The sequence below is a fragment of the Rhinoraja longicauda genome, chromosome 10 (assembly GCF_053455715.1).
Source record: "Rhinoraja longicauda isolate Sanriku21f chromosome 10, sRhiLon1.1, whole genome shotgun sequence".
NCBI classification, from domain to species: Eukaryota; Metazoa; Chordata; class Chondrichthyes; order Rajiformes; family Arhynchobatidae; genus Rhinoraja; species Rhinoraja longicauda.
The window spans coordinates 6,251,737-6,395,915 of NC_135962.1; the positions used below are offsets into that span (position 1 = coordinate 6,251,737).

At 47.6% G+C, this 144,179-nt stretch overlaps 2 protein-coding genes across 3 annotated transcripts; both read right to left on the minus strand.

Moving 5' to 3' along the window:
- Window positions 1–942: 942 nt before the first annotated feature.
- On the minus strand, window positions 943–58,643 carry plekhd1 (pleckstrin homology domain containing, family D (with coiled-coil domains) member 1). Of its 2 annotated transcripts, none has more exons than XM_078407066.1 (13): window positions 58,337–58,544; window positions 53,501–53,594; window positions 38,818–38,907; window positions 34,571–34,647; window positions 32,975–33,066; window positions 31,703–31,755; window positions 31,107–31,201; window positions 28,224–28,317; window positions 24,279–24,460; window positions 23,383–23,515; window positions 19,052–19,196; window positions 17,239–17,391; window positions 943–1,702 (listed from the first exon to the last, which is right to left on the minus strand). In XM_078407066.1, exons 1-13 carry the CDS (start codon window positions 58,483–58,485, stop codon window positions 1,584–1,586), a joined length of 1,476 nt encoding a protein of 491 aa, XP_078263192.1. In that variant the 5' UTR covers window positions 58,486–58,544; the 3' UTR covers window positions 943–1,583. The 2 variants fall into 2 exon arrangements, with proteins under 2 accessions (XP_078263192.1, XP_078263193.1); XM_078407067.1 differs by having other exon boundaries at window positions 944–1,735; window positions 58,337–58,643.
- A 23,354-nt stretch (window positions 58,644–81,997) lies between these two features.
- On the minus strand, window positions 81,998–127,032 carry slc39a9 (solute carrier family 39 member 9). The gene is made up of 7 exons (XM_078406147.1): window positions 126,559–127,032; window positions 110,822–110,930; window positions 106,768–106,956; window positions 94,532–94,600; window positions 92,302–92,387; window positions 86,792–86,926; window positions 81,998–82,838 (listed from the first exon to the last, which is right to left on the minus strand). Exons 1-7 carry the CDS (start codon window positions 126,652–126,654, stop codon window positions 82,611–82,613), a joined length of 912 nt encoding a protein of 303 aa, XP_078262273.1. The 5' UTR covers window positions 126,655–127,032; the 3' UTR covers window positions 81,998–82,610.
- Window positions 127,033–144,179: the final 17,147 nt, after the last annotated feature.

A 144,179-nucleotide genomic window follows, 5' to 3' on the forward strand; every position in this document is an offset into this window, starting at 1 on the left:
CTGGTTGTTCCAAATTTAAGTGCATTCGTCAACTCTACTCGGATGCTTGGAGATCAGTGCTTTCCCAAGAGAACAGTGGAAGTCTGGAGCTGCTGTGGGCTTGTGTAGTGGAAGCTGACTGCACTGTGTTCAGGCAAGAGGTGGACCTGGCTAGGTCAGACAGTGGGTCCCTGGTGACATTGATCAGGGCCACAATAGGCTCCTAGACTTCCTTCAACCTGAATGGATCAGAGCCAACTCTTCCTGAGTTTTGCTTCCCCAAAGTGGTCTGGTTTTCACCTCCGCAAGAAATCTCTGGGGTTGGATTATGTTGTGCTGTTCGTGGATTGAAGAGAATTTATTTCTCTGTTCAGTCTGATCCCATCAGGCACCACAGAGAGAGGTCTTCATCCCATAGGCAGGGGGTTTTCTGTTGTTGCCTCCTCAGAAAAAACACGCCTCACACGCACCTCCCCAATAGATGCAGAAACCCCATTGCAGATGTCTGCTATTTGCTGAGTTAGCCAATTCCTTTTCCTCTGCACTGTGCTGCTGCAGAGGTTTTAGTGCATGGAACTGTGCCAACGGGGAATGCATTCCCTGTCGCTGACAAGCTTTCAGATGTCCCAAACAAGACCCTGTCACTGTAGCTGGACGGCAATGAAATTGATTCTCCGCTGCCCTCAAGCTCACCGTCCACCCAGTACCATACAAATTCCAGCTGGAATTTGCAAAGGTTCAGTCAATGACCCTGACACATCAATTGGGGTCATGGTAGGATTGTGCAGTGATCCAGAGGGATCAGGGAACTGCAAGGAAGATTGTGAATGCAAAATGGGTGCCATGGTTATTGTCCAATTTTTGTGATTTCCTGTGCCCTTCCAACACCAACAGCACAGCAAATAACCGCCCCAGAAACCTTTCCAATTGTGCCACATGAACGTTTTAATTAGATGTGTGACAAAACCATGGCTGGTGACGCTTCTGAGAATGTACTAGCAAATGCACGAGACACATCTCCGGAGATCCCTTCAACGGTTTTAATTATAATACCACAGTGGGCTTTTATTAAGATTTGCTCCTTCACGAGCAGTTTGCTCCTTTTCATTGATCACATTCATTGTTGCACTTATTAAACTGAGGGATGTTAGTGTTTGCAAATGAAGCAGGTTCTGAGTTTTGGCTGCTGGGTTGATGGAACACAAGGTAAAAGTGCAGAGTTAAATACTGTCCCTCGCATCCACCTAACTGGCCAGCCGTTGGCACTGCTATTTCAAGAGCTGTTCCTCCTTGAACCGTAATGCCACGCTTGGCATCCTGTGAGTTCTGATCATGCTGGCTAAACAAAGGAGCAGCTTACAACGTGTGAAGAAATGGGTCAAGGTCCCAAAACTCCATTGGAACCCAGTTCACTAATAGACAGCAGAGATTTTGATTGAAGTAGCCTGCTGCTGGCTGGGATCGTGGGATCGTAGAGGTGGAACTAAAAGTCTACTACATTAATCTACTCTTGCCCACCCAACTGTACATAGGTTGGACATTGAGAACGGCTCCTAAAATATAAGCATCACATTACAGCAAAGCAGAGCGTCCTCTCGTGAGCATCAGGACTTTGAGGAATCTTTGAAGGTCATGTACTTGTAGACGGTCTCGCGGAAACGACGGTCTCTGCTCAGTTTCCTGGCCGTCTCCTTCAACTCCTCCATTTCCTCTTCACCTTCACCTTGGGGGACAGCCAGAGAGTGAGAATTGTTCGCTGAAACAAAGCGGAAGGGTAATGGACATCGCTGACAAATGATGCCCCAGCTTTTATACTCAATACCTTTCCCAATGAAGGCAAGTGGTGGCAAATGCCCTTTCCCCCATAATGTCTGAAAGTCTCCCGATCTCTCGTATCCTGTAGGAGGAGTAGACCGCTGCCATCCTGACAGCACTTAGACCAAAGAAGAAAGTTACAAAAGAAAAAGGCGTCACCTCATCCTGCTGTTGCACTCTGCTCAGCATCCTCGCCGAAGCCTCAACATTTACACTCAAAACACAGCCTCTCACAAGAGGGTTTCTCCCAACATACCTCTCCACTGTGCCTCACAATGCCCCAATCAAACGACCAGAAACGTCACCTATTCCTTTTCTCCAGAGGTGCTGTCTGACCTGCTGAGTTACTCCAGCTTCTTGGGTCTATCTTCGGTTGAAACCAACATCTGCACTTCCTTCCTACACTACTCAGCAGTACATCCCTGTTTTTATATTCTAGTCCTTTCGAAATGAATGCTAACATTTCATTTGCCTTTCTTACCACCAATTCAACTTTCAAATGAACCTTTTGGGAATCCTGCACCAGCACTTCCAAGTCCCCCTTTGCACCTCCAATTTCTGAATCCTATCCCCATTTAGAAAATACTCTACGCCTTTATTCCTACCAAAGTGCATGACTGCCCACTTTGCTACGCTGCATTCTATTTGCCACTTCTCTGCCCACACTCCCGAACTGTCCAAGTCCTTCTGCAGAGTCTTTGCTGCTACACTACCTGACCTTCCACCTATCTTCCTATCATCCTCAAATTTGGCCACAAAGCCTTCAGTTCCTTCACCCAAATCATTGATGGACATCGTGATGAGTTGCAGCCCCAACACCGACCCCTGCAGAGCACAATTAGTCACTGGCAGCCAACCATTGCCACTGCCAGTCTAGTCAAGCTTCTATCCATCCAGTACAAGGGTCCCCAACTTGGGGTAAATTTACCCCCAGGGGGTAAATGTCGCCAACCATTATTGTTATTTGAACTTAAAATAATAATGTTATAAACAGTATTTTAAAATTTCCCCTTTGTCGGTTGCTTTGTTATGGCAGAAGGGTAAACTCAAATTACTGAACAAAACAGGGTGGTGGTAAATTTACTTTCAAAAAGTTGCCTGGGGTAAACGGGACGAAGCATCTTCAATAAAACTTGTATTTCATTTGCCATGCATCAACAGGGCGGCACGGTGGCGCAGCGGTAGAGTTGTTGCCTTACAGCGAATGCAGCGCCGGAGACTCAGGTTCGATCCTGACTATAGGCGCCGTCTGTACGGAGTTTGTACGTTCTCCCCGTGACCTGCGTGGGTTTTCTCCGAGATCTTCGGTTTCCTCCCACACTCCAAAGACGTACAGGTATGTAGGTTAATTGACTGGGTAATATGTTTTTTTAAAATTGTCCCTAGTGGGTGTAGGATAGTGTTAATGTGCGGGGATCGCTGGGCGGCGCGGACTCGGTGGGCCGAAAGGCCTGTTTCCGTGCTGTATCTCTAAATCTAAAATCAGCTGTTCTCTGAGCTTCCTCCTGCTATGTTGTGAGTTTTCTCAACTTGCTCAATCTCATAGAAAGCGCCTTACAAAACTAACCTTTCACACCTTTCGCCAACTGTATTTAGCATTTAGATATCTTTCATTCTTATATTTTCTCCTCCAGTGAAACGGATGTATGTTGCCTGTACAGGTGTGCAATGGAGAGCATACTAACTGGTTACATCATGGCCTGGTTCAGTAACTCGAACGCTCAGCAACGAAGGGGGCTGGGGAACGTAGTGAACTTGCCTGGTTCATCGCGGGTATTGACCTCCCCACCATCAAAGGAAGCATTACTTCAAGAAGGTATCTAATATTATCAAAGACCCTGGCAACACTCTCCCTTCACTGTTACCATCGGGAAGAAAATACAGGAGCTTGAAAACCATTACCTCTGTTGGAATAGCTTCTTCCCATCAACCACACAGAACAATCCTAACCACAACCGGACCGTCAGCAACGATCTACTGCAGTCCTTTGCATTACTGAAGTTGCACTAAACACGTTGCCTTACTCTATTATGGTCTGGTTTACCACGTATAACTGATTATTGATTGTATATTTATTTGTTGTGTTGTAGCATTTATTGTGTCCTTAAAACTGCAGCAAGTAAGAATTTTATTGTTTCATTTGGCGTGTATGTGACAATTAAACACTCTTGACTCGTGTCAGTTTCAAAAACTACACTTTGAATTCTTACACCCTTGCTATTTCTGGAAAACTGCATGAACCATACCTCGTATCCTGACACTAACCTGCTGCATTCTCACCTGTCTAATCCACAGGGTGGCGCAGCGGTAGAGTTGCTGCCTTACAGCGCCAGAGACCTGGGTTCGATCCTGACCACGGGTGCTGTCTGTACAGAGTTTGTACGTTCTCCCCGTGACCTGTGTGGGTTTTCTCCGGGATCTCCGGTTTCCTCCCACACTCCAAATACGTGGTTTGTAGGATAATTGGCTTCTGTAAATTGTCCCTAGTGTGTGTAGAATAGTGATAGTGTGTGGAGTTCGCTGCTCGGCACGGACTTGGTGGGACGAAGGGCCTCCTTCCACGCTCTGCCACTGTATCACTATAACTAAACTCTACTCAAGACCCCAACCCATGACAAAAAGGGGGTCTCTCTCTCTCTCTCTCTCTCACACACACACACATCCCCGCAAGTGCTCCACATCATGCTGCCCAACAACCTTTCACCTCCTTGCTAATCAATTATCTGTCCATTTTTGTTGAAATAATCAACAAAACTTTGCGTAAGTTCTAAAGACTAATAACCCTCAAAGTGAAAACAAATCGCCCTATTATTTTCTTGAACAGGTGACCCTTCATTTTTTTATACAATGACCCCGACTTCCAGATTCTTTTACCAGGGGAAACAACCCCTCCAACATCCACTCTGTTAAAACTCCTCGGAACCAATCAAGTCATCTCTGACATGTTTAATTGCCTTGCCTGTTCCTCCCCTCTTCTCATAATCTGTTCAGCTATTCCAGTTGAGTAAAATTTCTCCAAGCTGTTTCCAAGGCATTATCCTTACGTGAAAAACGAGTAGTAAATAACAATGTTTCTTCGTCTTTCCTAATTACTCTCTGCACCTGTGCACCAGCCTTTGGTGAATCATGTACTCAGACACCAGATTCACGTGTGTCTCAGAGTTCTGGAACCTGAACACACGGTGAGGAGAAAGTTAGCACCACTGGCTACTCTCACCCACTGCTTCACATCCCTAGTTTCAGGTAAACCCCAGGGTTACATAGCACAGTACAGGAAAAGGTCCTTCGGCCCACGATGTCCATACCAAGCCTGATGCCGAGTTAACTGGTCTCTGCCTGCATGTGATCCATATCCCCCAATTCCCTGCATATCTATGTGCCGATCTAGATACCTTTTAAACGGCGGCACGGTGGCGCAGCGGTAGAGTTGCTGCCTTACAGCGAATGTAGCGCCAGAGACTCAGGTTCGATCCTGACTACGGGCGCCGTCTGTACGGAGTTTGTACGTTCTCCCGGTGACCTGCGTGGGTTTTCTCCGAGATCTTCGGTTTCCTCCCACACTCCAAAGACGTACAGGTATGTAGGTTAATTGGCTGGGCAATTGTCCCTAGTGGGTGTAGGATAGTGTTAATGTGCGGGGATCGCTGGGCGGCACGGACCCGGTGGGCCGAAGGGCCTGTTTCTGCGCTGTATCTCTAAATCTAAATCTAAAATCTAAACGCCCTATTGTATCTACCTCCACCATCACCTCTTCCAGTCCTTTGAGGCTTACCCCATTCATGTCCTTCAAACTTTGCCTCTTTCATCTGAAAGCTTTACTTCTAGTCTTTGACATTTCCACCCTGTGAAAAAGATTACGATCGTCCACCGTGGGGTTATCGACTGAAGGTCAATTCCAGAGGATTCAGCATAAAGTCTCAGCTGAAACACCCGGACACTACTTAGGAAGTCGCACACGGGGACTCTTAAGGATAACGGAGTCAGGGGGTATGGGGAGAATGCAGGAACGGGGTACTGATTGAGAATGATCAGCCATGATCACGTTGAATGGCGGTGCTGGCTCGAAGGGCCGAATGGCCTCCTCCTGCACCTATTGTCTATTGTCTATTTAGCACAGAGGGAATTTGATACACTCATGTTTTCGATAAAGAAGTCATGCTCCCCAACCTGCTGTTCCTGGACTTGGGCTGGGAGGTGGAGAGTAAAACTGCCTCTGCCCACAAAACCTGGTGAGCCTTTGAACAGCACATGCATTAGTCAGGTCAGGAGAGCTGTCGGCAAGAAAGCATTTTCACTTGGGAGTTAGTGGGGGGATGGGGATGGTGGCAGATTAAATATGAAGGCGGCAAGTGAAATTGCCATCCTTTGTCTTGTAGTGACTGGTTGAGACGCACATCTCAGGAGGATAGTGGGCAGGCTCCATATCTGCCACAATGATGGATACATAGCTCCAGGTGGGAGCCGGATTGTACAGTCCAGAGGGGTGCTGGGAAAGAGGAAAATGGCAAACTGAAATTAAAACACTCCCATTTTATACCTCTGTGGATATAAAGGAGGTTTCTATTGAACAGTCTTGCTCCACTCAATGAATGAAATCATTAAAAAAAATTAAACACAATTAAAAAAATTAATATTATTGGTTTTCTACTATTGTTTGACAACTTAAATAATTGACAATTTTTAGATGTTTCATAAACCCTAATACCAATGTACTTTTAGCATGGATGCTTTTAGCATCAGATGCATTCACTGCATGGGAGACCTATCAACCATTACATGGTTGAAAGGCCTCCCATGCAGTGAATGCATCTGATTCCAAGCTTGAGGCATTTGCTGGATACCCATTGCCGTGAGACAGGGATGTCAAGTGACAGATTGCAAGGCAACACTGCCATCTGCTGGCGCAAGGCTGGAATACAGAGAGATTGAAAAATGTCCTCTGTACACAAGGCAGAAGGAGCAGCAGGAAGAAAAGCCAGTGGAAATCCATTGCTGTTAAATTAAAATAAAGCCTCTCAGGTTGCAGGGACCACGAGGCCACAATGACATGCTCTCCATTAGACAATAGACAATAGGTGCAGGAGTAGGCCCTTTGGCCCTTCGAGCCAGCACCACCATTCAATGAGTCTGTCTCTCTAAATGTTTCTTGGCTAACACATCCCTAACTAGGTCTGGGATGTTTCCAATCCCTTCTCGCCATGTGTAACCTCTAATTTCCTGGGCGCAAGGCTTGACCCTCCGTCTCTCATTGGGATGGCCTGTGGATCCTTCCGTGGGCGCAGCAGCCGATCCCATTTTGACCCCCCCCCCCCCTTGTCATGAAACGACTTCATTCGTTGTCATGAAACGACTTCGTTGTCATGAAACGACTTCATTGTCATTTCTAACCTCTTTTACTTCCTCAAAATGGATGTTGGTGTGGGAACCTTCCTGGGCCGCATGGAGCTGCCACTTTGTGGGGCATACATTACTCTCCACTCAAGTCTACATCTCACTGTGTAAAAAAACATCTCCTTTAAACTTTGCCTCTCTCACCCAAAAACCATGCCCTCCAGTCATTGATCGTTTCCACCCAGGGGAAAGGATCACGATTGTCTCTCGTATCTATGCCTCTCATATATACTTCTGTCAGGTCTGCCCTCAACCAAAATTTAAATTCGTAGACAACAACTTCTCCTGGACCACCCATACTGAAACAACGACCAAGAGGGCACACCGACACCTCCCACACCAATGTTCAACATGTCCCCACCCAACAACTCTCACTGACTTCTGCAGATGCACCATTGAAAGCATTTTATCAGGATGCATCACAGCCTGGTTTGGGAACAGCTCCATCCCAGACCGCGAGAAACTGTAGCGAATTGTGGACGCAGCCCAGACCATCACACAAACCGACCTCCCTTCCATTGACTCCATTTATACCTCACGCTGCCTCGGCAAGGCCAGCAGCACAATCAAGGACGAGTCACACCCTGGCCACTCCCTCTTCTCCCCTCGGGGCAAAAGGTACAGAAGTGTGAAAACACACACCTCCAAGTTCAGGGACAGTTCCATCCCAGCTGTTATCAGGCAACTGAATCGTCCTACCACAACCAGAGAGAGTGCTGAACTACTATCTGCCTTTTTGGTGACCCTCGGACTATCTTTGATCGGACTTTGCTGGCTTCTCCCTGCACGAAACATTATTCCCTTATCATGTATCTACACATTGTGAATGGCTCGATTGTAACCATGTATTGTCTTTCCGCAGACTGGTTAGCACGCAACAAAAGCTTCTCACTGTAAATCGGTACACGTGACAATAAACTAAACTGAAACTGAATTGACGCTTCAGATAAAACAATCCCCGTTTGTCCAACTTCCCTCATGCCTAATACAGGCAGCATTCTGGTAAAGCTCCTGCACCCTCTCCAAAGCCTCCACATCTATCCTGGAGTGGAGTGACCGGAACTGCACGCAATGTCCAAATGCAGCCAAACCAAAGTCCGATAAAGCTGCAGCTTGACTTCCTGACTCTTATACTTAATGCCCTGCCCGATGTAGGCAAGCATACCAGTACACCTTCTTTATCACTACATCTATTGTGTTGGCACCTCCAGGGAGCTTTGGATCTCTCACCTTTGGTGCCCTGACCTCTATCTTACCAGCTGCTAGCTCTTAGACACCTCCTCGTGCCTTCCCTTCGATCATATCATGACCCCACCATCGAATAGCTGTCCTTCACCTCCATCCTGGCCATCTCTGATGGTCATGTTCATGTGACTGGAGCAGAATTAGGCCATTCAGCCCATCGAGTCTACTCCGCCATTCAATCATGGCTGATCTATCTCTCCCTCCTAACCCCATTCTCTTGCCTTCTCCCCACAACTCCTGACACCCGTACAAATCACGAATCTATCATTCTCTGCCTTAAAAACCATCTATTGGCCTCAACAGCCTTCTGTGGCAATGAATTCCACCACCCTCTGACTAAAGAAATTCCTCCTGATCTCCTTCCCAAAGGCTTTAATTCTGAGGCTGTGCCCTCTAGTCCTAGACCCTCCCACTAATGGAAACATCCTCTCCACATCTATCCAAGCCTTTCACTATTCAGTACGTTATGACCCTCCCTTGACTGGTATACCTGCAATCTCAGGTTGGATCAGATGTTCACCACAAGCCCACAAGCCCCTGCAACCACCTGGACAATGCTTTCTCTCGCCTTGATAAGGACCTCATTCCTTTCTTCCAATTTCTCGGTCTCCACCACATCCTTTCCGATGATGGTCATGTCCCCAACACTGGCTGCAATATGTCATCCATTTTCATCCTCATATGTAGTGCTCCACTGGCTCTTGTCATTTCTTTCTTTCTAACCTCCGATGGGAGCCTTCCTGGTCATTGCTTTCCAGCCACCCATCTCCACTCTCCTTGGCACATCTGCCACAATGTCACCACCAGACAACGCAAGCATTCCAGGGGCTCCATTCCTTCTGCAACAACCCATCCTCACCACATTCCATTCCCCACCTCGCGAACCACAGTTGACGCAAAGTCTTGGCTTTCTCTCCGTCCATTACGCCATCCAGGATGCCAAGAGGTAATTATGAGCGAGAGTGCAGCAAATTTACTTTAACACTGTACCTCCCTCCTCTGTATCCATGCTGTAATCTCGTATACACTGTTTTCACGGTACAATCTTTCCTGCACTGTGTTCAGGGTGTGAAACATCCTACACAACATACATGGCATGGTCCTACCCTGAATTAATGGTGTCCTCTCCTTTCTAGTGATCAATGATGTGATTTCACCTGCACTGTTTTCATGATGGGACTCATCTACACTGTATATCTGGAGTGATCTCTTCTACATTGTATTCATCAACGAAACACCAAGGAAGGAGGGTGCCCACCTGATGACCCCAATTAAGTCTTTACCCCTACCCCCACTCAAGAGATTAAGAAGGTGCCGATTACAGTAGGGATTGTTATACCAAGTCCAATAAGCACAACTGATATTATTTTTCATATTTATTTTTCATATTTCAGATACAGCGCGGAAACAGGCCTTTTCGGCCCACCAAGTCCACGCCGCCCAGCGATCCCCACACATTAACACTATCCTACACACACTAGGGACAATTTTTTAAAATTACATTTACCCAGTCAATTAACCTACAAACCTGCACGTCTTTGGAGTGTGGGAGGAAACTGAAGATCTCGGAGAAAACCCACGCAGGTCACGGGGAGAACGTACAAACTCCTTACAGTACAGCACCCGTAGTCAGGATCGAACCCGAGTCTCCGGCGCTGCATTCGCTGTAAAGCAGCAACTCTACCGTTGCGCCACCGTGCCGGACACTTCTGATCTCCTTAAAATGTATTGATGGCGTGGTCACTCTACAATGTATTCATGGTAGTCACAATGTGATCTCCCTGGCTTAGGAAGTTCGGCATGTCCCCAACAACCCTCACCAACCTCTACAGGTGCACCGCAGAAAGCATTTTATCAGGATGCATCACAGCTTGGTTTGGGAACAGCTCCACCCAAGACCACAAGGAATTCGCAGAGAGTTGTGGACGCAGTCCAGACCATCACACAAACCAACCTCCCTTCCATTGACTCCATTTACACCTCACGCTGCCTCAGCAAGGCCAGCAGCACATTCAAAGACGAGTCGCACCCTGGCCACTCCCTCTTCTCCCCTCTCCCATCAGGCAAGAGATACAGGAGTGTGAAAACACACACCTCGTTGTGCCCTTCCTCCACAGCCTATTGCCTTTCATCCTCATCCCACTTTATGTCCTGAATCCCACACTTTCATGCACTGCCCACTTTTGCTCCCCCCTTCTCCACCTCCTGACTTACTCTTGCTTCTCTCCGACCTGCAATCAGATCCGATACGAGATTGAACCATTAACCCTGCATCTCTCTCCCCAGATGCTGCTTGACCTGCTGAGTGTTCCCAGCAGCTTCTATTTCTATTTCAGATTTCCAGCATCTGCCTGCAGATTTTCAGCATTTTCGGTTCGACTGGATGCACCCGAAGATCTTTCTTTACAATTTGTCGACCCAATCAACCATGAAGTCCCTCCGGGGATGTTTGCTAATTGAAAGCAACCACATGTGCCTCTTAATATACAAGCTTACATAGATTGTTTACTGTCACATGCCCAGTGCAAACAATATGTATTTATATAGTGTTATTAATACTGCGCGACCTCTCAATGCACTCCTTTGAGGGTTATTAAACGCATAGACACAGAAGCACCAGTAACTATGAACCCGATTGAAGAAAGAGGCCTTGTAGCACAGACTCAGGGCAGTAGAGGGAGCCAAGTCTTGGGCATTGGTTAAAAATCCAGCAACATTATGTGGACAATACTGGAGGATTGGAGAGACACGGAGATGTCAGAGAGTTACTGGGGGAAGAGGGGGGAAGTGGAGCCATCACTTGAACTGAAGGAGGCTGAAAGGGTTAAGGATCAGGAGAGAGGGGAAACCGACATCAAGACAGACTTGGGGATGAATCAGGGTGATCCAAAACACATGACGAACAGAACAATGGAACCAATGCAGCGACGGAGGGGATGAGAGATCAAGGAGGAGCTGATGGAACAGGAGATGGGGTGCCTTGCAAGCAAGCACCTGACTGCAGGGTGCGGCGTGTGGAACGTGTAGTTCAGAGACAGGCCACTCCATGGGCCCCGTGCAATCATCAGATGGATTGTCCACTCCTTTTTCCCCTCAAGGACGAACGTAACTTCCCCTTCAACGCCTCAACCTCCCCACACACCACACTCTGCCCGCATCCCGGGAAGCAGAAGTTTGTCCTGAATTCCCTGCCAGGTTTAGGGTTAGGACCAACCAAGCAGAACTGATGACATCCACATCAGGTCATGGAGAAAACCACCAGGTGCATTAAACCTTCAATGGAAAGAGGTGTTGGGGTGGAAGCCTGGACTGTTTGTGCCTGGGTTACAGTTCCTGGGAATTAGATATTCACTGCAAACCAAGGTGTGGGACTTAGAGTCATGTTGAAAATGTTGTGCAAAGTTTTTATTCCTTAACTGTTTCTACAATGCATCTACAGATCCCACATCGATCGACATTAACAGCGCCCATTCCTCTCCTTACAAACAGGCCAAGCCTGCTTTCTCTAATCAATGATATAGGGCAAAGACTACAAAGTGCTGGAATAACTTCTTCAAAATGAGAGTCAGGGGAGAGGGAAACGGGAGATACAGACGATGATGTAGAGAGACATAGAACAAGTGAATGAAAGATATGCAAAAATGTAACGATGATAAAGGAAACAGGCCTCGCTCGACCCGAAACATCACCCATTCCTTCTCTCCAGAGATGCTGCCCGACCCGCTGAGTTGCTCCAGCTTTTTGTGTCTATCTTCGGTTTAAACCAGCATCTGCAGTTCCTTCCTACTCATTTCACCAGGATGTTTCTTGGCCTAGTGGGCTCGAGTTATAGGTTGGATAGGCTGGGAATATTTTCTTTAAAGCAAAGGAGGCTGGGTGACTTTATTGAGGTGAACAAGTTCACGAGGGCCATGGATAAAGTGAACGCTCACTGTCTTTTTCCCAAAGGTAGAGGATTCTAAAACTAGAGGGTGTAGCCTTCAGGAAAGAAGGGATCTCGGGTGATGTTTCCACAAAGAGGGTAGACTGTATCTGGAATGAGCTACAGAGGAAGCCACAGAAGGGGGTACAATTACAACTATTAAAATACATTTGGACAGGTTTAGGGATAGGAAGGGTTTAGCAGACCAAATGCAGGCAAATAGGTCCAGCCCAGTATACAAGATGGGCCGAAGGGCCTGTTTCCGTGCTGTAAAACTCTGACTCTATGGCTCAGACTGATGCCTGTGTGTGGGGGCAGGGGCAGTTGATCAGGTCAGAGAGAAGCTGCCTTCACTTCAGTCTCGACCTTGTGGAGGTGGGTTTGCTAGCTTTGTGGTGATGGTTGGGATGCACTAAAGCCCCCAGGAGAGTCAGCAGACAGTGGCTTTGACCGCGGGTCCGGTCCCACCACGGTCACTGTCCCCGGGGTGAGGCGGCAGAGGGCGGGAGAGGGTGAGGAGTGGTAGATGTGAGCAAGCCCTAGACTGCCCCCGTCCCCACCCGGCCCCGCGGCCCCCCCGGCCCGCACCCCGCCAGGCCAGGCTTCAGCAGCTTCACTCCCGCCGCGTGAGGCGTGTCCGTCTTCCGCTGCCGTCTCCTGACCCCCGTCTCAGGTCTCGGCCGGCTCTCCCTGTGAACGATGCCCGGCACCGGCTGCAGGAGAGAAACAGGGCGGCTGGCAGTGACCCCTCCGGCAGCCCCCTTGGACCAGGAGGTAGGTGCGGGGGGGGGGGGGGGGGGGGGGAGGGGTGAGGGGGTGCCGGAGGGATTGGGAAGGGTAGGAGAGGGGGGTGAGGAGGGTTGGTTGTGGAGGGGGGGGGATGGGTTAAGGGGGAGATGGGATACCTGTATTTCGCACTGAGGTTTGGGGGATCATTGCTGCGGACTGTGTGTGACCCGCTGCAGTCCCCCACGGTCAGTGGCCACATCCCGGGTGCTCCCCATCTGCCCGCACCCGTCCCACCTCTCCCGCCAGCACAGCCCCAGCCTGATGCCCAGTGGGCTGAGGGCAGTGATCACCAGGGTGGTGAGCGAGAGCAGGCCTACCCGACGTCCCACCGCTGGGGGTCGCGGCCTCGAGGCTGGGTCGGAGCCTCGAACAGAGTCGGGCCAAGGACAGAGCCTCAGGGTCGAGGATGGGGTCAGGCTGAGGTGGACGGGCCGCCTCGCCGAGAACAAGGGAGGCCCGGAATGGGGGGGTCCTCGTCGAGAACAAGGGGGGACCTGGTGTTGGGGGATGAGAACGAGGGGGGAACTGGTGTTGGGGGACAAGAACAAGGGGGGAACCTGATGTTGGGGGATGAGAAGAAGGGGGGACCTGGTGTTGGGGGATGAGAACAAGGGGGGACCTGGTGTTGGGGGACAAGAACAAGGGGGGACATGATGTTGGGGGACGAGAACAAGGGGGGAACTGGTGTTGGGGGATGTGGACAAGGGGGGACCTGGTGTTGGGGGATGAGGACAAGGGGGGACCTGGTGTTGGGGGACGAGGACAAAGGGGGACCTGGTGTTGGGGGACGAGAACAAGGGGGGACCTGGTGTTGGGGGACGAGAACAAGGGGGGACCTGGTGTTGGGGGACGAGGACAAAGGGGGAACTTGTGTTGGGGGACGAGAACAAGGGGGGACCTGGTGTTGGGGGACGAGGACAAAGGGGGACCTGGTGTTGGGGGACGAGGACAAAGGGGGACCTGGTGTTGGGGGACGAGGACAAAGGGGGACCTGGTGTTGGGGGACGAGGACAAAGGGGGACCTGGTGTTGGGGGACGAGGACAAAGGGGGACCTGGTGTTGGGGGACCGCTGAGAACAAAGAGGAGAACCGATGGGGGGAACGAAGCAGGGATGAGTACTTTTGGTAACTTTGTCGGGGCGTCTTTGCGCCGACTCTTTTGCGAGCTTACAAAAACAAATAATTTCACTGCACCTCGCTAGGTACAAGTGACAATGACGTCTCGTCATCATGGAGGACCTGCTCACCAGCTCCAGCTCCAGAGGTTCAGAGCAGGGATCTTAAAATAGCAGAGCTACAGGAAAAAGGAACCAGCACCAGGAGCTTGACAGCAATCAGAACACACAGCGGACACAAGCTTCACACCGACAGACAACACAAGGAGTGAGCAGATGGAGGAGAGGGCAGAGAGGATCAAGCCTGGGCTTCAGTAGTACAGTGGCCAGCAGGCCTCCGGGGCTGGAGGAGCTGAGGGGAGGGGGTTGCAGACGAGAGCCCTGGAGGGGTGAGGACAGTGAGATTCAAAGCGTCTGTGTGACGCTTACAATGGAGGAGTGGAAATAAGCAGAGAGATGTTGGAGCATCAATGTAATGGAAAACATTGGACAGAAGAAGACAGTCCCGAGGAGAGAGACACACAGGATTAGAACAACTCCTCTGGTTCTGCTCTGGGACATCCACAACCCATTGCCCAGGCCCAGTGGATGATGGAGTGGAGGGAGGTGGGTGTCAGAGGGCAGTAGATGGGTGAAGACTCGGCCCTGGTGAGGGTCGGATCAGTGGTGATTGCAAGTGGAACATGCTCCCTGGATAAACTCAGTCACAGGGGCAGGGCTGGGCGGGAAGTGGGGCAAACTGAACCTTTCCCCATTGTGCCCAACCCAGGCGACTATTCTGTGTGCTGGCCACAGAAGCAGATCTACAAACACATATTATAATCGCTCCACACTCTGAAATCTCTACTTTGACAGCAACACTTCCTACTTTAACAATGATCTGTACGCTGTAAATGGCTCGATTGTAATCATGTATTATCTTTCCGCTGATGGGATAGCACGCAACAAAAGCTTTTCACTGTACACGTGACAATAAACTAAAGTGACACTGTGCCGTGATGGCCTCAGCGATTAAACCAGCTCTTGATGTTTCTGGGGCAGCTCGTCTCTCTGCAGCCTGACCCAGGGGGGAGCAAGGCCACAGCTACAGGACCAGCAGGTGGCCACATGCTGCCGGGGAAAGCAAGCGTATAATTGAGGAGCACAGGGATCTAGTATCACAAATTCACAAACCTCTAACGCGACCAATAAAGCATGCAAGCAAAGGACTGCAGTTGGCTTCTGCAATAGACACAAAATGCTGGAGTAAATGCTGGAGTTAGTACGTTCTGGAGTTAGTATGTTCTCCCCGTGACCCGTGTAGGTTTTCTCCGAGATTTCCCCGCACTCCAGACGTACAGGTTTGCAGGTTAATTGGCTTGGTGTAAATGTAAACTTGTCACTAGTGTAGGATAGGATAGTGTTAAAGTGCGGGGATCACTGGTCGGCGCAGACTCGGTGGGCCGAAGGGCCTGTTTCCGCGCTGTATCTCCGAACTAAACTGAACTAAACTCAGCGGGACAGGCATCATCTCTGTCGAGAAGGAATGGGTAATATTTCTGCCCAAAACGTCACCCATTCCTTCTCTCCCAGAGATGCTGCCTGTCCCGCTGAGTTGCTCCAGCATTTTGTGTCTGTCTCCCATGTAAACCAGCATCCGCAGATCCTTCCTGCACCCGAGGCCGACTTCCAGACGGTCGGTCAGAAAGAAAAACTTACGTTAAACTTATGCTGAACCTTGATTAGCTGGTGTTTGGAGAGCCGGTACGGTCACAGCTCTGCTCTGCCTTGCTCTGCTCTGCACAACATGCAAAGGATGACAGCAGAGCTGAGGGGCGGAATCGCCAGCAGCTGAACAGATGGGCTCTCCTTTCTCAAGGAGAAAGGCTGAGGAGGTGGGGCATCAATCGAGGTTTACACGGTCATGAATCAGTCAGATGTTAATCAGCTCCTCCACTGATCCACACTCGTTTCCCAGGGGGGAAAAGCATGGGAACAAAAAGAATGGTCACCCCAGCGGGTGAAGTGAGTAGTCGGCCTGCGGGCGCCTCCACTGTTCTAGCGGAGATGCACAAACAGCCAGCGGGGTACCTGCAACTGAGGTGAACAGCCAGCTCGCTGATGGGGACCAGCAGCCAAAGGGGGCAGTGCGTGTGTAAGTGGAGAGGGGCTGCTGAGCGTCCCCTCAGCAACACCGTCCTCCCCTTCATCCAGGTGGACCACAGGAAGACCAGGGACTCAGCACCTGGCCTCCCTCCCTCTCTTCCTCACAAACACAACTGTGCACCTGGATAAAGACCCCCCCCCCCACCCAATCGCCCTCCCGGCACTCACCCCACCCAGTCCCTGCACAGGGCTGGTGGGCACTTACCCCTCCCACTCCCCCCACGGTGCGGTGGGCACTCACCCGGTCCCCCACGGTAAAGTGGGCACTCACCCCTCCCACGGAGCAAGGGGCACTCACCCCTCCCACGGAGCAAGGGGCACTCACCCCTCCCGGTCCCTCACAGTGCGGTGGGCACCCACCCCTCCCGGTCCCTCACAGTGCGGTGGGCACCCACCCCTCCCGGTCCCTCACAGTGCGGTGGGCACCCACCCCTCCCGGTCCCTCACAGTGCGGTGGGCACCCACCCCTCCCACGGAGCAAGGGGCACTCACCCCTCCCGGTCCCTCATGGTGCTGGGGGGCACTCACCCCTCCCGGACCCCCACGGTCGAGGGGCACTCACCCCTCCCGGACCCCCACGGTCGAGGGGCACTCACCCCTCCCGGTCCCTCATGGTGCTGGGGGGCACTCACCCCTCCCGGACCCCCACGGTCGAGGGGCACTAACCCCTCCCGGTCCCTCACGGTGCTGGGGGGCACTCACCCCTCCCGGACCCCCACGGTGAGGTGGGCACCCACCCCTCCCCCCACGGTGCGGTGGGCACTCACCCCTACCGGACCCCCACGGTGAGGTGGGCACCCACCCCTCCCAGACCCCCACGGTGCGAGGGGCACTCACCGAAAGAGTTCCAGACAGCGGTGGATTTCCTGCGGCGGAAGCGGCAGCTCTTGATCCGGCGAGCAGCGGCCCGCTGCACGTAGACAGAGTTCTTCATGATGATCGGCAGATTGGCCTCGATCTCAGCCTTCCGGATGCACTCCTCAAAGAACTCTATGGAGGACAAGCACTGAGTAACACAATGGGCAGCACATTGGGGCAAGGACTAGCTCCAGAGGTGACTTCACCAGAAGGTCCCATGGTACTGGGGCATCATGTAAAACATGGGCCGCACAATGGGGCAAGGTCTAGCTCCAGAGTTGACTCCACCAGAACATCCCACGTTATCGCAGCTACTGACAGTTGGCACCCTTAGTGAATGAAGATCGCGCAGTCATTCATTTAGTTTAGAGATACAGCGCGGAAATAAGCCCTTCGGCCCACCGGGGCAAAGAGCCTGTGTCCGCGCTGAATCTTTAAACTAAACTAACACCATCCTACACCCACTAGGGACAATTTTTACATTTACCAAGCCAATTAACCTACAAACCTGTATGTCTTAGGAGTATGGGAGGAAACCGAAGATGTCGGAGAAAACCCATGCAGGTCACGGGGAGAACGTACAAACTCCGTACAGACAGCGCCCTTAATCTGTAAGGGAGCAACTCTCCTGCTGTGCCACCGTGACCGCCACAATTTGTTGTGGTCGTGCCAGTCCCTCTCTTCCCACCCCCCAACCCCTATCCTCATACATTTCTCCCACCATCTTGGTCACCTTGTTCCTTTCCCCTCCCCCTCATCTCCCCCCCCCCCCCCCCCCTTCCACCCATATCCCTCATTCTGGCCTCACTCAAACAAATTGGGTTGACAATCAAAGGGGTTGAACCGGTCAGGGACAACGACACTCTGAGAGAACACAATGGTTCCAAGGAGAATCTCAGTGGAGATTGAGGCTCTATAAGGAGCTGGTCAGGCCGCATTTGGAATATTGTGAGCAGTTTTGGGCACCATATCTGTGGAGGGATGTGCTGGCTCTGGAGAGGGTCCAGAGGAGGTTTACAAGAATGATCCCAGGAATGAGTGGGTTAGCCTATGACGAGCGTTTGTCGGCACTGGGCCTGTACTCGCTGGAGTTTAGAAGAATGAGGGAGGACATCATTGAACCTACAGAATAGTGAAAGGCTTGGATAGAGTGGATGTGGAGAGGATGTTTCCACTAGTGGGAGAGTCTAGGACCAGAGGCCATAGCCTCAGAATTAAAGGACGTTCCTTTAGGAAGAAGATGAGGAGGAATTTCTCCTCAATGCCTCCTGACCCAGTGCCCCCTGACCCAGTGCCCCCTGGCCCAGTGCCCCCTGACCCAGTGCCCCCTGACCCAGTGCCCCCTGGCCCAGTGCCCCCTGACCCAGTGCCCCCTGACCCAGCGCCCCCTGACTCAGCCTGGCTAGCAGAATTGCCTCTATTTTAATTCTCTCCGTGACCTCCCCCTTCAGTCTGAAGAAGGGTCTCGACCCAGAAACGTCACCCACCCCCTCTCTCCAGAGATGCTGCCTGTCCCGCTGAGTTACCCCAGCATTTTGTGAAGCATCTCCCCCTTCGGTACTTGTGCAAACCCATCCATCACACGTCCCTCAAGGAACTCTGCACCCCTGGAGCCAAACCCAAACCCAAACTCTCTCCTCCACCAGCTCCTCACTCACTTCCTGAACCTCTCCCCTTTGAAGAAGGGCCATCGGTTTGGCTGGGAGGGAGTGGGGGGACGGGCGGAGCGGGGGGGGCACAGAGCACGTCATGAACCATCTGCGGCCCCACGGCCAACTTCCTCCTCACTTACTCCTCAGCTCGCCCACGTCCCCCTTCATCAGCTCGGTCGTCTCGACGGTGCGCTCGTTGGAGGCCAGGCCCTGCTCCAGCCGCTTCAATGCCTCCTCCGCCTCCTTCAGCCGGCGCTCCAGCTGCACGCGAGACTTCATCTCCTCCTGGCCCAAGAAACAAGGCCCCATTTTGAGTTAGAGGGAGACGTCCCCTCTGGCCTCCAGCCCCTGTGCCACTGGATTAGTCTCCAGTGCCAGGCAGTTGCGGGTTTCACACGGTCAGGGGGTTAGAGGACAGACACAAAATGCTGGAGCAACTCAGCGGGACAAGCAGCAGCTGTGGCGAGAAGGAATGGGTGACGTTTGGGGTTGGGACCCTCCTTTAGACTGAGAGTCAGGGGGGAGGTATGGAGGGTACAAAGAAATGTACCGCGTAAAAAGGACAGGGCAAGGTGTGAAAACGACAGATCAAAGCGGACGATGCTCACGGAAATGTTAAATGGTTCATTGTTAGCTATGGGGAAGGTGACAATGGGGCATACAAACAGCAAGATTAATCAGGAGGACAGTGAAGCTCGTCGGAGAACCAGGGTGGGGGAAGGACAGAGAGGGAGGGAAAGCAAAGGCTACTTGAAGTTAGAGAAATCAATATTCATACCGCTGGGTTGTAAGCTGCCCAAGCAAAATACCAGGTGCCGACAGAGGTTATGGGTCAAACGCAGGCAAAGGGAAAGGCTTAGAGGGGCACTTGGAAAGAATGAAGAGAAGATTTACTAAGATGTTGCCAGGAATTGAGGGCTTGAGCTATCGCGAGAGGTTAGGACTTTGTTCCTAACAGCCCACCAGCCTTAGCCTGAGTCATAGTCATTGAGTGATACAGCATGGAAACAGGCCCTTCAGCACAACTTGCACACACACCAGCCAACATGTCCCATCTACACTAGTCCCACCTGCCTGCATTTGGCATATATCCCTCAAAACCTGTCCTATAAACCTGTCCTATCCATGCATCTGTCTAACTGTTTCATAAATGTTGCAATAGTCCCTGCCTAGACTACCTCCTCCAGCAGCTCGTTCCATACACCTACCGCCCTTTGCGTGAATAAGTTACCCCTCGGGTTTCTATTAAATCTTTCCCCAACCACCTTAAAAACGTCTGCCTTACTTTTCTATTGAATGTTATTTAGTTTAGTTTAGTTTAGAGATACAACGGGGAAACAGGCCCTTCGGCCCACAGAATCCGTGCCGACCAGCGATCCCTGCACACTAACACTATCCTACACACACAAGGGACAATTTACAATTGTACTAAGCTGATTAACCTAGAGACCTGTACGTCTTTGGAGTGTGGGAGGAAACTGGAGATCCTGGAGAAAACCCACGCGGTCACGGGGAGAAGGTACAAATTGTGCACAGACAGGCACCCGTAGTCAGGATGGAACCCGGGTCTCTGGTGCTGTAAGGCAGCAACTCTACAGCTGTGCCACCGTGCCACCCTTAATATTCTTGACCTCCTTTGTTCACCACAGACTGTGCTTCTTTCTCCTCTTTCAGACAGAAAGCAAAGATTGGGGATAAATGGGTCCCTTTCAGAATGGCAGGCAGTAATTAGTGGGGTACCACAAGGCTCGGTGCTGGGACCGCAGCTATTTACAATATACATTAACTTGGATGAAGGGATTAAAAGTACCATTAGCAAATTTGCAGATGATACAAAGCTGGGTGGTAGTGTGAACTGTGAGGAAGATGCTATGAGGTTGCAGGGTGACTTGGACAGGTTGTGTGAGTGGGCGGATGCATGGCAGATGCAGTTTAATGTGGATAAGTGTGAGGTTATCCACTTTGGTGGTAAGAATAGGAAGGCAGAGTATTATCTGAATGGTATCAAGTTAGGAAAAGGGGACGTACAATGAGATCTGGGTGTCCTAGTGCATCAGTCACTGAAAGGAAGCATGCAGGTACAGCAGGCAGTGAAGAAAGAAAATGGAATGTTGACCTTCATAACAAGAGGAGTTGAGTATAGGAGCAAAGAGGTCCTTCTGCAGTTGTACAGGGCCCTAGTGAGACCGCACCTGGAGTACTGTGTGCAGTTTTGGTCTCCAAATTTGAGGAAGGATATTCTTGCTATTGAAGGCATGCAGCGTAGGTTTACTAGGTTAATTCCCGGAACGGTGGGACTGTCATATGTTGAAAGACTGGAGCGACTAGGCTTGTATACACTGGAATTTAGAAGGATGAGAGGAGATCTTATCGAAATGTATAAGATTATTAAGGGGTTGGACATGTTGGAGGCAGGAAACATGTTCCCAATGTTGGGGGAGTCCAGAACCAGGGGCCATAGTTTAAGAATAAGGGGTAGGCCATTTAGAACTGAGATGAGGAAAAACTTTTTCAGTCAGAGAGTTGTGAATCTGTGGAATTCTCTGCCTCAGAAGGCAGTGGAGGCCAATTCTCTGAATGCATTCAAGAGAGAGCTAGATAGGTCTCTTAAAGATAACAGAGTCAGGGGGTATGGGGAGAAGGCAGGAACGGGGTACTAATTGAGAATGATCAGCCATGATCACATTGAATGGCGGTGCTGGCTCGAATGTCTATTGTCTCGAATACCTTCCACCCTTCATCTGTTGACCTATGCCTGTTTATCTAGACCTCTCCAGGTAACCGGGGAAGGTGAAACACACCCTAAACCAAGGACACCAAGCATCAAAGTAAATCAATGCACTAATTGATTTGATCACATCCATAAACACCTCGTCGTCGAGCACTCAACATTTCAAGGTAACAATGCGAAGTCAACACGTTGTTGAGAAAGGAATCTGCCTCTGAGCTATCCCACGGCTTTTATCCCCAGTCCACTCCACACCACACCTCCTTCCCACGGTAGGGGCATCAAAAAAAAGACGTCTACGACAAGAAAATAGACACACAATGCTGGAGTAACAGCGGGACAGGCAGCATCTCTGGAGAGAAGGAATGGGCGATGTCACGCGTCGAGACCATTTCTTCAGAAGAAGAACAAGAAGAAGGTTTCTCAAGAAGCTTTTGTGTGCACGCAGACAGTGGTTGATGTCAGGAAGGCTCTATCAGAAGAGATGGTTGGGTCAGGTAGTCACTACATTTAGACATGTAGACTTCAATGGGCAAGACACAGAGGGATATGGTCCTAATGCAAGCAAATGAAATGATATTATTTGGGCGGGGAGGATGGCGGGGCCTGTTTCCATGTCGTATGACTCTGTGACTCGACAAATGCCCCGATTAAGCAGAGGTCACTGGTTTTGGATCTGAGGCAACTGTATCTGGGTGACCAGAACCAGGGAATAAATACAGGTTTTAAAATACCCAACCAAAGCACAGGCAGGTCCAGAGGTTGGGGTGAATAAACCCTCCTGCGATTTACCCGAAGAGTCAATTACCCCCGTGATCTCAACGCTCCACGTAGATTTTGCTCCACATTAAGGACTTCAGCAGGGACGTGGTCAGAACCAGGCCACACCCTACACCCTGTCCCCTCACCTCACACACACCACTCACCCCTCAATCCTCACCCCTGACCCCTCACCTCACACACACCACTCACCCCTCAATCCTCACCCCTCACTCCCACCCCTGAACCCTCACCTCCGTCACTCATCCATCACACAACACTAACCTCTCACCCCCACCTCACCCCTCACCCCCACCTCACCCCTCACCCCCATACACCTGAGACTCCATCCTCTGACTCTCACGCCCTATTTACGAGGATGTTGCCAGGACTAGAGGGTGTGAGCTACAGGGAGAGGTTGAGTAGGCTGGGACTCGATTCCATGGAGCGCAGGAGGAAGACGGGAGATCTTAGGGAGGTGTACAAAATCATGAAGGAATAGATCGGGTGGATGCACAGAGTCTTTTACCCAGAGTAGGGGAATCAAGGACTAGGGGACATGGGTTCAAGGCGAAGGGGAAAAGATTTAATAAGAATCCGAGGGGTAACTTTTTCACACAGAGGGTGGTGGGTGTATGGAACAAGCTGCCAGAGGAGGTAGTTGAGGCTGGGACTATCCCAACGTTTAAGAAGCAGTTGGACAGGTACATGGATAGGACAGGTTTGGAGGGATAAGGACCAAGTGCAGGCAGGTGGGACTAGTGTAGCTGGGACATGTGGGCAGTGTGGGCAAGTTGGGGCCAAAGGGCCCGTTTCCACACTGTATCACTCTATGACTCTCACACCCTACCCCTCAATCTCACACTCGACAACCACTCACCTCCCCCCCACTCCCCCAGAGGGCGTGTGTTGGTCGGGGTGACCCCCCCCCCCCCCCCCACGTGTGTGTGTGTGTGTGTGTTGCTGGGTGCCCCCCGGCCTCACCCTCAGCTCGCTCTCGGTCTGCTGTTTCTCGGCGGAGAGCTCGGACAGTGACAGCTGCAGATCCCGGGACTGGCCGGAATAGAACTCCCGCTCCTCCTGCAGCTCCACCGCTCGCTGCTCCCTCTCCCGCAACCTGCGGACAACGCAGAGGGGGAGGGGTGGGTCAGTGCCCCGTCACTCCCCACGACCCGTCCCCACAGACCACCCACCCACCCGCCCATCACCCACTCACCCCATCCCCCCACTCACCCCTCCCCCACACACCCCTCTCCCCCACTAACCCCCCTCCCCCCACTCCTTCCACTAACCCCCTCCCCCTCACACCCCTCTCCCCACTAACCCCTCCCCCCACTCACCCCATCCCCCACAAGCCCCTCCCCCCCACTGAACCCTCCCCCACTCACCCCTTCCCCCCACTAACCCCCCACCCCCGTCACCCCTCTCCCCCCACTAAACCCCCTCCCCCACTCACCCCTCCCCCACTCACCCCTCCCCCACTCACCCCTCCCCACTCCCCTCACTGACCCCTCCCCCCACTAACCCCTCCCCCCACTAACCCCTCTCCCCCCACTCACCCCTCTCCCCCCACTAACCCCTCCCCTACTGACCTCCCCCCCACTCACCCCTCTCCCCATCACCCCTCCCCCCCACTCACCCCTCCCACCACTGACCCCTCCCCCACTGACCCCTCCCCCTACTAAACCCTCCCCCCACTAACCCCTCTCCCCCCACTCACCCCTCTCCCCCCACTCACCCCTCCCCCCACTAACCCCTCTCCCCCCACTAACCCTTCCACCCACTAACCTCTCCCCCCACTCACCCCTCCCCCCACTCACCTCTCCCCCCACTAAACTCTCCCCCCGCTCCCTCCCTCCCTCCCTCCCTCCCTCCCTCACCTTTCTTCCGCCAGCACTTTCTCCCCCTGCAGCTTCTTCATATCATCCTCGATGCGCTGCAGGATGTTGCGGAAGGAGCCGCTGGACTCGGACAGCTGCACGTTCTTGCTGGTCAGCTGCTGGGTCTGCTGCTCGCTGTCCTGCAGCTTCTCCAGGGTCCTCCTCTTCTCCTGTGATAGGGTCTGCAGCAGCGGAGAGAAAGGCAGGTCAGTGCAGGCCGGGCTGGGCCAGCTCCAGCTCCTGGCCACCCAGTGCCAGTGAGCAGTGGTACAAACCCTTCCCGAAGAAGGATCCCAATCCAAAACATCACCCATCCATTCTCTCCACGGATGCTGTCTGTCCCGCTGAGCGACTCCAGCACGTTGTGTATGTCTTTGGTATCAACCAGCATCTGCAGTCCCTTCCTACACAAACTCCACTTAATGTCCACTCTAAAGAGGTTCACTTCTCTTGGCAAAGTGCCGGACATACACAGTGAATGGCTCAGGGGTGCCTCGTAGAACAGACTATCCTAGGGGCGCAGGTACATAGTTCCCCAAAGGCGGCCAAACGGGTAACAGAGTGGCGAAGAAGGTGTTTGGAACATTTGCCTTCATCAGTCAGTCAAGTCAAGTCAAGTCAATTTTATTTGTATGGCACATTTAAAAACAACCCACGTTGACCAAAGTGCTGTACATCAGTTCAGGTACTAAGAACAAACATACAATGGCACACAAACATAACAGCACATACATAAACAGTTCACAGCGCCCCCTCAGAGGGCCTCAAATGCTCGGGAGTAGAAATAGTCAGGGCATTGAATATAAGGGTCAGGACACTGTACTAGATGTTGGTGAAACCGCGCTTAGAGTATTGTATGCAGTCCTGGTCACCAAGCTGTATGATGAGGCATAGATAGCTAGAGTTTATTTCCCATGGGAAGTGTATTGTATGGGGCCGCATGTTTAAGATGAAATGGAGAAGGTTCAAGGGGGATCTCAGGGGTAGAGTTTTTCACGTAAAGTGTAGCTGGTATCTGGATTGGGCTGCCAGAGGAGGTAGTGGTGGCGACACTGATAATGACATTGAAGAGGCATCTGAGAGGTGCTTGAATGATTTTTTTAGATTTAGATTTAGAGATACAGCACGGAAACAGGCCCTTCGGCCCACCGAGTCCAGTCCACGCCGCCGAGCGATCCCCGCACATTAACACTATCCTACACACACTAGGGACAATTTTTACATTTTACCCAGTCAATTAACCTACAAACCTGTACGTCTTTGGAGTGTGGGAGGAAACCGAAGATCTCGGAGAAAACCCACGCAGGTCACGGGGAGAACGTACAAACTCCGTACAGACAGCGCCCGTAGTCGGGATGGAACCTGAGTCTCAGGCACTGCATTCACTGTAAGGCAGCAACTCTACCGCTGTGGCACAGAGGAATATGGAATTGTTGCAGGCAACTGGGATTAGTTTAAATAGACATCGTGGTCGTGCATAGACACAGTGAGCGGAAGGGCCTGGATCCATGGTGTGGAGCTCATCGCCTCCACACACGGAGATGTTGGCACCGATCAGTGCTGGTCAAAGCACAGGTCTGAAGGGACCAAAAAGAGTTGGGCTGGGCTCCCAGCAGCAAAACATGGAGTTGTGTATCCTTGAATTTGGGAGCACAAAGGGCAAGAGTGACTGGAGTTTTTAAATCGATAATTGATTTGGTGTTCACTAGATACTATAGAAACATAGAAACATAGAAACTAGGTGCAGGAGTAGGCCATTCGGCCCTTCGAGCCTGCACCGCCATTCAATATGATCATGGCTGATCATCCAGCTCAGTAGCCTGTACCTGCCTTCTCTCCATACCCCCTGATCCCTTTAGCAATTAGGGCCACATCTAACTCCCTCTTAAATATAGCCAATGAACTGGCCTCAACTACCTTCTGTGGCAGAGAATTCCACAGACTCACCACTCTCTGTGTGAAGAAATGTTTTCTCATCTCGGTCCTAAAAGACTTCCCCCTTATCCTTAAGCTGTGACCCCTGGTTCTGGACTCCCCCAATATCGGGAACAATCTTCCTGCATCTAGCCTCTCCAACCCCTTAAGAATTTTATATGTTTCTATAAGATCCCCCCTCAGTCTTCTAAATTCCAGCGAGTACAAGCCCAGTCTATCCAGTCTTTCCTCATATGAAAGTCCCGCCATCCCAGGGATCAATCTGGTGAACCTTCTCTGTACTCCCTCTAAGGCAAGAACGTCTTTCCTCAGGTTAGGAGACCAAAACTGCACACAATACTCCAGGTGCGGTCTCACCAAGGCCCTGTACAACTGCAGCAGAACCTCCCTGCTCCTAAACTCAAATCCTCTTGCATGAATGCCAACATACCATTCGCTTTCTTCACTGCCTGCTGCACCTGCATGCTTGCTTTCAATGACTGGTGCACCATGACACCCAGGTCACGTTGCATCTCCCCTTCTCCCAATCGGTCACCATTCAGGTAATACTCTGCTTTCCTGTTCTTGCCGCCAAAGTGGATCACCTATCTCCTCAAGTGCTGTTGGGGAACTCTGCAATTGGGGATATAAGCTTGACATAGGCGGTATCACAGACTGTGAAGATGGCTGTCACAAATTAATGAATTAGTGTGAACTTCATCAATGGGGCAATTCGGCTGAGGAATGGCAAATGGAGTTTAATTCAGTATAATGCGAGCTGCTGCACTTTGGGAAGTCAAACCAGGCAGGCCCTTCACAGTGAGCGGAAGGCCTCTGGGGAGTGTAGTAGAGCAAAGATATCTAGGAACCCAAGTAGTGTAAGACAATAACTGCAGATGCTGGTACAAATCGAAGGTATTTATTTCACAAAATGCTGGAGTAACTCAGCAGGTCAGGCAGCATCTCAGGAGAGAAGGAATGGGTGACGTTTCGGGTCGAGTCCCTTCTCCAGACTGAACCCAAGTACATTGTTCCCTGAAAGTGGCAGACAGGGTGCACAGGGTGGTGAAGAAGGCTGGCCTTCATCAGTCAGGGAATTGAGCATCGAGGTTGGGACTTTATGTTACGGTTGTACAAGACATTGGTGAGGCTGCACTTAAGAGTATTGTGTTCAGTTTTGGTCACCCTGCCACAGGAAAGATGCTATTAAGCTGGAAGGGGTGCAGATAAGGTTTACGAGGCTGTTGCCAGGACTTGAGGGCCTGAGGTATGGAGAGACATTGAGCAGACTAGGACTTTATTCTTTGGAGCGTAGGAGTGATATTATGGAGGTGTATAAAATGATGAGGGGACTAGATAGGGTGAATGCACTGTCCTTTTCCCAACTTAGGAGGAAGTTCCAAGGACCTTCAGAAGGACCTTTTGAGTTTGTTGACAATGAAGGGGGGGCCTCATTGAAACGAACCGAATAGTGAAAGGCTTGGATAGAGTGGATGTGGAGAGGATGTTTCCACTAGTGGGAGAGTTGAGGACTAGAGGTCATCGCCTCAGAATTAATGGACGTTCTTTTAGGAAGGAGATGAGGAGGAATTTCTTTAGTCAGAAGGTGGTGAATCTGTGATATTCTTTGCCACAGAAGGCTGTCAGTGGATATATTTAAGGCAGAGATAGATTCTTGATCAGTAGGGGTGTCAGGGGCTATGAGGAGAGGGCAGGAGAATGGGGTTAGGAGGGATGGATAGATCAGCCGTGCTTGAATGGCGGAGTAGACTTGATGGGCCGAATGGCCTAATTCTGCTCCTATCACATGATGATCTTATGGCCTCTGATGCTGAATTACTCAAGCATCAAGCTGGGCACTGTGCTCAGTCCTTCAATGTAGGGCTTGACTGAGCGGAGAAGCGCTGAGCAGTAGGCGACACAGCACAGACAAGTAGCCAAGAGTCAGCACTCCTGATGTGGTCAACATCAGTTTGGAGCCCGCTCTCGACCATCACTCGTCCTTCATCCATGCCTCTTTCAAACACTCACCTCTAAATTGTTTTGCAGGGATTCCGATAATTGGTGCAACTGTTTCTTTTCTTCCTCAATTGCCGTTAATGAGTTCACCGTCACCTCCAGCTCACTGCAAACAACAACACCCGACTCATTACCACTTCTGCATGACCGCCAACCTTAGAATATTGCAGTAGGGTTGCCAACTGTCCCGTATTAGCCGGGACATCCCGTATTTTGGGCTAAATTGGTTTGTCCCGTACGGGACCGCCCTTGTCCCGTATTAGGCCCGGGGGGGGGGGGGGCGCTGGAGGCCCGGACACTGTAGGCCCGGACACTGTAGGCCCGGACGATGTAGGCCCGGACGCTGTAGGCCCGGACGCTGTAGGCCCGGACGCTGTAGGCCCGGACGCTGTAGGCCCGGACGCTGTAGGCCCGGACGCTGTAGGCCCGGACACTGTAGGCCCAGTAAGTCCCGACACTGTAGGTCCGGACAGTTTAGGTCCCGACACTCTAGGTTTCCGACATTTTAGCTCCGGACAGTCTAGGTCCGGAGGCCCGGGCGCCGCCCAACGGAGGTTGCATAGCAACCCGCCTCCCGGCCTGGGCGGCCGCCATTGGTGGAGCGGGAGCACGTGGCCGCTGGCTGGGTGAGGTCACGTGGGGCGGCGGCGGTGACGTCACCTTGTCCCGTATTTTGGAGTGAGATAGTTGGCACCCCTAGTTTGCAGTGATAACAGCAATGGCAACTCTGAAAGATATTAATGGACGTACCAGATGTATTTGATTAGACACTATAATGTGTGGAGTGTAGATGTTGTACATTGCAACTTTTGGGGGTGAGTTACCACAGAGGTATGTTTTCAATGGAGGCTTCAAGAAGCCATTCAGTCAATTTAGTTTCAGTTTCAGTTTAGTTTATTGTCACATGCTCTCTGGTTGTGGTAGGATGGATGATTCAGTTGCCTGATAACAGCCGGGAAGACACTGTCCCTGAATCTGGAGGTGTGCGTTTTCACACTTCTATACCTTTTGCCCGATGGGAGAGGGGAGAAGAGGGAGTGGCCAGGGTGCGACTCATCCTTGATTGTGCTGCTGACCTTGCCGAGGCAGCGTGAGGTGTAAATGGAGTCGGTGGAAGGGAGGTTGGGTTTGTGTGATGGTCTGGGCTGCGTCCACAATTCTCTGCAATTTCCTGTGGACCTGGATGGAGCTGTTCCCAAACCAAGCTGTGATGCATCCTGATAAAATGTCAAGACCCTCATCAGCTGAAATCAAAGCTCTTGGCATTAGGGGCAAATTCTTGTTCTCTTTAGATTGTTACACAGTGAAAGGAGCAACTACCTATGCACTGAGATTGGAAAGGTGTTCCACTCAAAACTGTTCCGTGGCCTGATCTGTTCACAATGTTCTTGATTCAAACAGCACAACTGATTAATATATGGAACATAGTACACTGAAGAGCAGCACAAAGGAATAGGCCATTTGCCTCATGATCTATACTTCCATTACATTGGTCAGTGTCAACTAGGCAGCCAACCCCACCATACTCTGCACTCTTTTTCAGCTTTCTCCCCACTTACCCAAGATTCCAGCACCCTGTGTCTTCAGATGGGATTAATGTCAGATTAGTGTAAACTAGATGGGCGTGGACCCATCGGGTCCAAACCTCTCCTGTGGGCACCCCCAGTGTCCGTGGGCGGGCGAGGGGGGGAAGAGGAAAGGGGAGAGGGAGCCACTCATCCCGGCCCTGGGCGGCCATCACAGCGTCCAGGGTGACCCTGTCGACCCGTTGCGTGCAAACCTCTCCTGCAGCGGCAGCTCGACGGCCACGGCCATTGCTTTGAGCGGGAAGAAGCCCCGGTAGACAACCAGCGAGCTTTGAGTGTACGCGTAGGTCCGGCGGCCATCTTACGTAAGTATTAGATCAACGGGCCCCAACTGCGCAGGCTCGGACCCATTGGATTCCCATTGTGACGTCGAACACGGAGGTATTAATGCGCAGGCGCGGCTGACGGGCAGGGCAAGTGGAGAAGGGATTTATTAAAGTCTAAAAAGTGATTTTTAAAGTTTTAAAGAGAATAACTTTTAAAATATAACAACCATTTGAACCGCAGGCCAATGGTGAGTAAGGTAGGCCTAAAATTGTTGCCCTATCGTGTACCGTTTTGGCTGTATATCGGGAACAAATATATCCACAAACCCACAAATATAAGATTATTAAGGGGTTGGACACGTTAGAGGCAGGAAACATGTTCCCAATGTTGGGGGAGTCCAGAACAAGGGGCCACAGTTTAAGAATAAGGGGTAGACCATTTAGAACAGTGATGAGGAAAAGCTTTTTCAGTCAGAGAGTTGTGAATCTGTGGAATTCTCTGCCTCAGAAGGCAGTGGAGGCCAATTCTCTGAATGCATTCAAGGGAGAGCTAGATAGAGCTCTTAAGGATAGCGGAGTCAGGGGGTATGGGGAGAAGGCAGGAACGGGGCACTGATTGAGAATGATCAGCCATGATCACATTGAATGGCTCGATGGGCCGAATGGCCTCCTCCTGCACCTATTGTCTATACAAGATGATAGTTTTAGATAGTCACGGAGCCGAGATCCATCTCACACATAAACAGGCCCTTTGGCCCTGCCCGCCCATACTGACCAAGTGCATATCTGAACTATTTCCATTTGCCTGTGGCATCATAAAACTTCAGCCACTGATGTCTCGTCTAGGGTTAGTCTAGTCTATGTCTAGCCTACAGACAGTGGTGTGGGGTGGTGGGCACAGACTCTTTTGCTTAGCTGGGTGTGGAAGTACCTGTCCCTGACCTAGTGAGTAGTTCTGTGATGTGAAGGTTGAGTATCAGTATCACAATTAGGTGGGCGTGAGACACGCCCAGACCCAAACAACCGGCCCGGCGCAGTTTTACCTCTTTATCTGCTCTTGCTCCAACCGCAAATCTTGCACCATTTCCTCGATCTTGTTTTTCTCCGCCTCAAGAACATGGTTTAGTCGCTGTAGCTCCTGCAATTGAATCAGCATCCATGTAATCGTGTTCGGCCACAATGGAGATGCCCTTCAAAGCAACCTCCTCTCACATTCACAGGCACTTCTGAACTCACTGGGGACCGTCACAAACCGGCCGATCAAAGTGCTCAGCGCTAAAATCTTAAATCTTCAAGACATTGAGGCAATAGAGAATGCTTGTGTCCAACACCGAAACTGGTGATTAGAGGGAAAGACAGAGAGGGAAGGAGGGAGAGAGAGGACAGAATGAGGGAGAGGGAAGAGGGAGAGAGGGAAAGCAGCAAGAGGAAGGAAGGGAGGGAAGGAGGGGGGATGGAAAGAGGGAGTGGGGGAGAAGGGAAGAATGGGGAGAGCGGAGAGGAAGGAGGGAGAGATGAGAGGGGGAGAGTGAGGCAGACAGAAGGAGGGAAGAAGAGAAAGAGGGGAGAAGGGGAAAGAGAGGCAGGGAATAAAAATGAGGGGATTGATTTTGTGATTCTTTGTTCTCGGTGCACTGACCTCTTTCTGCTCTCGTTGCAGACACAGTTCCTCGGTCTCCTCCATCAGCTTGTCTGTAAAGCACATCCACACAGCAGCTGTGAGTTAAATGCTGCCAGTAAGCAGTCCCAGCAATGCCCAGAGTAGGTATCAGTGGGGAACAAGACTACAGAGTGGCGAGTATTAACGTTGGACTGTGTGACCTGTGTTGCATTACTGCAGTTACTGTAATGGATAGGACAGGTTTGGAGGGACATGGACCAAGCGAAGGCATGTGGGACTAGTGTAGCTGGGACATGTTGGCCGGTGTGGGCAAGTTGGGCAGAAGGGCCTGTTTCCACACTGTATATCACTCTATGACTGACCAGGGCATTTTGAACTTTTCAATTTAGTTCAGAAAAATTTGTCAATGGAATATTGGGTGCGGCTGTGGTGTTGTGACGTTGTTGGATTGTCACTAAATGCCCAGTTCAGTTCAGTTTTGTTTATTACAGTCACGTGCACCGAGGTACAGTGAAAAGCTTTTGTTGCGTGCTATCCAGAAAGACAATGCATGATTACAATCGAGCAATTTGCAGTGTATCGATCGGTACATGATCTCGACCCGAAACGTCACCCATTCCTTCTCTCCTGAGATGCTGCCTGACCTGCTGAGTTACTCCAGCATTTTGTGAAATAAAGTCCTTTATCCATAATGGGAATGTCTAGAACTAGAGGCACGGTGGCGCAGCGGTAGAGTTGCTGCCTTACAACGTTTGCAGCGCCGGAGAACCGGGTTCCATCCCGACTACGGGCGCTGTCTGTACGGAGTTTGTACGTTCTCCCCGTGACCGCGTGGGTTTTCTCTGAGATCATCGGTTTCCTCCCACACTCCAAAGACGTGCAGGTATGTAGGTTAATTGGCTGGTGTATGTGTAAATTGTCCCCAGTGTGTGTGTGTGTAGGACAGTGTTAATGTGCGGGGATCGCTGGTCGGTGCGGACTCGTTGGGCCGAAGGGCCTGTTTCGGTGCTGTTTCTCTGAACTATACTAAGCTAAACTAAACTAGAGGGTATAGGTGCAAGGTGAGAGATCGGTTTAGAGGGGATGTGTGGAGAAATTCAGTCACGCAGAGGGTGGTTGGAATCTGGAAAGAAGCGACCGAGAGGATGGTGGAGCGATATTTAAGGGTCTAAACGAACACGCAAAGACCAAGGGCTAAATGTTGGTAAACATGATCAGTGTAGATAAGTATGGTGGTCGGCATGGTCACGATGGGCTGAAGGGCCTGTTTCTGTGCTGAATGACTCTGACCCAAGTACTCTTGCTTCTCCTTGGCCAGCTGCAAGCCCTGGGCTTCCAGGCTTCCGATCATCGCTTCCCCGAGCTGTGCATTCTGCCATGTTCTGTGGAGAGAAGGCGGAGTCGGAGTCAGTGTGAACCTTCTGCCCACTCATTCTATCCCACATCTGGCCTGCTCACCGTCACACACTGCACTGGCCCGCCTGGCACCCATGGCCGACTCAACCATAAATCTATTAAATAATATAATTCGCCAAAGATGACATGATCCCCTTTACAGACTGAGACAGGAGGATGTGTAGCAAGGACGTGCAGGTGCTGGTTTAAATCGAAGCAAGACACAAAATGCTGGAGTAACTCAGCGGGACAGGCAGCATCTCCGGAGAGACGGAATGGGTGACGTTTCGGGCCTGAAGAAGGGCCTCGACCCGAAACATCACCCATTCCTTCGCTCCAGAGATGCTGCCTGTCCCGCTGAGTTGCTCCAGCATTTTGTGTCGATCTGAGACAGGAGAAATTATTAAAGGGATTTAATTGCTTGGAGGAGAAATTAAATGAATACTTTGTGTTTCAGACACAAAAAACCTCTTGGACAACAGACGCAATGAAAGGCTCAGATGATTCAGCAACATTAAAATATTAGCACTGGAGAAATTAGTTGGGTGGAGAGCAATAAAATTCCCTGGGCCAGATGACCTGCACCCTGGGGAACAGACGGAAATGTCTACGGAGATACTGGATACAGTTGTAGCATCCAAACTTCCATGGATGCCAGAATGGCTCCCATGGCAAATGTAACTCTACTGTTTTAGTCTTTCCAAGCTTTTCCACTTGTCACTTTAATTTCACGTTTCATGTATTTTGTGTTTTTAAGACTGTTGGCAGATCAATTTCCCTCCTGGGATAAATAAAGTTATATCGTATCGTATTGTATCGTGTCGTATCGTATTGAGGGAGGAGGGAAGAGGAGAAAAATAGGGAACGAGAAATCATTAGTAGTAACTAGACCAAGTGGACCCGTTGGGCCCAAACCTCTCCTGCATTGGTGCAGCACCCTCTCCTCCCCCCCTCCCCTCCCATCCCCCCGTACCCCCCTCACTCCCCCTCCCTCCCTTCCCCCCCACTCCATCCCCCTCAACCCCCCTTATCCTCCCCAGGGGATAGATTTAAACTTTAAAATGTGAATAACTTAAAAAATATACACCGATTTCAATGAAACTTCTTCCATTAGCACCAAAGGGACGACGGTGAGTAAGGTGGGCCTAAAATTGTCGCGCTATCGTGAACCGTTTTGGCTGTAGTTCAGGAACAAACAAACAAACAAACAAACAAACGAGAGTTTTAGTGTATAAGATGAACAAGCTGGAATCAAATAATAATGGATCGGGCAGAATTGGCTTCTGTAAAATTGCCTCTAATGTGTAATGAATGGATTCGAAAGTTCAATGGTCGGTGTGGACTTGGTGGGCTGAAGGGCCTGTTTCCATGCTGTATCTCCAAACTAAACTAAACTAAACCCGGCTGCAAAGTGTCACTTGTTTAAATATATTTAGCTGGCCCATTTCACCAGCCTGTCCAATACATCATCAGATCTTTCTGTGTACTTACACCTTCCCGGATTCCTGCAGCATTTGCAGCCAGTGCTGCTGATCGAATTCAGTCTCCGCTGCGAGTAAAATGTTCCCCTGAGAAGGAAGGACAGAGTTTGCATTAATAATACACTCTTATTACCAGGTCATGCTGAAAACAACAAGCTCAGCTCCACGTCTGAGAATCAGAGAGCTGGTGAAATGGATAAATTGGACAGAGAAGTAGTTTGATTCATTCAAATAAAGAGGTTAGGAAGGACCAGGGTGACAAATGTAGGCCGTCTGAGGCGAGAGATAGTTCTCCAAAGAACAGGCCACTTGCCCACGAGAGGGAACCTGTCTTGCAGGTGCAAGGACCACCTCAGCAAATAAGACCACCTACTACTGTTGTCAGGGCATGGCACCATTTACTGCACTAGATACGAGTTAATGCAAGGAGATGACAAAACAGTCCCCAGATTTTCTTCCATCCTGGCCTAGGTATCTCTGCAACATCTCATTGAAACTTACTGAATAGTGAAAGGCCTGTATAGAGTGGGCGTGCTGAGGATGTTTCCACTAGTGGGAGAGTCCAGGACCAGAGGTTGCAGCCTCAGAATTAAGGGATGTTCCTTTAGGATGGAGATGAGGAGGAATTTGTTTAGCACAGGGTGATGAATCTGTGGAATTCTTTGCCACAGGAGGCTGTGGAGGCCAAGTCAATGGATATCTTTAAGGCAGAGATAGATTTTTGATTAGTACGAGTGTCAGGGGTTATGGGGAGAAGGCAGGAGAATGGGGTTAAGAGGGAAAGGTAAATCAGCCATGATTGAGTGGTGGAGTAGACTTGATGGGCCGAATGACCTAATTCTGCTCCTAATCACTTATAAACTTATGAACATGAACCTTATTCCTGCACTAGGCCTGAGGGGCTGTTGTTTTATATGAACATTTGTTTCCCTCCACACTGGTCGCCCCAACACCTTTGTGCGCTCGGACATCCATTAATCAGCTTCAATCCCATCTTTATGTTCTCGCCAGTGTCCGGATTAAACTGAAGGAGCAGGATTGCTGGGGACCTGAACTGGGGTTAGGAGGGAGAGATAGATCAGCCATGATTGAATGGCGGAATAGACCCGATGGGCCGAATGGCCCAATTCTGCTCCTATTCCTTATGACCCTATAACTTCACTTCCCTGTGAACAAAAGAGGACTTAGGTTTCAGGTGAAGGGGAAAAGATTTAATAGGAATCCGAGTATAACATTTTCACACAAAGGGTGGTGGGTGTATGGAACGAGCTGCCAGAGGATGTAGTTGAGGCTAGGACTATCCCAACATTTAAGAAACCGTTAGACGGGTACATGGATAGGACAGGTTTGGAGGGATATGGACCAAACGCAGGCAGGTGGGACTAGTGTAGCTGGGACATGTTGGGCGGTGTGGGCAAGCTGGGCCGAAGGGCTCTGTTTCCACACTGTATCACTCTATGAGTTGCAATATTTCCTCAACACTAACAACTAATCTCAGTTAAATACATTTTCAGATTTCCAACATCTGCAGTTTGATTTTTGATTTTTACCAACATTGATAATTGGTGTGCAGCATCCACAGGTTTGTGGGATAGAGTTCCCCTCTCTCTCTCTCTCTGAATGAGGGAGCATCTCCTGACATCAGCCCTGTGTGGCAAGACTGGAACATTAAAGTCCTACTCCCCCATTGCAGAAAACAGCTCCTCTGTTCAGTTTAGTTTATTGTCACGTGTACCGAGGTACAGTGAGAAGATTTTGTTGCCTGCTATCCAGTCAGCGGAAAGACAATACATGGTTATAATCGAGCCATTTACAGTGTACAGATAAGGGAATAACGTTTAGTGCAATGCAAAGCCGGCAAAGTCCGATCAAAGATAGTCCGAGGGTCACCAATGAGGTAGATAGTAGTTCAGCACTGCTCTCTGGTTGTGGTAGGATGATTCAGTTGCCTGATAACAGCTGGGAAGAAACCGTCCCTGAATCTGGAGGTGTGCGTTTTCACACTTCTGTACCTTTTGCCTGATGGGAGAGGGGAGAAGAGGGAGTGGCCAGGGTGCGACTTGTCCTTGATTATGCTGCTGGCAGCGTGAGGTATAAATGGAGTCGATGGAAGGGAGGTTGGTTTGTGTGATGGTCCGGGCTGCATTAACCATGAAGATCAACCTCATCAAAACTGTTCTTTACAAACGGATCACTCATAATCATTAAGGGAACCCAAGCAACCTGCCCACGTCAATGAATCCCCTTTAACTCCAACTAGACCAAGTGGATCCGTTGGGCCCAAACCTCTCCTGCATTGGTGCAGCACCCTCCCCCCTCTCCCCGTCCTCTCTTAAGCTCTTAAGGATAGCGGAGTGAGGGGGTATGGGGAGAAAGCAGGAACGGGGTACTGATTGATAGTGATCAGCCATGATCGCATTGAATGGCGGTGCTGGCTCGAAGGGCTGAATGGCCTACTCCTGCACCTATTGTCTATTGTCTATTGTCTCTCCGCCCTCCCTCCCTCCTCCCTTCCCCCTCCCCCCAACCCCCCAACTCCCTTCCCCCCAACCCCCCTTCCTCTCCCCTCCCCCTCCCCTCCCTCCCTCCTCCCCTCCCCCCAACCCCCTCCCCCCCCCTCTCTCCTTCCCTCCCGAGGAGATAGATTTTAACTTTAAAATGTGAATAACTTTTAAAATATAACACCGATTTCAATGAAACTACTTGCATTATCACTAAAGTGACAATGGTGAGTAAGGTGGGCCTAAAATTGTCGTGCTATCGTGTACCGTTTTGGCTGAAGTTCAGTCACAAACAAACAAACAAACAAACATAGATGTCATTCTGGAGAATTTCCGTTCACATCTTCCAAGAAAAAGAATTCTTCCCTGAGGTGTGCTGGGATTCTGTTTGGGAACGCGGTGTTGCTGGCTGGCAAGGGGTGCACAATTATGGGGTGAGAGGGTGTGACAGGCAGCAGAGAGTGGAGCATTCAAAACCCCCAGCCAGGTGGACAATGCCAAGAGACTATTGAAAGAATTCACTCAAGTTAATTAATTGGCTGGTATCCATTTATTGATTGCTGGTGCAATTAAATTAATATTTAGCCCAAGTTAATTTGCTCAGTGTTTCTGCCCATGCTAGAACTGACTTCCCACGCAGTACAATTTAATGATTGGATTGCCTTCACCGCATTGCCTGTGCTGGGGTGCATTAAACTGGGCAGTCACATTCTGAAGAAGGGTCTCAACCTGAAACGTCACCCATTCCCTCTCTCCAGAGATGCGGCCTGGCCCGCTGAGTTACTCCAGCATTTTGTATCTCTCTTCAATCAGTGGAAGTGGACCTCGTTCTAACAGTCTTGTTTAAACTGCGATGGTGCAGGGATTGTGGACACTGCAGTATCGGCCTCAGTCAGGGGCTGGGTCCAACAGCGCTCTGATCCAACATCTCCAACGCCCGTCACCCACTCCCAGAGTCTCCAACAGCCACCCACTCCCAGGGTCTCTGATACCCCTCCTTCGCTCCCTGGTCTCTCGGATTCCCCTCCCTCCCGCCCGCTCCAGAGCTCTGGGCCACCTCCCTCAATACCTGGCGTCACTGAACTCTCTCCCTCCCACTCCCAGTGTCTCTGACCACTCCCAGCCATTACTGGGGGCTCCCATACCCTTCCTCCACCCCCCCCCCCCTGTCCCACCCTGGGATCTCTCAGTGCCCTTCCTGACCATTCCTAGGATCGTCTCCTCCTTGTCCCACTGAGTTACTCCAGCTTTTTGTGCCTATCGTCATGGTAGAAGGAGAAGGCACCAGGTAAAAGTAGACTTCCATACCTGCCCTTGCTTGCCCGTTTCAACTTTAAAACCACTGTCCCCTAAATTTAGATTTAGATTTAGAGATACAGCGCAGAAACAGGCCCTTCGGCCCACTGGGTCCGCGCCGCCCAGCGATCTCCGCACCCACTAGGGACAATCTATCCTACACCCACTACAGACAATTTTTTACATTTGCCCAGCCAATTAACCTACAAACCTGTACGTCTTTGGAGTGTGGGAGGAAACCGAAGATCTCGGAGAAAACCCACGCAGGTCACGGGGAGAACGTACAAACTCCGTACAGACGGCGCCCGTAGTCAGGATCGAACCTGAGTCTCCGGCGCTGCATTCGCTGTAAGGCAGCAACTCTACCGCTGCGCCACCGTGCCTCAGAGCCTCAGTGAGACTCTTCCGCACCCCAGTGCAGACCCAAGCACCATTTCCCCAACCACAGCCCTGGGCTTACGTGGAAATCATCGTGCGAAATCTTCATCACAAAGGGCATGTTGGGCTCCTCCTTGGCCTCCACGATGCATCCGCCCAGCGGAATCACCCCCTGCAAAACAACGGCGCAGAATGAGCCTGGAGAAGGGTCTCCAACCGAAAACATCACCTGTTCCTTCTCCCCAGAGATGCCGCCCAGCATTTTGCGTCACAGAACGAGCCCTTGGGTCACGTATCACGGACACGGGCCAACCGCGGCAGATTCACGGGATGTCCAAGTTCAACGTTAGTCACACGCTGGGCCAAGACCACCAGCTGGCCTGGGGTCTGTGTAAATCAGAGGCCGTTGGCTCAATTCCCTGCACCGCCTGTGTGTGGCTTCAAATTTGCACTGACCTACAGTGTGCAGAAGCAAAGTTACAAGCAGGGACTCAGCAAAAGACTAACAAGCTCGTAATAATGGAGAAGATGAGAAGGATGAGAGGAGATCTTATCGAAACGTATAAGATTATTAAGGGGTTGGACACGTTAGAGGCAGGAAACATGTTCCCAATGTTGGGGGAGTCCAGAACAAGGGGCCACAGTTTAAGAATAAGGGGTAGGCCATTTAGAACGGAGATGAGGAAAAACTTTTTCAGTCAGAGAGTTGTGAATCTGTGGAATTCTCTGCCTCAGAAGGCAATGGAGGCCAATTCTCTGAATGCATTCAAGAGAGAGCTAGATAGAGCTCTTAAGGATAGCGGAGTCAGGGGGTATGGGGAGAAGGCAGGAACGGGGTACTGATTGAGAATGATCAGCCATGATCACATTGAATGGCGGTGCTGGCTCGAAGGGCCGAATGGCCTCCTCCTGCACCTATTGTTTATTGTCTAAGATTCATTTTGAGAGAAGACGTGCGCGATATCAAAAGAAATAGTAAAAGCTTCCACAGATATATAAATAAGTCAGCTAAAAAAAGTGCGTGACCTCCAGAAAACGAGGCTGGGAAATTAATCGAAAAATGACAGATAGGTTAAATCATTTTTATTGCATCAGCCGCTGCGCTGAATCACTAAAACTAAAAACTCACACCATAACCAAAAGTGAAACTAAAACTACTTATCCATCAGGGAAATGATGGGCTACCTTCAAATAATAGGCGGGAACTTAAAAATATTCCAATCACAAGGAGGAAGGTATTGGGGAAACACGATAAGGGTAAGGGTGGACAAAATCACCCAGATAGACAATAGACAATAGGTGCAGGAGTGGGCCATTCGGCCCGTCGAGCCAGCACCGCCATTCAATGTGATCATGGCTGATCATTCTCAATCATTACCCCGTTCCTGCTTTCTCCCCATACCCCCTGACTCTGCTATCCTTAAGAGCTCTATCAAGCTCTCTCTTGAATGTATTCAGAGAATTGGCCTCCACTGCCCTCTGAGGCAGATCTGATAACTTGCACCCCGTGGGTTCAAAGGAAGTGGTTACACTGAGAGCAGGCCCGTGGGGTGGAATAGAAACATAGAAAATAGGTGCAGGAGTAGGCCATTCGGCCCTTCGAGCCAGCACCGCCGTTCATTGTGATCGTCCACAATCAATAACCCGTGCCTGCCTTCTCCCCATATCCCTTGATTCCACTAGCCCCCAGAGCTCTATCTAACTCTCTCTTAAATCCATCCAGTGATTTGGCCTCCACTGCCCTCTGTGGCAGAGAATTCCACAAATTCACAACTCTCTGGGTGAAAAAGTTCCTTCTCACCTCAGTTTTAAATGGCCTCCCCTTTATTCTAAGACTGTGGCCCCTGGTTCTGGACTCGCCCAACACTGGGAACATTTTTCCTGCATCTAGCTTGTCCAGTCCTTTTATAATTTTATATCTTTCTATAAGATCCCCTCTCATCCTCCGGAATGTTTCAGAACTCACTAAATTCCAGGAGGGTACAAGACCGTCGGAAAACAGTCACTGAGACTTCCTTGCTTAATGAATGAGGAAGACCGGGAACTGTCAGCTGGTTAGTTTACATCTTTTTTTGGAAAGATGCAAGAGTACCTCTAGGTATTCCCTCATCAAAACATCCTGCCAAATTGGTTAAAAAGGTTTTTGCAGCAAAATAGGCCCTTCGGCCCGACTCATCTATGCCAACACACTTATCAAACTGAGCTAGTCCCACTCACCTGCACCTAGCCCAGACCCCTACAAACGTGCAGCGTAGGTTTACTAGGTTAATTCCCGGAATGGCGGGACTATCATATGTTGAAAGACTGGAGCGACTAGGCTTGTATACACTGGAATTTAGAAGGATGAGAGGAGATCTTATCGAAATGTATAAGATTATTAAGGAGTTGGACACGTTAGAGGCAGGAAACATGTTCCCAATGTTGGGGGAGTCCAGAACAAGGGGCCACAGTTTAAGAATAAGGGGTAGGCCATTTAGAACTGAGATGAGGAAAAACCTTTTCAGTCAGAGAGTTGTGAATCTGTGGAATTCTCTGCCTCAGAAGGCGGTGGAGGCCAATTCTCTGAATGCATTCAAGAGATAGCTAGATAGAGCTCTTAAGGATAGCGGAGTCAGGGGGTATGGGGAGAGGGCAGGAATGGGGTACTGATTGAGAATGATCAGCCATGATCACATTGAATGGCGGTGCTGGCTCGAAGGGCCGAATGGCCTCCTCCTGCACCTATTATCTATTGTCTATAAACCTTCCTTGCCTATCGATGTACCTGTCCATGTGTCTTTAAAATGTTGTAATCATGCACAGCTCTGCCACCACCTCCAGCAGCTCGTTCTGTGTATACACCACCCTCTGTGTGAAAAAGCCACCCTTTGTGTCCATCTTCACTCTTTCCTTTCTGTCCCTTTAAATCTAAGCCTTCTATTGCTGCCCGTGACAAATTCCCACTGATTTGGCTCAATGAATCAGTCTTCCTCCAGCTGATGATGAATCCTGTCCCGGATCAATGTTTCGGAAAGCTTTCCCAACATGGAGTTGCGGAATTATCCTTGCTCCCTTTTTTAAACAAGGGAGTGACATTTGTCACTCTGCAGTCCTCCCACATCACCGCCCGATCAACAGGGCAGTGAAAGATTATCATCAGTCCCCAATGACCTCCTCCTTCTCTCTAATACCATCATACCATCAATTTTTGATGTGTCGGATCTCACCAATCCCCTCCTTGAGTGGTCCTTGTAGCACCCTCTTCCCTGGTGAAGATATGTCATAAAGTCATAAGTGATAGGAGCAGAATTAGGCCATTCAGCCCATCAAGTCTACTCCGCCATTCAATCATGGCTGATCTATCTCTCCCTCCTAACCCCATTCTCCTGCCTTCTCCCCATAACCCCTGACACCCGTACTAGTCAAGAATCTATCTGCCTTAAAAATATCCATTGACTTGGCCTCCACAGCCTTCTGCAGAATTCCACAGATTCGCCACCCTTTGACGAAAGAATCTCCTTCCTAAAGGAACATCCTTAAATTCTGAGGCTATGACCTCCTGTTCTAGGCTCTCCCACTAGTGGAAACATCCTCTGCACATCCACTCTATCCAAGCCTTTCACTATTCGGTAGGTTTCAATGAGATCCCTCCTCGCCCTTCTAAACTCCAGCGAGTACAGGTCCAGTGCCGTCAAACGCTCATCATATGTTGACCCACTCATTCCCAGGATCATTCTTGTAAACCTCCTCTGGACCCTCTCCAGGGCCAGCACATCCTTCCACAGATATGGTGCCCAAAATTGCTGACTGTACTCCAAACGCAAGCTACTCAGCAGTGCTTAGCAGTGTGCTGAACACTCTGGTGTAAGTTCTCATTGTGACCTTAATGGACCTCACTCCTCCTTTTCCACCAGTGAGTCATCAGCAAACCAGGTAGTCCACACACCTGCAAGCAGCAAGACCCGGACACCACTTAGATGTGGGGTAATGTGTCGCGCCCTGGCCCCTCCCTCTTCTCCCCTCTCCCATCAGGCAAAAGGTACAGAAGTGTGAAAACGCACACCTCCAGATTCAGGGACAGTTTCTTCCCAGCTGTGATCAGGCAACTGAATCATCCCACCACAACCAGAGAGCAGTGCTGAACTACTATCTACCTCATTGGTGACCCTCGGACTATCTTTGATCGAACTCTGCTGGCTTTACCTTGTACTAAACGTTATTCCCTTCATCACGTGTACAAAATCATGAGAGGAATAGATCGGGTAGATGCACAGAGTCTCTTGCCCAGAGCAGGGGAATCGAGGACCAGAAGACACAGGTTTAAGGTGAAGGGGAAAAGATTTAATAAGAATCTGAGAGGTAACTTTTTCACACAGAGGGTTGTGGGTGTATGGAACAAGCTGCCAGAGGAGGTAGTTGAGGCTGGGACTATCCCAACGTTTAAGAAACAGTTAGACAGGTACATGGATAGGACAGGTTTGGAGGGAGATGGACCAAACCCGGGCAGGTGGGACTAGTGTAGCTGGGACATGTTGGTCGGTGTGGGAAAGTTGGGCCCAAGGGCCTGTTTCCACACTGTATCACTCCATGACTCTATGACTCTATGTATCTGTACACCGTGAATGGCTTGATTGTAATCATGTATTGTCTTTCCACTGACTGGTCAGCACGCAACAAAAGCTTTTCACTGTACCTCGGTACACGTGACTATAAACTAAACTGATGACGGTTCAAACTGATGATGGTACATCAGTGACTGACCATGACCACCTCCGATACGAGTGCAATCACCCACCCTTATCATTCAAGGGCATTTGTCAAATACCCTACTATCAACATCCTGATGATCACCATTGACCAGAAACCTAACTGGACCATCTAGAGAATCGGTCTGAGGAAGGGTCTCGACCCGAAACGTCACCCATTCCTTCACTCTGGAGATGCTGCCTGTCCCGCTGAGTTACTCCAGCATTTTGTGTCTATCTTCGGTGTAAACCATCACCTGCAGTTCCTTCCCCCACATCTCCAGAAGCATCTTGGCTACAAGCGCAGGAGTGTGATAGAACTGCCTCCACTTGCCTCCACCTGCATGATGTTGCACAGTATGCAGGACAAAGCAACTGCTCAGTTGGCTGCCCATCCTCTCCCCCTCCCCCCCACCCCCCCGAAACATTTACACCCTCCAGCAATGGTACACAAAGGCTGCCTGCATGTGGACATTTTAGTTTAGTTTAGTTTAGAGATAATAGCGTGGAAACGGGCCCTCTGACCCACTGAGTCCGTGCCGACCAGCGATCCCTGCACATTATCACTATCCTACACACTCCAGGGATCATTTATAACTTTACCAAGCCAATCAGGCTACAAAGCTCTGTCCCTCCCGTCCCCTCCTCCTTCCCAGTTCTCCCTCTATCTTCCTGTCTCCACCTATATCGGGTCTCGACCCGAAACGTCACCCATTCCTTCTCTCCCAGAGATGCTGCCTGACCTGCTGAGTTACTCCAGCATTTTGTGAATAAATCCACCTATATCCTTCCTTTGTCCCGCCCCCCCCTGACATCAGTCTGAAGAAGGGTCTCGACCCGAAACGTCACCCATTCCTTCTCTCCCAGAGATGCTGCCTGACCTGCTGAGTTACTCCAGCATTTTGTGAATAAATACCTTCGATTTGTACCAGCATCTGCAGTTATCTTCTTATACTACAAAGCTGTACATCTTTGCAGTGCGGGAGGAAACCTTGAGCACCCGGGAAAAACTCACACAGTCACGGGGAGAACGTACAAACTCCGTACAGACAGCCATCGTGGTCAGGATTGAACCTGGGTCTCTGGCGCTGTAAGGCAGCAACTCTCCCACTCCACCGCCCAGTTTACAAAATGCACGGCGGTTGCTCACCCAGGCCATGCTGACAGTGCCTCCTAAACCCTTCACCTCCACCAGAGAGGAAGGCAAGGGCAATAGACAATAGACAATAGGTGCAGGAGGAGGCCATTCGGCCTTCTCCCCATACCCCCTGACTCCGCTATCCTTAAGAGCTCTATCTAGCTCTCCCTTGAATGCATTCAGAGAATTGGCAGAGAATTCCGCAGATTCACAACTCTCTGACTGAAAAAGTTTTTCCTCATCTCCGTTCTAAATGGCCTACCCCTTATTCTTAAACTGTGGCCCCTTGTTCTGGACTCCCCCAACATTGGGAACATGTTTCCTGCCTCTAACGTGTCCAACCCTTAATAATCTTATACGTTTCGTTAAGATCCCCTCTCATCCTTCTAAATTCCAGTGTATACAAGCCTAGTCGCTCCAGTCTTTCAAAATATGACAGCCCCGCCATTCCGGGAATTAACCTAGTGAACCGACGCTGCACGCCCTCAATAGCAAGAATATCCCTCCTCAAATTTGGAGACCAAAACTGCACACAGTACTCCAGGTGCAGTCTCACTAGGGCCCTGTACAACTGCAGAAGGACCTCTTTGCTCCTATACTCAACTCCTCTTGTTATGAAGGCCAACATTCCATTGGCTTTCTTCACTGCCTGCTGTACCTGCATGCTTCCTTTCAGTGACTGATGCACTAGGACACCCAGATCTCCTTGTACGTCCCCTGTTCCTAACTTGACACCATTCAGATAATACTCTGCCTTCCTATTCTTACCACCAAAGTGGATAACCTCACACTTATCCACATTAAACTGCATCTGCCATGCATCCGCCCACTCACACAACCTGTCCAAGTCACCCTGCAACCTCATAGCATCTTCCTCACAGTTCACACTGCCACCCAGCTTTGTATCAACTGCAAATTTGCTAATGGGCAGCAGATACAGGGCGACACCACCATTTACAGATTCCCCTACCAAGTCAGACCCCAGCCCAAGTAGGAGATATGATGCCGCCCATTCCTTCTCTCCAGAGAGGCTGCCTGTCCCGCCGAGTTCCTCCAGCTTTTTGTGTCTATCTGCACAATGTAGTTCTCAGCATTGTAATGCATCAGTCCCATAGAAAGCATACTGTTGGGCTTGGTTTGGGAACATCTCTGCCCAAGACCACAAGAAATTGCAGACTAGTAGTAGATGTAGCCCAGTCCACCACACAGACCATACTTCTCATCATTGAGTCCATCTACACTACACTCTCCCTCGAAAAAGCAGCCGACATAATCAAGGGCTATTCCTATCACCCACAACCCTGCCCCGGCACCAGAGGTGGGGCAAGCAGGCTCTGCAGATGGAACAGACCATTCAGGTCATAAGGTCATAAGTGATAGAAGCAGGTCTATTCCGCCGTTCAGTCATGGCTGATCGATCGCTCCCTCCTAACCCCATTCTCCTGCCTGCTCCCCATAACCCCTGACACCCATACGAGTCAAGAATCTATCTAGCTCTAAGACAGACACAAAATACTGGAGCAACTCAGCAGGATAGGCAGCATCTCTGGAGAGAAGGGGTGGGTGACATTTCGGGTCGAGGTCCTTCTTTGAGCTCTGCCTTAAAACGTCCATTGACTTGGCCTTGACAGCCTGCTGTGGCAAAGAATTCTGCAGATTCAGCAGCCTCCGATGAATGAAATTCCTCCTCATCTCCTTCCTAAAGGAACATCGTTTAATTCTGAGGCTGTGCCTTCTGGTTCTAGACTCTCCCACCAGTGGAAACATCCTCTCCACATCCACTCTATCCAGGCCTTTCACTATTCGGTAGGTCCCCCTTCATCCTTCTAAACCAATGAGTACAGGCCCACCATAAGTTAACCCACTCGTTCCTGGGATCATTCTTGTAAACCTGATCCATTGCATAGACCCTCTAAAGAGCCAGCATATCCTTCCTCAGATATGGGCCTCAAAATTGCTCACAATACTCCAAATGCGGCCTGACCAGTGCCTCTTAAAACCTGAGCATTACATCCATGTTTTTGTATTCTAGTCCTCTTAAAGTAAATGCACGCGTTGCATTAGCCTTCCTTATTACCGATTCGACTCGCAAATTAACTTTTTGGGAATCTTGCACCAGCACTCCCAAGTCCCTTTGCACCTCCAATTTCTGGATTCTCTCCCCTTTTAGAAAATAGACTACGCCTATATTCCTACCACCAAAATGCATGACTCCACACTTTGCCACACTATATTCCATCTGCCACTTCTCTGCCCACTCTCCCAACATGTCCAGCAATGGCTCCCTTCAGTGCCCTTTCTCACCTTATCCAAATTCTTCTGATACCTGTGGCATCCCTCACACCACTCACTCGACTATTCTTCACGGCAGCGTTCAACTCTGCCCCACTCCGATCCAGCCCCCAGTTCCACATTAAGGTGGACCAGGACAGACCAGCCATGCCAAGGTAGAAACATAGAAACATAGAAAATAGGTGCAGGAGTAGGCCATTCGGCTCTTCGAGCCTGCACCGCCATTCAATATGATCATGGCTGATCATCCAACTCAGTATCCCGTACCTGCCTTCTCTCCATACCCCCTGATCCCTTTAGCCACAAGGGCCACATCTAACTCCCTCTTAAATATAGCCAATGAACTGGCCTCAACTACCTTCTGTGGCAGAGAATTCCACAGATTCACCACTCTCTGTGTGAAAAAAAGCTTTCTCATCTCAGTCCTAAAAGACTTCCCCCTTATCCTTAAACTGTGACCCCTTGTTCTGGACTTCCCCAACATCGGGAACAATCTTCCTGCATCTAGCCTGTCCAACCCCTTAAGAATTTTGTAAGTTTCTATAAGATCCCCCCTCAATCTTCTAAAGGTGGTGCCAGCCAGAGCTGGTGGCTAGGACGTGTGGTCTACAGTTGGGTGTAGACTTTCCAGGCCTTAGCAATCGCGTGTCCCCATGTACCAAGTACACATCGAACCCTGCCCTGCAGGTGATCACTGGGTCCTCATTGGTGACCCTCGGACTATCCTTGATCAGACTTTGCCGGCTTTACCTTGCACTAAACGTTATTCCCTTATGATGTATCTGTACACTGTAAATGGATCGATTGTAATCATGTGTTGTCTTTCAGCTGACTGGGTAGTAAGCAACAAAAGCTTTCCACTGTACCTCGGTGCATGCTGCAATAAACTAAGCTAAACAAACAGGGAGAGGCCATCACAGAGACAATTCTTGCCCAGAGTAGGTGAATCGAGAACCAGAGGACATAGGTTTAAGGTGAGGGGGAAAAGACTTTAGAGGAATCTGAGGGGTAACGTTTTCACACATAGGGTGGTGGGTGTATGGAACAAGCTGCCAGAGATCTTCGGTTTCCTCCCACACTCCAAAGATGTACAGGTTTGTAGGATAATTGGCTTGGTAAATGTGAAAATTATCCCTCATGGGTGTAGGATAGTGTTAATGTGCGGGGATCGCTGGTCGGCGCCGACCCGGTGGGCCGAAAGGGCCTGTTTCCGTGCTGTATCTCTGAACTAAACTAAACTAAAAGGAGGTAGTTGAGGCAGGGACTATCCCAACGTTTAAGAAACAATTAGACAGGTACATGGATAGGACGGGTTTGGAGGGATATGGGCCAAAAGCAGGCAGATGGGACTAATGCAGCTGGGACATGTTGGCCAGTGTGGGCAAGATGGGCCGAAGGGCCTGTTTCCTGGCTGATTGATTCCTGGGATGGCAGGGCTTTCATATGAAGAAAGACTGGATAGACTCGGCTTGTACTCGCTGGAATTTAGAAGATTGAGGGGGGATCTTATAGAAACTTACAAAATTATTAAGGGGTTGGACAGGCTAAGTGCAGGAAGATTGTTCCCAATGTTGGGGAAGTCCAGAACAAGGGGTCACAGTTTAAGGATAAGGGGGAAGTCTTTTAGGACCGAGATGAGAAAGTTTTTTTTCACACAGAGAGTGGTGAATCAGTGGAATTCTCTGCCACAGAAGGTAGTTGAGGCCGGTTCATTGGCTATATTTAAGAGGGTGTTAGATGTGGCCCTTGTGGCTAAAGGGATCAGGGGGTATGGGGAGAAGGCAGGTACGGGATACTAAGTTGGACGATCAGCCATGATCATATTGAATGGCGGTGCAGGCTCGAAGGGCCGAATGGCCTACTCCTGCACCTATTTTCTATGTTTCTATGTTTCCACACTGTATCACTCAATGACTCTACGACAAGGTCAAAGGGAGAATCGCTGAACCACATTTACAGCGGGGGTCTATTTATAGAAAATCAGATCAAACAGAAAAATAATTAAGAAGCTTTTTATCTTTGCTGAATCAAGCAGGCGAATGTTGGCTGATCATCAGTCTGCACTGCGGGGATAGTGCACTGTGCTGTGGGTGAGGCTACCCACTGATTAATGCCATGACTTACTCATCTCACAGCAGGGCCCGCAGTGGGCCAGGCCGCGGACAGAGATAGATGATTCTGTTTGTTTGAAGAGCTGATGCCTTTTTTTTTTTCTTCGCCAGTGACGTTTGTTCAAAAGATTGAACAGCTCAAACCTCACTGAGCAGAGATAGTCTGTGCATCATCAATGGATGGATGCCCTGCAGGCAAAATCAAAAACTCAGAACACTGCATGAAATCACCTCAAACCATTCCTGGGAACACTCAGCAGGTCAGGCAGCATCTGCAGAAAGTGCCGGAGTAACTCAGCAGGTCAGGCAGCATCTGCAGAGGGGGCAGCAGAGCCCATGTGAAACACAAAGTGCCAGAATAGCTCAGTGGGTCAGGACCCTCCTTCGATCCAAAACATCTTTGTTCTCCACAGATGATGTCTGACTTACTGAGTCACTCCAGCACTTTGTGTTTTGCTCAAGATTCCAGCATCTGCAGTTCCTCTCGTCTCCAGAGCGAATATCTCAGGACAGCCCTGCAGGGAGGGGTGGACATGAGGGGCCGAATGGTCTAGCCCGCTTCTGTTTCGTACACCAGTTGCCTTTCATTAGCAAGGTCATTGACCTGAACCACAAACTCTGCTCCTAAACACATCCTCCAGGACTCAGTACTGCCCCCAGCTGGCCAGGGAGGTTCAGCATGGATGGAAAGCTGGTCATATCAGATGAAAAATAGCAATCTGTTTTTGTTCAGTTTGAAAGGTCTAAAAAACGTGAAACGTTCACTCTGTTTCTCTCCCCACGGACACTGCCTGACCTGCTGAGTATTTACAGCATTTTCTGCTTTTACTTGAGACGACCAGCACTTGCGGTTCTCTGATTTTCAGTCTGATTTTGTATCCCCATCACGTATTGTGCTTGAATAATGTCATTGGCATATGCTCACTATACTGGGCAGGTGCCGTGAGCTGCAGTAGTGGAGGGTGGAAATCACCCACAAGGAGTGGCTGACAATTTCAGCCAGAACCCAACATCGCTACCACCCATCTCCAACAAAAGCTCGCAACAAAAGCTTTTCACTGTACCTCGGCACACGTGACAATAAACTAAGCCAAACAAAACATGCTGGCGAACGGGAGCCAGCTCCGCACTCTTTGCCCAGGGCTGACTCACCCCTGAGAAGATAGACACAAAATGCTGGAGTAACTCAGTGGGACAGGCAACATCTCTGGAGAGAAGGAATGGGCGACGTTTTAGAAGCACGAGAGGGGATCTTATCAAAACGTACAAGATTATTAAGGGGTTGGACACGTTGGAGGCAGGAAACATGTTCCCAATGTTGGGGGAGTCCAGAACAAGGGGCCACAGTTTAAGAAATAAGCGGTAGTCCATTTAGAACGGAGATGAGGAAAAACTTTGTCAGTCAGAGAGTTGTGAATCTGTGGAATTCTCTGCCTCAGAAGGCAGTGGAGGCCAATTCTCTGAATGCATTCAAGAGAGAGCTAGATAGAGCTCTTAATGATAGCGGAATCAGGGGGTATGGGGAGAAGGCAGGAACGGGGTACTGATTGAGAATGATCAGCCATGATCACATTGAATGGCGGTGCTGGTCGAAGGGCTTTAGCTACAAGGTTGGAGAAACTTGCGTTGATTACATCTGCAACGTCACAAGCTGAGGGAGTGGTGATAGAAGTATATAATATGATGACAGGCAGAAGATAGGGTAGACAGTCAACATTTTTTTCTCCAGGGTGAAAATGTCAAATCTTAGAGTGGCAGGCTCCTGTGACACGTTGCCATGGGTGATGGTGGAAGCAGAAATCAGAGCAACATTTAAGAGACATTTAGACAGACACAAAATCTAAACTCAAGTGAACTAAATTAAACTAAATTAAACTAAACCAAAGTAAACTAGGCAGGGAATGGAGGGGTACTGATCTAATACAGGCAGATGGGATGAGTTAGATCGGAAACATGGTCGACACAGATATTGTACTGTACTGTTTCTATTCACAAAATGCTGGAGTAACTCAGCAGGTCAGGCAGCATCTCGGGAGAGAAGGAATGGGTGACGTTTCGGGTCGAGACCCTTCTTCAGACTGATCCAGTCTGAAGAAAGGTCTCGACCCGAAACGTCACCCATTCCTTCTCTCCCGAGATGCTGCCTGACCTGCCGAGTTACTCCAGCATTTTGTGAATAAATACCTTCGATTTGTACCAGCATCTGCAGTTATTTTCTTATTGTACTGTACTGTTCCATGTTCTGTCCACCTATGAGTTAAAATCCCCATGTGCCCTGGCCACCCTGCCTTAGAAATGCCGTTCAAAGCTTGTCCGGGAGCCACAGACTCTCAAGATCAGCAGGCAGCTTGCGCAGTGCTCAATGCTACACTTTTTGCCGGGGGAAAGATTTTGGGTCAGTGCAGTATTTTTAGTCACAGCTAATAACAGAAGAAATGGTACATTTTGTAGGGCACGTCACAGGAGGCCGGCTGGCAGATATTCCAAGGTTGTTCAAATGAACAGCTTCCCACCCTCGACGGTGGGAGGACTGAGGGCTAGAATGTGATGCGGACTGTGCAAGAAGACTGATCTCTTCTCTACTCGGGAAACCTTGTACCTTTGGTTGACCAATGCTGAAGGATCAGTCCCATCGCAAACAGAATTCCAGCGGCAAACACAAGAGCCCACAACACTTGCTGAGAAACCCAATGACAATCACAACCACAGAGCAAGTCGGGAGACCATTTAGGGACATCCTTGCAATCCACACCGAGTGAATACACCATCTTACTTACTGGGATATTTATTCACAAAATGCTGGAGTAACTCAGCAGGTCAGGCAGCATCTCAGGAGAGAAGGAATGGGTGACGTTTCGGGTCGAGACCCTTCTTCAGACTGATGTCAGGGGGGCGGGACAAAGGAAGGATATAGGTGGAGACAGGAAGATAGAGGGAGATCTGGGAAGGGGAGGGGGAAGAGAGGGACAGCGGAACTATCTAAAGTTGGAGAAGTCAATGTTCATACCGCTGGGCTGCAAGCTGCCCAGGCGAAATATGAGGTGTTGTTCCTCCAATTTGCGCTGGGCCTCACTCTGACAGTGGAGGAGGCCCAGGACAGTGTGGGAATGGGAGGGGGAGTTAAAGTGTTTAGCAACCGGGAGATCAGGTAGGTTTAGGCGGACTGATTGCAGGTGTTCAGCAAAACCTTTAACTACTTTTAACTAGATCCCCAATTTTTAATTTTTTTTTGCCCAGAATAGAGCATCTTTATCTAACAGGGACGGGTGACGCTTCAGGTCAAGACCCTTCTACTACCGGAAACATCACCAATTCCTTCTCTCCCGAGATGCTGCCTGTCCTGCTGAGTTACTCTAGCATTTAGTGTCTACTTTCGATTTAAACCAGCATCTGCAGTTCTTTCCTGCACCTTTATTTAACAAGTACATAACCAATAAATCATTCAGCATTACATACAAGGGTTTGCACTTGGTTCCAATATCAACTGGGATGAAATGCAGACAGCCCTATTAAATGTCCTTCTCAGAGATGAGGAAAATCGTTTTCACCCAGAGAGTTGTGAATCTGTGGAATTCTCTGCCACAGAAGGCAGTGGAGGTCAATTCACTGGATGAGAGAGTTAGACAGCTTTTAAGGCTAAGGAAATCAAGTGATATGGAGAAAAAGACAGAACGGGTACTGACTTTGGATGATCAGCCACGATCATATTGAATGGCAGTGCTGGCTCGAAGGGCCGAATGGCCTACTCTTGCACCCATTTTCTATGTTTCTATGTTTCATCCTGGCCTGGCAGATTGGAGGGGCTGAGATCCAACAAGCATTTGCGGTAATTCCATGCGATCAGACTCTGTTTTAAGAGGCAGATGCATCACTCGATTTTGGAGGGGTAATATGTGGGAGCCCAGATGGACTGAGGAACCACCATTGGTCATAAGTCATAAGTGATAGGAGCAGAATGAGGCCATTCGGCCCATCAAGCCTGCTCCACCATTCAATCATGGCTGATCTATCTCTCCCTCCTAACCCCATTCTCCTGCCTTCTCCCCCTAACCCCTGACACCCGTACTAATCAAGAATCTATCCGATTCATAATGTCAGTATGATTGTGGTGTTAACTGTGTTCTCACTGACAGTCGGAGCTGGTGGCTTCAGGTCCAAAGTGCACAGACATGGGTACACAATCCTAAAGAAAAAGATACAAAGAGCTGGGGTAACTCAGGTCAGGCATAATCCCTGGGGAACATGGATAAGTGGCATCTCGGGTCAGGACCCTGGCTGACAATGGACTGCAGCGCTGTGGCAGTGTTGCATTTTATGCAGGAAACATTAAACTCTCCCAGAGATCAGAATAGAGTAGATAAGCCTGGAGGAGTCCAGGTAAAAGTTCACCCCTCAGCACCATTTGACCCCGAGTCAAAACTACACCCACTGAGCTCTGTTTGGAGCATAAACCTTTGATATTTTCCATTACCCAGCGGATAAATGAGAATTATGACTGACCTTGGGGTGAATGTTGAAGTATTTGTTACTCTCAAAGCTTTTCCTTTCGCTCTCAGCATAATAAAGCAAGAAGCTGTCCTTGATGAGGAAGAACCTGGAGAAGAGGAAGAGGTGGAGAATCAGACAAGGCTGGGGCAACACCACATCGTGCCAGGTTTAATGAAGCTGGTTCCTGCTGGGACGAAGAACAGTGCCCAGTGTGCTCAATTAGATGACATCTCGTGATGCCGGATATACACCCCATCACATATAATGTGTACAGTTAAACCTTCCCCACCAATGGAATATCGTTAACATAATTGCCATCCAGGAGCACTTCACAAAGGCTAATGTACTTGGAGGCTTTGTTGGACAACAGCAAGGCTCAAACAGTTAAATTACGAGGGCATGTTACAGAGGCTGCCTTTGTATTCCCTTGAATATAGAGGATTAAGGGCTGAACTGACTTAAGTTGAATGCACGGAGTCTTTTACCCAGAGTGTAGGGAAATCAAAAACTAGGAAGACATCGGTTTAAGGTGAGAGGGGTAAAATTTAATACAACCTCGAGGAACATCTTGTTCACTGAGGGGGGTAGGGGGTACATGGAACAAGCTGCCAGAGTGGGTAGGTGAGGCAGGTACTATAATAGCCGGGCGGCAGGGTGGCGCAGCGGTAGAGTTGCTGCCTTACGGTGCCAGAGACCCGGGTTCGATCCTAACTACGGGTGCTGTCTGTACGGAGTTTGTACGTTCTCCCCGTGATCTGCGAGGGTTTTCTCCTTCGGTTTCCTCCCACACTCCAAAGATGTACACGTTTGCAAGTTAATTGGCTTGGTATAAAAGGTAAAATTGTCCCTAGTGTGTGTGTGTAGGATAATGTTAACGTGCGGGGGTGGCTGGTCGATGCGGACTCGAAGGGCCTGTATCTCAAAACTAAACCAAAACTAAATTGGATTTAAAAGATACTTGGACAGGTACACAGATAGGAAAGGTTTGGATGGATATGGGTCAAAGACAGCAGTAGCTAATATAGGGCATCTTGATTGGACCAGTTGGACCAAAGGGCCCTCTTCGATGCTGTATAACTCTTCGACTTTAAATGATCCACAGAGTGAAACCATTTCCTCTTAAACAGGGAGTGGTTGATATCTGGGACATGCTGCCAGGTGCAGAAAAATAGACGCATCCCATTCCCATCAATCCCCCCATCCCCCCACCCCTCCACCTCCTCCAAACAGCTTTTGGATTGGGATTGATAGATTCCTGTTCAGCAAGGGCATTAAAAGTTACAGACCAAGCCTTGTTGTTGTGAAATAGTAGAACGGATTCAATGGGATGAACACCCTGCTCCTGTTCCCACTAAACTGCACCAAATACCATTTTGTTACGTATTTAAGAGTCAGTGAAACCAGCAGCCATGCCCACTCCAGTTGACAAAACATAAACGGTTCCTGTAATAAAATGTTGGCTACTTCAGTTATCTAATACTGTGTACGCTAGCATTGAACAGTGTTGCTAAGTGCTCCCTAGCATTTTAACCAGCTGATCGCCTGGGCCCTGAGCCCCACCTCCTGCTACCTTGCCCTCTGTTGTATTTGTTCAGAAACTAGTCCACGTGCTGGTGAGTGTTGTGCCCGACAGTGTGGCATCACGGTTGCTCATTTGCCCCACAGAAACCTGCATTGACGTAGCGCCGGGAATGTGGTAAAAGCCCACGGCGGTATCTTTAGACAGAATGTGGCTCGAGCTGCAGGAGGGGAGACCAGACCAGACCAGGGGAAGGAAGCAAAGCAATTGTTCAACAGCAAACAATCTGCTGGAGGAACTCAGCAGGATGAGCAGCATCTGCTGGGGGAAGGAACTGTCGACATTTCGGGTCAAGACACTGGATCGTGACAGGGGGGGAGACACAAAATGCTGGGGTAACTCAGCGGGTCAGACAGCATCCCTGGAGAAAAGGAATAGGTGACGTTTTGGGTCGAGACCAATAGACAATAGACAATAGGTGCAGGAGGAGGCCATTCGGCCCTTCAAGCCAGCACCGCCATTCAATTAGATCATGGCTGATCATTCTCAATCAGTACCCCGTTCCTGCCTTCTCCCCATACCCCCTGACTCCGCTGTCCTTAAGAGCTCTATCTAGCTCCCTCTTGAATGCATTCAGAGAATTGGCCTCCACTGCCTTCTGAGGCAGAGAATTCCACAGATGCACAACTCTCTGACTGAAAAAGGTCTTCCTCATCTCAGTTCTAAACCATTCTTCAGACTGAGAGTCAGGGGAAAGGGAAATGAGAGATATAGACAGCGATGTAGAGAGAGATACTGTAGAACAAATGAATGAAAGATGCAAAAAAGTAACGATGATAAAGGAAACAGGCCATTGTTCGTTGTGGGCTAGGTGAAAACGCGTTACAGACAATGGGACTGTCTGTAGCTGTAGACTGTCTGCGGGCTTAACACTAGAGCTAACGAGTCTTTTCCCCTCACAGATGCTGCTCGACCCACAGAGTTCCCCAGCATTTTGTTGGTTGCTCCAGATTCCGGCACCTGTCGTCTTTCTTGTGCCTCCAAAGTAAATGTTAAAAGGTGCTTCTTACAGGAAGAAGAGACAGGTGGCAGGTTCAGCATCTGGCACGAGAGGGTTGGGGGATGGAGGGGGGGACGGGGGGGGAGATAAGAGATGCCAGTGACAGAGCGGGTAAAATCATGGGTGATCAAGATACAGACGGTGGCTCCGTGAGAGCCATAAGCCGGGGAGACAGCGGTGGGCAAAGATGGAGGGCAGTGGAGGGGATGTAATTAACAGCAGTGAAGGGAGAAGCCACCATGGCAAACGCCTCTCATCAAACTGGTCAGCGGAGGACATGGGGAGATCACTGTGTCAGCCCACGGAGAGGTGGGCAAGAGCTGGGAGGGGAGGATCATTTGTTAGGAGAAAGAGATAGATCAGCCATGATTGAACGGCGGAGTAGACTTGATGGGCCGAATGGCCTAATTCGACTCCTATCCGTTATCACCTTACTTGTCCAGTGACAGGAGGCACAACTGGAACTCCGATGGAACTTTGGTTCTGCCAACACCTGCTGGAGGGATCATGGCCGGTAGCTCTGGGAAAGAGGGGCTTCGATATGAGAGGACGTTGTCCGGAAGATGGCAGGTGGGCTAATAAATAGGGCGACAAGATCCAGAGTTTGTTTGGCCAGAGATGGAAAGTGCCAGTGGCAGTGGGGGTGGAGAATGACTAGGGGGACCAGGAAGAGAAGTCAGCAGCTAAGTGCCCAGGGATAAGTCAAAGCTCGGCGTTAAGGCCCCAGGTCACGATGATCGCTACAAACATCCACCGCTGAATCCCCAAAATAACCTGCAAAATACACGGCATCAAGTCCCCAGGGCTGGTTCCACCTCCAACAGGACAGCAGGTGCAACGAACATCGCCACCTGCAAATCTGACTGGGGAATAGATCAACTGTCCTTCATAGCCACTGGCTCTGAACTGGAGCGCCCTCCACCGCACAACTGGGAAGGTCCAAGGGCCCATCTCACCACCACCTTCTCCAGGGACAACTAATACACCCGGACGGAACTGCAGATGCTGGTTTACACCCAAGATAGGTACAAAATGCTGGAGTAACTCAGCGGGTGCTGCTAGTGACACGCAGATCGCCCCAGGGAGAGTTGAACCAAGTCTAAACTTTGGCCATCTCTAACATCTTTGGCATCTAGGTCCTGCCATAAGGCCACTGGTGCCAAACGCCCCAAACTCGCTCCCCCTCCTCAACGCCTCCCCCTCTGTCAGCTGGGGTCACGGTGTGCCAGCGAGGACGCTGCCGGCGCTATCTCAAGGCAGGTTTGCAACTGGGCGGTCTAACCGGCTAATCTGCAGAACGACAGACACAAAAAGCTGGTGAAACTCGCCGGGACAGGCAGCTTCTCTGGAGAGAAGGAAAGGGGAACGTTTCAGGCTTCTGCAGACTGGAGAGAGAGAGGAGCCAGGGAGAGATTGAGGTGGGGGAGACCACGCAGGTGGGCAAGGAGCGGTACCTTGGAGACTGCCCTCCACAGCCCTGCCTGGCATCAGCCGGGGTAGATGCCCTGCCCAGAGCCCCCCCCCCCCCCCCCCCCCCGGCTACCCACCCTGGCCCTCCAGAACTAGATACAAGGGGCCGGGTCTCTGACCATCGCCCTCCAGACTTGAGAGGATGTAACTGAGGGAGAGGAGGGGGTAGAGGAGAGGGGGGAGAGGAGAGGGGGAGAGGGAGGGGGAGGGGAGGAGAGGGGAGGAGAGGGAGAGGAGAGGGAGAGGAGAGGGGAGGGGAGGAGAGGGGAGGAGGGGAGAGGAGGGGAGAGGAGGGGAGAGGAGGAGAGGGGGGGAGAGGAGAGGGAGAGGGAGGAGAGGGGGGGGAGAGGAGAGGGAGAGGGAGGAGAGGGGGGGGGAGGAGAGGGGGGGAGAGGAGGGGAGAGGAGGAGAGGGGGGGAGAGGAGAGGGGGGGAGAGGAGAGGGGGGGGAGAGGAGAGGGGGGGGAGAGGAGAGGGGGGGGAGAGGAGAGGGAGAGGGAGGAGAGGGGGGGGAGAGGAGAGGGAGAGGGAGGAGAGGGGGGGGAGAGGAGAGGGAGAGGGGGGGAGAGGAGGGGAGAGGAGAGGAGAGGGGGGGGAGAGGAGAGGGAGAGGGAGGAGAGGGGGGGGAGAGGAGAGGGAGAGGGGGGAGAGGAGGGGAGAGGAGAGGAGAGGGGGGGGAGAGGAGAGGGAGAGGGAGGAGAGGGGGGGGAGAGGAGAGGGAGAGGGAGGAGAGGGGGGGGAGAGGAGAGGGAGAGGGGGGAGAGGAGGGGAGAGGAGAGGAGAGGGGTAAGCCCAGTTACCTCTTGGACCATTTGGCCGACTGCCTGCCGAACGGGCGCTTCCACAGGACGCCGTGCAGTTGAACCTTGGTGCTGATATCCAGCTTGTCCGCCTCAAAGCCCTCGCTGGGGTAGGACGGCAGTGTGGGAGCCGACCTGGAGCTGAACATCGCCCGGCGATGCTGGTGAGGGACTGGCAGACACGGGGTGGGTGGGTGGGGCGGGGAGAGGGCAGGACCATGAGAGGGAGGGAGGGAGAGGGAGAGAGGATGAGAGGGAGAGAGAGAGGAGGAGAGAGAAAGGGAGGGGGAGAGAGGGAGGAGGGAGAGAGTGAAGGGGAGAGAAGGGAAGAGAGGAAGGGAGGGAGGGAAGGGGAGAGAGATAGAGAGAGAGGGAGAGAGAGGGGGAGAGAGAGAGGGAGGGAGATAGAGGGAGGGAAGGAGATAGAGGGAAAGAGGGAGGGAGGGGGAAAGAGGGAGGGAGGGGGAATGAGGGAGAGAGATAGAGAGAGGAAGGGAGGGAGAGGGAGGAGGAGAGTGAAAGGGGAGGAAGAGATGGAGGGAGGGAGATAGAGGAAGAGGGGAGGAGGGAGAAAGGGAGGGGGAGAGAGAAAGGAGGGAGAGAGAGAAAGGAGGGAGAGAGAGGGAGAGGGATAGAGAGAGGAAGGGAGGGGAGAGACAGAGAGGGGGAGGGAGGAGAGAGGGAAGGGTAAGAAGGGAGGGAGAGGGAGAAGGTGAGAGAAGGGAGATGGAGGAAGGAAGGGGGAGGGAGAGAGAGAAGGGGAGGGAGGGACAGAGAGGGGGAGACAGAGAATGGAGATGGAGGGAATGGGGATGGACAGGAGGGGAGGGGAGGACAGAGGGGAGGGAGGGTTCTGGAAATGTGGGTTGCAGAAGGTTGCAGTGCTGGTCGACCCAATCTACATGTTATGGAGGACCAGGCTTGGCAGGCAAGAGTCAGTTTCAGTTTAGTTTCGTTTATTATCACGTGTACGGAGTTTGTACGTTCTCCCCGTGACCGCATGGGTTTAGAAACATAGAAACATAGAAAATAGGTGCAGGAGTAGGCCATTCGGCCCTTCGAGCCTGTACGCACCGCCATTCAATATGATCATGGCTGATCATCCAACTCAGTATCCCGTACCTGCCTTCTCTCCATACCCCCTGATCCCTTTAGCCACAAGGGCCACATCTAACTCCCTCTTAAATATAGCCAATGAACTGGCCTCAACTACCTTCTGTGGCAGGGAATTCCACAGATTCACCACTCTCTGTGTGAAAAAAAACGTTCTCATCTCGGTCCTAGGGCGGCACGGTAGCGCAGCGGTAGAGTTGCTGCTTTACAGCGAATGCAGCGCCGGAGACTCAGGTTCGATCCTGACTACGGGCGCTGTCTGTACGGAGTTTGTACATTCTCCCCGTGACCTGCGTGGGTTTTCTCCGAGATCTTCGGTTTCCTCCCACACTCCAAAGACGTACAGGTTTGTAGGTTAATTGGCTGAGTAAATGTAAAAATTGTCCCTAGTGGGTGTAGGATAGTGTTAATGTGCGGGGATCGCTGGGCGGCACGGACTTGGAGGGCCGAAAAGGCCTGTTTCCGGCTGTATATATATGATATGATATGATAAAAGACTTCCCCCTTATCCTTAAACTGTGACCCCTTGTTCTGGACTTCCCCAACATCGGGAACAATCTTCCTGCATCTAGCCTGTCCAACCCCTTAAGAATTTTGTAAGTTTCTATAAGATCCCACCTCAATCTTCTAAATTCCAGCGAGTCTATCCAGTCTTTCTTCATATGAAAGCCCTGCCATCCCAGGGATCAATCTGGTGAACCTTCTCTGTACTCCCTCTATGGCAAGAATATCTTTCCTCAGATTAGGAGACCAAAACTGTACACAATACTCCAGGTGCGGTCTCACCAATGCCCTGTACAACTGCAGCAGAACCTCCCTGCTCCTATACTCAAATCCCCTCGCTATGAATGCCAACATACCATTCGCTTTCTTCACTGCCTGCTGCACCTGCATGCCTACTTTCAATGACTGGTGTACCACGACACCCAGGTCTCGTTGCATCTCCCCTTCTCCTAATCGGCCACCATTCAGGTAATAGTCTGCTTTCCTGTTCTTGCCACCAAAGTGGATAACCTCACATTTATCCACATTATACTGCATCTGCCATGCATTTGCCCACTCACCTAACCTATCCAAGTCACGTTGCAGCCTCCTAGCATCCTCCTCACAGCTAACACTGCCCCCCAGCTTCGTGTCATCCGCAAACTTGGAGATGTTTGCTCCCACACTCCAAAGACAAGAAGGTTGTAGGTTAATTTGCCTCTGTAAATTGTCCCTGGTGTGTAGGATGCGAAACTGGGATGACAGAACTTCTGTGCAGTTGATTGTTGATCGCCAGAGAGCCTGTTTGCATGCTGCGCCTCTAACGTTAACTAAGTTGGGACATTCTATACAATTACTGATGTACAGTGAAAAGTTTTTGTTGTGTGCTAACTAGTCAGCAGAAAGACACACTGACAAAGGGCTGGAGTCACTTACTGACCAGGGTTGTACCTGTGGGCTGCAAGCACATCAGTTAAACCAAACTAATCACCTCTGCCTACACACAATCAATATTCCTCCATTCCCTGCATATTCGTGTCCCTAAGTTTAGTTTAATTTAGAGACACAGCGTGGAAACAGGCCCTTCGGCCCACTGAGCCTGCATCAACCAGCGATCCCCGCGCATTAATACTATCCTACACTTACAAGGGACAATTTACATTTACAGTGCCCTCCATAATGTTTGGGGCAAAGAACCATCATTTATTTATTTGCCTCTGCACTCCACAATTTGAGAAAGGAAGCATGCAGGTACAGCAGGCAGTGAAGAAAGCCAATGGAATGTAGGCCTTCATAACAAGAGGAGTTGAGTATAGGAGAAAAGAGGTCCTTCTGCAGTTGTACAGGGCCCTAGTGAGACCGCACCTGGAGTACTGTGTGCAGTTTTGGTCTCCAAATTTGAGGAAGGATATTCTTGCTATTGAGGGCGTGCAGCGTAGGTTTACTAGGTTAATTCCCGGAATGGCGGGACTGTCATATGTTGAAAGACTGGAGCGACTAGGCTTGTATACACTGGAATTTAGAAGGATGAGAGGAGATCTTATCGAAACGTATAAGATTATTAAGGGGTTGGACACGTTAGAGGCAGGAAACATGTTCCCAATGTTGGGGGAGTCCAGAACAAGGGGCCACAGTTTAAGAATAAGGGGTAGGCCATTTAGAACTGAGATGAGGAAAAACTTTTTCAGTCAGAGAGTTGTGAATCTGTGGAATTCTCTGCCTCAGAAGGCAGTGGAGGCCAATTCTCTGAATGCATTCAAAAGAGAGCTGGATAGAGCTCTTAAGGATAGCGGAGTCAGGGGGTATGGGGAGAAGGCAGGAACGGGGTACTGATTGAGAATGATCAGCCATGATCACATTGAATGGCAGTGCTGGCTCGAAGGGTCGAATGGCCTCCTCCTGCACCTATTGTCTATTGTCTATTTGTAATAGAAAAAAAATCACATGTGGTTAAAGTGCTCATTGTCAGATTTTATTAAAGAGTATTTTTATACATTTTGGTTTCACCATGTAGAAATTACAGCTGTGTTTATACATAGTCCCCCCATTTCAGGTTACAGATGTAGAGACAGAGCCGGCAGCCCAAATTAACCATGATGGATGACCCTGTTGACAAACCAATCCAGTCGTGTTTACCTGCTTTCCAAAACTGCCTTAATATCTGCAGATATCATCAAGAATCAAGAGTGTTTACTTATCAGTAAACACAGGATAGGAATTGGAACAGGGAAACTTGCTCCAACTTTTCAGCCACATTAGATGGAACGGTAACAATAAATATACAATACATTCGGTTATTCTAAACTAGACCACGAAAGTGCAAGAACCAAAATACATGGAGCAGCATAGTAGTTCAACGTAGTTTTGCTGTGGAGGTGGGGTGTGGTTAGGGTTGTGTAGTGTGATTCAAGTGCCTGATGGTTGAGGGGATGAAGCTGTTCTTCAACCCGGTTCTCACGTTCTCACGCTGCTGCACCATCTTTAAGGTGGCGCAGCGGTAGAGTTGCTGCCTTACAGCGTTTACAGAGCCAGAGATCTGGGTTCGATCCTGACTACGGGTGCTGTCAGTACTGAGTTTGTACGTTCTCCCCGTGACCTGCGTGTGTTTTCTCCGAGATCTTCGGTTTCCTCCCACACTCCAAAGACGTACAGGTTTGTAGGTTAATTGGCTTGGTGTAAATGTAAATATTGTCCCTAGTGGGTGTGGGATAGTGTTAATGTGCGGGGATGGCTGGTCGGTGCGGACTCGGTGGGCCGAATGGCCTGTTTCCACGCTGTATCTCTAAACTAAACGGTCGGTAGCAGTGAGAAGAGTGCACGGCCAGTCACCAACCTGAGACATAACAGTGCCCGAAACGCCCGGTTGACACCCTGCCCTTGAGTAGCATTGTGCACTTGCTCAGTGTTGGGCTGCAGGTCTCCATCAATCACTGTGCCACCGCCCGGCCTTGTGTTTATACCTAACTTGGTACAGGAGGAGCTTGGTGGTGATGCCAGCTCGCTACAGCCTGTTTGCAGACAGTGCCAGGGGCGAGGGTGAGGAGCTCAGTTGCATTTTCACCACAGACGCCGTTTCAATAGACAATAGGTGCAGGAGGAGGCCATTCGGCCCTTCGAGCCAGCACCGCCATTCAATGTGATCATGGCTGATCATTCTCAATCAGTACCCCGTTCCTGCCTTCTCCCCATACCCCCTGACTCCGCTATCCTTAAGAGCTCTATCTTGAACGCATTCAGAGAATTGGCCTCCACTGCCCTCTGAGGCAGAGAATTCCACAGTTTCATCCTGCTCCCAGTTCAAGTTGCACCACTGAAGACAGACACAAACCGCCGGTGTAACTCAGCGGGACAGGCTGCATCTTTGGGTAGAAGGAATGGGTGACGTTTCAGGCCCTGACCCTTCTTCCGAAATGTCACCCATTCCTTTTGTCCGGAGATGCTGCCTGTCCCACCGAGTTACTCCGGCACTTTGTGTCTGTCTTCGGTTTAAACCAGCATCTGCAGTTCCTTCCTCCACATCGAGTTGCATCACGGTCCACTCTGTTACTCTGTGGCAGCCCCTCATTTTAAAATAGCTCCCTGGCGCTGGGGTGACAGAAAGAGAAAAGGAGGCATGCGTAACTGTATCCCTCTGCCTTGTTTCACTGCAAACCTGATGAGCATGGCTAGAGAGAAACCAGGGCAAAGCACGATTGGCAGAGCAAACACTTTCAGCACTGATTATTTTCACTGTGTTCTTATGCAAGGCATGTGCGTATCTTGACCTTACTGCACCATGAAATATGTAACACATGCAAGTCTACATATTGTTATGGCTGCTTAGTTCTATAACAGACAGACCACGTTCTCTCATCCCCCCTCACCTAATGAAGGTATCACAAAGTGCTGGAGTAACTCAGCGGGTCAGGCAGCATCTCAGGAGAGAAGGAATGGGTGACGTTTCGGGTCGAGACCCTTCTTCAGACTGAAACGGAGTCTGAAGAAGGGCCTCGACCCGAAAGGTCACCCATTCCTTCTCTCCTGAGATGCTGCCTGACCCGCTGAGTTACTCCAGCTTTTTGTGAATAAATACCTTCGATTTGTACCAGCATCTGCAGTTATTTCCCTACACCCCCCCCCACCTAATGATCTGCACTCTATTTAAATGGGAGCGTGTGGTGAAACAGCCTGAGTGGGTGAGACAGTGGTTAAGATCTCTCCTCATCCTTACACCCCGCACACGACAGGCAGTCCCCAGGGTTCTGTTCCTGAGTACAGTCCGTAATCCACCTCTCGATAAAGTTAGAGATGAACAAGATTAGAGTGGGAGAGTGAGCAGGCGTGGGACGAGCGGCCGCCAGCAGGCCTCACTGCATTACCTCAGGTACTTACCCCAGCAACCACAGGAGATGTAACACCCATCCCTTCACCTCCATCCAGGTGAGACAGAGGTTCGCAAGCACCACCCCTAACCTCATCTACTGCATTCAGTGCTGCCGATGTGCCCTCCTTTACATTAGCGAAGCAAAGCGTAGACTAGGGGACAGTTTTGTCAAACACTTGCACTTAGTCCGTCAAGGGCTAATCGGTCTCCTGGATGCTACCCATTTTAACCCCTCTGCCCATTCCCATAATGACGGTCTTGGATCTCATCCATTGCCAGAGTGTGGCCACATGCAAACTGGTGGAACAGCACCTCATATTCCACTTGGGTAGCTTGCAACCCAACAGATTAGAATCCCCTTCACCTGCATCCACCTTGCAACCCAACAGTATGAACATTGAATTCTCCAATTTTAGGTTACACTCTCACTCTGATGCACACCCATACTTAACTGGATATTCCCACTATCTCGCTCCCCTTCACGCGTGAAATTGCAGCAAATTGTGGACGCAGCCCAGACCATCACACAAACCAACCTCCCTTCCATTGAGTCCATTTATACCTCACGCTGCCTCGGCAAGGCCAGCAGCACAATCAAGGATGAGTCGCACCCTGGCCACTCCCTCTTCTCCCCTCTCCCATCGGGCAAAAGGTACAGAAGTGTGAAAACGCACACCTCCAGATTCAGGGACAGTTTCTTCCCAGCTGTTATCAGACAACTGAATCACAACCAGAGAGCAGTGCTGAACTACTCTACTATCTACCCCTTTGGTGACCTTTGGACTATCCTTGATCGGACTTTACTGCCTTTACCTTGCACTAAACGTTATTCCCTTATCATGGATCAACACACTGTAAATGGTCCAGTTGTAATCATGTATTGTCTTTCCACTGGCTGGTTATCACACACCAAAAGCTTTTCACTGTACCTCAGTACACATGACAGTAATAGACTAAACTAAATTAAACTCCTCCCCACCCCTTTCGGCCTACATCCCTCCCTCTGGCTTTACATTTTAATCTTCTTTCGCTCTTTTCTCACCAAACTTTCTTTTGCCTCCTTGTCTTCTTTTCATCTCTAGCCTGTTTTATAAGGAATAGTAGAATTAGGCCATTCGGCCCATCGAGTCTACTCCGCCATTCAATCATGGCTGATCTATCTCTCCCTCCTAACCCCATTCTCCTGGGTGTGTCTACCCACCTGCCGATTAGAATCCCCTTCACCTACATCCACCTTTCATGTCTTGAGCTTTATCCCTCCCCATCCCCGTTTCCAGCTTACTGCAATCAGTCTGAAGAAGGGCCCAAGCTGAAATGTCACCTATCCATGTCCGCCAGAGATGCTGCCTGACCCACTGAGTTACACCAGCACGACGTGTCCATAAACTAGGTCTTTATAACCCAGGAAGGAACTGTAACTTGGCTCTGGGCTTCAATGCCTCCACTCAGACTGGGCAGGACATATTGAGTTTATGCAATCAATAAGCTCTCACATTTACAATGAGGTATGGTGAAAGACACAGTACCGTTCACAAGTTCAGAGTGCCCTTAGACATTGCACTGCCAGTAAAGTGTTTTTGAGCAGTAACAGGGGTGATGGAGCAGGTACAGGGATGGTTGTTGTTCATTTGCCTTATGGAATCCAGAGTGCGCAAGTAACTCGATAATGTTGTTTCCCTTCGAATGCACTGTGGCGTCCTGCTAGATCCCATCAGTCACATCTCCCCACTCTTTTCCCTCTCCCCTGCAACTCCCTCCCCAGTGCCTTTACAATTTTGTCTAAATCCTGGGGTTAATCCAGCTTCCACCACTCCTGTGGTCAGTGAGTTCCACATCATAACGAAACCCTGCCTGACTTGGTTTCCTCAGGCATTCCCCTTGAGCCTTTAAAACAGGCTCTCCTGCTCTTCGAAGAGGGAGTCCTTCAGTTCAGCTACCACATGTAATCGAGTCATCATCTTTTGTCCATTAATCAAAATCTTCATTCACCCTCCCAACTTTCACTGGTCCAAGCGGAATGACTCCCACTTCAACAAACGAGCTTTACTGCTGAGATGGTTCTTCCCTGGAACCATTTGAATAAATAGTTTCTATTTTATATCATACTAGATTTTTTTTTAGATTTAGAGATACAGCGCGGAAACAGGCCCTTCGGCCCACCGAGTCCGCGCCGCCCAGCGATCCCCGCACACTAACACTATCCTACACACACTAGGGACAATTTTTTAAAAACATTTACCTAGTCAATTAACCTACATACCTGTACGTCTTTGGAGTGTGGGAGGAAACCGAAGATCTCGGAGAAAACCAACGCAGGTCACGGGGAGAACGTACAAACTCCGTACAGACGGCGCCCGTAGTCAGGATAACCTGAGTCTCCGGCGCTGCATTCGCTGTAAGGCAGCAACTCTACCGCTGCGCCACCGTGCCGGCGTTTATATTGTACAATATGAAATATTATAAAATAATTAAAAATATAACATTCCAGTCAATGCCTCCCGTGGCCCTTTACCTTCCTAAACATTCGCTGTGGTAATGATTGAGGAACTAATTCTCTGAATCCTGCTTTGGCACTGCTGCATAATTCTCTTTGTCCATCATGGCACAGCGGGGAAGGTCAAAATACAAACGTAAAACTACAGGTGTTGGAAATCTGAAATGAAAGCAGAAGATATGGGAAATACTCATTAGGCCAGGCAGCATCTGTGGAGAGAGAAACATAGTCAACGTTTGAGATCCGAGACCCTTTATTAGAACATCCCTAGCTCCAATGAAAGGTCTTTGGCTGGAAACATTGCGTCTGCTTCTCTCTCCACAGATATAGTATATTCTGCTATTATTTCCATGGAGAATATCAATTTTCCTGCTTTATAAGTGCTAATCCAGGCTTAGGTAGGATTTCACGTCTCCATTTATACCTCTTCAAAGATCGCGAGGGCGTATGGAACCAATGTGTGCCTCTCTGGTCTCCCGTCCATTACTTTCTGTAAACTTCTGATCCCAATCTGCATGACCCACACCTCCCCCTCATTGTGCTGACCGGTCATCGATGGTGATTCACGTTGAATGTTACAACTAGTGCTATCCTGGTTAAATTCCCTTTTTGTTCCGCAATATCCTTTCACTGTCATCTCTGGGCCTACATCCCACCTGCCGTTACATGACTTCACCATTCATTGCACCATTGACAGCAGGCAAACAGCAAGATTGGCACGGTGGCGCAGTGGTAGAGCTGCCGCCTTACAGCGCTTGCAGCGCCAGGGACCCGGGTTCGATCCTGACCGCAGATGCTGTCTGTACGGATGTTGTATGTTCTATCCGTGACCGCGTGGGTTTTCTCCGACATCTTCGGTTTCCACACTCCCAGATGTAAAAGTTTGTAGGTTAATTGGCTTGGAAAAATTGCAAATTGTCCCCAGTGTGTGTAGGACAGTGTTAGTTGCAGGGACTGCTGGTCAGTGCGGGCTCAGTAAACTAAAATGTTTAATTTCCCTTCCACCAGAGGTCAGTAGAGAGCAGCCAGAAACTCAGCCCCAGCAAATTTTACTACAGTAGTGTAGCTCCAAATTACTTTGCCAAATCGGGTTATTATCAGATTAACTGTCATTAATACAAATAAGCATTGGAAATATCCAGCAGGATGTGGGCAAGGAAGGAGTGGAGGTCATAGAGTGATACAGTGTGCAAACAGGCCGCTCGGCTCAACATTGCCCACACTGGCCAACATGTCCCAGCTACACTAGTCACATCTGCCTGCGTTTAGTCCATGTCCCTCCAAACCTGTCCTATCCACGTACCTGTCTGTTTCTTAAACGTTGGGATAGTCCCAGCCTCAACTACCTCCTCTGGCAGCTTGTTCCATACACCCACCACCCAACGTCTTATACAACTGCAACATGACCTCCCAACTTCTCTACTCAATACTCTGACTGATGAAAGCCAATGTGCCAAAAGCCTTTTTGACCACCTTATCTACACTACTCAGCCTTCAAGGAACCATGTACCTGCACTCCAAGATCCCTCTGCTCGACAACACTCCCCAGAGCCCTACCATTCGCTGTGTAGGTCCTGCCCTTGTTAGTTGTCCCAAAATGCAACACCTCACAGTTCTCTGTATTAAATTCCATCAACCATTCCTCAGCCCACCTGGCCAATCGATGAAGATCCTGCTGCAATCTTTCACAACCACCTTCACTGTCTGCAAAACCACCCGCGTTTGTATCATCAGCAGACTTGCTAATCTTGCCCTGTATGTTCTCATTCAAATCATTGATGTCGATGAGAAACAGTAATGGGCCCAGCTCCGAACCCTGTGGCACACCACTAGACACAGGCCTCCAGTCCGAGAAGCAACCTTCCACCATCACCCTCTGCTTCCTTCCATAAAGCCAATTTGCTATCCATTCAGCCTTCTCTCCTTGGATCCAAATAGTGCCAACGTTTGACCGACGAGAGATCTTCCACCTGAAAGATATCTCTCCATGGATGCTGCTTCCCAACCGAGTATTGCCTGCAGTTTCTCCATTTCAGATTTACAGCATCTGCTTGTATTGTGCTTTTAAACATGACAATCTCTAAAGAAGGAGTTTTAGAACTGGCTCGTTTACTACGAAGATGCAAGAGCAGGGAACGAGAGAAGAAGTGCAAATGTCACCACGACAACAGCCAACACGAGGCTGGCCAGCACGTCCATGCCTTCCCAAAGACAGAAGCACAGGTAAATAAGGTGAAGATTTGGAGACGCTTGTCTTGATTAGTTGGAGCATAAAATGGAAGGAAAGGAGGTTATGGTATACCTTTATAAAATATTGGCTGGCCACGATAGGAAGTCTGGTTGCCACACTTTCACAGCAGCTGGTGCCTGAAACGTGGTGGTACAGGCATCTATGACAGGGGGCATTTAAGGAGATTTTAGATAGGCCCGTGGATATGCAGAGAATGGATCATGTGAAGGCAGAGGTGATTAGTTTAACTTGGTATCAGTTTAGTTTATTGCCACGTGTACCGAGGTACAGTGAAAAACCTTTTGTTGCATGCTACCCAGTCAGCAGAAAGACGATACATGATTACAATCGATCCATTTACAGTGTACAGATACATCATAAGGGAATAACGTTTAGTGCAAGGTAATGCCAGTGAAGACCGATCAAGGATAGTCCGAGGGTCCAGCATTTACTCCAGCATTTTGTGAATAAATACCTTCGATTTGTACCAGCATCTGCAGTTATTTTCTTTCAAGGATAGTCCGAGGGTCACCAAAGAGGTAGATAGTAGTTCAGCACTGCTCTATGGTTGTGGTGGGATGGTTCAGTTGCCTGATAACAGCTGGGAAGAAACTGTCCCTGAATCTGGAGGTGTGAGTTTTCACACTTCTGTACCTTTTGCCTGATGGGAGAGGGGAGAAGAGGGAGTGGCCAGGATGCGACTCGACCTTGGTTATGCTGCTGGCCTTGCCGAGGCAGCGTGAGGTGTAAATGGAATAAACGGAAGGGAGTTGGTTTGTGTGATGGTCTGGGCTGCGTCCATAATTCATTGCAATTTCTTGCGGTCTTGGACGGAGCTGTTCCCAAACCAAGCTGTGATGCATCCTGATAAAATGCTTTCCATGGTGCACCTGTAGAAGTTGGTGAGAGTTGGGGCACATGCCAAACTTTCTAAGCCTTCTAAGGAAGTAGAGGCCTTGGTGTGCTTTCTTGGTCGTTGCTTCAATATGGGTGGTCCAGTAGAAGTTGTTGGTGATATTGACTCCTAAGAATTTGAAGTTTTCGCCCATCTCTACTTCGGCACTGCCAATGCAAACTGGGATCAGGTTCCGCACAGACATAGGATCCTGTGGTGTCCTGTTCTAAGTTCTAAAAGGACGATTGAATTGGAGAGGGTGCAAAGATAATTCACCAGGATTTCACGTAGATGGCAGTATTTCTGTTAGGAAGAGACTGGATTTGCTGCATTTGTTTTCATTGGAGCAGATGTGTTGGTGGTGCAAACCACAGGGTGTTGCATGTGTCTCGTGCCCTGGTATAAATCCAGATGCCGCTGGCTATCAATTTTTGCGATAAAGGGAGCCGAGTGCGTGAGCCTCCCCCTGCCAGTACACAACCTCTGCATCATCAAGACTCTCACAGTGCTTCCTCGTGGCAACACATGGTAACTGCGGCCACCTGCAGTCCCAGGCTAAACTGCTCGGAGATCTGGGGGGAAACACTGGCCCCCCGAGATGGGACGTGCAGGCCCCACCGGCGTGTGGACACGTCCTGACGTCCATCAACCAGGTCCCAGCTATGGGTTAAATAGCACCCCACTACCTTGTGGGTAAAGCTCAGGAGAGCCAAAGGCACTGGAGCTGGAGTCCCTAGAGACAGCCGGCTGTTCCCTCGTGCGTCCGCCTCACGGCAACTCCTGCAACCGAGTAGGCCCCAGACGTAGCAGCCACGCCGTTCCTCTGGAATCAGCCTGTCAGGTCGAAAGGGGAATGCAGATGCTGGGCAGGTTTGTATTCCCATTTACCTGCCCAGGCTCAGCGGCCAAATCAAATGGAGAGGAGACTTCATCCTTGCTGGGCACAGCGAGGGAAAAAATCACGGGTGAAATCCCCCTCTCCAAGCAGGACAACGCCAAGCCGCACCACCAACTCCCACAGATGCCAGAGCTTCATTGGAGCAGAAGAGGCTAAGGTGTTCAAAATTCCAAAGGAGTAACTTGTGAGAATCTCCAAACCTAAAACCCACTTCATTGTGCTCCTTGAAATTTTTTTGTCTGCACTTTCCATGTTGCCTTAGCATTATTCACTGTTTCCTTTCACCTTTTACACAAAAGACATTCTTGCCATAGAGGGAGTACAGAGAAGGTTCACCAGATTGATTCCTGGGATGGCAGGACTTTCATATGAAGAAAGACTGGATAGACTCGGCCTGTACTCGCTGGAATTTAGAAGATTGAGGGGGGATCTTATAGAAACTTACAAAATTCTTAAGGGGTTGGACAGGCTAGATGTAGGAAGATTGTTCCCGATGTTGGGGAAGTCCAGAACAAGGGGTCACAGTTTAAGGATAAGGGGGAAGTCTTTTAGGACCGAGATGAGAAAGGTTTTTTTCACACAGAGAGTGGTGAATCTGTGGAATTCTCTGCCACAGAAGGTAGTTGAGGCCAGTTCATTGGCTATATTTAAGAGGGAGTTAGATGTGGCCCTTGTGGCTAAAGGGATCAGGGGGTATGGAGAGAAGGCAGGTACGGGATACTGAGTTGGATGATCAGCCATGATCATATTGAATGGCGGTGCAGGCTCAAAGGGCCGAATGGCCTACTCCTGCACCTATTTTCTATGTTTCTATAACCCATTGCACTCGTGTATGTTATGGGTAACGATTTGCCCAGATAGACCACAAAACAAAGCTTTCCACTGTATCTCCATACACATGACAATAAACCACTACCTCTCCCCGACGAAGTGTCTATATCCAGGGTCAGTCTGTTTTGAGGGGATCTGCTCACCCCAAGGGTGATTAAAACCGGAATGCACAGAGGGAATGGAGGAGGCAGAGACACTGACAACATTTACAAACTGTTTCCATGCACATCTGAAACACCATGACATTAAAAGCAATAGGACAAGGGTTAGAACATCGGGTCTGTATGGATAGGTACCTGATGGCCACGATAGAAATGATACCTGAAGGGCATATAGCACTATTTCACAGTTTAAGAATAAGGGGTAGGCCATTTAGAACGGAGATGAGGAAAAACTTTTTCAGTCAGAGAGCTGTGAATCTGTGGAATTCACTGCCTCAGAAGGCAGTGGAGGCCAAGTCTCTGAATGCATTCATGAGAGAGCTAGATAGAGCTCTAAAGGATAGCGGAGTCAGGGGGGATGGGGGGAAGGCAGGAACGGGGTACTGATTGAGAATGATCAGCCATGATCACATTGAATGGTGGTGCTGGCTCGAAGGGCTGAATGGCCTACTCCTGCACCTATTGTCTATTGTCTATTTCAAACCACGTAAACTGCAGTTTTGAGCGGGGTGGAATGATGTTAAAACAATGCCACATCCCTCTCGACTTGTGCGTTTAGCTGGAAATACGTTAAACAAGGTGTAAAGCTAGGGGGCGCCAGGTAAGATACGCTAGACCTCCGGACCCAGCGAGACAGAGCATCCATACAGAACAATATCGTTTGTGTGGTTCGTGTGCCGGGCTGTGTTGTCTTGCGATGGATGCTGTAGATGCAGTTTGTTGAATTTTGTGGCAGAGCGATAGAGTTGCTGCCTTACACCAGCCAGAGACCCGGGTTCCATCCCAATTACGGGTGCTGTCTGTACGGAGTTTGTATGTTCTCCCTGTAACCAAGTGGGTTTCTCCAGGTGCTGCGGTTTTCTCCCACATTCCAAAGACATGCGGGTTTGCAGATTAATTGGCTTCTGTAAATTCCCCCGAGTGTGTAGTATGTGAAACTGGGATTACATAGGACTAGTGTACAGTGCTTGTAGCTGCTCAGTGCAGACTCAGTGGGCTGAAGGGCCTGTTTCCACACTGTATCTCTAAACTAAACTAAGATGCACATTTCAAAGTTTTACTTCTATACAGGTTCAGTATCCTATCTCTGATCATTAATCTTACCTCTGGTTCAAGGGCTTTAACCTGCCATGGCCACAGGTGCTACATCTCATTTCTTGGCAATTAGCAGTAACCGCATTTACAGGTAACAAGATCCTCCCATGGTTAAGCAGCTCAGGGCAAAAACAACACAGATGTGCAGTTAGAGACCAAAGTGCAAAGACTGGAAGCACCTTTGAAAGAACCTTGTGCATTTATTGCGCTGGTCAGGCCACATTTGCAATATTGTGAGCAATTTTGGGCACCATATCTGAGGTAGGACGTGCTGGCTCTGGAGTGGGTCCAGAGGAGGTTTACAAGAATGATCCCAGGAATGAGTTGATTAACATATGGTGAGCGTCTGACAGCACTGGGCGTATATCCGCTGGAGTTTAGAAGAATGAGGGGGGAACCTCATTGAAACGTACAGAATAGTGAAAGGCTTGGATAGAGTGGATGGGGAGAGGATGTTTCCACTAGTGGGAGAGTCTAAGACAAGAGTTCATAGCCTCAGAATTAAAGGACGTTAGTTTTGGAAGCAGATGAGGAGGAATTTCTTTAGTCAGAGGGTGGCGAATCTGTGGAATTCTTTGCCACATACGGCTGTGGAGGCAAAGTCAGTGGATATTTTTAAGGCAGCGATAGTTGTAGTAGATTCTTGATTAATACGGATGTCAGAGGTTGTGGGGAGAAGGCAGGAGAATGGGGTTAGGAGGGAGAGATAGATCAGACATGATTGAATGGCGGAGTAGACTTAATCAGGCTGAATGGCCTAATTCTACTCCTATCAAGTCAAGTCAAGTCAAGTTTATTTGTCACTACACGATGTGCAGTGAAATGAAAGTGGCAATGCCTGCGGATTGTGCAAAAAAAAAATTACAATTACAGTTCATATTCAATGTACCACCAACTGTTGCAGATTCAATAGATTATGGATCATTCAGAAGCAAGGTAATTTTGGTTTAACGCCCCAACTGCTTGCACTTGCGGTAATAATTATTGATCGTGCTTGCTTTGGAATTAGCCTGATCCATTAATTCCCCACTATGGGCCAATGTACTAAAGACCATTAACAACAATTTCATTTTATTAATCAACAGAAATTTGTATTTTGTACATCCGCATTCAACAATGAAATGCTTGTAGCAGTCACAGTGGCAATGTAGGAAACAGTTATTTAATCAGTGACTATTTCTGCAAGCATTAAAGGGAAGTAATGGGAAGTAAAGGGAAGTAATACCTCCTGCTTTGTCCAACGAAAACATTTCATCACATTACCTCCTCAGAACCAGGTGCAAAATGTAGCTAAGAACACTCAAATCACACCCATTTTCATGCAAGTCACATCAAGACTGTGAATACCTAAAAAGCAGGACCTCCAGGGTAGTTATCTCTGGATTGCTTTAATGCTCATGTGCTCGTGAGGGGAGGAACATAAAGATAGTGGGGGGATGTAGGTGTGGCTGAGGAGTTGGTGCAGGGGGCAGGGGTTCAGATTTCTGGACTATTGGGATCTCTTCTGGGGCAGAGGTGACCTGTACAAGAGGGATGTGTGGCACCTTAACTGGAGGGGAACCAATATCCCTGGCAGGCAGGTTTGCTAGTGCTACATGGGTGGGTTTAAACTAGATTGGCAAGGGGGGGGTCCAGGACTGAGGCAGGCAAGAAACTGAATGTTAGCATGGAGGAATAGAATGGACAGGAGTAAAGCAGGGAGTGAGGAAGGACGAGGATGTTACCAGGACTTGAGGGTCTGAGATAAAGGGAGAGGTTGAGTAGCCTGGGACTTTAAACCCTGGAGTGCAGGAGGATGAGTGGTGATCTTATAGAGGTGTACAAAATTATGAGAGGAATAGATCGGGTGGATGCACAGAGTCTCTAGCCCAGAGTAGGTGAATTGAGGACCAGAGGACAAAGGTTTAAGGTGATGGGGAAAAGATTTCATAGGAATCTGAGGGGTAACTTTTTCACACAGAGGGTGGTGGGTGTATGGGACAAGCTGCCAGAGGAGGTAGTTGAGGCAGGGAATATCCCAACGTTTAAGAAATAGTTAGGCAGGTACATGGATAGGACAGGTTTGGAGGGATATGGACCAAACACGAGCAGGTGGGACTAGTGTAGCTGGAACATGTTGGCTGGTGTGGGCAAGTTAGGCCGAGGGGCCTGTTTCCACACTGCATCACTCTGTGACTGCGGGTTTAAATTGCAATTATTTAAAATCAACGTGCAAGGCAAATAAACTTAGGGCATGGATCGAGCATGCGACTGGGACATTGTAGCCACGACAGAATCCTTGCCAAGAGAGGGGCAGGACTGGCAGCTCAACGTTCCAGGAAACAGATGCTTCAGGAGAGACAGGTGGGAATAAAGAGGAGGGGGTGTTGTGTTATGAATGAAGGAGGATGTCACGGCAGTGGTCCGAGCTGACATTACGGACGGTTCATCTAGTGAGACTATATGGGTAGAGCTGAGGAACAAGAAAGGGATTTATTTCACAAAATGCTGGAGTAACTCAGCAGGTCAGGCAGCACCTCAGGAGAGAAGGAATGGGTGACGTTTCGGGTCGACCCCCTTTTTCAGACCGATGTCAGGGGGGGGGCGGGACAAAGGAAGGATATAGGTGGAGGCAGGAAGATAGAGGGAGAACTGGGAAGGGGGAGGGGAAGAGAGGGACGGAGGAACTATCTAAAGTTGGAGAAGTCAATGTTCATACCGCTGGGCTGCAAGCTGCCCAAGCGAAATATGAGGTGCTGTTCCGCCAATCTCCGGTGGGCCTCACTATGGCACTGGAGGAGGCCCATGACAGAAAGGGATGATCACCTTGTTGGGAGTGTGCTACAGGCCCTCAAATAGTCAATGGAAATTCGAAGATCAAATATGCCAGGAGATTGCAGGCAGCTGCATGTCTAATAGGTTGTGGTAGTAGAGGATATTAACTCTCCCAATATTGACTGGAATGTCATAGTGTAAAAGGTATAGACTGGATGGAATTTATCAAATGTGACCAGGAAGGTTCCCTCCAAGAATATGTAGAGGGTTCCACATGGGAGACGGGCGGCAACGTTTGATCTTGTCTTGGAACATTGGGAGGGGCAAGTGGATGAAATGTTCGTGGATGAGCGTTTTGGGACCAGCGACCAATGTTTTGTTAAGTTTAAGATAGTTTTGGATAGAGACAGGGCAGGCCCATGAGTTCAAGTTTTAAAATTGGGGTAAAGCCAACTTTGAGGGTATTAGATAGGAACTCGCTAATTGGAGCAGTTTGTTTGCAAGAAAAGCAACGTCAGGAAAGTGGGATGTTTTTAATAGTGTACTGACAAGAGTCCATGACATGTATGTTTGTGCTAAACATATAAGATTATTAAGGGGTTGGACACGTTAGAGGCAGGAAACATGTTCCCAATGTTGGGGGAGTCCAGAACCAGAGGCCACAGTTTAAGAATAAGGGGTAGGCCATTTAGAACGGAGATGAAGAAAAACTTTTTCACTCAAGAGAGTTGTAAATCTGTGGAATTCTCTGCCTCAGAGGGCAGTGGGAGCCAATTCTCAGAATGCATTCAAGAGAGAGCTAGATATAGCTCTTAATGATAGCGGAGTCAGGGGGTATGGGGAGAGGGCAGGAACGGGGTACTGATTGAGAATGATCAGCCATGATCACATTGAATGGTGGTGCTGGCACAAAGGGCCGAATGGCCTCCTCCTGCACCTATTGTCTATTGTCTAAAAATGATGGGCATGGCAGGTGAGCTTAAGGAAGCTTGGATGGTGAGATAATTTGGGCTCTGGTCAAGAGTAAGTAGGGGGGCATGGGACAGGGAAAGGCAGCTGGCATCAAGTGTATCCCTGGAGGAGTTTCACGAATTGAGGAGCAAGCAAAAAAAGGATATCTGAAGAGCAAAAAGGGGACGGGAGATGGCTCTGGCAGATAACATTAAGGATGATCCCAAGAGAATACATAAGCACATTAAAGGGAACCAGAGAAAGAATGGGACCCCTCAGGAATCAAAGCGTGACCCACAAGAGATTGGTAAAGTCCTCAATTAGAATTTCTCCTCTGTTTTTACCGTGGAGAGAGACATGAGGACCAGGGAAGATGGGGCGGTCAATGGAAGTGTCTTGAGAGCAGCCAGTGTTAGTCGAGGAGGTTCTGAAGGCCCTGACGCATATGAAGGTAGACGCATCTCCCGGGCCTGATCAGATATATCCATGGACACAGTAGGAAGCTAGAGAAGAAATTGCAGGTGCCCTGGATGCGATTTACAAGTCGCCATTAAATATGGGCGAGTGGCCAGAAGACTGGAGGGTGGCAAATGTTGTGCCTCCATTCAAAAAGGGCAACAGGGAAAGTGCTGGGAACTATAGGCCAGTGAGCTTAACATCTGTAGTCAGAAAATGACTGGAGAGTATTGTGAGCGATAAGATATACATGCATTTAGATGTTCAAGGCTGTTTAGAGATAGTCAGCATGGTTTTGTACGAGAGATCGTGTCTCATGAATCTGATTGAGTTTTTTGAAGGTGTGACCAAAGAGTTTGATAAGGGCAGATGTATATACAGGTTTCAACAAGGCATTTGACAAGGTTCCGCATGGTAGACTGCTCTGGAAGGTTAGATCGCAAGTGATCCAAGAAGAGGTGGCTGAATGGATAGAACATTGGCTTCATGGAAGGAAGCCGAGGGTGATGGTGGATGGTTGCTTTTCGGACTGCAGACCTGTGACTAGTGGTGCCTCAGGGTATGGTGCTGGGGCCTTTGCTGTTTGTCCTCTATATCAATGATTTGGACGAGAACGTAATGGCACGATTAGCAAGTTTGCAGATGACACTAAAGTGGGTGGTAGCAAAGGTAGTTGTCAAAATTGCAGCAGGATCTTGATCGGTTGGGCAGGTGGGCCGACAAATGGTTGATGGAATTTCATACAGAGAAATGAAGTGTTGCATTTTGGGAAGTCTAACATGAGCAGGACCTACGCAGTGAATGGCAGGAGTCTGGGGAGTGTTGTAGAGCAGAGGGATCGAGGAGAGCAGGTACATAGTTCCTTGAAAGTGTCGCCACATGTAGATACGGTGATCAAAAAGGCTTTGGGCACATTGGCCTTCATCAGAGTATTGGGTATAAAAGTTTGGAGGTCACATTATATCTACACAAGACATTGGTGAGGCCACATTTAGAGTATTGTGTTCAGTTTTGGTCACCATGTCATAGGAAAGATGTCAAGCTGAAAAGCGTGTAGAGATTTATGATAATTTAGCCAGGACAAGAGGGTCTAAGCTACAGGGTGAGCTTGAACGGGCTAGGGTTTATTCCATGGAGTGCAGGAGAATGAGGGGTGACCTTATAGAGGTACAAAATCATGAGGGGACTGGATCAGGTAAATAGTCTTTTGCCCAGAGTAGGGGAATGCATTACCCACCTGGTGCCCAGGTTCAGGACATCTCATCTAACCTGCAGTGGAACTTGGAGTGGGAGGGGAAAGATCCAGCCGTCGTGGTCCATGTGGGTACTAATAGTCAACAGACAATAGGTACAGGAGAAGGCCATTCGGCATTCAATGTGATCATGGCTGATCATTCTCAATCAGTACCCCGTTCCTGCCTTCTCCCCATACCCCCTGACTCCGCTATCCTTAAGAGCTCTATCTAGCTCTCTTGAATGCATTCAGAGAATTGGTCTCCATTGCCTTCTGAGGCAGAGAATTCCGCAGATTCACAACTCTCTGAATGAAAAAGTTTTTCCTCATCTCAGTTCTAAATGGCCTACCCCTTATTCTTAAACTGTGGCCCCTTGTTCTGGACTCCCCCAACATTGGGAACATGTTTCCTGCCTCTAACCTGTCCAACCCCTTAATAATCTTATACGTTTCGATAAGATCCCCTCTCATCCTTCTAAATTCCAGTGTATACAAGCCTAGTCGCTCCAGTCTTTCAACATACGACAGTCCCGCCATTCCGGGAATTAACCTAGTAAACCTACGCTGCACGCCCTCAATAGCAAGAATATCCTTCCTCAAATTTGGAGGAATGACGCAGGTGGAACAAGGAAAGCGGTTCTGCTAAGAGAATTTGAGCAGCTGTGCACTAAATTGAAAAGCAGAACCAAAACGGTAATAATCTCTGGATTGCTACCTGAGCTACGTGCAAATTGGCATGAGGTTGAGAAGATCAGACAGTTGAACGTGTGGCTCCAAGACTGGTGTGGAAGAAGGGGGTTTGAATTTGTGGGACATTGGCACCAGCATTGGGGAAGGAGGGAGCTGTTCTGACGGGACACTCAACTTGAACTCGGCTGGGACCAGGGCCCTGACAAACCGCATAACCAGGGCCGTGGAGAGCTTTAAACTAAATATTGGGTGGGGTGAACACATTGGAAATGTATGGAGGAAGTTAAAGGGAAGGAGAGTGCAGGAGAGGTTATGACAGAAAGCAGAAGTAATAGGACAGAAAGTTTAAGGAGGGATAAGAGAGGAAGGTCAGGTAAAATCAGGACCAGTGTAAGAGGGGCAGTGAATACCGAACTAAAGGTGTTATATTTGAATGCACGTAGCAGTTAGAAATTTGTAGGTGGGATCCCAAGGTGGTAGAAGTGATGAAGGATGATCTGCTGGATGTGGAAGCTACTGGGGTGAGAGGCGTGGAGCAAGGGATGCTTATCTCTGCATGGTTTGGGAAGGAGAGAGGAAATGTGGGAAATGGAGGAATTACAAGAGAGGGCTCCATCAGCTACAACAGGAGTGAAGCTATGTTTCCTAAAGGAGGACATTTCAGAAGTCCTAGAGCAGAAAGACTCATCCTGAGATCAAATGCTGCAGAGACAGAGAAACCGAGAGAAGGGAATGGTGCCCTTTCAAGAGACAAGGGTGGGAGGTGTTTTTGTTCAGGTAGTCGTGGGTGTCTGTGGGTTTATAGTAAATATTGGTGGCTAGTTGATGGCTACTGGCCATTGTCGAGTTCCACTTGCTCATTTACTACAACTTTATTTTCTGTATATTGTATATTGTACTGTACATTCAAGAAACTAGCATGGTTTCCCAATCCCATTAATCAGCCTGGAGATACTGCCACACTCCCTCTGTTGCAAGTTGGGTGGGAAATCTATACTCAATCAATATTCCATACGTGGTCTCATAAGGCCCCCACATAAATGCAGGAAGATATCTTTACTCTTGTACTCAAACTCTCTTGCAATAAAGGCCAAAGTACAATTTGTGTTCCTGATTGCTTGCTGGATCTCCACGTTAAAATTTTAGGGATTTGTATACAAGGGTACCAGATGTTTCTGAACACAAACACCAGTCCATCTTCCACCATTTAAAAAAAATCTTGCTTTTTATCTTAAAGTGGATGATCATGTATTTTTCCACATTACATTCTGTTCTCTGTATTTGTAAGTAAATCCCTCACTGCTCTCATTTTTTTTCAACAATTTAATTTACGGCAAGTTATCGAAAGCTTCCCAAATGTACTCCATTCCCTGCAAAAAAACAAGCTGGCGGGAAGAACTCTGAGTCAAGCAGCACCTGAGGAGGTATCCTGAAATGCTGATTGTCTTTTGCCTGTCCAAAGTTGCTCAACCCGCTGAGTTCCTGTCCAAATTTGGTCCATAGTCCAGCATCTGCAGCCTCAACTCTCCACAATGCAGCCACTTGGTCTCCACTGCACCCTGTCCAGTGCAAGCATATCCTTCCCATAGAGTGGTGACCAGAACTGCACAAGGCCTTCAATGTTTTATAAAAGTGTACCATTACTTCCATGCACATATACCTTCTTCAATTTATTGTCCCCACCTTCTGGGATCCTTGAGCTTGTAGTGGGCTCTGATGAAGCCAGCTGAAACATGCTTCCAAAGAGACATGCGTAGAGATAGGTTGTGGGACAATGAACAAAACAAAGACCTATCAACTAAGCATACTCAAAAGCACAAGCTAGTGATGTCCCACTATATAAAAAAACATTTGTAGGGGCATTGTTCCTGAAACTCTCCATTAATAACTCAGTTAGACAGGCCAATACGAGAGCTTTATTGAGATGGAACTAGATAATGGTAAACATTTAATTAAACTAGAAAGTGTCAGAAGAATAACAAAGGAAATAATATTTTTACAGGAAGGGTCGTTAATCAGAACAGAGACACTTAAGGTGTTTGATTATGAGTGCAAATTATAGAGGTTTTTTTAATGCACCAAATGCCGTAATCTGGAACGTTCATTCAAAAAGGGACAGTGAAGCAAATTGTATTACAGTATTTAAAAGGGAACTGGACAAATATTTTGGGGAAGACTTTTGCAGAGCTAGAGGGTAACAGAGATTAGGACTGAATTCAGAACAAAGCACATAGATAAGCACTTACATGGGCAAGGCTATGGACCAAATCCGGGTAAACTCGACTACTATAAAGTCGGCATGGACATGGTGGGCCAAAAGTCTTGATTCTGCACTTTACGATTCTATGATTTATAACTGAATAGCTGTTCGAACGAGCTGGAACACGAATAGACTCTTTTTCTGCGAAGCAAGATACCAACAGTGATGATTGTTGAAGACATCTTTCCATTTTTATCTGAAGAGATCAGTTTAGAATGTTTTTCAGTGTAAAGAGAGGACTACATAATAGACGGGGTAAAAGTTGTACAAAACAAAGTGTGGGCACATTAAAAAAACACTTATAAATTTATCTTAAAAACAAACAAAAAAATCTGCAAGATCTGTTAATGTGTACAAAGAGTTGGAAAAATAAGGCCATTGTCCATGGAATGATTTTAGCTTACTGAATAATGAATATTCAGACACAAAATGCTGGAGTAACTCAGCAGGTCAGGCAGCATCTCAGGAGAGAAGGAATGGGTGACGTTTCGGGTCGTGACGACCCGAAACGTCACCCATTCCTTCTCTCCTGAGTTGCTGCCTGACCTGCTGAGTTACGCCAGCATTTTGTGAATAAATACCTTCGATTTGTACCTGCATCTGCAGTTATTTTCTTATATTATAATGAATATTCAGAAGTCAGCAGTCATAACAATGGCATTTCGTTCCTCATACTCCATGAATATAGGAAACCCTTTGTTATCCTACACCCATACCTATCTACTGACTAAACTATAGGTTTGACCATTAAAATTAAAGATTCAGACGGTTTTTTTATTTCCTTACCCCATACACATTAACAAAGCACTTTGAACAAAAATTTCTTCCAAGATACATTAGCCTGTCAAAATCCTATCATTTAAACACTACAGACATTGAACTAGCAGACACCAAGCACACAGGCTAACAAGACTGTACATTTATGAATAAAATTCAGTAAAAATTATATTTCACATATTCATGAACCTGGTGTTAATTCCTGCGGTTTTGATTAGTGCCCTGGATTATCTCTAATGCAGCCCAAGTTCTATGTTAATTCAGTAAATGTCTGTGCATCGCCCTTTACAAATAGACACTTTGATTAATTTTCATTCTCTCATTTAAATGAAACAAGTTCAGAGATTTCAGTGAGTCTGTTGATAATTGAACAAGACTAACTTTTCAAAGTGGCCACATTTCCAGAATTACTTCCAACTTATTTACAACACAGCTAAATTTCACTTCAGTTTTATTTCCAAACCGCTTCACTTGGATTATCATGGGAAAAATGAAGGGACCATCTCCCAGCGCGAATAATGATGCTGCCAACCATTATGGGCGTGCTGGCAGACCCTTATTATCTGGCTTGCTGCTGGACTGCAGCCGGTTAATGCTGGTGACCCACTGACAATATCAATGGGATCAAGCACCCCAGGATAAGGGTGCAAACCTCCAGTCGACTGAGTCCCTTCCCTCCTGATTCAGTCTTGTGACTGTGGCCGGTGCCACCCACCTCCGGAAGAACGTGCACGGTGGCTACGTAGAGGAAAGTTCCTGCTGAAAACAGCATGGCGATTCCAGTGGCATTCACTTGTGAAAGAGCTTCTTTACTGCTCTGCAAGAACAAACATGGCAAAGGAAACAAGCATTAGTGTTATTTTGTTGGGACCGCAGCAAACAGTGCTGTTTAATTCTCAAAAGGACAACAAAAAAGTCCAGCAGTTTTAAAATTAGTTTGTTAGTTTGAGACATCGCAGTACAATAAAATGGCAGATTGCCATTCACATGAGAACCATCAGGTTTTGAACCAAATGCTGCATCAAACTGCATTTCAAATTAATCAGCAAGTGAACTTGGAAGTGGGAAAGAAGCATAGCCCTGGTAACATTGGCTTGACTGGCTTTATCTTGCACTAAACGTTATTCCCTTATCATGTATCTGTACACTGTGAATGGCTCGATTGTAACCATGTATTGTGTTTCCACTGACTGGTTGGTACGCAATAATAGTTTTTCACTGTACCTCAGTACATGTGACAATAAATTAAAATGAACAGCGGGGAGACATCCCAAGGCATGTTTTAAACATTGTTAATATCATGATGTAGGAAAATGGATTTGCCATTCTGCACATGAAACTGATCGCTAATTAAAATGCTTAAATGTTTAATTGTATTCTATAACATTAGCATTCTCTATCAAATGGTGTAAATCCAAGATACCAACAATGTTCAGGATTATTCAAATATGATTTGGAAATTTTTTATGTTGAAATTGCTCCAGAGGTTATTATAAATGAAAGTAATTTCTTCCTAAAATAAACACAAAATGCTGGAGTAACTCAGCAGGACAGGCAGCATGTCCATCCGGAGAGAAGGAATGAGTTATCAAAGAGGTAGAGAGTAGTTCAGCACTGCTCTCTGGTTGTGGGGGAATCATCCTACCATGACCAGAGAGTGCTGAACTACTATCTACCTCTTTGGTGACCCTCAGACTATCTGTGATCAGACTTTACTGGCTTTACCTTGCACTAAACGTTATTCCTTTAACATGTATCTATACGCTGTAAATGGTTCGATTGTAATCATGTATTGTCTTTCTGCTGACTGGATAGCACGCTGCAAAAAGCTTTTCACTGTACCTCAGTACACATGAGAATAAACTAAACTGAACGGGTGAGGTTCGGGTCGAGACCCTTCTTCAGACTCCAAACGCTTTAATCTAGGCATTTTAAAAAGGAGAATTTTCCAAAGTTTTGAGTGTTTTCACCCTATTTCAAAATATCAAATGTACGAAAACAAGATGGAGACATGGCCTTTTAACTTTGCATTGATAACCTGCCTGAAAGCCTTGAGAATTGTCAACCTCAGCATGTTTATTTCACAAAATGCTGGAGTAACTCAGCAAGTCAGGCAGCATCTGAGGAGAGAAGGAATGGGTGACGTTTCGGGTCGAGACCCTTCTTCAGACTATGCCAACCTCAGCGTGTTTGCATTTTGTTAAGCCTCAATTCACAGTACGATTGAGAAGGGCTTTTTGAATGCTTACCTTTATTTAAAGCCTCAAGAATCAAAGGATCTCAAATTTATATGTGTGAAATACCAGCAGCCTCCCAGGCCACTCAGAGTATGAAATGTTTCCCAGCAAGAGTCGTGGGGCAGAATCAGATTAAAGATATTGTCAAGCTTCATGTTACTTGAAGGATGAGAGGAGATCTTATCGAAACGTATAAGATTATTAAGGGGTTGGACACGTGAGAGGCAGGAAACATGTTCCCTATGTTGGGGGAGTCCAGAACAAGGGGCCAGTTTAAGAATAAGGGGTAGGCCATTTAGAACTGAGATGAGGAAAAACTTTTTCAGTCAGAGAGTTGTGAATCTGTGGAATTCTCTGCCTCAGAAGGCAGTGGAGGCCAATTCTCTGAATGCATTCAAGAGAGAGCTGGATAGAGCTCTTAAGGATAGCGGAGTCAGGGGGTATGGGGAGAAGGCAGGAACGGGGTACTGATTGAGAATGATCAGCCATGATCACATTGAATGGCGGTGCTGGCTCGAAGGGCCTCCTTCTGCACCTATTGTCTATTGTCTATACTTGGCGACTACACTGACAGAGGCAAAAGCTCCCAGTGCTAATGAAAATATTAAATTGCATTCAATTCAGCTTTCCTTACACCACTGTGGGTGCAACTGGTAGAGCTGATGCCTCACAGCGTCAAAGACCCCAGTAGATCCTGAGCTCGGGTGCTGTCCGTGCAGAGTTTGCAGTTCTTCCTGTGGCTGCATGACTTTCCTTTGGGTGCTCCGGCTTCCTCCCACATCCCAAAGGCTTGGGGGTTTATCGGTCAATGTCCCTTTGTGAAGTGCTTCTGGTGTGTAGGGAGTGGGATAGCAAACAACTAGTGTCAATAGGGTGATCGATGGTCGGCACGGACCCGGGCTCGGCCGAAGTGCTTGTTACTATGCCGTACCTCTAAACCAAATTACATCAGTAAACCCTTGGATTCACTGCACTCCAGTCAATCTGAGAGGTCTCATTATTTCACAATGTGAAATCCATTAAACCTCTTTTTTTTGCAATGATCTGTTGTGTGAATCCTGAGAGGTTTAATGAGGAAAACCCTTCCATGAATCATATCCTGCTCTGTAATTGCTTAATAGATGGTGCACCAGTAATAGTTTTGATTAAAACACAAGCCAAGTGTCTGCTTGGGTGGCTCGTTCGGCATCATTTCCACCTCTCAGTCAGAAACTATGTGTTTGTGTCGTTCAGCATTACTGCTGGACTTCGGTACAGCAGGCACTGAAGAAAGCTAATGTTGGCCTTCATGACAAGAGGAGTTGAGTACAGGAGCAAAGAGGTCCTTCTGCAGTTGTACAGGGTCCTAGTGAGACCGCACCTGGAGTACTGTGTAGAGTTTTGGTCTCCAAATTTGAGGAAGGACATTCTTGCTATTGAGGGCGTGCAGCGTAGGTTTACTAGGTTAATTCCCGGAATGGCGGGACTGTCGTATGTTGAAAGACTGGAGCGACTGGGCTTGTATATACTGGAATTTAGAAGGATGAGGGGGGATCTTATCGAAACATATAAGATTATTAAGGGATTGCACATGCTAGAGGCAGGAAACATGTTCCCAATGTTGGGGGAGTCCAGAACCAGGGGCCACAGTTTAAGAATAAGGGGTAGGCCATTTAGAACTGAGATGAGGAAAAACTTTTTCGCTCAGAGAGTTGTAAATCTGTGGAAATTTCTGCCTCAGATGGCAGTGGAGGCCAATCCTCTGGATACTTTCAAGAGAGAGCTGGATAGAGTTCTTAAGGATAGCGGAGTCAGGGGGTATGGGGAGACGGCAGGAAAAGGGTACTGATTGTGGATGATCGGCCATGATCACATTGAATGGCGTTGCTGGCTCGAAGGGCCGACTCCTGCACCTATTGTCTATTGTCTAGATCGACAACTCTGTGGAGAACAGGTCACAGATATGACCCATCCTCGGGTGGACTTTCAGACCAAGGGTCTCTATTTCTTCAAGCTGATCGTATAAAAGAAGCAAGATGTGTTCCTTGTGCTTTGACCAATAACTTCACAAACATATGTAAAGACAAATTCCACACGGGATAGATCATTCAGCTATTGATTGTGATTTTTTTAGATTTTCTTTTAGATTTAGAGACACAGCGCGGAAACAGGCCCTTCGGCCCACCGAGTCCGCGCCGCCCAGCGATCCCCGCACATTAACACTATCCTACACACACTAGGGACAATTTTTACATTTACCCAGTCAATTAACCTACATACCTGTACGTCTTTAGAGCGTGGGAGGAAACCGAAGATCTCGGAGAAAACCCACGCAGGTCACGGGGAGAACGTACAAACTCCGTACAGACGGCGCCCGTAGTCAGGATCGAACCTGAGTCTCCGGCGCTGCATTCGCTGTAAAGCAGCAACTCTACCGCTGCGCCACCGGGCCGCCCTGTGTGTGCAGCATTTTGCTTACCTAAGTCACACCAGTGAGATTTCTTGGTGCCATGCTTATTGATACAGAGTGCAGTGTGAAACACATTGTACCTACCTTACTCAGGCCCAGGTAGGTGACCATGGAGAGCACCGGCGCTGCCAAAGCAAATACCAGTAGGTGTTTCCTGATTCGATTCCTTTCGAGTCCCGCATGCATAAGGAAAGAAACCAGACCAAAAGCAGCAGGAGCCTAAAAGAGAGGGGAAGAACACAATGATTGTAGCCTACCATTAAACAGTCCGTACATGCTGCTTGCGATTGCATGAGATTTCCTCTGTCCAGTCCTATCTCCTCAACACCTTCTAAAGTGTTGCACTGTTAATGCAGGACACTGAGATGGTAAGACAAACTATGCATGTAACCTGAATGTAACATTCACTGAGACACAGGGCCTTTGGAAAAATTGAGCAATTTATAATATTCCTGAATCCAAGGCTTGGAAATTTTAAGAATGTGGTTCCAATTCAGGTACTTATTCAAAAATAAAGCTGCTGCTGCCAAGAGAGAATGTCTTGAGAGCACCACCACACAGTATTGCACTAATAAACTACCTTGGACAGTTTCCTGCTCGAGCATGGAAACAGGCCCTTCGGACCACCGAGTCCACGCCAACCTTCTATCAACCATTCACAGTAGGTCCACTCCTTACACACTACGGGAAATTTACAGAGACCAATTAACTTACAAATATACAGAGACCAATTAACCTACATCTTTCGGATGTGGGAGGAAGCCGAAGTACCCGGAGGAAACCCACGCGGTCACTGGGGGAACGCACAAACTCCGCACAGACAGCAGCGAGGTCAGGATTGAACCAGTCTCAGGCACAATGATTTTTTTTTTAGATTTAGAGATACTGCGCGGAAACAGGCCCTTCGGCCCACCGGGTCCGCGCCGCCCAGCGATCCCCGCACATTAACACTATCCTACACACACTAGGGACAATTGGATTTTTAAAAAACATTTAATTAACCCAGCCAATTAACCTACATACCTGTACGTCTTTGGAGTGTGGGAGGAAACCGAAGATTTCGGAGAAAACCCACGCAGGTCACGGGGAGAACGTACAAACTCCGTACAGACGGCGCCCGTAGTCAGGATCGAACCTGGGTCCGGCGCTGCATTCGCTGTAAGGCAGCAACTCTACTGCTGCGCCATCGTGCAGGTCTGTCAGCTACGCCACTGTGCTGACCCCTTCTCTTTCAAAAATCTAGGACTTCAAGAAACTATGGCTCTGTGACTAAGAGAGCAGACATATCCTCCCCCCCCCTCTCATAAAGTGTATCTCAGAACCCATTCATAGAACAGTAAAGATTCTGTACTCAAATCTCTGAAGTGAGCATTGGGCCCAAAACGCCAACTGAGACGTGATAGTGGTATTAGATTAAAATAAGAGTTTTGTCAAAATGCACATATGAATGTGGTCTCAACATCACTGTAGAAAGGCTGCTACAACTTACCTTCAGCAACATAATCTAATTGTTTTAAACAAACTGAAAGATAGGTGGTAATAATTATGTTTACTGATTCCATCTCTCTCACCTTTATGGATTAAAAAAAAAAGAGACCCAAATTTCATTTCACAAATGTAGTGATTTGAACCCTTGTGCTTTGATCAAGTTTTCATACATGACCCACCAAGACCAAATGTACCATTTACCCTGGAATGTCGTTGATTTTTAGGCTGATGCAGATTCCAGGATTTTGGAACCAGCGATGGTGAAGAACTTCCAGATCAGGATGCATGAAGTGGAACTTGTTTCCACACACCCGTGTCTCTGGCCTTCAATAGGTGAATGGTAGGGATTGTGAAGCATTGGAATAATGCCAAACGAGTCTCAGGAAAGTGTAAACTCTCAGAGGGGATGAGCGTTTGAAGTGTTAGCTGGGCTGTTGATGCTGCTGCTTCATTTTGGATGGCATCGAGGTCCTTCATGTATGATTAGTGGAATATTCCATCACATCCTTAACTCAAGCCCAAGTTTCTGGGCAATGGCGACCTCTCAAACATTCATGGTTTGGAAGTCAATGGATAGTAAATGGCATGATTGGACACTCTCGTCAAGGGCCAGATAGTGTCTTGTTAGGGCCTGCACACCAACAAGTGCTGTCTTAAGATGAAGGGCATTCCCTGTACAGAAACGAGGAACTGCAGATGGTGGTTAGCGTACAAAAGGACACAAAGTGCTGCAGTAAATGGGGGCATCTCTGGAGAACATAGATAGGTGATGTTTTGAATTGAGACCCTTTATAAAGACTGATAGTGAGGGGGGGGGAGAAGAAAGCTAGAAAAGGGGAAAAACAGGACAAAGCGGGGCAAGTAATAAGCGGGCATAAGGGTAATAAGGGGGGCTTCATCCTCCTCTGATATGACCCTCCAACATGTCTGTCACCTCCAATGTGATCCCACCAACAGTCACAGCACCACCCCTTTCCATCTTCTGCAGAGACCGCTGTCACCACAACTCCTTGGTTCACTCATCCCTTCCTATCCACCCCCTCCCCAGGTGTTTCCACCACAACTGCAGGAGATGTAACGCCTGTACCTATACCTCTTCCCTCACCTCTATCCAGGGACCCCAGCAGTCCGTCCAGGTGAGACATAGGCTCTTGTGCAACTCCCCTAACCTCATCCATTGCAACCAGTGTTCCCGATGTGGCCTCTTGTACATCGGCGAGACCAAGCGTAGGCTCGGCGACTGTTTCGCCGAACACTTGTGCTCAGTCGGCTAAGGCTAACTGGATCTCCCGGTTGCTAACCATTTTAACTCCCTTCCCGTTCTGACCTCTCTGTCCTGGACATCCTCTATTGCCAGAGTAAGGCCGAACACAAAATGGAAGAACAGCACCTCATATTCCGTTTAGCCTTTGTTACAACCAAAGAAAAAACCCTCGCCTGGGTCCTATTACCAGCCACGCTTTGTTCTGCCTCTCCCCTTTTCCAGTTTTCTTCTCCCCACCTACAATCAGTCTGAAGAAGGGTCTCGACCAGAAACGTCATCTATCCACGTTCTCCAGAGATGCTGCCTGACCTGCTATATTACTCCAGCACTTTATGTCCTTAATGGAAATCACTGTCATTAGGTCAGAGCCATCCAGCACGAAAACAGATCCTTCGGCCCAACTTGCCCGAGCTGATCAAGATGCCCATTTATACTAGTCCCACCTGCCTGCTTTTGGCTTATGTCCTTCTAAACCTTTCCTATCCATGTACCTGTCCAAATATCTTTCCAATGTTCTTATAGTACTTGTCTCAAATACCTCCTCTGGCAGCTCATTTCATATATCCACCACCCTTGAAAAAGTTGCCTCTAGGGTTCCTATTAAATCTTTCCTTCTCACTTGAAACGCATATCCTCTGGTTCTTGATTCCCCTGCTCTGCACTCCAAGCAATAAAGTCTTAGCCTGCCCAATCTCCTCCTATAGCTCAGGCCCTCAAGTCCTGGTAACATCTTTGTAGATTTTCTCAGCACTCTTTCCTGCTTAATAACATCTTTCTGAAAGCAAGGTGACCAAAACCGAACACAACACTCCAAATGCGGCCTCATCAACATCTTGCACAACTGTAACATAACATCCTAACCTCTATACCTAATACCCTGACTGAAGACCACCAATGCACCTTCTTGACCACATTATTTACCTGCGACGCCACTTTCATCCTGTGCTCTACAGCACTCCGCAGCGCATCGCAGTTCGTTGTGAAGGTCCTGCTCTGTTTGATTCCCAAACTACAACATCTCGCACTTGGAGCTTTCTCTTTCAGCTATTGACTTATTGGTCCATTATTCACAACTGTTTGTGGCAGGATGGATGAGTTTCAGTCTAATTCACTGGTTGTGAAATTTGTTTTACCTGTGGAAACGTTGCTAAACATGCATGGTGATTTTATGTTTGTTAAGTAAATGGCACCTCATTTTTTAGATTTGCCTGTTCTACTTCCAACAATCTTCTACATCTTAACTGAACCAGGCTTCCAGCTGAATCACAACAGCAGAACAAGAACGTCAGGCTGAGGATAGATTAACAATTGCTCATCTGTTAGTTTGCCACAATGCATCACGGATGTCAGGTCTCTACTCCAATATTTACTTCCATTCTTTCACATTTTGCAACACAACCTATCTTAAAAACGTGATTTCATCTCTGCAAGGACTTTCACCAAATTTCATCTGTGGGAAGTGGACCAATTAGAATCAAGTCAAACAGGTTTATGTGCTGTTATCTCAAACCATCCCAAATGTAATAAGGTAGGCAAGTCTTTCAGAATCCAGTCACCCTCTTCAGGGGGGGGGTCTTAGAAGGTACCTAAAATTGGAGAATTCAATGTTCATACAGATAATACCAAACTCTACCCTGGCCCTATCTAGAGTACATTCTGTACCCTTGATACTATCAGTGTCTCCTCCATGATGCTTATTGTAGAATAACACTCTTAACTGATGTTGGCAATCAGGAGAAATTATTTGCTGCCTATGCTTAACCTAAAGACCAGATTTCCTGAGATCCAGAGTATCCCCTTCCCTACGATGCCATCTTCTCAAGAGGGCAATTGAGTCAGCCACATTGCAGTGGATTTGGAGTTGTACAAGTGCCAAAACAAGAAACAGTGATAAGTCTCCTTCATTAAAAGGACATGATAGAATCATTCTGGTTTTCACAAAATAAGAAGGTTGCAATTCTCGTAAAATAACCGCATCAATTCCACTTTCTTGTTCTATCCTCTCAACCTTTCACTCTTTCCTTTTGCAGGAATTAACTGTATGAATATGCGTTCCACGCACTACCTCTTCCACACAACAAGCCGCTTTGCTCCTTTAGAAAGGAGACCAAAATGGCGACTGTTTTTCAGATATGGTGCCATTGCAACAGGAATTCCTTACTGATATAATTTGCATTAAAGATTGCATATCATTTACCTTCGTATATCTGCCTCCTAATTTGTGACGTGTAAAAGGACACCTAACATTAACTGTTTCACCTTTCAAGAAAATATTCCGCTTTTCAATTCTACCAAAGTAGACACCCCTCAAACTGCACTCTGTGACAATCCAAGTACCCGTCACTTAATTAGTTCGTATCGCTCTGCTTGCTCCTTTCAGTTTAGTTCACTGGTGGAATTCTTACTACCATCTCCGGATTCATAGTCCAGGGCATGGGCAAGTGCAGTAACACTGTCATTCCATCCTCATCTAAACCAAGCCACTGAGATCCCAGCCCACTGTAGTCAAGCATCCATACCCTACAAGGGAAAATGAATTCCGATCACTGAACATTTCTCAAACCTTAGGTATTTATTCACAAAATGCTGGAGTAACTCAGCAGGTCAGGCAGCATCTCAGGAGAGAAGGAATGGGTGACGTTTCGGGTCGAGACCCTTCTTCAGACCGAAACGTCGCCCATTCCTTCTCTCCTGAGATGCTGCCTGACCTGCTGAGTTACTCCAGCATTTTGTGAATAAATACCTTCGATTTGTACCAGCATCTGCAGTTATTTTCTTACATTTCTCAAACCTTGACATGTGGAAGGCAGTAGTAAAGGAAATCCAAGTTTTAGATACTTACTTTATGCAACATGATAGCTACAAATACAATTATCTGTACACTTGTCTGTGATGTGGAAGCTGCTGCACCCAATGCAACGCCATCCGCTGTAAGGGAAAGGAATAGATAAGGCCAAATAGTAACGGGAAATGTAGGCAGTACAGCTACTTCATGCCGAATTACTCCCTGCAATGGGCTCAACAGCCAAGTTAAAAGTGACCATTGTTAGTTACAACTCAAAGAAAATAAATCAACATTTTTTCCTTTACAGATCACATCACTGGGTGGTCAACTGGATTACTGTACAAAACCATTCATAGAATATTTTGAATATCATAATCATAATAATCATACTTCATTAGCCAAGTATGTTTTGCAACACACGAGAAAACTGTTAACAGGCAAAAAGAGAATGTGTTAAAATAGCATCACAACACAAATAATCTTGCATTATACAAAACTAAAATAAATATCCTAAATTGTATTCATTGTCCTTTTCATGATACCAATTTGCATTCTAAGACCAAAAGGTACTGAAGTGCTGCAGCATGGATATCTTTTAGAGCGTGCAATAAGAAACTGCAGTTGCTGGTTTAAACCGGAGATAGATACAAAAAGCTGGAGTAACTCTGCGGGTCAGATGGCATCTCTGGAAAAAAGGAATAGGTGACGTTTTGGGCCAAGACCCTTCTTCAGAGATGCTGTCTGACCCGCTGAGTTACTCCAGCATTTTGGGTCTAATCTTTTAAAACTCTGTAAGGTATCTGAAAAAGTCTCAGTTGGCAAGGTTTGATCGATAGGGACTGAATCTGCAAATGCACGCTTCACTGCTCCCACTTAGGAAACCAATTGAAAAGAAACTGACCGTTCAGGAACAGAGCAGACAGGATGGCTTCTAAAGACATGACCTTTCAGGAAGTACAGTACAAACATATAAAAGTGACAGTTTTTAAGTTATTTAGGAATTATTCTGAAATCTTGTCGATGGTGCTTAATTTCAATTAATCCAAGGCACAACCTTAATCTAAATTTGTTTGCTTTTGACTAGCTTAAACTAAAACTAAATTTGTTTGGTTTTGATTTAGAACCTTGCAAAAATCCAACTGATTTGCAGAGAAGGCACAAAAAGGTGAGCAATAATGCTAATTTGCACCTAACTGACACAGAGACAATTGCCCCAGTTTAGACTCTGCACTACATCCAGTGAAGTAATCTCGGCCGTGAACTCCACAACCTGGACTGGTGGCAACATTAGAACCTAAGAAATAGAAACCAATGCTTAGCTTTCCCTTTCCACTTTCTCTAACCTCCACATCATTAGTTTCTTCCAGATACAAAGTCCATTCACAAAATGCTGGAGTAACTCTGCAGGTCAGGCAGCATCTCGGGAGAGAAGGAATGGGCGATGTTTTGGGTCGAGACCCTTCTTCAGACTGATTTCCTACACACTACTCCATAACCCATAATTGACAAGCATCCTCGCACTCACTAAGGATAGTTACCACCCTGATAACATTTTCCACTTCCTCTTAACAGAGTGCTGACGATTCAATTTCTCTATTTACTCTGGACTGATCGAATGAAAGATGCGGCGTAGAAACAGGCCCTTTGACCAAGCTGACTACCAATCTCCTGTGCACACTGGTTTTATGTTACCTCACTTTCACATCCACTCCCCAAACACAAGGGGCAATTTACACAGATCCATTAACATATAAACCCACATGTCTTTGGGATATGGGAGGAAACCAGAGCACCCGGAGGAAACCCATGCAGTCACAGGGAGAATGTGCAAACTCCAGAGACAACTTGAGATGAGGATCTAACTCAGGTTTCTTGTGCTGAAGCAGCAGCATGATAATGCCACCTAGAATGGTTTGGATACGGATACAAGGGGGCAGCACAGTGGCGCAGCAATGGAGTTGCTGCCTTACAGCGCTGGAGACCCGGCTTCAATCTATGGGTGTCTATGGGTGCTGGCTGTACGGAGTTTATACGTTCCCCTTGTAACCGCCTGGGTTTGCTCCCAGAGCTCAACTTTCAGTCCACATTCCAACGACATTATCTCCTGTAAATTATCCCTAGTGTGTCGGGTAATACAAATGTATGGGTGATGATTCGTCTGTGTGGAGTCGGTGAGCCGAAGGGCCTGTTTCCACGCCGTATCTCCAAACTAAAACTAAACTAAAATAGAGGCAGCATTGAAGTGGTAACTTTTAAGCCGTTATGACGCGTGATGAATTAACATTACCTGCTGCATGAACCACCAGGCCAAGTGTAGTGGTAATCTTGGTATTTGCTGTTCTTCCTGCTTCAGGATCTTAAAGGAAAACAAAAACAAAGAATCAACCACACAGAAATCTCTGGGAAATTTAAACATGCCAGTTAAATAATTCTACGTTCATTTTTAGTTAAATAACTTTACATGCAAGTGCACACATGGTGGTCCCTAATACCACCATGGACAGAGCCTCCATCAGCCTTTAGAACATACAACGCAGGAACAGGCCCTTCAGCCCACGATGTCTTTGCAAAACCTGATGCCAAATTAAACAAATTCCTTCTACCACATAATGCCAATCCCCCCCATTCCATGCATATCCATGTGCCCATTTAAAAGCCTCAAACATAACTGTCAATCATATCTGCTTCCAATGCATTCTAGCACCTACCACTCTCCATAAAACTTTAGACTTTGACTTTCCACCCTGGGAATAAGATTCTGACTGTCTACCCTATCCATATCTCTCATAATTTTATATCCTTCTACGAGGTCTCACCTCGGCCTCGACAGTCCAGAGCAAACCAATCCAAGTATGTCAGACCATATCTGCAACTTCACTTACCAACCCATCTACACTTTTGTTCAAAATATTGATATACAAACAATTTGCTCCCATATCCGCCCACTCGCTGGCAGCCAAAACCTGAGCCCTTCTTGCAATTGTCCAGCAAAACGTATCCCTCCTCAACATATGCTGCAACCCTGTTGAACCACATAAGGGAAACTGATTACTAACTCCCAAAGTCACTGCAAACTTTGAATAACCCTTGAACACTTGGGCAAGTCTCAACAAATTTTAACATTGTCTCATCCCAGATTCATCTGGAATTTTTTTTTAAACGACAAAAATCCAATATCTTGGGTGAAAAAAAAGCCAATTCAGGCAGCATCATGGTAAACCTATTCCGTACCTTCTTCAAAGCTTCCTTTAATGGGGCGATCAGAACTATTCACAATATTCCAAATAAGGCCTAACCAAAGTTTTATAAAGCTACAATATAAATTCCTGACTTTGCATGATCGATCACCTTCTTTACCTTTGTTGTAACTTTCAAGTAGCGATAGACTTGGACCCCAAGATTCATCTGCATATATATGGTGTTCAGGGCCCTGCCATTAACTGTATACATCGCCTTACGTTCAATCTCTCAAAGTGCAACACGTCACACACACGCGGATTAAACTACATCTGCCATTTCTACGTCTATATTATGTAACTGTGATCAAAGGGTTAAAGCAGCTTAAATGGAGTTGTCTGCTCCTCAAGCTAGCAGGCTTGCTTAGAAATACAATTAAGTGTTTCCGAAAATATTTGGGCTCATTTGGAAGAACTAACAAATCATAGATCTCAGTCGTCAGCCTCAAGGACATTTTACAGTCAGCAAGACAAACTTTACTTCACCGAGACACCCGAGATTGCTTCTAGTTCCTGATATAATAGCCCTGTTCCCACTACCAAGGACAATACCTAGTTTTAACAACAAGACTCGTTGCTACCAACCACTGCTTGTATCAGTGAAGACACAATGAATAGAAGGGTGTGTGACTTGATTTATTCAATCGTTTACTATTCATTTTACTGTATTTCACTATACTTTAACAAACTTTAATTTCTTTGTAACCTTGACGTGCTCTTTTTCCATCACTGAAATGAATCCTCGAAACCTGCTTGCATCATTGCAGTTACATCATTGCAGTTACTTGCTATATCCTTTGACAGCCTTCTTCACAGTCCATCAGTTTTTGTGTTATCTGCAACCTCACTAACCAACCGTTCCACATTTTCGTTCAATTCATTTATATACATCACAAAATTTATACAACTATTTGCTTCCGCATTCCATCACTCATTGGCAACTCAGAAACCTGGAGTTTCTAGTAATTGTCCAGCAAAACGTCTCCCATCTCAACTCACGCTGCAACCCTACTGAACTACAGGTAGAAGGCTGATTTTCCGGCATTCTCGGTTCTAGAGCCGTTCTGGATTATCCGGTTTTCTGGGCCAACAGAGGTCACGTGATAATGAAACAATGCGCCCCTGGCTCGATAATGACACCCCTCCTGTGTCTCTAAAGCACCATGGAGTGCCTGAAACTATGATAAAACAAATATAAAATATAAACAATGTGAATGGAATGGCCTGCCGACCCATCCCCATCTCACACCGTCTCCCCAGCCATTTAGACCCCCGGCTTCCGACCCCACTCCTGACTCACAAGGTGGGCCAGAGAAGCCTTCCTCTCCCACTAAGAGAACTGGAGTAATTGAGTGGGTCAGGATCTCTGGAGAACACGGATCGGTGACATCAGGAACCTTCCTCGGACTGATTCAGTCGAACGAGTTACTCCAGCACTTTGTGTCGTTTCGCTTTAAGACTAGGTGCCGGTGCCGCTAGTCTGCACCAGCGAGGCCTTCTTCACCAGTTCACACGGCTGTTGTTGCGGCTCACATTGTAGCCCATTGGAAAACTGCTTCCTTTGGGTCGCCCCCACCCTTCTCCCCCCAGAGTCGCCAACATACTCCACCTTGGAAGCGGCAGCAGGTGAGAGGAGAGGGAGCCCGAGTGTGTTCTATCGGTGGGGCACACTGAAGAAAGCACTGTCACCGGGGGCCCACAAGCCGCACCACAGGTTACATGTGTTTCCACAACACGAATTGGATATAATGCGATCAATGAATTCGGGAACACTAAATACATTATGCAGCCTAATTGGTTGTAATAAAATTTCCGATGGGATACGAGAGAACCACTTAAAAGTTACTTTGGAATTTGGAGAGCAGAAAAAAGCTGTCTTGGAAAGAGGTTTCCATACAACCTCCCCACAATAATCAGACACCATCGTTTCTTGAGAACTTAGCTGCTACTTGAAACACGTGTCGCCAATGGAACCAGCAAACAATCACTTCCATTGACACTTGCTCAATGATACTCTATAAAACATACAGCCCTCTGTATTTTTAGATTGCTGTAATAAAAATAAACATACTTTTTTTGAAAATCCTCTAGGGAAAAATAGCTTTGCTATTGCCAGTCTGAATCTCTCCAGTTCTTAACTCTCTTTCCTAATTGTTTTACATTGCGATTTTCTAGCACACGAGGTTTTGTAGGAACACAACTATTTCAATGTTCCTAAGAAAACATGTTATAATGGAACTACCTGTACTGTATTGTGCCAAATCATGTGAACACCAAGTGCATTTTGATACCTTTGTTTTTCAAACAAGTATTCTTTGTTATTTTTACGCCATCCATGATAAAGCTATTACCACCTTCTTCAACAGTCTGTCTTCTACCACTAAAACTCAGATCTTCTATATATATATATATATATATATATATGAATATATATATATATATATATATATATATCTGTATGTATCAAAATGTATTTCTGTGATTTTGCCAAATCGGTAAACTAGAGCATCATAATTTTTGCGCCACCTTAATCACCACTCTTGCGGCGACTGTTTCCAACAGGTTTTATTTAAATTGGTCGTATATTTTTTAAGTTAGAGACATTTTAAAGTTTAAAACTTTCATTTCTAAACACATTTTCCAAAGTGCTGTGCATATGACGTCACCATAGGGCACGCACGGCCTCTCTCCTCACTCGCACAAACAAGATGGACGCCGTTAGCGGAGCCGTCCGCCCGCAATCAGGGGCTCCCCTCACTTCCCTCCTCTCTCCCCTCGCTTCTCTCTCCCCTCTCCCCCACAAACGCCGTGAGTGATCCCAGCTCGGCTAGGCCACAGCCGCGCTGCTCGTCTCCAGTAGTCCGGTGCTCCCTCCTCCTCCCTGCACGCTCGGTAAGTGGCTTTCGCCGCCAACGGCTCCAAGCAGGGGAGTGGGCGTGGGGGGCGAGTGGGTGGAGGGGAGGATGGGTGGATGGGTGTAGGAGGGGGGGGTGAGGGTGGGGGAGGAGTGGGGGAGGCGGGGGGTGGGGGAGGAGAAAGGGGGGCTGCTGGGGAAAGGGGGTTTGGGAGAGTAAGAGTGGGGGGGGAGGGGGAGGGTGGGAGGAGGAGAGAGTGGGGGGGGGGGAGGGAGAGTGGCATCCTCAGTCACACCCTCTCCCCTTCCCTGTCCCCCTTCTATGAGGAATGGACCTATACTTTGTCTAGTATATTACGAAAACTCAGACCCTGTATTTATTTATTTATTTATCTATTTATTTACATATTTATCTATCTATTTATTTATCCATTTATTTATTTATTTATTGTTTTTTGTGTGTGTATATATATCTCACTGAAATTTTGAAATTTGATTGTGGACATGTGGACCTACAGCCAAAACAGTAAACCATAGCGCCACAATTTTAGCGCCACCTTAAACACCACTATCCTGGCGACTGTTTATAACAAGTTTTATTTACATTGGTGTTATATTTTTTAAGTTACAGAGATTTTAAAGTTTAAAAATTTCATTTCTAAACAAAATGTTGAAATTTGGTTGTGCACATGTGGACCTACAGCCAAAACGGTAAACCATAGCGCCACAATTACAGCACCACCTTATTTACCACTGTCCTGGTGACTGTCAATAACAAGTTTTATTTAAATTGGGCTTATATTTTTTAAGCTAGAGAGATTTTAAAGTTTCAAAATTTCATTTCTAAACAAATTTTTCAAAGTGCTCTGCCTTTGACGTCACGATGGGGCACGCACGGCCTCTCTCCTCACTCGCCCAATCAAGATGGACGCCGTTAGCGGGCCATCCGCCCGGAATCAGAGGCTCCCTCTCCTCTCTCCCCCCCCACCGGCCTCGAGTAGTCCCAGCTCCCGCCGGGCCGCCACCGCCGGCCTCGAGTAGTCCCAGCTCGGCCAGGCCACAGCCGCCCGCCTCGAGTAGTTCCAGTTCACGCCAGCCCAGCCGCCGCCGCCAGCCTCGAGTAGTTTCAGCTCCCGCCCGGCCTAGCTGCCGCCACCCACCTCGCGTAGTCCCAGCTCGGCCAGGCCGTTGACGTGCTGCCCGCCTCAAGTAGTCCGGCGCTCCCTCCTCCTCCCTGCCCGCTCGGTAAATGGCTTTCACCGCCAAAGGGTCCAAGGAGGAGAGTGGGCGTGGGGGCCGAGTGGGTGGAGGGGAGGGTGGGGGTATGAAGGGGGTGAGGGTGGGGGGAGGAGAGAGTGTGGGGAGGGTGTGGGGGAGGAGGGGGAGGGTGGGAGGAGGAGAGAGTGGGGGTGGGAGGGAGAGTGGGACGGGGAGGAGGGCAGGGTGGGGAGGAGGGAAGAGTGGGGATGTGGAGGAGGAGGGGTGGAGGGAGGGGGGACAGTGGTGGTGGGGAAGAGGGAGGAGAGGGTGGGGAGGAGGGGAGGGTGGGGGGAGGAAAGAGGGGGTGTTGGGGGAAGGGGGTGGTGGTGGGTGAAGAGAGAGTGGGGGTGGGGGGAAAGGGGGCAGTGGGGGTCAGGGGACAGTGGGGGTCAGGGGAGAGTGGGGGTGGTGGGGAAGAGGGGAGAGTGGGGGAGGAGAGGGAGGAGAGAGTGGGGTTGGGGAGAGAGTAGGGTTGGGGAGGAGGGCAGGGTGGGGAGGAGGGAATAGTGGGGGTGGGGGAGAGTGAGGGTGGGGGCAGGGGAGGGGCACGTGGGGGTGCATAGGGGGGATGGAGTGGGTCAGTGGGGGGGGGATAAGGGGGATTGAGGGTGCTACACCAATACAGGAGAAGCTTTGGGTCCAGGGCTAACTCAGTCACACCCTCTCCCCTTCCCTGTCCCCGTCTAGGAGGAATGGGCCCGAGAGCGAGCGAGAGAGAGAGAGCGAGAGCGAGAGAGAGATATATATATAATCCATATGTATCTATGTATCCGTATGTATCTATTTATTTCTGTGGTTTTGTCAAAACGGAGAGTGGGCTCCTCAGTCACACCCTCTCCCCTTCCCTGCTCCTCCCTCTACGAGGAATCGGCCCACTTTGTCTAGTGTATATTAGTAAACCTCAGCTCTTGTATGTGTGTATATGTATGTATGTATATATATATATATATGTGTATGTGTATATGTGCATATATATATTTGTATATATTTGTATGTATATATCTCTCTGAAATTTTGAAATTTGGTTGTGGACATGTGAACCTACAGCCAAAACGGTAAACCATAGCGCCACAATTTTAGCGCCACCTTAATCACCACTGTCCTGGCCACTGTTTATAACAAGTTTTATTTAAATTGGTCTTATATTTTTTAAGTTAGAGAGATTTTAAAGTTTAAACATTTCATTTCCAAACAAATTTTTGAAATTTGGTTGTGGACATGTGGACCTACAGCCAAAACGGTAAACCATAGCGCCACAATTTTAGCACCACGGTCCTGGCGACTGTTTATAACAAATTTTATTTAAATTGGTCTTATATTTTTTAGATTGGAGAGATTTTAAAGTTTCAAAATTTCATTTCTAACCAAATTTTTCAAAGTGCTCTGCGTATGACGTCACAGTGGGGCTCGCACGTCCTCTCTCCTCACTCGCCCAAACAAGGTGCACGCCGTTAACGGGCCGTCCGCCCGGAATCAGAGGCTCCCATCTCCACTCTCCCACACCCGGTGGACACTCCGAGCAGGAGGGAGATGGTCGCATTGATGGTCCAATGATCCTTTCCTTCCATCCCTTCAACCCACGGCGTCCTCGAGTCCCTGCTCCTGCCCTGGCCCAGCGCCCCGCCCATTACCACAACACAAGCACCAGTGAGCAGCATCTTCTCCTCCTCCTTCAGCGGCCGTTCCCACCGACGGCCCCGTCGCGAGTCCAGAAAAATGGTGGCCGCTCTCCTCCTTCTCACGCTCCGCCATCTTGTGCGCGCCTCCCGCCGCCGCACCACCGGCCACGAGGAGTCCCAGGTCGGCCGGGCCACAGCCGCCGCGCCGTCCGCCTCGAGTAGTCCCAGCTCTGCGTGGTCACAGCCGCGGCGCTGCCGACCTCGAGTAGTCCCAGTTTCCGCCGGGCCAGCCGCCGCCGCCCGCCTCGAATATTCCCAGCTCAGCCAGGCCGCCGACACGCTGCCCGCCTGGATTAGTCCCAGCTCCCTCCTCCTCCCTGCACGCACGGCCAGTGGTAAGTGGCTTTCGCCGCCAATGGGTCCACGGAGGGGTGGGGGGGAGAGTGGGGGTGGGGGGGAGGGGAGAGCATTGGGAGGAGGAGGGGTGGGGGAAAGTGGGGGTGGGGGGCAGGGGAGTGGGGGGAAGAGAGAGTGGGGATGAGGGGGAAGGTGGAGAGTGGATGGCAGGGGAGAGTGGGGGTGGGGAAGAGGGGTGAGTGGGTGGAGGGGGTGGGGGAGGAGAGAGTGGGGGTGGTGGGGAAAGGGGGAGTTGTGGGGAAAGGTGGGGGTGGGTGAGAGTGAGAGAGGAGAGAGTGCGGGAGAGGGGGTGGGGAGGAGAGAGTGGGGGTGGGGGGAGAGTGGGGATGGGGAGGAGGGCAGGGTGGGTTGGGGAGGAGGGAAGGGTGGGGGGAGTGGGGGTGGGGGAGGAGGAGGGGTGGGGGGAAGGGGACAGTGGGGGTGGGGGGAAGAGAGTGGGGGTGGGGGGGAAGGGGGACAGTGGGGGGCAGGGGAGAGTGGGAGTGGGTAAGAGGGGAGAGTGAGGGGAGGGGGTAGGGGATGAGAGAGGGGGGGAAGGGGGTGTGGGGGGGAGTGAGAGTGGGGGAGGAGAGAGTGGGGGGAGGGGGTGGGGGAGAAGGGGGAGGGTGGGGGGGGAGAGAGTGGGGGTGGGGGTGGTTTGGAGAGTGGGGCTGGGGAGGAGGGCAGGGTGGGGTGGACAGGAAGAGTGGGGGTGGGGAGGAGGGAAGATTGGGGTGGGGGAGTGTGGGGTGCGGGCAGGGAGAGTGGGGGTGGCGGGAGGGGAGGGAGGTGGGGGCGAGTGGGGTTGGGGGAATGGGGGTGGAGGCAGGGATGGAGGGAGTGGGCAAGTAGGGGTGGGGGCAGGGTCGGGGGGATGTAGTGGGCCAGTGGGGGGAGGGGGAGGATAAGGGGGATTGAGTGGGGGGGGGGGGTTGAGGGTGCTACACCAATACAGGACAGGCTTTGGGTCCAGGGCTCAATCAGTGACACCCTCTCCTCTTCTCTGTTCCCCCTCCTCGAGGAATGGGCCCAACGGGTCCACTTGGTCTAGTCTCTCTTAAAAGTATCCCGAAGCTCGTAGATCCTGATTTTGTAATGATTAAATATCACTAAATAATATCAGTGTTTAAAGTGTTAAGCATCAGACATAATGTGTTTTCTTATATATATTCTGAAACACATGGATTCTAACTACAATCACATCTTAGGGATGGATGGCTGTCATGCCAATCCTGTTTATTAATAAGTAATCAATTTTGTTACTAAGGCTTCCATTTTTGTTTCTATTGCCCCGTCCAATACCACCATAGGCTAATACTCTTTGTTTTGTTCAAGGCTCCTTCTCACCAACTACTTTTTAAAAATCCACGCTACTGGCTTCCTGTTACATTTTAATATACTCTTTTTATCAGTGCTGTCTCTACAGAGTTTTTATGTTCTCCCTGTAACCGCTGGGGTTTCTCAGGGCGCTCCAGTTTCCTCTCAAAGTGTACGGCGGCATGTAGATCAGCCACAGAAAAGAGCAGAGGAATGGCACATGAAGTTTAATCCAAGCAAGTGTGAGGTTGCACTTTGGGAGGTCAAATGAAAGGGGAAATATACAGTTAATGGCAAGACCCTTGACTGCATGGATGTTTAGAGAGATCCTGGGGTAAACGTCCATTAATCCATGAAAGGTGGAGATGTATGTGGAGAGAGAATGGTAAAGAAAGCATTTGGCAGCTTGGCTTCATCGGCCAGTGGTGAAAGTATAAGAGTCACGTTGCAACTGATTAGGCCGCTTTTGGAGTACCGCATGGAGCTCTGGTCACCCCATTACACAAAGGATGTGGAAGCTTTGAAGAGAGTGCAGAAGAGATTAAATGCTGCCTGGATTAGAGGGTATTATCTATAAGGAGAGGTTGAACAAACTTGGATTGTTTTCTCTGGAGCATTGGACCTGATAGAAGTATATAAAATTGTAAGAGGTAGAGACAAGGTAGAGTCAGGATAGAAATGTCAACGACTAGAATGCATTGCTTTGAGGCGAATGGGACAAGTTTTTCTAAACAGAATGGTGGGTCTTGTAAAGAGCTGCCAGGAGTAGTAGTGGAGGCAGATACGATAGTGCCATTTAACAGACGTTTTGATATCATATCATATCATATCATATATCTACAGCCGGAAACAGGCCTTTTCGGCCCTCCAAGTCCGTGCCGCCCAGTGATCCCCGTACATTAACACTATCCTACACCCACTAGGGACAATTTTTACATTTACCCAGCCAATTAACCCACATACCTGTACGTCTTTGGAGTGTGGGAGGAAACCGAAGATCTCGGAGAAAACCCACGCAGGTCACGGGGAGAACGTACAAACTCCTTACAGTGCAGCACCCGTAGTCAGGATCGAACCTGTGTCTCCGGCGCTGCATTCGCTGTAAAGCAGCAACTCTACCGCTGCGCTACCGTGCCGCCCTATGCATGTGGATGTGCAAAGAATGGAGAGATTTGGTCCGTGTGCAAAGGTTAGTTAGTTTAACTCGGCATCATGGTAGGCTGTTCCTGTACTGTATTCCTGTGCTGTGACCATGGGCAAGTGGAAGAGAACAAGTTGCAGGGCAACAGGGAAACAAGAGGAATGGTTCAGCTCTGCTGGAAGCCAGCATGGGCTTGATGGGCCAAACTGCCTCATTCTATGCCATACATAGATCTTGGATCATTGGATCGTTTTCCTAGCACTCTTGAGGAGATGCATTCAAAATAGGAACTCTAATTGTGACTTCAAGGTGTACCTATCCTCAATCGCATCGCTTATCACTCTCTCTATTTGATGTCCTCTTGTTCCACAATACTTAGTTGACTCAAGAAAACCACGTTCTCAATAACCGGGATGGAAATGTCAAGGACTCGAGGCCGTAGTTTTATGGTGGGAGCGGCAAAGCTTATAGATGTACAGGGCAAGTTTTTGTTTACGCACACACAGAATGGTGGGTGGCTGGAATACGCTGCCGGGACGATAGTGGAGGCAGATATGATAGTGGCATTTAAGAGGCTTTTAAACAGTCGCATGGATAAGCAAGGAATGGAATAATATGGCTCACGTGCAGGCAGAGGATATTAGTTTAACATGGCATCATGTTCAACACAGACATTGCGAGGAAGGGCCTGCTCCCGTTCTATACTTTTCTATATTTTATGTTAACCAAGGTAGCAGTGTCCATGACCAAAATACAAGGTCTCCCCCTCTCTCGACCCCAGATTCCATTACCTGCATAACTAGCCACCAGCAATGTCTGAACCCCAACCAAGCCCAAGGATTATGATTGCTTCCTGGATCAAAATGCCCCTGCCTGATACCCAACAATAATTGCACTTCAGACTCAACTGAAGAAATGAAATCAAACTCTTTAAGTTGCCAACACTTACAGTAAATATGGGGTAATGCTCTCCACAATCTTCCAAATGCTAAAGTTTCAACACACCTTCAAAACACTGCTCTCTCCATCCAATTTAGTTTATTTAAATCTTTTGTACTTGATGCATTTGGTTGATGACAATATTTAGCTGTATAATTAATTTAATTTACATTGTTGCAGATAGATTGCATTAAATTCTGTATGTTACTTATCCAATTTCCTCTAAGTCTCAGCGATGTTTCTCCTGTGCTGCTCTTGACTATTCAGACTCTCTGGTCTCATGTCTCATGTCTCATCCCCAAGCTCTGGATTCCCAGTCTATTCAATGGGGGGGGGGGGGGGCAACTTGCCAAGTTTATAGACAATAGACAATAGGTGCAGGAGTAGGCCATTAGACCCTTCGAGCCAGCCATTCAATGTGATCATGGCTGATCATTCTCAATCAGTACCCCGTTCCTGCCTTCTCCCCATACCCCCTGACTCCACTATCCTTAAGAGCTCTATCTAGCTCACTCTTGAATGCATTCAGAGAACTGGCCTCTACTGCCTTCTGAGGCAGAGAATTCCACAGATTTACAACTCTCTGACTGAAAAAGTTTTTCCTCATCTCCATTCTAAATGGCCTACCCCTTATTCTTAAACTGTGGCCCCTGGTTCTGGACTCCCCCAACATTGGGAACATGTTTCCTGCCTCTAACGTGTCCAACCCCTTAATAATCTTATATGTTTCGATAAGATCTCCTCTCATCCTTCTAAATTCCAGTGTATACAAGCCTAACCGCTCCAGTCTTTCAACATATGATAGTCCCGCCATTCCGGGAATTAACCTAGTAAACCGACGCTGCACGCCCTCAATAGCAAGAATATCCTTCCTCAAATTTGGAGACCAAAACTGCACACAGTAGTCCAGGTGCGGTCTCACTAGGGCCCTGTCCAACTGCAGAAGGACCTCTTTACTCCTATACTCAACTCCTCTTGTTATGAAGGCCAACATTCCATTGGCTTCCTTCACTGCCTGCTGTACCTACATGCTTCCTTTCAGTGACTGATGCACTAGGACACCCAGATCTCGTTGTACATCCCCTTTTCCTAACTTGACACCATACAGATAATAATCTGCCTTCCTATTCTTACCACCAAAGTGGATAACTTCACACTTATCCACATTAAACTGCATCTGCCATGCATCCGCCCACTCACACAACCTGTCCAAGTCACCCTGCAACCTCATAGAATCTTCCTCACAGTTCACACTGCCACCCAACTTTGTATCATCTGCAAATTTGCTAATGGTACTTTTAATCCCGTCATCCAAGTAATTTGTTTACATATTTCAGTTTGTAGGTGACATGAAACTCAAATGCAGTTAAAAGGTCAAGATGACAAACCAGTAAAATGGGAAGATTAATGAGATGAGATGCCTTCCACACATTCCAAAACTTCTCATTCTCAACCTTTAGCTGTCGGTGAACATGGACCATAACAAAACTTTAAATGTCACCACTGGACCAGCTAAGATTTAAAGCCTTAGCCCAGTGCTTCTTTTTCAAGACAACATTTTCTTTACACTTTTGGGTGATCTCACCAGTCTAAACCCAAAGCTTTGAACCCTCAAGGAGCAACTCAGAGGGAGAAACGCTACTTGATGACAAGTCAGTTAAGATGAAGATATCATACATAAGCAAATCACATTAACACTTTACACCTTCGTTTGCCGCACACAAACGTTCAAAGCAGACAAAGATTTTAAGTACTTCTTACCATCACTGGAGTGCATATGAGAACTCCCTATCTGATCCACAATGAGCATAAACACAAATCCAAGGACCAGCGAAATACCAATGTATGCGTGCAGCGCAATGTGCTCGTGATCATGCTTAGCCTCCTCCAACTGTCCCGTCTTTAAAGCATCGTCCACTTTCCCCACTTCATCTACCTGGAGGTGTTTATCTAGAGAGTAAAGTAAATAGATTAAATTAGCTTCACCTCCCAAGGTGGAGTCGGCAAAGTTTGATAGTCCCCTCTCTTCTGCTTAAAGCCGAATATTAAAATCTTCCAAGAAGGTGAGGATCTCAAGAGTCATTTCGTAAATCAAAATGTTTTACATATTTTCATAATTTTCCAAGAATCACTCAGCACAGCAAATTTACTGAACCACACCAATCATTCTGGTAGTTTGCTATACACAATAATCTAATGCAGCACAGGTAACAGCAATCAAAAAGATCCTTCTGTTGTCTTCTATTGGAGACAAACAAAGCATGGCACAATGTATAAAATCATGAGAGGAATAGATCGGGTAGATGCACAGAATCTCTTGCCCAGAGAAGGTGAATCAAGGACAAGGGGACATAAGTTTAAGGTGAATGGGAAAAGGTTTAATAAGAATCTGAGGGGTAACTTTTTCACACAAAGGGTGGTGGGTGTACGGAACAAGCCGCCAGAGGAGGTAGTTGAGGCTGGGACTATCCCAACATTTAAGAAACAGACAGGAACATGGATAGGACAGGTTTGGAGGGATATGGACCAAACATGGGCAGGTGGGACTAGTGTAGCTGGGACATGTTGGCCGGTGTGGGCAAGTTGGGCCGAAGGGCCTGTTTCCACACTGTATCACTCCATGACTCTATTAGTTCAGTTATTCGATCAGATCCCAAGGCAGCCCCTCCCTCCAATAGAGGGAGATACAAAGAACTGTTGATGCTGGAATCTAGAGCAGGGCGGAAGGTTAGAGTCTGAAGAAGAGTTTCAACTCGAAATGTTGCCTATCCATGGGTGGCCGAGCAGTAGAGTTGCTGTATTACCGTGCCAGAGACCCGGGTTTGATCCTGATTACAGGTGCTGTCTGTATGGAATTTGCATGTCCTCCCCATCTCAAAGATCTTCGGCTTCCACCCACACTCCGAAAATGTACAGGTTTGTAGGTTAATTGGCTTGATATAAAATCTAAATTGTCCCTAGTGTGTGTAGGAGTGTTAGTGTGCGGGGATCGCTGGTCGGTGCGGACTCGGTGTGCTGAAGGGCCTGTTTTCGTGCTGTATTTCTAAACTAAACTGAAAACACTCCCTCCACAGCAGAAAGATCAGGAGAATGAGACAAAGGACATAAATGAAGTGTGGGTTAGGGGGGAGTGGGAAGGAGGTGTAGTTGAGATAGATATAGAAATTAATTGCAATGGTTATTGTTTGGCCTCTGATCCATAGCCCATGACTGAAAAATCAAGATGAAGGGATATGGATGTACCAGGTGAATATGGAACAGAATATAAATTGGCAGTAAAGGTAATGGAATTTTTGATTACATCAAAGTTCAGGAACTAGCACCATGTAAATTGTCAAAATGTAAAGTGTTAACAGAATTATGTTTGTGCCCTGGCCAAATTACCCTCTCACTCAATCAATCTACTTCATCTGTACTTGCAAAGATGAGTAGTACAGCCAATACAAAAATAAAACGTCACCCATTCCTTCTCTCCAGAGATGCTGCCTGTCCCGCAGAGTTACTCCAGCATTTTGTGTCTACCTTCGAATAGAAGGTAATTGATGTTCTTGACTCTTATACTCATTCCCATCTGATGAAGGCAGGTATACCACTCAATCTACTTGCAGCATACTCTGGACGTACCACACATCCCCCTGTACATTGAGGATCCTGCCATTAACTGCACTGTTTCCCTTTACATTCGACCTCCCAAAGTGCAACATCTCACACTTGTTGCATGGAATTCCATCTCACATTTCCCCCACCCATATCTGTAAGTGATCCATATTCCACTGTATCCTTCGACAGCCTTCCACACAGTCCACAAGGCCACTAATTTGTGTGGCGTCTGCACACTTACTAACTAACCCATCAGCATTTATGTCCAAATCATTTGTATTTATCACAAACAGTGGCCCCAACACAGATCCACTAGTCCTAGACCTCCAGCCAGAATAGCACCATTCCACCACTACCGTCTATATTCTATGGGTAAGCCAGTTTTAAATCCAAACTACCAAGTCACTATGGGTCCCATGCATTTTTATTCTTCAGGGCAAGCCCACCACGAGGGAGTTTATCAAAAGCCTTACTAAAATTCATGCAGACAACATCCACTGCCTTATCACCTTCATAAGTGTGAGGTTATCCACTTTGGTGGTAAGAATAGGAAGGCAGAGTATTATCTGAATGGTGCCAAGTTAGGAAAAGGGGACGTACAACGAGATCTGGGTGTCCTAGTGCATCAGTCACTGAAAGGAAACATGCAGGTACAGCAGGCAGTGAAGAAAGCCAATGGAATGTTGGCCTTCATAACAAGAGGAGTTGAGTATAGGAGCAAAGAGGTCCTTCTGCAGTTGTACAGGGCCCTAGTGAGACTGCACCTGGAGTACTGTGTGCAGTTTTGGTCTCCAAATTTGAGGAAGGATATTCTTGCTATTGAGGGCGTGCAGCGTAGGTTTACTAGGTCAATTCCCGGAATGGCGGGACTGTCATATGTTGAAAGACTGGAGCGACTAGGCTTGTATACACTGGAATTTAGAAGGATGAGAGGGGATCTTATCGAAACGTATGATTATTAAGGGGTTGGACAGATTAGAGGCAGGAAACATGTTCCCAATGTTGGGGGAGTCCAGAACAAGGGGCCACAGTTTAAGAATAAGGGGTAGGCCATTTAGAACGAAGATGAGGAAAAACCTTTTCAGTCAGAGAGTTGTGAATCTGTGGAATTCTCTGCCTCAGAAGGCAGTGGTGGGCAATTCTCTGAATGCATTCAAGAGAGAGCTAGATAGAGCTCTTAAAGGTAGCGGAGTCAGGGGGCATGGGGAGAAGGCAGGAACGGGGTACTGAGAATGATCAGCCATGATCACATTGAATGGCGGTGCTGGCTCGAAGGGTCGAATGGCCAACTCCTGCACCTATTTTCTATGTTTCTATCATCTCCTCAAACAAAATTCAATTGTTTGAAAGACATGACCTACCTGAGACAGAGTCATGCTTGACTGTCCCCAATTACCCCATTCTCCTCTAAATGCAAGTTAATCCTATCCATATTTACCTCTGTCTGATTTTCCGCAGACAACATTTGGGGATAATTGCCTAATGGGCTGGCTTATTTGTCTTTTGCGAGTACATATTGAAACTTAGAAGTAAAGGATGAGCCGACATTTGTTCTGCATTAACCCTCGACTCGCCGCATACTTCAGCAGAGCACTAGAGCCAGGGACCAGAACAACGTTGCATGAAGGCCCCTAGCTTTACATTGGCCTGGGATGGTTTACATAGCACAAACCTATTCACTGAAGAGAGTTGGTGGACTCGAGTAAAAAGTGCTGGAAAGTGGGTGCTTTGATTTTTTGATTACGTTCCAATATTTATGTGTTTTTAAGTAGACCTATTATTCTTTCCTCTATTCTTTTTACTTATGTCAAACTATAAAAGTCAGAGACATTTAAAAATCAGTTGAAAGACTTTTGGCAACAAGAACACAGAAACAAAAAAAAAGGCAAATGTGTTCGGGAATGACGGCTGAAGTCGAGTTGCCTCGTGACCCACACCACTTCACAGGAGGAGCGTTGGACAAGGAGGGAACAACTTGGTTAACCCTACATCCACAAGAGATTAAAGCAAGCAGGGTGCAGCCTCGATCTAGTGCAATCCTGACCAATACCCATGACCGTTTAACCTAAACCTTTAACTATATTCTGGATTTTAATGGATCATATCACAAATACATTTAATAATCTTTAGTAAGCTTCATAGGCCATCCAATTATCTTCATCCTGAGCCATTCCATACTTTCAAAGTAACATTGGGTTCAAAATCTAAAACTTACCATGCAGAGCTTCTTCATAGAGGGCATGAACCCCCTCTGGAATGATGACTGCTAAGGCAGTGCCACATAGAAGCCCAGCACCAAGAACTGTCACCACCTTCAACCTTTCCTGGAGAAACACAAGCGAAACATTTCACTTTTTTGGGCCTTTGAAAACCACAAGGATGGAATTTCTGAAAAAGAGCTAGCAGCAAATGGAATTATTTCCTTACATCATTTCAACACATAATCAATGCTCTATTAAATGTTACTCTCAGCTTTCAAGATGTCATGTTAAGCATTTTATATTTTTATAACGTTGTGGAATAGAAATCTTCCAAACTCTCTTTTGCAGCAACCATGAGCTTTCAGCTCCTGTCATTCACCGAGATCATTGCTGATCCAACTCCATACAGTGCCCTCCATAACGTTTGGGACAAAGACCCATAATTTATTTATTTGCGTCTGTACTCCACAATTTGAGATTTGTAATAGAAAAAAAATCACATGTGGTTAAAGTGCACATTGTCAGCTTTTAATAAAGGCCATTTTTATACATTTTGGTTTCACCCTGTAGAAAATACAGCTGTGTTTATACATAGTCCCCCCATTTCAGGGCACCATAATGTTTGGGACACAGCAATGTCATGTAAATGAAAGTAGTCATGTTTAGTCATTTGTTGTATATCCTTTGCATGCAATGACTGCTTGAAGTCTGCGATTCATGGACATCACCAGTTGCTGGGTGTCTTCCCTGGTGATGTTCTGCCAGGCCTGTATTGCAGCCATCTTTAGCTGATGCTTGTTTTGGCGGCTAGTCTCCTTCAGTTTTCTCTTCAGCATTTAAAATGCATGCTCAATTGGGTTCAGATCGGGTGATTGACTGGGCCATTCAAGATTTGACCATTTTTTAGCTTTGAAAAACTCCTTTGTTGCTTTAGCAGTATGTTTGGGATCATTGTCTTGCTGTAGAATGAGTTTTGAGGCATTTGTTTGAACTTGAGCAGATAGGATGTGTCTATACACTTCAGAGTTCATTATGCTACTACCATCAGCAGTTGTATCTTCAATGAAGTGAGCCAGTACCTTCAGCAGCCATACATGCCCAGGCCATAACACTCCCACCACCATGTTTCACAGATGAGGTGGTATGCTTTGGATCTTGGGCAGTTCCTTCTCTCCCCAATACTTTGCTCTTGCCATCACTCTGATATAAGTTAATCTTCGTCTCATCTATCCACAAGACCTTTTCCCAGAACTGTGGTTGCTCTTTTAAGTATTTCTTGACAAACTGTAACCCGGCCATCCTATTTCTGCAGCTAATCAGTGGTTTGGATCTTGCAGTGTAACCTCTGTATTTCTGTTCATGAAGTCTTCTGCGGACAGTGGTCATTAACAAATCCACACCTGACTCCTGAAGAATGTTTCTGATCTGTCGGACAGGTGTTTGGGGATTTTTCTTTATTATAGAGAGAATTCTTCTGCCATCAGCTGTGGAGGTCTTCCTTGGCCTGCTAGTCCCTTTGCGATTAGTAAGCTCACCAGTGCTCTCTTTTTTCTTAATGATGTTCCAAACAGTTGATATTGGTTAGCCTAAGGTTTGGCTGATATCTGGCTTATTTGACTTTCATTGGCACAACTTTGGTCCTCATGTTGATAAACAGCAATAAAAGTTTCCAAAGGTGATGGAAAGGCTGGAGGAAAGACGAGGTGCTGAGAGCTCTCTTATACCTGCATTAAGGAGGCAATTAAAAATGCCTGTGAAGCCATGTGTCCCAAACATTATGGAGCCCTGAAATGGGGGGACTATGCAAAAACACAGCTGTAATTTCTACATGGCGAAACCAAAATGTATAAATATACCCTTTAATAAAATCTGACAATGTGCACTTTAACCACATGTGATTTATTTAATTGCAAATCTCAAATTGTGGAGTACAGAGTAAAAAAAAAAAATTATGGGTCTTTGTCCCAACCATTATGGAGGACACTGTATACCGGACTTTTGCCGGATATTGCTTAAATTATTGGCTTAATAAAAATGGATTTTAAGTTAATAAATAACTTAGCTGTTTGAGTAGGTCATTGTAAACTTCAATCCTGAAGGACTATCAATATATTTCAGCTCCAACTTGTAAGTTTTCCAAACTACTGATCATCTTTCTTTTCCAAACTATTGAGCTCTTTATATAGCCTCTAAATTTCTTCAATAGAGTCACAGCTTGTATGGCCTCACCTTTAATCTCAAGATCGAAGTCCACGTATTATGCTGTAAAAGCCTGTTGGACTCCTTCCCAAGGCACTATGCCCAGAGCTACTCTCAACCCTGAAGGTTTGTCTAATCAATGATTTGTTTTCCCTTAACTCCATGTCAGCATTCCACTAATTTATGATCGTTATCTGTACCTGCCCATGACATTTCAATCAAAAAGCAAAACCAAACTTGTAAATGCTGAAAATCTGAAGTAAAAACATGAAATGCTGAAAATACTCAGCCAGCCATGTAACCTCTGTGGAGAACAAAACAGGGTTCACGCTACAGGTTGACAATAGACAATAGACAATAGGTGCAGGAGGAGGCCATTCGGCCCTTCGAGCCAGCACCGCCATTCAATGTGATCATGGCTGATCATTCTCAATCAGTACCCCGTTCCTGCCTTCTCCCCATACCCCCTGACTCCTCTATCCTTAAGAGCTCTATCCAGCTCTGTCTTGAATGCATTCAGAGAATTGGCCTCCACTGCCTTCTGAGGCAGAGAATTCCACAGATTCACAACTCTCTGACTGAAAAAGTTTTTCCTCATCTCCGTTCTAAATGGCCTACCCCTTATTCTTAAACTGTGGCCCCTTGTTCTGGACTCCCCCAACATTGGGAACATGTTTCCTGCCTCTAACGTCTCCAACCCCTTAATAATCTTATGCGTTTCGATAAGATCTCCTCTCATCCTTCTAAATTCCAGTATATACAAGCCTAGTCGCTCCAGTCTTTCAACATATGATAGTCCCGCCATTCCGGGAATTAACCTAGTAAACCTACGCTGCACGCCCTCAATAGCAAGAATATCCTTCCTCAAATTTGGAGACCAAAACTGCACACAGTACTCTAGGTGCGGTCTCACTAGGGCCCTGTACAACTGCAGAAGGACCTCTTTGCTCCTATACTCAACTCCTCTTGTTATGAAGGCCAACATTCCATTGTCTTTCTTCACTGCCTGCTGTACCTGCATGGTTCCTTTCAGTGACTGATGCACTAGGACACTCAGATCTCGTTGTACGTCCCCTGAAGGCTTTTCATCTGTTCTGAGTCCTCAGCTCTTAGAATAACCTTATTTCTATTGCCCGTGGAAGTGCATCAACCGACATGCCGCCATCTGAAGGTCCAGGCGAAGATGGTCCAGATGATGGTACGAGGAATGTGTCTGAGAGTTGATGTTTGGCCTCTGCGGGACAGAGGGCAGTTCACCTGATGACAACAGTACCCCCACCAACTCTGCCTGCAGCTTTGATAATAAAACTGAATTGGTTTCCAATCAGTGTTCTGCACATTCAAAAGAGGGCAGATCAATGGGCGTGACCGGAGTAGAAAACGCAAGGCGGTCACTGTCACAGACTGATCAGTCAGAAGAAGGGTCTCGACCTGAAACGTCACCGATTCCTTCTCTCCTGAGATGCTGCCTGACCCGCTGAGTTAATCCAGCATTTTGTGTCTACCTTCAATTTGAACCAGCATCTGCAGTTATTTTCCTATGGATTTAGTTTAGCTTAGTTTAGTTTAGAGATACAGCGCGGAAACAGGCCCCTCAGCCTACCGAGTCTGTGCTGACCAGCGATCCCCGCACATTAACACTGTCATACACACACTAGGGACAATTTACACTTATACCAAGCCAATGAACCTACAAACCTGTACGTCTTTGGAGTGTGGGAGGAAACCAAAGATCTCGGAGAAAACCCACGCAGGTCACGGGGAGAACGCACAAACTCTGTACAGACAGCACCCATAGTTAGGATCGAACCCGGGTCTCCGGCGCTGCGAGCACTAAGGTGGCAACTCTACCACTGCGCCACCATGCTGCCCTCATAGGACAGGTTTGGAGGGATATGGGCCAAGCACAGACAAGTGGGACTAGTGTAGCTGGGATATTGTTGGCCGGAGTGGGCGAGATGGGCCGATTGGCCTTTTTCCACACTGTATCACTCTAGGACTGAACCATCCTACCGGAACGAGAGCAGCCCTGAACTGCTATCTACCTCAATGGAGACCCTCTGACTACCTTTGATCGGACTTTACTGGCTTCATCTTGCACTAAATGTTATTCACGTTATTCCCTTTATCATGTATCTGTACACTGTGAATGGCTTGATTGGGATCATGTATTGCCTTTCTGCTGACTGGTTAGCGCACAACAAAAGCTTTTCATTATACCTCAGTACAAATTACAATAAACTCAACGAACCTGTGTGAGGTGCGATTGTTTCACTAAGCATGGCTTCCTGTGCTCCTGAAGTCAGGTAAGAACCCCACCCCAAGAGCTAGCTTTGCCTTGCCACCAGCGTATCTAATTGGCCATTCTAGAAAAACGACATCACTTGAACAACATGGATTCCAGCAAACTATTAAATTATTCAAAACAAAGATGGCTTTGGGAAAAAATGATTATGTAATTTTTAATCAACCTCTAGTGGCATACAATATTGTCAATTATTGCTTGGGAACATCTACAATACAATCAGTCGATCAATATGACCCCCAAATTTAAAGAAAATTGCTTCCTTCTCAAGGTCTCAAGGTCAGTTTATTGTCACGTGTACCAATTAAGGTAGAGTGAAATTCGAATTACCATACCGCCATACTAAAAAAAAAAGCAACAAGACACACAACTACATAAAGATTAACAAACATCCACCTCAGCGGATTCCCCACATTCCTCACTGTGATGGAAGGCAATAAAGTTTAAACTTCTTCCTCTTTATTCTCCCACCGTCGGGGCAGTTGAACCATCCGCAGTCGGGGCGGTCGAAGCTCCTGCAGCTTGGAGCTCCCGAAGTTGGTTTCTGACCAAAGACTGCGAGCTCCACGATGTTAAAGTCCTCAGGCTCCCGCAATTGGAGCTCAGAGGTCGATCCCTGGTAAAGGGATCGCGGGCTCCACGATGGCAAGTCCGCAGGCACTCGCGGTGGAGCTCCCGAAGTCGGTCTCCAGCAAAGGCCACCAACTTCTCAATGTTAGGCCACAGTGCAGACGGAGATACAATACGGGGGGAAAAAAAAAGAAAAAGAGAGAAAAAAAGAAAAAGAAAAAAACGCAACTCAGTCACGGTAAGAGATTAGAAAAAGTTTTCCCCAACCCCCACATAAAACAAGCTAAAGAACACTAAAACATACATTTAACACATGCAAACAAACAAAAGAAGGAAGGGACATACAGACTGTTGGCGAGGCAGCCATTGCTGGCTACCTTCGCATCGAACAGCAAGAAATACCCATCATCTGGCTTTGTAATCCAACTACCTGTCCCACAGATGTGCAATGGCACTACAGCTCATTCACATTTAGGCAGTAAATGTTCCCAGACGGAACAAGGAGAGTTCTCTTGGTCCTCACCTTTCACCCCAGTGGCCTCTGCAAACAACATATCATCCTCTGACATTTCCATCACCTCCAACATGACTCCCACCACCAATCACATCTTCCCATCTCCACAACTTTCCGACTTCCGCAGAGGCCGCTCCCTCCGCAACTTCTTGGCTCACTCATCCATTCTGATCCAAAGCACCCCCTCCCCAGGTACGTTCCCCTGCAACCTTAGATGCGTAGGAAGGAAGTGCAGATGCTGGTCTAAACGGAAGATTGGGAACAGCTCTGCCCAGGACAGGATGGCCCTGCAGAGAGTAGTGCGTTCGGCAGAACGCACCATGGGAACTACACTCATCCCCCTGCAGGACCTATACATCAGGAGGTGCAGATCCAGAGCAAGTAAGATCATGAGGGACCCCTGCCACCCCAGTAACGGACTGTTCCAGATGCTACGATCAGGCAAACGCCTCCGCTGTCACGCTGTGAAAACGGAGAGGATGAGACGGAGCTTCTTCCCACAGGCCATCAGGACTGTCAACTTTTATAACCCCAGAGACTAAATTTTTGTCGACACTAATAGTAACTTATTAACTTTATTTATATGCTGTAACTGTAATTCTTTTTGTGCACAACCCGCAGGCATTGCCACTTTCATTTCACTGCACATCGTGTATGTGTATGTGACAAATAAATTTGACTTGACTTGAAGATGGACTCCCCTGACAAGTCTGAAGAAGGGTCTCGACCTGAAACGTCACCAATTCCTTCCCCCCAGAGACGCTGCCTGTCCCGCTGAGTTACTCCAGCTTTTTGTGTCTACCTTAGGAGATGCAACAGCTCCCTCACATCCATCCAGGACCCGAGCAGTTCTTCCAAGTCTTCTTCTTCTTTCGTGCCCATCATCCATGTTTCAAATGTTGACATCGCTGCCATCGTCCGTCCTGAAAAGGACGCAGGCTTCCGGCGACAATCAGTGGGAGCCATCACTTGTTGCAACAGATGTTGGTGGTAGCAGAATTAGCTCAGGACACTTCCACTTTCCAGCCCCGCGACGTGGACACTTCTGTTATGGGGCCAGTTCCTCCAAGTGAGGCAGAGGTTCAAATGCTCCTCCTCTAACCCAATCGACTACATTGTGTTTCCTACAGTGCTTCCTCTGGCTTCATAATTCACATCCCTTCTATCTTTATCTCACATCTTTTTTCCTTTCATTTCTGACCTTTGACCAACCATCACAAAACCTCCTCACTTATATCCACCTATCACTCGCCAGGCTTTGTTCCGCCCCCTCCTCTCTTCCAGCTTTCTCCCCTTTTCCAGCTTTATCCCCTCAATACCACATCAGACTGGAAAATTCATCACTTCACCTGTCCATACTCTCCAAGGATGCTGCCTTGGTTAATCCAGCACTGTGTTTTTTTTGATCGGCAGGAAATAATTACCACTAGTTTGAAGCCTGAGATAGTGTATGGTCAGTTAGTCAGCGGATAGTGTATTTTATAGAACAGACGGTGCCTTGGGAGAACTTAGTAGATGTTTATGAAAGAAAAAAGCTTAGATTTGTAGAGTTGGCAGCAGAAGTTGAGCAGTGAAGATGGAGAGCAAGAGTACGTCCGGTAGAGGTGGGTTGGAGAGGTTTCACAGCATGATCGACCATGTCGCTATTTGGAGAGTTAGGAATTTGTGGACAAAGTTTGCGTTAGGCCATTAAGCAGATGTTAGAGGCAGCAGAGCAAGGTAGTAGGTGGATTTGGTGGAGAAGAAATAGTGTCAGTTGGGGGCAGAAAGAAAACGTATGACATGCAGTATGTGCATCTCTTTGTAGTTGTAGTCGGTGTAAGTGTATCCTGCTCTCATTCAAGGGTGATGTTTGTGGTGTTACAAGTTTAATGATCGGCTAGGATTAGTGGAAGGTAGGATTTGTTAAAGAGTGAGCTAATTGGCTGTAGTTTTATTGAATAGAAGATTCAGGTAGCATAGGTGGTGAGAGCAGGTATTGAGGGGGTTGTTCTGGCACACCAGAACCAACTGTTAAGCCTTCCCGAGGTGTCTTGGGCCTAACTCCACAAAGCACCAGTGAAGGGAGGTGCCCACTTCATAACCCCAATACTTGCATCTATATATTCTTTTTTTTAAAGAGCTAGTTAATATGTAGGTTGCTGTCTTTTGCATACAGTTATTTATTCAGGCATGTGAGTGAGGTAAAAAAAGAGGAAAAGGGCCGAGCACTTGTGTGAGGTGTACCGCAAAAAAAGGAAAATTTACACCCAAAGTTACCAGTTTCAAGCCTCTTTTAGTGCACTTCAACGTAATAACGGACATTACTAAATAATGTGAATATGTCACTGTACACTAATAACATTTTATTATTTTAATTAATTTAGTTCTATAATCTTGCACTTAAATTTAATATTTACTCATTACGGTTCCACCACTGATTTTCTGGCACTCTTGGTTCCAGAGCTTTGCTGGTTTATCCAGCCGGCCAAGGAAGTCGGCTATGGGGATAGATATGGTGGTTCCAGCTGGGCTGGAGTTCCAGAGCCCCAGCCACAGGTTGCAAATTCAACCCACCGATCGGCCGTGGAAGTCCCGATGAGGTCGAGATTCGCTTGCCCAGCCTAGGTGCCACATTTTCGGAGAGACTTCCAGGGTGCACGCGGGGGATTTCACACGGAACCCCGAGCGACCTCTAGCTGAACCCTAGTGTTCATTACAAGTCTATACATGGTATATTTTCTTTTTTTTCCGATTTCTCCATTGGTAAACGCGATTTTGGCAGTGAAAAACATGGAAATCATGCAAAAAGCGCGGAAAATTGATTTTAAAATCACGGAAGTCCGCGGAAACGCAGAAAATTCACATGCCTGTTTATTGTCCTCAGCATGAGTTGGTGTATTCAGTTAGAGTTAGATAATACTTTGGCTTTGGGCTTGGTTTTCTTAGTTGAGTGTTTATCGTGGAGTTGTAGCACATACTTAGTGTTTTCATTGTAATTTAAACACAGAAATAAACTGCAAATGATGGAGCTGAGATAAACCCAGCAGTATTGCTTGTTTACTCTCTTCACAGATGCTGCCTGACCAGCAGGCCATTTGCAATGTTCACTTTTTTTGTCAGGTTTCCAGCATTCCTTCTGTTCTGAATGCCACAACTCCAGCATTGTTTTACACTCTCTTGCGACCTCATTCATTTCTTACGTACATCCCACAGCTCAGCTATAGTTAACAAGTCCTCACACACTCAGCAAACAGCACTACCATTTGGAGGACACTTGAAGCTGCAGATGTTGGAATCCCGAGCAAAAAAACACAAGGCTGGAGGAACTAAGTGGGTCAGACAGCATCTGTGGAGGGAAGGGACAGACAACTTTTGGGGCCGGGACCCTTCTACAGACCTTCTGAAAAGTGGTCCCGACCAAAAACACCATCTGTCCATCCACTCCACAGATGCTGCCTGGCCCATTGTTCTTGCAGCCTTTTATTTTCTGCACTGCAGTAAACCCCTTTACAACAGATTTTGTTTAGCCAATGCCATCCCGGCATGTATGGTCTCCCCATCCCTGGCTTCCAACGCCGCACCCAGCTCGCAAGCCCTTCTTCACCCATCCCCTGGACCGGTTGGTGCGAATTTTGTTGCGGCTCACATTGTAGCCCCTGGGGTCAGCGCTTTCTTCAGGCCGCTGCCGCAAGAGGGATACACTCGGTCACAGGAGGGCACCCTCTCCTCTCGCCAGTTGCTGATTCTTCCGGCCCATCGGCCGTCACGTTGTCCGCTCCTTTGCCATCTTGTCCTCCTCCTTCTCCCACTGCTCTGTCCACTCTGCCTCTACTTACCCTCTCCACCACCACCATTGTCTCCTCCTCCTCCAGAGTCGATGCCATACTCCACCTTAGAGGGTGTCAGCGGCTGCGAGGGTGGGGGGAAGAGGGGTGGCAGCCTGTGGCCCAGCATTGGCCTGGCGCATCATGTCATTGGCAGCGGACTGAAGGGGGAGCTGACAGCTGGGAGCCGCATCGGCCAGACAGTAGGGTTGCTGATAGCAAGGAGCCTGCTGGTGCAGACCTGCGGCATTGGCCTGCAGTTTTAAGGCGAAATAATACAAAGTGCTGGACTAACTCAGCAGACTGAATCAGCCTGAAGAAGGGCCCCGACCACCTCTCCATATTCACCAGAGATGCTGCGCGACCTACTGATTTACTCCACCACTGCATCCTTTGGTGTATTAACCATCATCTGCAGCTTTGTTTCAACTACATACAATGATAATACCCTACTTGGTCATAGTGGACAATTGGCAATAACGGATATCACTCCCCCCCCCCCCCCCCCCCCCCCCGCCTCCTTCCCCAATTGTCCGTTATAACAAGGGAGACTGCATTACAGTTTGTATCATCTAATGTTTATGGATCTCCACCCAATCACAGATATTCCTTTATTCTCTTCACATCTTCCTTTTCTCTGTAATTTAAAACATATTCTAGCATTTCCTAGTTCTGAAACATTTTCCCTATTTCTCTCCAGATGCCACTGACCTGCAGACCTTTTCCAGCATTGTGTGCTTCATATCATTGCCGTACCACTGGAGGTCATGTCCTCAACTGCTAAGGTTACAAGTCATGGAATTCCTTTTCTATAACTCTCGATGCATAACATTCTTGCCCTCCTAACCACTCCTTTGAGATCTAGATCTAGTGTACGTGGCTTACTGTTAAATTTTACTTGTAATAATTTTATGAAGAGATATGGGGCATATTAAGGATATCAACTGTGCAAACTGTCAAATCATTTTAGAGTAAAAATTATCCCCTTAGAAGAGTGAATCTGCATCTCGTAGACGAACAAAACATATTTAACTTGATTCATGTGCAGAGTTAGAAACAATCGTTAATGTTTATAAATCCATGAAATTGCTGGCACAATATACTTTTTCCAGCAGACAATGCAGCATTGTTAGTAAAACTATGCAAAATAGTTGAGATGCCTTTAATAGCCCAGTGTGGATCTTATGTAGGAAAATAACTGCAGATGCTGATACAAATCGAAGGTATCACAAAAAGCTGGAGTAACTCAGCGGGTCAGGCAGCATCTCAGGAGAGAAGGAATGGGTGACGTTTCAGGTCGAGACCCTTCTTCAGTGTGGATCTTATGATGAGTGTTCATCGCAATGGAACAAGAACTGGGCAGAATTCTCTCTCTTATTCATAAATACTGTTGTTCTGTACAATTCTGTTATAATTGTTTAAAGCATCAAATTCTTTCAGAAATGTCACTACAAAGGGTGAATTTCGATTTTTGTGCAAAATACCGAGCAGATTGAATTAAAAATTCACGCATGTAACAAAACAAACCTTTCAATCTCAAATGGCTGCATTTTGTACTTGTCAATTTAAAATTTGATGCAAACTCTTCCAATCATTGATTCAACAGATTCATTGCAAACAGCCATAACATCCAGGAAGATTAAACATTTGACCACAAAGATGTTCAGAGCTAGCCATTCTCAGCCGACTCAACATTAAGTGCCTAGAAAATGCAGTTTCAAAGACTCCCACTTTTGATTACAATAGATACTTGTATGAATGAATGACCACTGAATGAAGATCATCCCACTTGGCTATGAAGCCTACATTGTCAAGTGTTCTAGCACATGCCCTCTCGGTGGAAAGACTACAGATTTAATTTCCAAAATTAAAGATAATCAATATCTCCAGAAGGGCGTCACGGTGGCACAGCGGTAGAGTTGCTGCCTTACAGTGCTGGTCACCCGGGTTTGATCCCGACTACAAGCGCTGTCTGTAAGGAGTTTGTACGTTCCCCCCGTAACCACGTGGGTTTTCTCTGAGATCTTCGGTTTCCTCCCACAGTCCAAAGATGTACAGGTTTGTAGGTAAATTGGCTTGGTATAATTGTAAATTGTCCCTAGTGTGTGTAGGATAGTGTTAATGTGTGGGGATCACTGGTCGGCGCAGACTCGGTGAACCTGTTCCTGCACTGTATCTCTAAACTAAAACTGTCACTGCTTTCAAGAGAGTTAGAATGCCATACCATACACATACAGCCGGAAACAGGCCTTTTCGGCCCACCAAGTCCGTGCCGCCCAGCGATCCCCGTAGATTAACACTATCCTACACACACTAGGGACAATTTTTACATTTACCCAGCCAATTAACCTACATACCTGTACGTCTTTGGAGTGTGGGAGGAAACCGAAGATCTCGGAGAAAACCCACGCAGGTCACGGGGAGAACGTACAAACTCCTTACAGTGCAGCACCCGTAGTCAGGATCGAACCTGAGTCTCCGGCGCTGCATTCGCTGTAAAGCAGCAACTCTACCGCTGCGCCACCGTGCCGAAGCAAAGAGTGCCATGGTTTTGTTTTAAATATTAAGTTGGCGCCTTACCCAAGAAGTGTGGTATGAATAACTTACAAAATTTAAGAGGCCTTCATAGAGAAAATCAACACCATTTAACTTCAGGTTAGATATGGGATCGTAATTAACTTTTTTTAAGCCATTCACTTGTGGTTCATAGAAAGCATTCCTTTCGCTAAATTTGGCTGTGGGTTTAAAAAAAAAAAGCAAAGATCTGAGCAAAGATCCAAGCTGATGGTCCAAGAAGACTACTGCACTGTGACATAGTGACAATTCCTTCCACCTCCACTCAGCAAGCACCACAGTAAACGCATCTCTTATAAAACAGCAGGATTGTAGATCTATAGATGTCTACATATACTGTATACATCTACAACAATATCCCACATCAGTAATGCTTGCTACTGGAAACCCTAACATATCAAACATATTTAGAGCATGGGGAAGGCCATCCAGCCCATTGTGTACATGCTAGCCACCACAAAAAGCTAAGCAAACTAATTCTAACGCCTACTCTTTCACACAGCGTTCCAGACTCCCATCCTTTTCTAGGTAAACAAAAATTCCCTCAACTTCCCTCCGAGCCCTCGAGCGATTAACTTAAAGTTAGAAAGATAAAAATGAAGCAAATACAGGAAATCTGGAATATAGGTAGAAAATGCTGGAAAAGCTCAGCAGGTCAGGCAGCGACGTGACAGGCACATACATCATGGGGTGAAGGATCTGGAGCTGTAGATGGAGAAACATTAATGCTTCACGCGAGAGGGACCTTTTATCAAAAATAAGAAAGGACTTTTTATTTCAGATTTCAAATGGCTGCAGTTTTTTTTAAAAATTGTATAGTGGCCACAACTGTATGAATGTTGCTTTTTCTGCAAGATAAAATATTGTATATTACATGTTCAACTCCTTGGTATTAGGGTATCATGGAATAGGAGAATGCATTAGCTACTCCCAGGTTAAGCCCAAAGCTTTACATTCATCATAATGAAAAAAAGTAGATCTACAGGAGCTCTCCCACAAATGCTAATGTCACCGCATTGTGAAAGAAACAGGATCTCGACGTGCATGATCATTAGGTTTTGATAGATGGAGCACAATGGTGATAGCTCCAATCCAGCTGATTTTAGTGAGGCGTATACAGCCAAAGTTCTCAAAGTCTGTTTCATTGCCAAAGATTCACAATGCTATTAATACATCTGCATTAAGGTAATATATTAAATGCAAGCAAAAATCTAAACACAAAGGGGAGAGAGAGCAGGATTGATCATGATTTCGATGTCAGAAGCAACAGTGGGAATTTTTGACAGGGAGGTGGAAGTGTGATATAATGCTGGTAGTTTTTTTTCTGGGACAGAGAGTAGGCGGGAGACGGAAAAGCCAGTATAAGCAGTGGGCAATATCTTTAAAACCATCCTGACTCCTCGAGTCAAAAATGGTAAAGATGTACAAGGAGAGTGTGGCAAAGGGTCCAGGGAGAGGTGATCGGAGGTACAGAGCTGAATTTTAAAAGAATGGGAGGTGAGGGTGGATTGGGGCCAGCACAAGAGTTGAGAAAGACAAGGTGGCTGCAAGAGGAGGACATTTTGTTCTGAACATTACTCTTGACTGGCAAATCTTTTAGTCCAAGCATTGCAAAGAACTGGCAGTTAATGAAGCACATATCCGAGGTCAAGCAGATTTTGATCAGCAGAGAATGGAATGAATGATAACACTAGCTTGGTACTGCACGTAGCCTTGAAGAAACCTTATCCCAGATGATTTGCAGGTAGGTGCACTCTGTCGCTCCATCTCCACTTTCATGACTTTCACCTTGTACAAAGAATAATCCTGTTCTGAAGAACTTGATTGACTAGTTAAAAGCATTTAAAAATAGATTTGCATCTCTGACAGAAATCTCAAAAATGTTTTCTTTGTTGTTCTTATTGAATATAGAAGTTCAACATCTAAAGGAAAATTCTGACGCTTCCCTGCTGGTGTCAAAACGAGGCAGGGTCCTGACATCCCAGCTGTCACAGCAGACATCTCACATCATTAACTACATTGAAGATTTGATATCACAGCAAAGTCATAAAACTCAATTCTGTAGCAAATCTCAATTGACAACTATCAAGAACAAAACCAGCTCCAGGTCATTACAAACGCGCGTGTGCGTGTGCGTGCGTGTGTGCGTTTGCGCTCACTTGAACAAATAATTTTAAAACCAGCCACTTTTCTGTTTTCTTCAATCAAACTGATTTATGCGACTTACCACGGCAGCTGCATAAACACAGACCCAAAGACTTACTAACACTATGATAGGGATCATTGGTTACACAACATGCAAATAGTAACACTGGAAAAATAGCGAACACGTTGACCTGCACACGAGAAAAACAAAATTCTAACTCTCCTTACATGCCTCTTGGAGCAAACCTAGCACCTAGCAAACAGATAACTATAAACGGGAAAATGATGCCTTGAAAGCTATTGGAAATCCCTGCTGTAACAGGTCATTGATGTGCACCAAAAGATCCCAGCGACATTCGAGTAAGAGGTCAGTCAGCATAAGAGCCTGGACAACTAATACAAACCCTGGCAGTCTCTAAGGGAAATTGTTGACGACTGCACAGTTGAAGCAGGGTGTCATTTGTTTTTTTTAAAGGGCGACCAGGTGGACGACATTCTTTCACTTTGTGGGGAAAAGGTGGGTTTGAGAAAGAGAGAGAAAGATTCCGGGCCAGCGGACTACCGGCCACAGGGAGATGGTGGTGGTGTCGTTGATGGTGGTGGTGGAGTTGTTGGTGTTGTGGTGATGTTGTTGGTGGTGGTGCTGTCGTTGTTGGTGTGTTGATGTTGATGGTGTGTTGTTGGCGGTGGTGTTGTTTTTGTTGATGGTGATGGTGTTGTTGGTGATGATGGTGTTGTTGATGGTGGTGTTGTTGTTGTTGTTGGTGGTGGTGTTGTTAGTGGTGTTGGTGGTGGTATTGTTTTTTGTTGTTGGTGATAGTGGTGTTGATGGTGGGTGTTGTTGGTGAAGGTGGTGTTGTTGATGTTGGTGGTGTTGTTGATTTTGTTGGTGGCGGTGGTGGTGTTATTGTTGATGGTGGGTGTTATTGATGGTGGTGTTGTTGGTGATAGTGGTGTTGTTGTTGTTGGCGGTGTTGTTGATGGTGGTGGTGGTGTTTTTTGTTGATGGTGTTGTTGATGGTGGTGGTGGTGTTATTGTTGATGGTGGGTGTTATTGATGGTGGTGTTGTTGTTGGTGATGGTGGTGTTGTTGGTGATGGTGTTGTTGGTGTTGATGGTGGTGTTGTTGATGTTGGTGGTGGTGGTGTTGTTGATGGTGGTGGTGGTGGTGTTATTGTGGATGGTGGGTGGTATTGATGGTGGTGTTGTTGTTGGTGATGGTGGTGTTGTTGATGTTGGTGGTGTTGTTGATGTTGGTGGTGGTGTTGTTGATGGTGGTGGTGGTGGTGTTATTGTGGATGGTGGGTGGTATTGATGGTGGTGTTGTTGTTGGTGATGGTGGTGTTGTTGATGTTGGTGGTGGTGGTGTTGTTGATGGTGGTGGTGGTGGTGGTGTTATTGTGGATGGTGGGTGGTATTGATGGTGGTGTTGTTGTTGGTGATGGTGGTGTTGTTGATGTTGGTGGTGGTGTTGTTGATGGTGGTGGTGGTGGTGGTGTTATTGTGGATGGTGGGTGGTATTGATGGTGGTGTTGTTGTTGGTGATGGTGGTGTTGTTGATGTAGGTGGTGTTGTTTTTTGTTGTTGGTGTTACAGGGCAGGGCCGGTCAAGCACAAGGGCGGCTCAGGTTTGCTTACCTCGGAGAAGTTGAAGGCCAGGGGGATGGTGCCTGCCACGTAACAGCCGACCAGCATGGCGAGGGAGAGCAAGCTGATGGTGCTCAGGTCGTCCATGGATGCTGCTCCGGCGGCGGCCCGGCGGCAGGGTAGTGTGACCCGCCCACGACAAGCCCGGTCCCGGGAGGCTCGCTCACTCACTCACTCACTCGCTAGCCAACCTGCTCCGTCGGCCGTCTCAGTATCCCAGCCGCGCGCACCCCATGCCCGCTCCCTCCTGCCCTGCCCTGCCCTGCGCCGGAGAGGCCACAACTGTCAACCTCGGCCCGGCGGCGGCGACATCCGCTCCCTCATCATATCCGGGGCGGTCGCCCCCAGCACGACACCGACCACGACACCGACAGCGCCAACATCAACGCCGCCCTCCCTCGATCTTGTGTGACGACGGGTAACTTTTCGCCGATTATTGTTTTTAAGAAACGGTTTGTTTTAAAAGCTATTGGCGTTCGTTAGTTCAGTTCTTGTCAGATCCTTGCCCCTCACAAAGATGGCGCCGGCCGCAGCCATTGGCCTTTCGAGAGGGAGGCAGGGAGGAGCTGCAGGTTGTGTGGTCCTCCCTCCCCCTCACAAAGATGGCGCCGGCCGCAGCCATTGGCCTTTCGGGAGGGAGGCAGGGAGGAGCTGCAGGTCGTGTGGTCCTCCCTCCCCCTCACAAAGATGGCGCCGGCCGCAGCCATTGGCCTTTCGGGAGGGAGGCAGGGAGGAGCTGCAGGTTGTGTGGTCCTCCCTCCCCCTCCCCCTCCCCCTCTCCAGAGATGCTGCCTGCCCCGCTGAGTTACTCCAGCACGTTGTGTCTATCTTCGTGTGGTGTCGGCTTTCGTGGGAGTCGGCATGGCTGTGGGAACCAGCCACACTATCTTGGACACTTCACTCCCCTTTCTTGGACCTCACCGTCTCCATCACAGCCAGGAGAGAGGCTCGCCTTGTTGAGTCTCAATAGACAATAGGTACAGGAGGAGGCCATTCGGCCCTTCGAGCCAGCACCGCCATTCAATGTGATCAAGGCTGATCATTCTCAATCAGTACCCCGTTCCTGCCTTCTCCCCATACCCCCTGACTCCGCTATCCTTAAGAGCTCTATCTAGCTCTATCGTGAATGCATTCAGAGAATTGGTCTCCACTGCCTTCTGAGGCAGAGAATTCCACAGATTCACAACTCTCTGACTGAAAAAGTTTTTCCTCATCTCCGTTCTAAATGGCCTACCCCTTATTCTTAAACTGTGGCCCCTTGTTCTGGACTCCCCCAACATTGGGAACATGTTACCTGCCTCTAACGTGTCCAACCCCTTAATAATCTTATACGTTTCGATAAGATCTCCTCTCATCCTCATCGTCTCTAACTCATTTTAACTGAGACCACAGCGAACAATGGCCTGTCTCCTTTATCATTGTTACTTTTTTTGCATTTCATTCATTTCAAGATTTCATTCATTTGTTCTAGATCTCTCTATATCGCCCTCTATGTCTCATTTCCCTTTCCCCTCGCTCTGTCTGAAGAAGGGTCTCGATTCGATACATCACCTATTCCTTTTCTCCAGAGATGCTGTCTGACGCGCTGAGTAATTCCAGCTTTTTGAGACTGTTGACGGACTTCTATTACAAACCGACTGACTCCTACGGTTATCTTCTTCCCACCCTGCCTTCTGCAAAGACTATCCCTTGCTCTCCCAGTTACTCCGTCTCCGCCGCATCTGCTCCCAAGATGAGGTGTTCCATACTAGGACATCTGAGATGTCCTCATTCTTTAGGGGGAAAAAAAGTGTCCCCCCCTATCATAGATGAAGTCCTCACATGTGATCCCTCTGTATCCTGTAGTTCCGTTCTTGCTCCCCCTTCCCCGAATCACAACAGTCCTCACTTTTCACCCCATCAACCGTAAATATGCAACACATCATCCTTTGACATTTTTGTCACCTCCAACGGGATCCCACCACTAGTCACATTTTCCTATCTCCACCCCTTTCCGCAAAGAGCGTTCCCTCCGCAACTCCCTGGTTAACTCATCCCTTCCCACCCAAACCACCCTCTCCCCAGGTACCTACACCTGTAACCACAGGAAATGCAACATCTGTCCCTATGCCTCCTCCCTCGACTCCATCCAGGGACCCCGACAGTGTTTTCACGTGAGGCAGTGGTTCATTTGTACCTCCTCCAACCTCATCTACTGTATCCTCTGTTCCAAGTGTAGACTCCTATGTATCGGCGAGACCGAGTGCAGGCTCATCGATCGTTTTGCTGAACACCTCCGCTCAGTCTGCCTAGGCAAGCGCGATCACGTGGTTGCTAAACACTTTAACTCCCCTTCCCATTCCTACACTGACCTTTCTGGCTTGGGCCTCCTCCACTGTCGAAGAGTGAGGCCCAACGCAAATTGGCGGAACAGCACCTCATATTTTGCTTGGGTAGCTTTCAACCCAGCAGTATGAACTTTGATTTCTCTAATTTCAAATAACTTGCTTTCCCTCCCTCTCTGTCTCTCCTTGCATACTAGTTCTCCGACTAGTTTCACTGTCCTCCTGGTTAATTTTACTGATTGTATGCCTCGATACCACCTTCCCCTCAGCTAACAATGAACCATTCTACATTACTTTGACCATCGTCTGCATTGATCTGTCGTTTTCACAGCTTACTCTTCCATATCTTTAGTCAACCTTCCCTGATTCTCAGTCTGAAGAAGGGTCTCAACCAGAAACGTCACCCTCAGAGACGTCAGATATGTTGCCTCTCCCGCTGAGTTACTCCAGCATTTTGTGTCTATCTTTGGTGTAAACCAGCACCTGCGATTCCTTCCTGCACCATTCAATCTCCTGCCATTTAATGTACATTGCCTTAACTTGTTACATATCTCCCAAATGTATTATCCTGCAACTCTGGATGAAATTTGTTTGACCACTTTTGTTTATGAACTTACCACATGATGTATACTTTACTGAAGCCGAATGCTGTTCTCCTCTCACATGACCATTTATTTGTAACATCTCCTAACTCTTTTTATTATGCCCCATACATTTTGGTCTAAACTATTGCAGAAAACAAGGAACCAAGTACAAGCTCTGTGGAACTCCCATTGACAATTGCCTCCATATCCTACCACATTTGGATCCAATTTTCCAGGAAATGTTCAGAGGGATATTGGCCCAACAGGACTAGATTAGATGAACATCTTGCTCAGCGGCATGAGTGGGCTGAAGGGCCCATTTCTCTGAAGGACTTTTTAATGGAGTTGGACTTTATTTACTTTCACCTGTCAGTATATTTTGTACTCTCTACTTTTCTAAGATCCTTAATCTTTTACTTTTTTAGCCTGCCTGCTATTTGGAACCTCATCAAAAGCCTTGCTAAAATCCACGCAAACACCATACACACCACTTTCATCAATTACTGTCTGTCCCGAATTAGTGACTGTCCCTAATTAATTTGTACCTTTCTAACTGAAGTTCTGTAGTGTGCCTTAAAATAGATTGCAATAATATATTGCAGTTTAACGGACAAAATGTAACTAGCCTCTGATTAGATGGATTATCCCTTTGGTCCTTGAGCCCTCTAGTTCACCCCTGTCACCAGAGAGAGTTGAAACATTGTAGAAAAGGCATCACTTTTCTCCCCTGCTTCTTTTAAAGTCCAGGGATAAATTCCGCAAGATGCCATTAAAAGTGGAAAGAGTGCAGGAAAGATTTATGTGGAAATTGTCAGGATTCAAGGGCCCAGGTTATAGGGAGAGAGGCTATCACGTTACTCCTCGGAGTGCAGGAGAATGGGGGGGGGGGGGGGGGGGGTATAGATAGGCTGAATGCACACAGTCATTTACCCATGTACCCAGGATAGGGGAATCAAGATGGAGAAGGTGCATATTAAAGGTGAGGGTGGTAAGATGTGATTGGAACCTGAAGGGCAGCCGTTTTTCACACAGGATGATGTGTATGCGGAATGAGCTGCCAGAGGAAGCGGTTGAAGTATGTACAATAACAATATTTAACAGACATTTGGATAGGTACATGGAGAGGAAATGTTTAGAGGGATATTGGCCCAACAGGACAAGGTTAGATGGACATCTTGCTCAGTGGCATGAGTTGGGTGAAGGGCCCATTTCCGAGCTGTAGGGCTTTTTATGGGGTTGGACTTTATTTACTTTTACCTGGTAGTATATTTCATACTCTCTCTTTACTTTTCTAATTTCTATTTCACGATCACACTGCACTTTCGGAAGCAGTATCCAGCAGGAAAGCATCAATTATCTGCTTAGAAGTCTAATGACAAATAAATATTAGAATGCAGAGGGATTTGGACCATCGTACACAAATAATGTAGAAATTGCATGCAGGAAGGCAAATAGTCTTTTGGGCCTTAGTGCAAGGAAATGGATGTACAAAAATAAAAAGAATCATGCCACAACTTTACAAGGCTTTAGTGAGATAACAGCTGGAGTTGACCTTCTGCCTTCAATCTCTTACCTTTTAGATTTAGATTTAGAGATACAGCGGGGAAACAGGCCCTTCGGCCCACCGGGTCCACGCCGCCCAGCGATCCCCGCACATTAACACTATCCTACACCCTAGGGACAATTTTTACATTAATTTTTACAGCCAATTAACCAACGCACCTGTACGTCTTTGGAGTGTGGAAGGAAACCGAAGATCTCGGAGAAAACCCACGCAGGTCACGAGGAGAACGTACAAACACCGTACAGACAACGCCCGTAGTCGGGATCGAACCTGAGTCTCCGGCGCTGCATTCGCTGTAAGGCAGCAACTCACCGCTGCGCCACCGTGCCGCCCTTGCCGGCGATGCGATTGTTTTCCGAATCTTATCTCCGATCTTGACTCCCCAAATGTCTTTTAAATGTTGACATTGTACCTACCTTAACACCTCTACAGCCAACAATAGATCATTGTGGGCTCCTTGGCCATTGGTGCCAGCTCTGATTTGTTCTGTACCTTTTCATACCTCTCGTTTCCCTCTCCCCTGACTCTCAGTCTGATGAAAGGTCTTGATTCAAAAGTCACTTATTCCCTTTCTCCAGGGATGCTGCTTGACCTGCTGTTACTCCAGCATTTTGTGTCAATCTTTGGTGTAAACCAGCATCTGCAGTTCCTTCATACACACTTTCATTGGCAGCTCATTCCATATACCCATCACTGTCTGTTTGAAAAAGTTGCCCCTCAGGTTCCTATCATTTTTTCCCCCTATTACCATAAACGCATGCCCTTGATTCCCCTATCCTGACAAAAAAAAGATTGTGCATTCAGCCTATCTGCTTCCCTCATGATTTTATACACCTCTATATGATCACCCCTTAGCCTTCTGCATTCCAAGGAATAAAGTCCTCTCATCCTCTCAAACTATAACCTGGACCTTTGAGTCCTGGCAACATCCTTGCATATCTTCTCAGCACTCTTTCCAATCCAATGACACCCTTCCCATAGCAGTTTGACCAAAACTGAATGCAAAACTCCAAAAAAAGACACCAAGTGGTGGAGTAATTCAGCGGGTCAGGCAACATCTCTGGAGAGAGCATGGATAGGTAACGTGCCGGGTCTGGACCTTTCTTTCGAAGGGTCCCGACCCAAAACGTCACCTATCCATGTTCTCCAGAGATACTGTCTGACTGGCTGAATTACTCCAGCACTTTGTGTCTTTTTAAAAAAATAAACCAGCCTCTGCACTTCCTTGTTCTTACAATACTCTAAATGCAGCCTCTTAGACATCTTGTACATGTTGTCCCAACTTCTACACTCAGTTTTCTCTCTTCTATATTCAATCTTTGGAACACAGAGAAAAGATTAATCTTTTTGTACATTGAGCAATTGAGAGTCCTGTTAAACGAGGCACTGAAAGCTACCATGTAGTTACTCCAGCATTTTGTGTCCATCTTTGGTGTAAACCATCATCTGCAGTTCCTCCCGACACATGTAGATGCAGCAACTGATTAGGAAGGCAAATGGCTTTTATTATATTGGGTTTTGGTGAGACTGCATCTGGCATTGTCTGTACAGATTTGTTCTTCCTACCTCAAAAAGGATGTACTTGGCTTAGATGGAATGAAGCAGTTTCACTTGATCACTATCAGAGATAGCAAGTTTGTTGCTAACGTAACTTGTATTATCTGGAGCATAAAAGAACATGAGGAGATCTCACTGGCGCTTACACAATTCTTACCGGCCTCGACAGCAGAAAAGATGTTGCTTCTGGTTGAAGAGTAAAAACCATGGGTCACAGTGTCTGAAAAATGGTGGCGTCATCTCGGATGGAAATGAGCAGAAGAGTGATAAAAGCTCTTAAGGATAGCGGAGTGAGGGGGTATGGGGAGAAGGCAGGAACGGGGTACTGATTGAGAGTGATCAGCCATGATCGCATTGAATGGCGGTGCTGGCTCGAAGGGCTGAATGGCCTACTCCTGCACCTATTGTCTATTGTCTACTGCAGTGTTAAAATATCACCACTAATCTTTATCTCATGTTGTTTTACAGTCATAGAGTCATACAGTGCAAAAATGAATCCTTCTGGATAGAAACATGATAGAAACATAGAAAATAGGTGCAGGAGTAGGCCATTCGGCCCTTCGAGCCTGCACCGCCATTCAATATGATCATGGCTGATCATCCAACTCAGTATCCCTTACCTGCCTTCTCTCCATACCCCCTGATCCCTTTAGCCACAAGGGCCACATCTAACTCCCTCTTAAATATAGCCAATGAACTGGCCTCAACTACCTTCTGTGGCAAAGAATTCCACAGATTCACCACTCTCTGTGTGAAAAAAAATCTTTCTCATCTCGGTCCTAAAAGACTTCCCCCTTATCCTTAAACTGTGACCTCTTGTTCTGGACTTCCCCAATAACGGGAACAATCTTCCTGCATCTACCCTGTCCAACCCCTTAAGAATTTTGTAAGTTTCTATAAGATCCCCCCTCAATCTTCTAAATTCCAGTGAGTACAAGCCGAGTCTATCCAGTCTTTCTTCATATGAAAGTCCTGCCATCCCAGGAATCAACTTTTTCCCCGTCTATACTTATGGCCAGTTTCGGAACCTATGGCTTGCCCGTGGATGGATCTGTATAAAAGCCGTTTAAACGTAGCAATTGTATCTGATTCTAGCACTTCCCCTGACAGCGAGTTGCAGATATCAAACACACCATACATAAAAAACTTACCATGCAGTAATCTCAAATGCATTGCTTCCCTAATATAATAATGACATCATCTCTTGTTAGATTATTCTATGTGACCGAGTTGTCACTTGCCACCTCATGTTACAGGAAGCAGTCTTGATTCGTAATGCTATCCCTGCAATGAGAAGCTATATCCTCATTATGAGATTGCAAACCCTGATTAGACAATAGACAATAGGTGCAGGAGGAGGCCATTCGGTCCTTCGAGCCAGCACCGCCATTCAATGTGATCATGGCCGATCATTCTCAATCAGTACCCCGTTCCTGTCTCCTCCCCATACCCCCTGACTCCGCTATCCTTAAGAGCTCTATCTAGCTCTCTCTTGATTGTATTCAGAGAATTGGCCTCCACTGCCTTCTGAGCAGAGAATTCCACAGATTCACAATTCTCTGACTGAAAAAGTTTTTCCTCATCTCCGTTCTAAATGGCCTACCTCTTATTCTTAAACTGTGGCCCCTTGTTCTGGACTCCCCCAACATTGGGAACATGTTTCCTACCTCTAACGTGTCCAACCCCTTAATAATCTTATACGTTTCGATAAGATCCCCTCTCATCCTTCTAAATTCTAAGCAACCAAATCAGGATAAATATCCACACATTTGTCGGCCTGTAAAATATTGTAGGTTGTTGTGAACACCCTTTATTCTCTCTTCTCCAATATATGTTCATAACATCTCCCCATGTAGCAAAACCAGTCACCGCAAAGATTAATCAGGCGAATGTTCTCTGCACTATTTCTATCACGGGTATATTCCAAATACAGTATCATTGAGGTCTGTATAATTGAAGCCATGTTGTGCAGAGATAAAACTGGTTGTTATTGCTCCAGATGAACTATCCAAGAGTATTACCATCACCACTGGAAATATTCAGGGCAGTATCGTAAGCTCAGCCGTGTTAAATTGCTCATGAATGACCTTCCCTCCATCTTAACTCACAACTGGGGTGCTCACTGAAAGTTTTCACTCTGTCCCGTTCCACTTGCAAATCCGCAGAAATACAAATAGTCCATACCTGTTGGCAATTTCACGTCCGGATAGACTAAAGGTGTTGGGTCACACTACAAAAAATGGAGTCCAACCAATTATCCTGAACTTCAGTGGCATTGGGAACGCTGAATCCCCCAACATCAACTCTGTAGTGCTCATCATAGATCACAAATGCACGAGGATTAGCCATAAATAGTAGAGCTGCAAGAGTAGGCTGTGTATCCTGCGATAAGCTACCCAACCACTGACTCCAAAACCTTTTCCCATTGTCAACGCACAACTTGGGCATGTGATAGAATGACTTTCATTTGGCAAGCTGAGTGCAGTTCCAGCAAATGTTCCAGCTCCAGACACCTGACACCATTCAGGCCAAAGCAGTACATTTGATTTTAGATTTTTAGATTTAGAGATACAGCGGGGAAACAGGCCCTTCGGCCCACCGAGTCCGCGCCGCCCAGCAATCCCCGCACATTAGCACTATCCTACACACACATGGGACAGTTTTTACATTTACCCAGACAATTAACCTACATACCTGTACGTCTTTGGAGTGTGGGAGGAAACCGAAGATCTCGGAGAAAATCCACGCAGGTCACGGGGAGAACGTACAAACTCCATACAGATGGCGCCCGTAGTCAGGATCGAACCTGAGTCTCCGGCGCTGCATTCGCTGTAAGGCAGCAACTCTACCGCTGCGCCACTGTGCCGCCCTTGGTTGCCAACCCAGCTACCGTAAGCAGTTATTCCCTTCACCAGCTGCAGCGTGCACCATTTACTACCTAAACTGCAGCTATTCATCCCATCCATTACATCAGCGCATCGCAATCTTTTGATCTCCACGCCTAGAGAACAAAATTTGAATGGGATCACAGCCACGTGTAGGTTCCTCTCCGAGTCGTACACGTTCCTTACTTAGAAATTGGGTGCCAGTCCTCCCTCGTCGTTGGGTTTAAATCCCCGAAGCTTCTGCACGAAGCAATGTGACAGCACCTTCACCTGAAGCACGAGAGAGATTCAAGATTGTGGCCTATTATCACCACCTGAATTTCAGTTACTGGAGCATAATGGATTATAGTCTTGCTGATTCACGAAAAATAATTGTTTTTTAATTAAAGCAAATGCCATCAATTCTGCTTTTTCGATTAGATTTTCCCCCTTTTTTGAGACTGCATTTTGTTAATTATAATTAGACAAAGCTAAGAACGAAGCACTCTGATAAATGTTGAAATTAACTTCAACTGATTCATTCGCTGCTCCGTGAAATGGCGAATGTTGCACAAACCTGGGCATATATTATGCTCGGTTCTGCACTTTTATCTTCGGCAGATGGCTTTGCATCAATGCTACGCAAAGCACTCTATGCAATACCTTCATCTGGTGCCCAATGCTTACGAATCATAATATTCCCCATAAATTTACTACAATAGAGAAAATTAAGCATTACCTCAGACTTTTTATCTGCAGTTTGCATTAAGGGAGCTACAGGAACTTGTAAGAGGGGCAGGAAAAAAAGATATGTGTCCGCGGCCACATGTTTACTTCGAATGTGCGAAATTCTAAACGGCAAAACATTTTAACAGCATCTTTTGCACATAATTACATGGCGTGTTTAAGTGCAGGTTGACATCGGTTGTCGTAACTACGACAGGTAGTCCCTGTCGTACTGGACGTCCTGGGTCGCAAAGACTGTCTGGGTCGGTGGTTGTCGGCAGCTTCCCGTTGCCTAGGTGGTAGTTTGTCTTAGCTTGTCGTGGGCATTGTCGTGGTCATTGTCGTAGACATTGTCGTAGGGTAAAAAAATGTAAGGTTTTTCGGCGATCTGCTACGACTTTGATAGTCGCCGGCAGGGCTCTCCTTAGATAAACAAGTAAAGGCTTAATGTTGCAATTTTCTGCTGCATTTCCACCAAGGAATTGGACTGGTCTCTTTTGTTTTGCTGGTTTATGTCCTGGAATAGTAATATAGTGAACATACTTTAGTTTAGGTTAGTTTAGAGATACATCGCAGAAACAGGCCCTTCGCCCCACCGAGTCCTTGCCGACCAGCGACCTTCGCACATTAACACTGTCCTACACAGACGTGGGACAATTTACATTTTTCTCTCCAAGCCAATTAACCAGTCTCTTTGGAGTATGGGAGGAAATCGAAGACCTCGGAGAAAACCCACGCGATCACGGGGAGAACGTACAAACTCCTTACAGACAGCGCCTGTAGTCAGGATCGAACCTGTGTCTCTGGTGCTGTAAGCGCAGTAAGGCAACAACACTTCTGCTGCCCCACTGCGCCGCCCCACTTGCAATATAAGCACATTCGGGCAACCATTTCCAGCACGGTGGTTCAAGGTATTGTTACCCGTAGGCATTCTCATTCATCTAGTGTGTCAAGAAAACCTGTTCTGCCAGTCGTCGGAACAAATGTGTGCAGATACACCCAACCTTAGAATTTACTGGAGCTTACTCACACATACCAATGTCCATAATTCAAGTGTTTGTAACTCGGCAGCAGTCTGTATGGGTATTAAGTGGGGGAATGGAGTTGGTATCAACATTGAGCAATGACACGGAATGCCAGGCATTCATCGCCCTGAAGACACTATCATGAGGTACTGCGGCATTGCTGTTGGTGATTAATTTGTTTCTACCCCTTTACCATAATCTAACTACAATAAAAGTATTTTCAGAGGAGTAGTGTGTTTATTATATGTAACCGGGAAATAGTGAATCCACCAGTTTTTTTGTTTCACATCAGCATTTTGGTATCAACATTTTAAAAACTTTTAGTGATCAGGATTTTGTTTTTGTTATAACTTGTCTATCAGCAGATTTAGTACTTAGAGCAGGCGCTCTGCCATTTCTCCGCCCATTTCTGCAACTGGTCTTATGATCCATTGTATACTTCCCTCACTTTTCCCAACCCGCTAATTTTGCTGTCTGCAAACTTACTAAATATCCCATCTTTAATATAAGAAGAAAACTGCAGATGCTGGTACAAATCAAAGGTATTTATTCACAAAATGCTGGAGTAACTCAGCAGGTCAGGCAGCATCTCGGGAGAGAAGGAATGGGTGATGTTTCGGGTCGAGACCCTTCTTCAGACTGATGATAAAGATCTATCTTTAATATATATATGTATATCTCTATCTCTTTCTCTCTCTTTGATAGATGAAAATTCAACCTGTTCAGCAGTTAGCACTGCATGCTGTGTCTTTCCACCCCCACGAGTTTAAGACAGCCCAGTTGAATCTATCAGATATACATTTAAAACATATCACACAGCACTACGATACGATGCTATAGAACTTTATCCCAGGGAAATTGATCTGCCAACAGTCATAAAAACATGAAAAATGAAATTAAAGTGACGAGTGGAAAGGATTGGGGAGTACAAAGATTAAGGGGGGGGGGGCGGGGGGGGAGAGAGTCAGTCTCAGTCTACCCCACAGTAGGGGGAGGAGTTATACAGCTTGATAGCCACAGGGAAGAAGGATCTCCTGTGGCGTTCTGTCCTGCATCTTGATGGAACTAGGGTAGACACAAAATGCTGGAGTAAATCAGCGGGACAGGCAGCATCTCTGGAGAGAAGGAATGGGTGACTTTTCGGGTCGAGACCCTTCTTCAGACTGATGGTGGAACCAATCTGTTGCTAAAGGTGCTCCTCAGGTTGACCAGTGTGTCATGGAGGGGGTGAGCTGTGTTGTCCAGGATGCTCCGCAGTTTGAGGAGCATCCTCCCCTCCAAGACCACCTCCCATGAGTCCAACTCCCCCCCCCCCCCCCCCCCCAGGTCGGAGCCAGCCTTCCTGATGAGCTTGTTGATCCTATTGGTGTCCGCAGCCTTCGCCCTGCTGCCCCAGCACACGGCAGCGAAGAAGATGGCACTGGCTACCACCGATTGGTAGAACATCTGCAGCATCTTACTGCAGACGTTGAAGGAGCGGAGCCTTCTCAGAAAGTACTGCCGGCTCTGTCCCTTGTACAGGGCCTCAGCATTCCTGGACAGTCCAGTTTACTGTCCAGGTACACTACAAGGTATTAGCACTCCCTGGTAAACTGTACGTCCACACCATTGATGGAGACAGGTTCTTCTCCTCCTAAAGTCCACCAACTATAGACAATAGACAGTAGGTGCAGGAGTAGGCCATTCGGCCCTTCAAGCCAGCACCGCCATTCAATGTGATCATGGCTGATCATTCTCAATCAGTACCCCGTTCCTGCTTTCTCCCCATACCTCCTGACTCCGCTATCCTTAAGAGCTCTATCGAGCTCTCTCTTGAATGTATTCAGAGAATTGGCCTCCACTGCCCTCTGAGGCAGAGAATTCCACAGATTCACAACTCTCTGACTAAAAAAGTTTTTCCTCATCTCTGTTCTAAATGGCCTACCCCTTATTCTTAAACTGTGGCCCCTTGTTCTGGACTCCCCCAACATTGGGAACATGTTTCCTGCCTCTAACATGTCCAACCCCTTAATAATCTTATACGTTTCGATAAGATCCCCTCTCATCCTTCTAAATTCCAGTGTATACAAACCTAGTCGCTCCAGTCGCTCCAACTAGTAGAATGTGAGTTTCCCAGACAGTATTTATTTGTGGTAACCTCATATTCATGATATTTTTAAAAGTATTACATTCTGATAGATATTAGAATGATGAGAGCTGCTCTATATGTTTTCTAAAACAAAGGGAAAAAACTATCTTGGGCAAAAAACAAGTTGTTAGAGGAACTAGGCAGGTCTGGCAACATTAATGGAGGAAATGGATGGCTGATGTTTTGGTTCAGGAACCACTGAGTTCCCACAACAGTTTGTTTTCCAGCACCTGTAGACTCTTGTGTAGATGTTAGAGGATAAGACTGCGAAATACCAATGGAAAGTAAAGAAATGGGAGCCATTTTGAAAGCATGCTTTATATCTTTCTCCAACAGAAAGGACTTAAAATCGACCTAATAATGGTAGGTTAGGGTGCAGGGGAATTAAGGGAAGTTCTTGGAGGTTTATAACATTTATGAGAGGGCATAGATAGGCAGAGTCTTCCCAGGGCAAGGGAATCTAAAAGCAGTTTAACGACAGAGGGGTGAAATTTAAGTGATCTGAGAAGTAAGTTTTTCACAGAGAGGTGGTTAATTGGAATGGGCTGCCAGAAGAGGTGGTGGAGGCAGATACAATTAGAATGTTTATTAGGACTTTTGGACAGGTAATTGGATAGGAAAGGAGTGGAGGATAAATGGCCTAATGCAGGCATATGTGACCAGCATAGACAGGCATCTTAATTGGCATGGACGAGATGGGCCATTTCCATGCTGTGTCATTATGTGATTATGAAGATCATTATCACCAGAGAAAAAAGTGCCAGGCAAACTCAAAGGGCGAAAGGCTGATGAGGCAACTTGAGAAGAATATGTGTAGGAAGGAACTGGTGTACACTAAATATAGACACAAAATGCTAGAGCAACTCAGCAGGACAGGCAGCATCTCCGGAGAGAAGGAATGGGTAACGTTTTGGGTTGAAGAAGAGTTCCCTGGGGAAAAGAGACTGTGCATTCACCCTATCTATTTCCCTCAAGATTTTATACACCTCTATATGGTCACCCTTCAGCCTCCTGCGCTCCTCTCCTGATAGCTCAGGCCCTTGAGTCCCCATAAATTCAAGAGAGAGCTGGATAGAGCTCTTAAGGATAGCGGAGTCAGGGGGTATGGGGAGAAGGCAGGAACGGGGTACTGATTGAGAATGATCAGCCATGATCACATTGAATGGCGGTGCTGGCTCGAAGGGCCGAATGGCCTCCTCCTGCACCTATTGTTTATTGTCTAAATCCTCACCATCCTCACAAATCTTTTCTGCTCTCTTTCCAGCTTAAATTTTTTTTTTTTAAGAGATACAGCGCGGAAACAGGCCCTTCGGCTCACCGAGTCCGTGCCGCCCAGCGATCCCCGCACATTAACACTATCCTACACACACTAGGGACAATTTTTAAAAAACATATTACCAGTCAATTAACCTACATACAAAGTCTGTACGTCTTTGGAGTGTGGGAGGAAACCGAAGATCTCGGAGAAAACCCACGCAGGTCACGGGGAGAACGTACAAACTCCGTACAGACGGTGCTCGTAGTCAGGATCGAACCTGAGTCTCCGGCGCTGCATTCGCTGTGAGGCAGCAACTCTACCTCTGCGCCACCGTGCCGTTAATGGTGTCTTTCCTATCATTGGGTGTTCAAAACTGAACACAATACTTCAAGTGCAGCCTCACCGATGTATTGCACAACTAGAAGAAATAGATGGGAATGTTCCAGATGTGTTCATCATAATTCTCAAAAGTTGCATGCATTTGAGAACAAAACTTTGAAAAATTGTTCCCCTCTCTCTTGCCATTTTTACAAAGGCGAAAAAGCAAATTATAGATTAGATAGCCGAATATTTATTATCAAGTTTATTTATCTATTATTACAGATTTGACCAGAAAGAACTGCTTAGATGTGTGTAGACTAGGTCTTATCTGACAAATCTGAGAAAGTGCAAAAGGGAATGTCTATGTTATGGACTTCCAACAAGGAAATGATCTGAGCAGTGGGAGGTCGAGAAGGGATGTTTGGCAGGAGTGATGTGTGGTGCCCCACGAAGATCCAAACTAGTCCATAGATATGGTACAGGCTTGTGGTCTTCAAGATAAAACTGGATAACTATTTTATCCAAAATAATATAATCCAAAGAAAAAATTGCAAGACCCAGGAGGATAGAACTAGCTTTGGTAGAGAGGCAGCCCAGCTAAAATGGGATAAATGACCTCCTCCTGCGTAGTCACAAAATGCTGGAATAACTAAGCGGGACAGGCTGCATCTCTGGAGAGAAGGAATAGGTGACCTTTCGGGTCGAGACCCTTCTTCAGACTCTGAAATTTGTGCCTACCTTCGATTTAAACCAGCATCTGCAGTTCTTTGCTACACATTTCCTCCTGTGTAGTGATCGCCCTCTGATGCCGCGAGACCAAGACCACAACTATTTAACATTTTGAGAAAAGACTGACGTAATGAGTTAGAAAGCCACGTATCCAAGTTTGCATAAATAGCTAATAATGTAAATGGTATAGATGGAAGCATTGAATAGCAAGACTGCAGATTCTGGGAACTGAAACACAAATAAAGATACTGGCAGGACTCAGTAGGTCAGAGAGCATCTGTGACAAGGGAAGGTATAACTGATGGTTTCAAGTCAAGACCTTGCATTAGCACTGAGCATGTTAAGGTGGCGTAGCTGGTACAACCACCGGGTGGCGCCACCAGCACTGGCTGCCTCGCCAACAGTCTGTCCTTTCTTCTGATTTTATTATTTTAAGTATGTGTTAAAAGTATGTTTTAGTGTTTCTTGGTTTAACATAGAAAATGGGTGCAGGAGGAGGCCATTCGGCCCTTTGAGCCCGCACTGCCATTCATTGTGATCATGCCTGATCGTCCACAATCAATAACCCGACCTACCTGCGACTCCACCTTCAGGGAGCTGTGCACCTGCACACCTAGATCCCTCTGCTCTACAACACTACCAAGAGCCCTGCCAGTCACTGTGTAGGTCCTGCCCATGTTAGACTTTCCAAAATGCAACACCTCACAGTTACTCTGACTGATATTACTAGTCTGAATAAGTTAACCACTGCTCCAACATCACAAAGAGATATAAATGAGATTTTGTTGACAGTTTAAACTGAGGGAAATTACTTTCACTCTGTGTGTGTGTGTGACTGACTCTGGGTTGCACAAGTAGTCTGTCTCATTTTCTCAATGTTGAAAGGCCAGTAATGAAGGAGTTGTACAGGGTCGTTAACATTTCTTGTATGTTTTTCGTATTTCCTTATGACATAGGGTGGTGCAGTGGTAGAGTTGCTGCCTTACAGCGAATGCAGTGCCGGAGACTCAGGTTCGATCCTGACTACGGGTGCCATCTGTATGGAGTTTGTATGTTCTCCCCGTGACCTGCGTGGGTTTTCTCCGAGATCTTCGGTTTCCGCCCACACTCCAAAGACGTACAGGTATGTAGGTTAATTGGCTGGGCAAATGTAAAAATTGTCCCTAGTGGGTGTAGGATAGTGTTAGTGTGTGCGGGGATCGCTGAGAGGCGAGGACCCGGTGGGCCGAAGGGCCTGTTTCTGCGCTGTATCTCTAAATCTAAAAAAAAAGAATCTAAATCTAAACCCACCGAGACCATTCCGTCAGTCCCATTCCCCTATTTATTTCCTTGTGACCTATTTTACTCCAACTCCCCTCGGATTCTCCTGTCACCCACTTGCACAATGGGCAATGTACAGTAGTCGATGAATCTACAACTGACGGATCATTGGGATGTGGGAGGAAATGGATGCACCATGTGGTTGCAGGGAGAGAGTAGAACTTTCACAGAGATAGCTCTGGAAGTCAGCACCGGTCCCAGGCCACAGGAACTAGGCAGCTGCACTACTGCGGGGTGGCCCTGTGGCACAAGGGTAGAGTTGCTGCTTTACAGCACTTACAGCGCCAGAGACCCGGGATGGAAACATAGAAACATAGAAAATAGGTGCAGGAGTAGGCCACTCGGCCCTTCGAGCCAGCACCGCCATTCAATATGATCATGGCTGATCATCCAAAATCAGTACCCCGTTCCTGCTTTTTCCCCCATATCCCTTGATTCTTTTAGCCCGAAGAGCTAAAATCTAACTCTCTCTGGAAAACATCCAGTGAATTGGCCTCCACTGCCTTCTGTGGCGGAGAATTCCACAGATTCACTGCTCTCTGGGTGAAAAAGTTTTTCCTCATCTCAGTCCTAAATGGCCGACCCCTCATTCTTAAACTGTGACCCCTGGTTCACAGTTTAAGAATAAGGGGTAGGCCATTTAGGACTGAGATCCCAACTACAGGTGCTTGTCTTTACGGAGTTTGTACGTTCTCCCCAAGAGCTGCATGGGTTTTCTCCGAGATCTTCGGTCTCCTCCCACACTCCAAAGGCTTGGTCTAAACGTAAGTGAGTGTAGGATGGTGTAATATGCGTGGATCGCTGGTCGGCGCAGGCTCGGTGGGCCGAAGCGCCTGTTTTTGCGCTGTATCTCTAAACTAAACTAAAATTAAACTAATCAACATTGACCTATAGGTACAGAAACTAATCAAAGCAAATGCAGGTAGACCAGAAGTTATACTGCAGGCTCAGAAAGTTTTTACTCATTACCTGATGAATTGAGTGGATCTGAACATTACACTTTTTTCAGGTTATATTGGCATTGGAGGGAGTCTAATAACAATATTACAGCATGCTACCTGGTCACCAAGGGTTACATTGCAAAAACCAGGGCCCTTTTAATTCCCCCCTTGGAATCTAGCTAACTTTTCAGTCGATTGGAGGAACTGATGAAAGTGATGACAAACACTAAAAGCTGGAGTAACTCAGCGGGTCAGACAGCATCTCTGGAGA

Coding starts and splice junctions, on each gene's coding strand:
- plekhd1 (XM_078407067.1), bottom strand. CDS start 58,485: ATGTTCAGCTCCAGGTCGGCTCCCACACTGCCGTCCTACCCCAGCGAG. Junction 34,648..38,817: donor TTTCGCACGATGATTTCCAC/GTAAGCCCAGGG, acceptor CTTCCTTCTCAG/GGGAACATTTTACTCGCAGC. Junction 31,202..31,702: donor TGCAACGAGAGCAGAAAGAG/GTCAGTGCACCG, acceptor ATTCAATTGCAG/GAGCTACAGCGACTAAACCA.
- slc39a9 (XM_078406147.1), bottom strand. CDS start 126,654: ATGGACGACCTGAGCACCATCAGCTTGCTCTCCCTCGCCATGCTGGTC. Junction 106,957..110,821: donor CTATGAAGAAGCTCTGCATG/GTAAGTTTTAGA, acceptor TTTACTCTCTAG/ATAAACACCTCCAGGTAGAT. Junction 94,601..106,767: donor TCATATGCACTCCAGTGATG/GTAAGAAGTACT, acceptor TTTTCCTTTAAG/ATCCTGAAGCAGGAAGAACA.